This window comes from Pongo abelii, chromosome 13 (assembly GCF_028885655.2).
Source record: "Pongo abelii isolate AG06213 chromosome 13, NHGRI_mPonAbe1-v2.0_pri, whole genome shotgun sequence".
In the NCBI taxonomy this organism is placed as follows: domain Eukaryota; kingdom Metazoa; phylum Chordata; class Mammalia; order Primates; family Hominidae; genus Pongo; species Pongo abelii.
In genome coordinates this window covers 127,376,601-127,516,817 of record NC_071998.2, presented here as the reverse complement: position 1 = coordinate 127,516,817, position 140,217 = coordinate 127,376,601, and the positions used below count along the sequence as shown (strand labels likewise).

General features: G+C 56.5%; 2 protein-coding genes across 3 annotated transcripts; both read left to right on the top strand.

Moving 5' to 3' along the window:
- The first annotated feature begins 20,321 nt into the window (after positions 1 to 20,321).
- Positions 20,322 to 24,372, top strand: TMEM250 (transmembrane protein 250). The gene is made up of 2 exons (XM_009245027.4): positions 20,322 to 20,463; positions 21,935 to 24,372. Exon 2 carries the CDS (start codon positions 22,062 to 22,064, stop codon positions 22,479 to 22,481), a length of 420 nt encoding a protein of 139 aa, XP_009243302.1. The 5' UTR covers positions 20,322 to 20,463; positions 21,935 to 22,061; the 3' UTR covers positions 22,482 to 24,372.
- Positions 24,373 to 43,426: 19,054 nt separating this feature from the next.
- NACC2 (NACC family member 2) lies at positions 43,427 to 137,813 on the top strand. Of its 2 annotated transcripts, none has more exons than XM_054520908.2 (6): positions 43,427 to 43,581; positions 88,589 to 89,530; positions 127,987 to 128,151; positions 130,444 to 130,549; positions 131,115 to 131,212; positions 132,380 to 137,813. In XM_054520908.2, exons 2-6 carry the CDS (start codon positions 88,648 to 88,650, stop codon positions 132,886 to 132,888), a joined length of 1,761 nt encoding a protein of 586 aa, XP_054376883.1. In that variant the 5' UTR covers positions 43,427 to 43,581; positions 88,589 to 88,647; the 3' UTR covers positions 132,889 to 137,813. The 2 variants fall into 2 exon arrangements, with proteins under 2 accessions (XP_054376883.1, XP_054376884.1); XM_054520909.2 differs by lacking the exon at positions 43,427 to 43,581 and adding an exon at positions 87,060 to 87,446.
- The last annotated feature ends 2,404 nt before the right edge of the window (positions 137,814 to 140,217 follow it).

The following is a 140,217-nucleotide window of genomic DNA, read 5'->3' as shown; positions in this document are numbered from 1 at the left end:
TGAGTGCTGGTTCCGATAGAGTCTTTTCTGCTCAGGCAGTGCCAGGGGTGGCTAAGTGGCCCCTGCCCCGGGCACCTCCGCTCGGCAGCGCCACGAGGTCCCACTCCACAATTGGGGCCATTACAACCCACTGGCCCTGCAATTCCAGCCGAAGCACCCCAGGACACCGGCCTCCCTCCCCGGTGCGTCCATCCCTGCCGGGCTATAGGAATTCCTTCAGGAGCTGCCGGTGCCCTGGGGGTCTTCAAGCCTCACCCTTCCCCTGAGACAGCCTCGTGTCCCCTCCCCAGCCCCATTCTGTTCTCAGGCGCAGGAGTGAGCCCCTGCAGCCCGCCCAGGCCCCCGAGGCTGATGGATGTGTGTTGACGGTGGTGTGCTGGGAGCATCCCATCCCCGGCACCAAGAACCAAATGCATAATAAAAAAATAGAACCTTCACTGCAATTGTCTGATCTATATTTATTTCATAACATGCAGAATTAATAAGATACTGGGTTTAAAGCTACCATGGCAACCGAATGCAGAAGGGCTTGTCCCAGGAAATAGATGAATTCATAAATAACCCTGAAGTGCTGATATCAACAGTCGCAGGACCCACCTGCAATGCTAATTCGACGCCCGTGCCCCCTGCGGCCTATGTCCGGAGCATCCTGGGCATGTGGAGTGAGGGACGCTTGTGGCTTCCACCACGAGCGTCACTCCAGGGACAATAGACTGGCTGCCCTTACCTGGAGCCTGGTATGTGATGGCCAAGTCCTCAAGACTGGGCAAATCGGAGCCCCTGCCAAGCTCTGATCCCTGTGGGGACCAGCTCTGCAGATAAATGGCCATCGGGAGGTTGTGCGGGTGGACACAGCAGGCCACCCCATCGCCCTATAGTTCTGACACCTGGCGGGGGCCTCTGGTCCTGCCTTTGTAGGCACCAAGGCAATTCATGGGAGAAGGCATCTGTTCATTCATGCAATCAGGCATTCCTTTGACAAATGTCCCCTGGCCACCAAGCTTGTGGGCACACTGCAGGCGGGCTGGGCAGGGGAGCAGCCTCCAGACACTCAAGCAGCTGACCCTGCCTCCCTGGCCGATGGCAGGAAATGCTGGGGCCACCTCGGGGCTGTCGCTCTGCACGGGGTGACAGCCCTGCTGGACATTCCCTGAGCACTTGACTGAGAGCTGGTCACATGCTACCTGTGCCATTGTGGGTCTCCATGACCTTCACGTTCCATAACAGGACAGCTCCCCACGGCCACGATTGTGCCAAGGGGCATGCAGGGGCCACAGCAGCATGTGACGGTAGCCAGCAGGGGCCACGGCAGTTGCCCAACTGGCTGCCCACAGGATGGGGCTAAGCCACTCTTCCAGGTGTGTGGCCCTGGCCTCGAGCCAGGCCTCAGCCCGTCCTGAGGGTGAGTGCCCCTGCCCCAGGAGCCTGTCTCCTGTCTGAGCAATGTGAACCCGTGCCCCTGCCTGGCCAGAATCCCAAGAAAGAATCCAATAGAATCAGCGAAACTCCGGGGCAGGGGTGAGGGAGGCATGAGGCGAGCACCGGGGATTCTTAGGGCAGGGAAACCATTGTATAGAGCGCTGTGAGGGCGGGTGCTGTCATTATGCACCTGCCCAAAGCCACACCATGCAAACCTCCAAGACAGACCCCTAATGTACACTGTGGACTCTGAGGAATATTGATTTTGCTGTGAACCTAAAACTGCTCTAAACAATAAAGTCTAGGCTGGGCGCAGTGGCTCACACCTGTAATCCCAGAACTTTGGGAGGCCAAAATGGGTGGATCACTTGAGGTCAGGAGTTCGAGACCAGCCTGGCCAACATGGTGAAAAGCCATCTCTACCAAAAATACAAAAACTAGCCAGGTGTGGTGGCTCACGCCTGTAGTCCCAGCTACTTGGGAGGCTGAGGCAGGAGAATGGCTTGAACCTGGGAGGAAGAGGTTGCAGTGAGCCGAGATCGCGCCATTGCACTCCAGCCTGGGTGACAGAGCCCGACTCCAACTCAAAAAAACAAAAAAAAGTCTATATTTAGTTTTTCTCTTCTTTTTTTGAGACAAAGTCTCACTCTGTCACTGCCGGAGTGCCATGGTGCGGTGGCCTGATCACGGCTTGCTGCAGCCTCTACCTCCTGGGCTTCAGTGAGCCTCCTGCCTCAGCCTCCCAAGAAGCTAGGACTACAAGTGCACACCACCATTCCTGGCTAATTTTTTTAAAGAAAATCTTTTTGTAGAGACAAGGGTCTCACCATGTTGCCCAGGCTGGTCTCAAACTCCTGCCCTCAAGTAATCCTCACGCCTTGGCTTCCCAAAGGGTTGCCATTATGGATGTGAGCCACGCCCGGCCCATTATCACGCAAATGCTTTTACAGGACCAACTCCTTTCTGAACTGTCCCTCCCTGTCCCCTAGAGCTCACAGAACTATTTCCAGAAACCCCAGAGCATCGTCAGCCATTGCTGGCCTGCCAACCTACCTCCCGTCTGAAGCTGTCTCTGTCTGGAAGAGCCATTCACCCAACAGGTGTCTGTCTTATGCCCGAGTTGCTGAGTGGGACGGCTGGGGACACAGGTGGGTAGTGGAGGAGCTGCCTGCCAGGGGGAAGGTTGGGGAGATGACCAGGCCGTGTCCAAGCTGCAGCCCTAATGCCCCTGGGAAGAGGACGGGGTGAGCCAGTCCCAAGGCTGTGGGACTTCTGTCCACACCTACCCTCAGCAGCCCAGACCACCTAGAGGGAGACAATGGCACCAGCAGGGACCAGCGGCCAGGGGTCTTTGTGCACCCTTGAAAGGTCAAGCCCTTTCTCTTGCGACCACTGACTGATCTTACAAGTAGCACTAACGGCTGCCTCCCCGAGGGCTCGGTCTGTGCCCCGCAGCCTGTCAGCCCCGAGACAGATCACTTCCTCCCCACGGCCTCGCTGCCAGCCCCGAAGGAGACTGTGGAGCATCCTGGTGGAACTAGGAGCCTGCGCTGTCTCCACGGGAGGCGTCCGGTGCCAGCCTGGCTCACCTGAGCCCCGGTGCACACCAGGGCTTCGCACCAACCCGTGCCTCGTGCGCTCGTCTCCCTTTCTGTCTCTGTCTCTCTTCCTCCATCTCTGCCTCTGTCCCTCTCTCTCTTTCTCCCGGTCTCCTTCTCTCTCTCTCCTGTCCCTCCCTCTCTCTCCCTCTCTCTCTCTCCCTCTCTCTCTCTCCCGTCTCTATGTCTCTCTCTGTCTCTCTTTCCCCCGTCTCTCTCTCTCGTCTCTATGTTTCTCTGTCTCTCTCTCCCGTCTCCCTCTCTCTCTCTCCCTCTCTCGTCTCTATGTTTCTCTCTCTCTCTCTCCCCCGTCTCTCTCTCTCTCTCTCTCCCGTCTCTATGTCTCTCTCTCTCTCTCTCTCCCCCGTCTCTCTCTCTCTCCCTCTCTCGTCTCTGTTTCTCTCTCTGTCTCTCTCTCCCGTCTCTCTCTCTCTCTCTCCCCCGTCTCTCTCTGTCTCTGTCTCTCCCCGCCCCACCGCCGCTGATTGCTGGGTGACCCTCTGGAGTGGGCGCCGAGCACACACGCGCCCCTGGCCTGGGTCCCCCACCCCGCGCCTGTGCTCCTGCAAGAAAAGCCCGCGCGCAGGCCGCGGGGCCGCTCTTCCCGTTTTAGAAGGAAGGGAAGGAGTACAGGGGTCCGGGCGCGGGGCTGGGGGCGGCGCTGCACGCGGGGGATCCCGGAGCCGCGGGAAGGACAAGGCCGCCCCCTGGCGCTGGCGAGCGCCGCTGCAGCTCCCCAGACCGGCTCGGAGCCAACGCAGGGGCTGCACGGCTGCGGGGCGGGGCGGGGCGGGGCGGGGCGGGGCGGGCTGGAGTTGTGGGGTGGGCTCGCGGGGGGCGCGGGGCAGGCCGGGGTTGGTGGAGTATGGGGTGCGGGGGCAGAGAGGCTCGGGGTTGCGGGGCGGGGCGGCTGCAGGGGCCGGGTGGGAGCTGGGGGTGGGGCGGGGGCGGGGCAAGCTTAGGGGCAGGGGTGGGGGCAGGGGTGGGGGCGGGGGTGGGGGGAGTAGGCTGGGGGTGGGGCGGGGGTGGGGCAGGCCGGGGTTGGAGCGGGTACTGGGGTAGGCGTGGGGCAGGCTCTGGGGCGCGGGGGACCCTGCGCACTGGGCCTTCGGGGCGGCACTGGCACAGAGACCCGCCTGGGGCTGCCCACGACCCCCACACCCCTATGTCCTCCACCCCTGCACCCCAGGGACCCCACGAACAGGCGGTGCGAGCTCCCGGGCTCCGCTCTCTGCAGCGCCCCTGCGCGTGGGGCCGCCTCAGGAGGCCTGGGCTCCCGCAGCAGCGCCAGCCTCGGGCTGAGATCCCTGAGCCAGGGCTGCACTTCCCGCTCAGCGGACCGCAGGAGTAAACTGAGGCACAGAGAGAGCCAGGTTCGCGGGGGTGCAGGAGCCGCACAGGGAGGATGGAGACTCAGCCGGACCCGGAGTTGGGGTACCCAGCCGAGCCGCGGACCCCATCGAGGCCGGGCGCCTGGCGCGGGCTGGCGGCGTCCCCTGCTGGCGGCGCGGCGGCCGTTTCCCCCCAACTCCCGACGCCTTCGAGGGTCCCAGGCACCATCCCAGGGGCGTTTCCCAGCTCCATCCCAGGACTGGGCGGCGAGGCGCGCACCCCTGGCTGCAGGGACGCCGCGGGGGCGCAGTGGGAAGGGGAGCTCTCTCACCGTCTCAGTCTCCGGGGGTCGCACAGAGAGGCCGGGGCGGCCCTGCAGGCATCCAACCGGCCTCACCCCTCAAACAGGGAGAAGGCTGGGGCGAGGGGCCTGACCAGGACAGCCCACCGGGAAGGGGCAGCACTGGCCACCTGCCCATCCCCTACCTGAGGCCTGAGTGTCCGGAGTGTGCAGGAGGGCTTAGCCGTGCGCTCCCCAAAACACAGACCTGGGCCCTCCCAGGGGGCATGGGTAGGAGGCCACGGAAGGGAAGGGGTTATTTGGTCCCCAGTGTCACCCAGGGAGGCAGGAGACCCAGCCACTGATGAGAACTGACACTTTAGAGGACTGGGTTTTAGGACAGCAGGGTGTGCCACTGCTGCCCCTCCCATGATGACAGGGCACCTGCCTGGGTTGTGTTTAGCTCGTGCCCATCAGAGACATGGTCACCACTCCCCACACACACTGCACAGAGGAGAGCTGCGCTCCAGCAATGGCCTCCAGGACACAGGGCGCCGTGATCTGAGGGGTCAGTGCCTGGTGATGAGGTTGAGAGTGTCTGGAATCAGTGTTCACTGTGCTCACACGGGCCATGCTTTTATGGGACTATCTCCTGTCTGAACTTGTCCGTCCTGCCCTGCAAACCGAATGGAATGATCTTTCCAGAAACCCCAGAACATGGGAGGCCATCGCTGGCCTGCCCACCCGGCTCTGTGCCTGGGAAGACGCCGAAGACAAACGCTCTTTCAGTGTCTTTTCCTGCCCAATTGCTGAGTCAGATGCTGAGTACACAGGTGGCAGGATGGGCCTGCTGGGGGGAAGATGATCAGGCTGTGTCCAAGCTGCAGCCCAAATGCCCCCAGAAGAGGACACCATAAGCCAGTCCCAGGGCTGTGGGACTCCCACCTAGAGGGAGACAATGGCGCCAGCAGGACCAGCAGCCAGGGGGCTTCGTGCAGTGTGCGGCACCCCTGACATGCCCCGTCCTTGCTCTTGCAACCACCAACTTTGCCAGCAGCACTAACTGCTGCCTCCCTGAGAGCTCAGTCTACCCTGCAGCCTGTCTGGGCCACGCGCATTCACCTCCGAGACCCAGCACTTCATACCCACAGTCTCGGTGCCACATCCCGGCACCACCCCCATGCTCCCCTCCCCCCGCACCCAAGTGTGGCACTTCCCAAACCCCTGCCTAGAAGGCCACTAGCCCTGCCTGAGGTTTGCTCTCACACAGGTCCCTGGCCCACACCTCAGGTTGCAGGCAGAGCTCTCTCCCGGGCCCGCCCTCCGCCCTCCGCCCTCTGCCCTCTGCCCTCCTGATCCCTGTTTGGCCTCCTCGTAGACCCCCACCCGCCCCATTCCCTACTAGAGCACTCCTAGAGGTAGGTCCAGCCTGGCCTTGGTGTCCAGGACTGCTGCCAGAACAGAGGACAGAGCAATCAGACGCAAGGACCTGCCCCAGGACAACCAAGACAGCACGGCTGCCAAGAACCTTTTGTCAGAGATGCCTGGAGAGCGTTTCTCTCATTCCAACCAGGTCAGCCCTGCCTGAAGAGAGCACATGACGCAGCGGGTGACAGGTGTGCAAACAGACAGCCCCTCCCTCCCTGGGGCCAGTTGTGGGACAGGCACTGGGGTGAGTCCGGCCCACAATCAGGAAGGCTTCCTGGAAGAGGAGGCCTTCAGCTGAATTTTGAAGGATATGAAAGGAAAAGTTCGAAAGGGGATGCGAGACTGCCAAGAAGGGGGGGCGGGGGGGCCACGTGGGCAAAGGTTCAGGGGCGTTGGGGGTGTGGTCCCTGGCCACGGACTGCCTGGTGTCTTCGGGACAGGGTGGTCTCAGCCATGACTAGGCCGAGCTAGAGTCTCCAGATGCTCAGAAAGGAGCTCGGACTCCTGCCTGTGGGTCAGGCTTGCCTTTAAGAAGGTTCTCTCTGAGTGGGAGGCAACCGCAGGAGGACCTATGGAAACATCCGGAAGGATTGGGCCAGCGCCGTGGGGTGTGATGCGGGGAGGGGACAGATCATAGTTGGAAAGGCATTGACACTGCAGGTACCTGAACAGCCAAGCAGGGATGCCAGAGCCTCCCTGTCCATCCCCCCAGGGAGAGCCACGCAGCTGTGCAGGTGGGTGAGGACGTCTGTGCTCTGCTGTGGAAGGAGCTCCAGGCCTCAGTTACCTGACCGCAGAGGCATGGCGTGCTTCCGGCCTGAATGCAACAGAAGCAGGAGGAATAAGGACAAACCCTGTGATTCCGCTCAGGGCCCTCAGAGCCCCGGAGACAGAAAGTCGAATGGAGGGTCCCGGGGCTGGGAGGGGACGGGGTGAGTGTTTCATGGGGACAGAGCTTCAGTTTGGGAAGATGGTGAGTTCTGGAGACGGAGGGTGGTGGCTGCAGGACTGTGAATGTGCTCAGTGACACAGAATCGTGCACTCGAAAATGGTGAAGGTGATAAATTTTGTTATGTGTCTTTTGCCACAACTACAAAAAAAGAAATAAAAAGGGAATGAAAAGATACATTCCTAATCACAGCCAGGATGTGGTTTGATCTCTAATCATGGAAATGTCATATCTACTAAAAAATTACATTTAAAAAATGGTAACAGGGCTGGGCGCAGTGGCTCATGCCTGTAATCCCAGCACTTTGGGAGGCCGAGGTGGGTGGATTGCCTGAGGTCAGGAGTTCGAGACAAGCCTGGCCAATGTGGTGAAACCTCACTTCTACTAAAAATACAAAAATTAGCTGGGTGTGGTGGCACATGCCTGTAATCTCAGCTATTCAGGAGGTTGAGGCAGGAGAATCACTTGAACCTGGAAGGCAGAGGTTATAGTGAGCTGAGATCATGTCACTGTATTCCAGCCTGGGCAACAAGATCGAAACTCTGTCTGAAAAAGAAAAGCAAAAACAAACAAACAAACAAACAAAACAGGTAATGACAGCAAGATTGGCCGACAGGAGTGACAGTGAGGAGGAGAATCTGGGACGCCCCTTGTTCCCAGTCTGGGGATGAGTGGTCTCTAGAGCCCCAGATGCCTGAGCGGGATAGGAGGGTGTTTCCGGTGAGTGCTCCACAGCCTTAGAAGCGCTGGGAACGGCCTGTCATTCCGCCAACAGCTCGGAGTCTGTCAGTGGTGGCCCTGCTTGGTCCACTGTGAGTGCCCAGCCTGGACCCCGTCGCCCTTGCAGTCCGGGCGGCCCCAAAGGCAGGTGTGGGGATGCCCCTCCGGATGCGTCCCCGGCCTCTGTTTGTCCCAGAGCTTGTCCTGTGTAGACCTGCTCTCCTGGCAGAGTGTTTATTTCCATTCTCTTCAAACAGAAGCTGCCCAGCGATGCTGGAATTGGGAGTTTGGATGAAAACGGCTGTCACTGTCACCTTCCAGCCTTCCTCACTTTACCCACCCTCTGCCTGGGCTCCCTGTCACTTTTGATATCCTTTCTTTTTTCTTTTTTCTTTCTTTTTATTGTGGTAAAATACACATAATTCACTATCTTACCATTTTTAAGCACACAGTTCCGTGGCCCTGAGCACATTCACCTGACGCTGCAGCTGTCACCTCCCTCCATCCATGGAAGTCTCCATCTTCCCCACTGAAGCTCTGTCCCCATGGAACACTCACACCCCCACCTCAGCCCCTGACACCCACCTTTCCACCTCCAGTCCCTGGGCGTGAAGACTCACATGCGGGTTTGTCCTTTGGCTGCCTGCACCTGGCTGCGGCATGCCAGTGTCTCCCTTCCAGGGACGTCACCCTCCCAGCTTCCAGCCAGGTCACAGCTCAGCAGCTCCCCAGCGGCTTCGGGCCTTCCCTTCTCGAGACAGACTCTCCTGAGCCCCTCAGCCCTCCAGCTCCTCCCTGAGAGGAGCGCTTTCAGCTGCCTGCGTTGGAAGTGGCTGATGCCAGGCCTGGTTCCCTTAGCAGGAAACAGCCTCACTGTCTCTCAGAAGACCCCAGGGAGGGTGGGTGAGGGTGGCGATGGCAGGACTCAGGCGGGGAGCCCTCAGCCCGGCTGGCTAGTGGGCAGCACGGAGCTTGCCAGGGCGCGTCAGCAGCCTCAGAAAGGTCAGCCCCATCAGCAAGTCCAACCAGAAAGCGGCATTTGAAATGTGCGTGTGCACAGATTTATGTGCAGGGATGTTCATCACGGCATTATTTTTAATAACAAAAAACTGGCACCAACTCACACGTCCAATCAGAGAAGAAAGGTGAGGTGAATGATGGCGCGTCCGAGCTCTGGAATACACCATGGCCACTGAACATGAGATTTATGAGGGGTACTCGGACTTGAAAAAATGTTCATTCCATAAAGTCAAGCAGGGAAAAAGCAGAATGCAAGCCCATGTATGTCCCATCACCCCTAATTTGAAATTCAATAAAATAAAGCGTTTAGCAAGATGGAGAGCAGGGGCCGTCAAACGTCTCAGGCTGGGCTGGAGCCCCATCTGCGCAGGGCCCCACAGGGATGCGTGCTGAGGGCTTCACAGAGGTCCTCCACCAAGAGATGGGGGGAAGGGGGCCTTGGGGGAATGAGGTGGGGTCCCAAGGTGGGTTCAAGCGCAGTCAAGGCCTTGGACTGCACCAAAGTGATTCAGCTCACAGTCAGCTCAGAAAAGGCATGCACCAGCCTCCTCCTCCCTCTCTCTGTCTCTGTCTTTGTCTCTCTCCATCTCTGTCTCTCTGTTTCTCCTTCCCTCTGACTCTCCTTCCCTTTCTCTGTCTCTCTCTCTCTTTCTCTGTCTTTGTCTCTCTCTCTCTCTCTCTCTCCATTGTCTCTTCCTCATCCACTAGAATGACACAATAAGCAGGTTTGGCTCTGGTTGAATTAGTTTCACTAAATTTTACAAAAATAAACACCCTCAAAACTTTGGTCCCATTTTTAAGCACAAACACCTGCATGGGTCTCGGGGTGTCGGTGCAGTTTGCCTGGGTTTGGGGTTCCTGCCTCCTGTGGTGGCTGAGTAAGCCTGGGGCAGAGCCCGCAGTGCAGGCGCCACCTCCAGCCCGCGGGGTTCGAAACAGGCCCCCTTCCCCCGGAACAGGACATAATCCTGATTTAATCAGGAATCTTCGGTAGACACAAGCGGGCTCTGAAGGGGTGATGTGGATGGAAACAGCCATTCTGAGCACATTTGGGTTCTCATTGTTCGGGAAAAGACAGAGGGACCCAGGCCGAGGTTGGTGAAGCCAAACAAAACCGGAGTGGAGCTTTTTCCAGACGGTGCTTCCCAGGTCTGGCTGATTCAGGTGTGGGAAGGAGGCTGTCCCAGGCCGTTCCCAGACAGCAGTGAAGTCGAGCCCTGTGCCTGGTTGACAGAACCTACCTCCCCATCAGGGAGTGACTCAAACAGCTCCCCAGGTGGAAAGAGAGCTGGTTCTCCATCCCCAACTCAGAAGGCCTTCAGCCCCAGCGTTGGTGTCCCGCCCTGGCCCCCCTTAGGCTCATGTTCACAGGAATTCATCATTTCCCAGCCTCTAGATTACTCTGGGGCTGATTAAATTAGCGAATGCAATCACAATCTGAAGCAAGTTAATTGAGAGAATTTATTTGGGCCTGACAGTTTTATGCATGTTTGATTAAGTATTATAAGGTTTGTTTTTGATTTTGCATAATTTAACTTTAAATCCTGCATGGGGGGGCCCATCAACCATTAATGACCAAAATAAACCTCTTTTAAGATGCATCTTTTTATGATTTATTTCTGAATGCAATATCTTCCAGATTTTTTTGATGCTATTGCCAAAGTGACAAATATGTTTAAAGTAACATTTTGAGCCATCCCATTCACCCTGTAAATCTTCCAGAATGTATACAATTCATTAAAAGTTTTGAAAGAAGTAGAAGTTAGCATTTATATTGCAACAAGTGACATATAAATGCGTATGTTTGTCTTCCAAGCGTGCCATAAAATATATCCCCACTGTGAGCTCCTCGGAGCCATACAAATCGTCCATGCTCTGGGGTAATGATAAACTTGGTCACAAATCTTCACTGCTGTCAACACAAAACTGTTCAATCAACAGGAATATGAATTGTGTGTTTTGTGAAATTAGCACAGGAGAAAATACAGCCCAGGCTTAGGTCTAGGGACACTGTGGCCCTGGGAGGAGGGCCCAGGGTGAGTGCTAACCTTGAATGCAGGCTTCCTAAGCCCCCTTTGTAATCTGAATCTGGGTGTTATGAGGCCACTTGCATTAGGCAGCCAAGGGCCTGCTGCCAGGAGAAGATCAGGACCACCAAGAAGATGGGCAAGCAGCCCCGTCCTCCCCATGCTGAGAGGCTGGGGTCTCTGTCCATGAGCCTAGCCAATGGCCTGCATTCCATGAAATCACTGCTTTCCAATGGTGGTGTTTCTTAAGCACTTATTCTGCCCCAGCCTCAGCTAAGGGCTTCACATCATTAAATCTTCATTAATGGCCACCAAGGATAAGCCCAGCTCATAGACATGCATGCTCAGGAATCTGAAGTCATTCACCCAACCATGGAATCTTCTCTTGCAGCTTGGGATGGTGGGACAGGGACACTTCTGAAATCAAGCACATCTGTGATCTATGCCTCCCTGATGGCCCCTGACACCACTCACAAGGCCCTCAGACGCAGATCTGTGCCCACTGTCTCTCTCACCCCTGCATGGCACCAACAGGCTACTGGGCACATGGTGCCAGGGCTGGCCCAGGTGAGTTACATGCCTGTGGATGCCAGTGGGCCATGCCAGGCTGAGGCCTGTGGCCCTCCAAAGCCCTTGGGCCTGGCTTAAAGCACAAGCCAGTCACTTTAATCAGCCAGCCATCCAACCAACCAATCATCCAACAAACCAATCATCCAACCAATCATCCATCCAACCAACCAACCAACCATCCATCCAACCAACCAACCATCTAACCAACCAACCATACAACAAACCAACCATACAACAAATCAACCAACTAGCCAACCATCCAACCAACCAACCATCCAACCAACCAACCATCCAACCAACCATCCAACCAACCAACCAACCAACCACCCATCCAACCAACCAACCATCTAACCAAACAACCAACCATACAACAAACCAACCAACTAGCCAACCATCCAAACCACCAACCATCCAACCATCCAACCAACCCACCAACCATCCAACCAACCATCCAACCATCCAACCAACCAACCAACCATCCATCTAACCAACTAACCATCCAACCAACCAACCAACCATCCAACCAACCAACCATCCAACCAACCAACCAACCAACCAACCAATCATCCAACCAACCAACCAACAAACCATCCAAACAAACCAACCGTCTATCCAACCAACCATCCAGCCTACCAACCATCTAACCAAACAACCAACCATCCAACAAACCAACAAACCAACCAGACAACCATCTAACAAACCAATCATCTAACCAACCAACCAACCATCCAACCAACCAACCAACAAACCATCCAACCATCCAACCAACCAGCCATCCATCCAACCAACCAGTCATATCCAACCAACCAACCAACCAACCAAGCAATCATCTGACCAACCAATCATCCAACTAACCATCCAACCAACCAACCATCCAACCAACCAAGCAAGTACACCTTGGGCCCTACTGCCTGCCAGGTACCAGGACCTCAGGGAAACAGAGGAGGGCGTCTCCTTTCAGAGGTTGAGCTCCAGAGAGGCTGGACAAGAAAGCACAAGCATGAAAGTAACAAAGACCCTGAGATGGCAAAGGCAGCGAGGCCTCTGCACCCAGCACTCAGCACTGAGACTGAGTGATGTAGCCGGGCTTGGAAAGATCTGGACAGTGCTGGCAGACTGAGGGGACCACAGGGAGGGGAGGACCTGGGCTCTGAGGCTGCCCACTCTCTCCCTAACCTGAGTGTCTGCCTCTGTCAGGGAAGAGGATTCTCCCGCAGGGGCTCCGAGGGGCCCACTGCTCCCCATCCTTCCGAAGAGGACACCATGGGGAGCTTGTGTCCAGACCAACAGGGTACAGAAAGCCCTGGTCCAAGTGCTGCCCCCCAGCCCCCACCTGATGGCCCAAGTGACCTCAAGCAAGTTGCTGCACCTCCTGACCCCTATAAACAGGGACAGCCACAGCACACTTTCCCAGGTCGCTGTGACCAAGGCCCCTGCCGTGTTCAGTTGAGTGCCTGGTACACAGTTCCCCATCACTCCCCATTAGGGAACATCCAGAATGGGACGCCTTCAAACAATAAGTACCCCTTGGATTGCCTTGCCCTGCGGCCGTAGCAAAGGACCATGGATTCCGTGGCCTTGACAGCATGCATTTATTTACCCTCTCACAGTCATGGAGAGTGGAAGTCCAAGATCAAAGTGTGGGCAGGGTTGGGTCCTCCCAAGGCCTCTCTTCTGGGCTTGCAGATGCCGTCTTCTCCCTGTGTCCTCATGGTGTCGTCCCTCTGCATGTCTGTGTCCCAATCTCCCCTTTGTATATGGACACCAGTCAGATTTGGGGCCACCCTACTAACTTCATTTTACCTCCATGGCCGGCCCTCCCTCCCTTCCTCCCTCCCTCCCTCCCTCCCTTCCTCTTCTCCCCCCTCACCCCCATACCATCACCTCCCTGTCTCTTTTTCTTTCTCTCTTTGTTTTTCTTTTGTAGAGACAAGCTCTGGCTGTGTTGCCAGGCTGATTCAGAACTCCTGGACTCAAGTGATCCTCCGGCCCCAGCCTCCCAAAGTGCTGGGATTACAGGCATGAGCTGCTCCTGGCCTACCTTAGTAACCTCTTTAAAGACGCTGTCTCCAAATATAGTCATATTCTGAGATGCTGGGGGATTAGGATTTCAACATACGATTTTGGGGGACCACAATTCAAAACCTAACACTTCATATCTTGCCCAGGTCTGTAGGTCAGGACCAAGCCATGGCCAAGCTAAGGGTCTGGCTCAGAGTTGCTTATGAGGTTGCAGAAAGGATGTCCCCAGGGCTGCAGCCCCGTAGAGGCCCAGCAGGAGCTGGAGAGTCTGTTTCCCAGGTGCTCGCCCACACGGCCAGTGAGTTGGCTGCTGGCGGGGGCCTCAGTTCCTCCCATGAGGGCCTCCCCCAGGGCTGCTTGAGCATCCTTACAACACGGCAGCTGTCGTGCGCTCACTCGGCTTCGCCCATGGGTGATCTGAGACGGCAAAATGGAAGCCTTAAGGGATCGTGTGACCCAGCCTCGAAGTCACACCACCCTCCTGCCTTGCCCTCTGGCTCACACAAGGCACGGAGCCGTCGTGGGCCACCTTGGGGGCTGGCTCCCCGTAAGCTGGGGACAGGCCCTCTTCTGCAAGCTCTGTGCGGGCTGGCAAAGCCGGTTCCCACAACATCCCTCTGAGGCTTGTGTGTCCTTATCCCCACTTTACAGACGATGGGATGAGGCTGAGGCTGAGATTTTGCCCACGGTGAGGAAGTGGTGGAGCTGTGGTGGAAGTGGCAGTGGCAGGCTGGGTCTGGAATATTTGCTCTGGGTCACTCTGCACAGCCCTCCATTAATACAGTCTGCTCTTTCTTCTGCAAATAAAACATCTGCCTGACATGGGAACATCTGCCAGGGGAGGCAAAGCCATTTCCCCTGAAGGTGGCTATGAGGACTTGAAGTGACACATTCTTCCACTCAAGCCATCTGGGCACATCACAGACCACCACAGACTCAGTGGCACAAAACAGCAACCATTTGGTTACGCTCAAGGAGTCTGCAGGGAAGGGACAGGCAGGACTTCTCTGCTCCATGCTGTCTGGGGCTCAGCTGGGAAGGCACAGGGTGTTGGGTTCTCCGGTCTCCTGGAGGCTTGTCCACGTTGGGGCCAGCTTCTCCCAGCAGGCGCTAAGAGCTAAGAGGCGGCATGCAGGAGGCGGAGGGGAAGCCATGGGGCTTCTTCTGCCTCAGCCCAGAAACTGTGCAGAGTCCCTCAGGCCTCTGACTGGTTGCAGGACAGTCACAGAGGCCAGCTCAGTTTCGCAGGAAAGAATTGGCTTGGTCTCCTGCTGGGTAAGTGGGGAGGTGGCTGCAGAAGGGTCTGGGTAGAGATGTCCATGCAGCCGAGAGGATGCTGGGCTCCTGTGTACTGTGTCTCCTTCCCTGGCCTCCTGGGGGGCCACAGGTCCCACCCTACCCCAGAGACATGGAGAGGGGGTTTGTCATTGAACTTGAAGTCACACTGGCTCTGTCCAACGACCAGTTAAAATGACCCTGGAGGCTTCCATTCTCTCCTATCACCTCCCCTTCCCTGGCCCGAACCCTGCAAGGTGGCTGGTGTCACAGATCAGGACTCCGGAAAGGCGGCTGGTGTCACAGATCAGGACTCCGGAAAGGCGGCTGGTGTCACAGATCAGGACTCCGGAAAGGCGGCTGGTGTCACAGATCAGGACTCCGGAAAGGCGGCTGGTGTCACAGATCAGGACTCCGGAAAGGCGGCTGGTGTCACAGATCAGGACTCCGGAAAGGCGGCTGGTGTCACAGATCAGGACTCCGGAAAGGCGGCTGGTGTCACAGATCAGGACTCCGGAAAGGCGGCTGGTGTCACAGATCAGGACTCCGGAAAGGCGGCTGGTGTCACAGATCAGGACTCCGGAAAGGCGGCTGGTGTCACAGATCAGGACTCCGGAAAGGTGGCTGGTGTCACAGATCAGGACTCCGGAAAGGTGGCTGGTGTCACAGATCAGGACTCCGGAAAGGTGGCTGGTGTCACAGATCAGGACTCTGGAAAGGTGGCTGGTGTCAGACATCAGGCCTCCGGAAAGGTGGTTGGTGTCAGAGATAGGACTCTCTAGGCCTCTACTGTCCTGGCAGCAAGAGCCACTCCCTGCCAGGACCCTGAAGTCAACCAGCTGGATAAAGTCCCCACAGTGACCCTATCCTCGGCCCCCAGCCCCAGCAAGTGGAGGGACAGAGGGACAGTACTGGAGGGGTTGGGGTGGGCTTCAACACGTCCCACACCCAGGGGTTGCATTCTTTCCACCCACTCAACACATCTGTTCAGCATACGCCCTGGGCCAGCCTCGGTGGGGAAAGTGCTCCTTGCAAGCAGGGGTTGGCTCGCTGTCCCTGCAAAGGTAGAACAACCCCAGGTGTTCTCAGCCGCACAGCAGGGGGGGTCCCGTCCAGCTTGGGGGCTCTGCGTCGGCAGCGAGCACCACATTCAGCCCCAACTTAAAGTCTCCCACAGACCTGGAGAGCCGCCGGGTCCCTCCTGCGCTTGGCGGCACCACAGGCACCAGCCCAGCAGATGGCGCCAGGCCACTGCCCACAGCACAGCAGGAGGCCTGACGGGGACAGGGACGGCGACAGGGAGGCTGATGGGGACCCCGGCTGGACCTCACGCGTCAGGGCAAACCCGCGACAAATCCCCAGCACACGGTGGTCCTGGGGTGACCGAGCTGTGGCCAGGCCGGGGGCGCAGGAGAGCACAGAACTCGGAGTGGGCAGAGGACAAGCAGCAGCCACGGCCGGGGAGGAAATCGGTGTCCTGGGAAGCTACTTGCGCTGTGCACGCATGGACTGGGTCACGAGGCCAAAACCCACGGTGGCCACAGCAAGAGAGCCCTGGGCCAGCGGAGACACAGGCCACCAACAGGCGGGGGTGGCTTTGCATGAGGAGGCGGGGGAGGCAGGAGACAGGGGACGGGGTGTGACGGAAGGGGCAGCCCAAGATTGAAGGCGCCTCCCAGAGATGGGGCATTCGAGCTGGGTCCTGAAGGGCGAGTAAGAACTCGGAAGATGGAGGAGGGACAGAGAGAGAGAAAAGGCAACTGTAAAGGGGTCCAGGGTCCTGCCCTATACCCTGGTTTCACAGGGAGTTAGGGGAGGCTGGCGGTTCTGGAGGGTCAGCCAGGGAAGGGCGATCCCCACTGTCTTCTGTGAAGGGTGCCAAGGGGCGGCCTCAAGGACAGCGTCCAGCCACGAACACACCAAGACCAGAACCCACACCCGGGGCACAGGCGCTTCCACGTGTGTGGAGCTTGCAGATTCTCCAAACCAAAATTCGAGGCAGACACGCGGGACTTGCCCTATAGCCCAAGGCGCGTGAAGCGTTTCCCTGACCGTGGCGCCTCTGTTGAAGTCAAGTAATAAACAACTCCGCACTTAAATACTCATTCTCCTGGAAAGGGCAACCAGGGCTCCCCCTTACTGTCCCCTCACCCCAAACCCCAAGTGATATCCCAACCTTGGAAGCAATGGGCAGCAGCAGCAGGGTCACCCCGGGAAGCCACCCTCACAGCTAGAGTGGTCACCCTCATCTGTGGGCGAGCAGAGACTGGTGGGGCAGATGGCCGACCAGAGAGTGTGGAACCATCAACACAGACAAGGTGACAAGGGGACAGCTGCACCCTTTGGGAATTCAGGACACAGAACCCTCCTGTAGGGAGAAGCACGTGACTGCGGGCCCAGCCTGAGGTAGTGGCGAGTGAGGGCCCCAGCTTTCCTGGAGATTCTAATACAAGAGCATGTTTCAGGCCACTCGGGCTGACATGCACTTCTTTTTATTTGTCCAAATCCAGCTTTTTTTGTTGTTGTTGTTCATGCTGAAAAAATAAAATCAGAAAGTACAGAAATGTTAAAAAAAAGAAAGTAAAATATATTCATCTCTTTAATTCCACCACACACAGATCACCTCTGCAAACATTTCTCTGCTTCCAGGACTTCACGCAGAAACGGACATCTAGGAGTATGTTTGTGCTGATGAGGGGTCACACTAGACGTGACTTTGTGAAACACTTTTTTTTTTTTTTCTGAGACGGAGTCTCGTTCTGTCGCCCAGGCTGGAGTGCAGTGGCGCAATCTCGGCTCACTACAAGCTCCGCCTCCTGGGTTCATGCCATTCTCCTGCCTCAGCCTCCCCAGTAGCTGGGACTACAGGCGCCCGCCACCACACCCAGCTAATTTTTTTTTTTTTTTGTATTTTTTTAGTAGAGACGGGGTTTCACTGTGTTAGCCACGATGGTCTTGATCTCCTGACCTCGTGATCTGCCCACCTTGGCCTCCCAAAGTGCTGGGATTACAGGTGTGAGCCACCATGACCGGCCTATGAACCACTTTTGACTCAGCCTGGGGGGCTGTCTTCTGGGCACAGTTGGCAGTGGGTTCACCTGACCCTAAGTTTAGCAGCAGAAGCTTCAAGGCCTGTTCCTAATTTTGTATTTTCTTAAGGAAGGTCCCTTAAACCACAGAAGCCTCAGGCCCCACAAAACCTGCATCCGCCTCTGGCTGCAGGACACTCCAGGGTCTGGATGCAGCCAGGGCCAGCCACAGCCTCGATAGCTGACCGCACCTTTAAGAGTATGCTCATTGGCAGCTTTGTTCTGACGGCCACATCCCCCAAGAGACCTCCTTGGCCTTTGGCTTGGGTGATGCTGACCCACATGGAGGGGTCTCTGGCCCAGCAGTCCTGGGGTGTCCCCTGTATGAAGACCATATGTCTGACATGGCACTTGCCACCCTTTCTGGTCATTTGCCCCTCAGCCTGTCCCTGTCACAAGATGGCAGGTCCCTCGAGGGTGGGGGCTCTGCTGTGCCTGTGTCCTTGGTACCCAGAGCAGGGTAGCAGCGTGGGGGCAAGTGCAGGCACGCATGCTGCGCTTCTCTGGGCGGGTGCACAGTGGGAAGCAGGGGATGTCTAATCCAGAGATAGAGCCAGGGGACTGCAGGGCAGGCAGGACACGGGAAACCCACAGCAAGGAGTGGGGCTGTGTCTGCTCCTCCCGTAGCACAGCCACCAGACGGGCCAGGTGTGAGCCCTGATCCATGGACACGCGACCACCCTCACCAGCACGAGAAAAGTCGAGTGACGGGTGACCACCTGGTGTACACACCACCCTCTTTCTGGCCACGGGCGCCATCTCACGGTGCCGGTGTCCCAGCACGAGCCTCGTGGATGGGGAGAATTATCCCTGGTTAGTCTCTATTAGTCCTTGAAACAGAAGACAAAAAATGAAGGCAGGCATCAAGATGCTTTCTATTATCTCAATGTTTATATATTTAAAATGTTTTATTTATTTTTGTGGAGGCCATGTTGCCAGCCAGGTCGCCCAGGCTAGTCTTAAAACTCCTGGGGACAAGAGATCTGAGGCCGGAATGACAGGTGTGAGCCACCACGCCCAGCCTTATCTCAATAGCTAAACGTGTGGATCTGCCTCACATCTGGAGAGGCAGAGAGGTGAGCCAGCAACAGGGCTATTGAGGACGGAAGGAGACCTGTTTATCGATTTTAAGTTTTTTGTAGAGACAGGGGCCTGTTGCCCAGGCTGGTCTCAAACTTCTGGGGCAAGTAATCCCCCTGCCTTGGCCTCCCAAAGCAGTGGAATGACAGGCGTGAACCAGCGCTTCTTGCCTGACACGTTTCTTTCGGAATATTTGCAGCCAGCCATCGGTAAAGAAAACAGGCTCTTGGCCTTTTTTGCTGTGCTACCTCCTGGTGGCCTTTACTCGTCCAGATGTTCCTCGAACTCCTGCTCATGTTGGGTAAAGGCGGCACTCTCTCCTGTGGCGGGGATGGGGCCACAGTGGAGAAGGTCCAAAGGACGTGGGCCCAGGAACCAGCTCACCGTCCCGGGAGGCCTGCAGCCAATCACGGGCCTGGTGGGCAGGAGGGCCCAGCCCCCTTCTTCCAGGGCCATGAATCTGAAGGGCCACCCACTTTCCGGTCGCCCCAGGGGCTGCTGACCCTGCCTTCCCCTCCTACCCAGCAGCCACACCCAGGAGTGCTCCCCAACACATTCCTCGCTGGAAAACTCCAGGACAACCGCCAGCCTGTACGAAGCAGGCGTGAGGACACTAACACAAATCCCCTTCCTTCACTGGGGGTGGGGGGCGCGGCCCTGGGGCTGCTGCTGCTGCTGCTGGGCCTGCTCGTGCTCCGGGGCTGTCCCTACTTCGGCTGCCGACGTCGCCGCCGGCCCACCGGGCCTCGCAGCTACCCACCCGCTCCATGCCGCCCGGGTCCGCGTGGCGTCAGCCGCCCCCACACTTCCCCGCCCTCCTGGAGTCTAGGGGCGCCCCCATGCCTGCCGCCGTCCCGTCCTCCCAGCCCCAGGCCCGGGCCGCGCAGGGGGCCTTCGCACACGGCCCCGCGAGGACCAGACCTGCTCCCGGTCCCTGGGCCGCCCACCCCCGCCGGGAAGGCGGCTTCCTCCGGGGCCCGGCCCCACCCCAGCGACGGCAGCAGCGCGCCGGGTCGCAGACATCTCAGTCCGGGGCCACGACCAGGGTCAAGGCCTCTGCTGGGGCCAAAGGACTACTCCACGGGAGCGCGCCTGCGCACTGCCCCTAGACGGGGTGCGGTAACGCGTGCGCGGAGGCGCGGCCCAGGAACGACAAGCGCAGGCCAGCCATCTGCGCCTGCGCAAGACCAGGCGCGGCACCGAGGGCGTTCGTGGGAGGGAACGCTACGGACTGCTCGCAGCGTGCGTGCGCACGCACGCACGCCCGCCCTCGGGAAGCGACGAGTCCGGGACGCCCAGCGCGGGCGCGGAGCAGGGGGAAGGGAAGCGCGGCTCGGTCGGCACGGGTGGAGGGGGCGTGAGGCCGCCCTACGGTGGCCGTCGAGGGACGGCGCTACGGCTCCCACGCTGGGCCAAACGCCTCCGGCGGCCGCGCCCGGGAGCCCCTTCACCTGCAGGGTGACCCCAGCCGGGGACGCGTGAACCACGCCCTCAGCCGCCCTGCCGGCGCCCCCAGCCGCGCGCCCGGGCACCATGCGGCCGCCCTGCGCACGGAGCCCCGAGGGACAGGGGCACCTGCAGGCCCGGCCCCTAGCACCGCCGGCCGGCCCCGAGGTCCGGGACGCCGGCGCCGCCGCCGCGGAGAGGGCACCGGGTGAGCTGCGGGCGGGGACCCGGCCTCGGCTGGGGCCGTCTCCAGGGCAACGCGCGGCGCGGGACCCGGAAGTGGCTCCGGCAGGGGCTCTGCAGCCAGGGGGCCCGGCGCCGGCGCGGCGCAGGCCCGGTGCTCACGAGGAGTTGGCCGGGGCCCGTCGCGTCTCTGCGACCCCAAGGAAACAGTCCTGGGTCCATGGGCCCGGCCGAGCGGGTATCTGCAGAAAGACAGGGACCCGGATGGAGCCGCGGGCCGCGGGACCCTGCGGGGACACGGCTTCGCCGAGTCGCGTTTGAGTGGCACCTCCATGGCTGGGGTCCCGGCCAGGGCGAGCTCCAGGCCGAGGCCGGCCTTAAATACGCCCGCTCTGGCCCCTGCACCCCGTGGAGGAGCCGGGCGTAGGAAGAGGGCGAGGCCGGGCCCCTGCGGGCGCGGGAGGGTCAGGCGGTCCCGGCCCCTCCCGCCTCCGTCCCGGCCAGGTCCCCATGGCAGGGCCCCAGGCTGAATCTGAAGGCAGGCGAAGCTCTTGGCAACAGTCCCCTGTAGTGTTACCAACTTTCCTGCTCTGATTTTATTTCCTGACCTTTGAGTTCATTCCGTCTACAGATTATTTAGGCAAGCTATAAACGGCGTTTACTAGGTGAAGCTAGAGAGCCAAATGCCGCGTCTGCTCTTTGCAGCCCAGTCTGTAGGGCCGCTGCCAGGCCCCGGGCCGACCCCATTGTGCACGCCAAGCCCAGCCCCTTCCCTCCCACAGCTACCTACAAGGGCTGTGCTATTGGCACCCCCATTGGACAGAGCAGGAGCCGTCTTGGGGTCAGGTGACCTGCCCAAAGTCACTGCTAGGGAAGGACAGTGCCAGGGTTCAGGCCCAGCAAGGTGACCCCAGGGCCCCGAGCCGTCCATCTGGCACCAGCACTGGACCCAGCGTCCATCTGGTCACCTGCTCCCACCGGGCTTGTTCTCGGTTCACCTGTGAGCCCTGGAGTCCCTTTTCCAGGCCCTGTGGTGGCTTCTTGCAGGTGCCATTTAAGGGCTTGCGTCAGCCCTGGGTCAGGCAGCCGCAGAAGACCAGGGCAGTAACGGGCAAACTGCCTAAGAGCAGAGTGTGGTCCAGTTAGTGGGGGCTGCAAGGATCCTGCAGGAAAGAACCACTCTTGCCCCTTCCCATCCGTTTTGGCATTGACCACCTCCGGGGGCCTCCCCTGGCCACTGTTCCGAAGGCCCCCTCTTCCCCAGTGCTGCCCTAGAACAAGCACTTTGGCTTCCCCGGGTGGTGGGCCCCTTGGAAGTATCCTTGGGAGGGTTTGTGAAAAGAGTAAGCCCAGGAGTGCCCGCAGATCCCGCCCTGGACTCCATTTTCCCGTAGTCCTGGTGCTGGAGTTTGTGTCCACTTTCGCCGGCTGATTGCCTGGGGAGGGATTCGTATGGTGTCCTCACACTGACGTGGGTTTTGCGGCTCTCCCCGCAGGCCGACGCCTCCCCCCAGGCTCAGCTGCGGGCTTCCAGGCCTAGGCGCCCATGAACCCTACGCTGACCGCCGCCTGGACACCGCCGCCGCCGCCACTGCGAGCTAGCGCTGCCGCCGCCGGGGCCCAATGCCGGTCATGCCCATTCCGCGGCGGGTGCGCTCCTTCCACGGCCCGCACACCACCTGCCTGCATGCGGCCTGCGGGCCCGTGCGCGCCTCCCACCTGGCCCGCACCAAGTACAACAACTTCGACGTGTACATCAAGACGCGCTGGCTGTACGGCTTCATCCGCTTCCTACTCTACTTCAGCTGCAGCCTGTTCACTGCGGCGCTCTGGGGTGCGCTGGCCGCCCTCTTCTGCCTACAGTACCTGGGCGTTCGGGTCCTGCTGCGCTTCCAGCGCAAGCTGTCGGTGCTGCTGTTGCTGCTGGGCCGCCGGCGCGTGGACTTCCGCCTGGTGAACGAGCTGCTCATCTACGGCATCCACGTCACCATGCTGCTGGTCGGGGGCCTGGGCTGGTGCTTCATGGTCTTCGTGGACATGTGAGGGCCGTGGGCGCGAGCTTGATGTATCGTCCGGGCCTGTGGCTGTGTTCTCTCCATGGGTGGGGTCGGCCAGCGCCTTCCCTTCCGCCCATCCCCCAGGCCGTCGCTGCCCGGCGCCCACGGAGAGAAAAGAAAGGGCTGAGACTTCTGTGATGGGGGTGCGGACGCCGCCCCTAGGCTGGCTTCCTGCGCCCACCCTCCCCGTGTGCACTCTCAGGGGCAGCGCCCACCTGCCGGTGGCTCCTGCTCACACGTCTTCAGGTCGTACTGCGGGGTGGGCCCTCCGTTCCGCCTCTCTGTGGGCCTCTCTCCAGGACCACAGCTGCCAGGGACTTTAGCCATCACCTTGGGAGGCCCCAGGACACAGAGGGCTGTGTACCCAGGAGCAAATCCGGAGGGGGTGCCCTCCTGGCTGCATAGCTCCTTCTGCGTGCCCTGGTCCCAGCCCCAGCCAACGGGACACGGAAGGCTCCCGTCGCTGACACACCACACTGCCACAAAGCTGCTTACTCTGCTCTGGGCCGCCTGAGGTCTGGCACTGCTCGTGGACCACCCTGTGTGTGTCACCCTGAGGGGCTGTGTGGGTCCTGAGTCCCCAGCCAGGCTTCAGGGTCCCCTTGGATTGTGTAGATGCAGTCTAGCGGGGGGCCGGAGAGGGGCTCAGGTGGGAGGGGCCTCAGCAGGCTCCCAGCTCAGGGGCTGGCCTGGGGGAACCCTGGGAGCCAGGGGCTGACTCCAGCAACACTGGCCTGTCTGCCTGTTCTGGGAGGGCTGTGAGGATGTCCTGCAGATGCTCTGGATTTCTGCAGAGGCACCTCCATTCCTTTCTGGCTTTTTTTGCGGGGGAGGGCTTTGGGCATCTTTCTTTGAGGGAACACCGTCAAGGAAAGCCTGGGAGATTGAGGCTGCAGTGAACCGGGATGGAGACTTGCGTGTCCCAAGTGTCCGGAGCAGGCGGCAGAGGCCTCAGTGCGGCAAACACAGCCCCAGAGCCTGTGTGGCACCAGCAGCATCTTAGAGCCCCGCGTATATGCTGAGATCCTATCCCACACTGTCCTCCACTGACTGGGGGGCCCAAATGATGACACAGGGGCAGGTAGGCTGGAGGGGCGTAGATGCCTGTGTTCAGGGAAGGCAGCCACCATGGGCCAAAGTCTCACCCAGGACCCCTTGCTCTGCTCCTCAGCCTTGCAGTCACGGCAGCACTATGGTGGACTGCCCATGGCCGTGTGACTTTGGGGGCGAGTGGGAGGGCGCCCTGAATAATGATTGCAAGGACAACAGGCAGAGGCTGCCCTAGAGCAGGACACAGGATATGGTACTGACAACCCTAGCGTTACCTCAAATCCATGTCCCCACACTCCGGGCATGGGTGGGACTTGTGACCCTGCCCTGTCAGGCGGACCAGTGACCCGGGAGCCACGAGGACAGTTGTGTGCCACTGGAAGAGAAACTTTTTGAAAACCCCTAAATCAGGTAGAGAAAGCAAAAAATCTTTGGCCGTAAACCGTGCTCTCTAATTTATCGGCAGCTTCTGTGGATGACCTCTGTGAGCCCCGACTGCGTCCAGGCCCCCGGCAGGCGGGCGGGAGCTTCCCTGCGTGGGCCTCATTTCTTGCTGCAGAGAATCTTTTGCACTAAGTCACGCTGTTTCCTCAAAGAAGCTTTGTTTTTTGTTAACGTATTACTCAGAGTCACCCAAGCCTCTTGGCTGAGGGTGAAGGTGGGACGGGAGGTGGGAGGGGGCTGGCGGTGCCGCTCGTGCAGTGTCAACCCTGCAGGGAGTTGTGGCGCCTTGGTGCCCTCTGAGCACCTGGCCCCCTGCTATCCCCAGTGCCTGTGAAATTCGTCATGTGATGACCCACCTGCATTAAACCTATTTTTTTAATGTGTTGATGGAGTGATTGCTTAAAGTTCAATTGTTTTATTCCTTTTTGAAGGACATAATAATCACCCAGAGCACCATAGGAATCATCTTCTCCCGTAAGATGGGAAAGTTTTCACAAACACTTGTTGCCATGCTGGGGAAGGAGCCCCTGAGGCCAGGGTTCCCCTTGTGGGAAGCTGCCCTGGGGAGGTAGCCTAGCTGACAGGCAAGGATTTGTCAGCAGGGCAGTCCCCGGGACACTGCTGTGCAGGCCGGTGGAGGTTGCATTCAGCTGACTGGCCGGTTCAGAGTTTGTTTTTTTTTTTGTAGACGGAGTTTTGCTCATGTCACCTGGGCTGGAGTGCATTGACACGATCTCAGCTCACTGCAACCTCCACCTCCCGGGTTCAAGTGATTCTCGTGTCTCAGCCTCCCAAGTAGCTGGGATTACAGGTGCCCACCACCACACCCGGCTCATTTTTGTATTTTTAGTAGAGATGGAGTTTCACCATGTTGGCCGGGCTGGTCTCGAACTCCTGACTTCAGGTGATTCACCTGCCTCGGCCTCCCAAAGTGCTAGGATTCCAGGCGTGGGCCCCTCCACCAAGCCTAGTTCAGTCTTAAAGCTGGGGTGGTGTTTCCAACGCTGCCGAAAGGAGGCCTCAGGGCTGTGTGTAAGGACAGCGCTATCCACCTCAGGCAGATGCACACACATAAAAAAAGGTTGGAAGAAAAGTAAAACCAAAGTTCTTATTTATCCAAAAAAACCGTTTTGAGGCCAGGTGCAGTGGCTCACGCCTGTAATCCCAGCACTTTGGGAAGCCAAGGCAGGAGGATCACTTGAGCCCAGGAGTTCAAGACCAGCCTGGGCAACATAGAGAGATCCCATCTCTACAGAAAATTTAAAAATGAGCTGGCCGTGGTGGTGTGCACCTACGAGATCGAGGCTGCAGTGAGCCGTGATTGCACCACTGCACTCCAGCCTGGTGATAGAATGAGACTCTGTCTCAAAAAAAAAAAAAAAAAGTGTGAAGATCGAGAGACATACTATTCATACTATTGTAGAATCTTTGCTTTGTAAAGGCTTCCTTAGCTTCTGTGAAGGGAGGAAGTTCACGTTTCTCATTTTTTCACTTGCAAAGGCTTCTAACAACATGAAGATGACAACGATTTCCTCCCAGGCAGTCATTATGGCCAGAAAGTGTCACTTAAAGGGAAACCAGCTGGGTGCAGTGGCTCACACCTGTAATTCCAACACTTTGGGAGGCCAAGGCGGGAAAATCGCTTGAACCCAGGAGTTCCAGATCAGCCTGGGCAGCAGGGAGACCCCATCTCTACAAAAAAATATTTTTAAATGAGTCAGGTGTAGTGGTGCTCATCTCTAGTTCCAGCTACTCCGGAGGCTGAGTGGGGAGGATTGTTTAAGCCCAGGCCAGGGAGGGGTTGAGGCTACAGTGAACCATGATTTTGTCACTGCTCTCCAGCCTCGGTGACAGAGCAAGACCCCTTCTCAAGAAAATAAAGGAAAACTCTGGATTCCATTACGTAACAAGCTATCCATTGTAGAGTTTTGTGGAACTGTTTCACCAAACTTCTAGGGTTTTGTTTTTGATGGCAGAGTTTGTGAAATCCTTACAAAAATGTTTGCCCCTGAAAAGCTTAGGAGGGTGACACTTGTTTTACCAAACCCAGGGCCAAAGCTTGGTATGGAGCACTGCTTCCAAGACCAGGCTTCTGATCCGAAGGTCTGGGGGCTCTGTGTGCCCCACAGGGGCTGCCAGGCCACAGCCGAGTCCTGAGGTGGGCGCAGGGCCTGGACACGCAGCCTTACCTGTGCACACAAAGCTGGGGCAGTTAGCAAACGGACCATCTGAGGCTCGGCCTGGGAGAGCGGCCTGGTCTTATTGCTTTGCCAGGTGTGGGCGAAGGTGCCTATGCCCTTCACTGTGGTCACACCCGGCCATGTACCACACCAGAGAGGCTGCACAAGGGCTCCTGCCTTCCCTGGGGGCTTCCCTGGGCCTCCCCGCCTGGCTTCACTCTGTTTCAGTGATTTGGCATGTTTTCCATTGTTCCCTGCCTGGGCCATCTCCATCTGATAGAACTCGCCGCAACAGTGGCAACGCCTCATCCACACTGCTGTGTACAGGAGCCACCAGCCCATGGGACCACTGAGGACAGGGACAGGCACCACCGTGACCACTGAATGTCTCATCAGACCCAAGGAAGCAGTTCCCACAGAACGAGCCACCCATGGCTGGATTATGACAAGGGCTTTTTTTTTTTTCCGTTTTTCCTTTTTCTTTTTTTTTTTTTTTTCAGAGATGGGGTCTCGCTCTGTTGCCAAGGCTGCAGTGGCCACGATCACGGCTCACTGCAGCCTCGACCTCCTAGGCTCAGGCCATTCCCCGGGCAGGGGCCTGTCACAGGCTCCAAGAGCCAAGGAGTTTCCCCATGGCCACAGTGTGTGCCTTGCGGGAGCCCCGATAACCCGGCTCCTCTGGGTGGCTGAAGAGTCCCGTGGGGGATCTGAGGGGCGGTGGAGCTGCTTACAACCGCTCCCCAGCAGACCTGCCATCCTCAGGCTGTGTTAACCAGGCATTTCCCCTGTTTGACAGGTTCTGTTTTCAAAGTTGTTCTCCCCTTGAGGTCCCAGATGACCGGCTGAGCTGTGCAAGGGCCACGACTCCAAGGAAGGCCGGAGCTACTTGGAGGTTGTCCCCAGGCCCTTTGTCCACAGTGACAGACACCCAGACCAGACCATGCTGCAGATCCCCCCAGAGGGGGATCTCCAGGGACTGCCGATGGTGCTGTATGTCTGGGGCTGTCTGTCCTGGGCCGCCTGGGCCCTCCCAGCAGCAGCTGTGTTTCTGCTGGGTGGGGAGACACGCCAGGACCACTGCTGGGGGACCAGGGCATTCCACCGAAACATCACATTTAGAGCAGCCTGATTTGCTGGTGGTGGGCTCTACATGTCTGAAAACATAGCAGTGACCTGCATGCCTGGAGGCTTCCAGGGGCTTCCAGCAGTGGTGAGGAGTCGAGGACTGGGAAGGTGTTGAGACAGAACCTAAGCACGCGGCCGCTGCAGCTTCCTGCAGAGATCTCAGGCGGTGCGCAGCCGCTCTGGAGGGAGTTGGGAGCAGGTTAGGAGACAGGATCCATCCTTATGAGGCGGCTGGTCCGTACGGCGGCTCCCCTCCCGCTGCAAGTGGCCTCGGTTGCCTGTGAAGGAGGGAAGTGGCCCCAGGGACTCAGGGTGGCAACCAGACCTGAGTGAGCTGGGAAGGACAGGTGTGGGCAGGGAGGGCCGCTGGCTGCTCCTGGGGACGGTGGGAAGTGGAGGTAGCTGCAGAACCGCCTGGAGGTCAGGAACGTGCTGGGAAGGCTCTGGAATCAGAGCTGCCCGGCACTGGCTAGATGAGAGGCCCCCAGTGACAGCAGTGGGTTTGGGAGTCATGGGTTTGGGAGTGAGGAGCCTGGCACCAGAGCTCAGTGTTCAGCCTGGAGGATGGGGGAGGGTGGGCGGCCCCGGACCAATCCCTGAGCCTGGACCAACAGAGGTCTCCAGCCCAAGGCAGGGGTGAAGCTGAAGGGGAGCTGGGTGGGCCGGGGAGGGAGGAGTCAGAGGGGATCTGGGGAGGGCGGCCCCTGGGTGGAGATGGTGGGAGGGAGGCCTGGAGGTGGGGAGCGGCTCCATCTCAGGCTGAACAGAGTGCTGAGTCAGGAAGTCACAGCCGGGCACGGGGTGTGGAGGAAGCCACCAAAGCCAGCCCGGGCTGTTGACTTAGTGGGGTCTGATTTTCAGTCTGTGCCTGGCCCAGGGGAATTGTGCCGAGTGGCTCCAAGAGCCCCCCTTTCCCCGTCGTCCACCACATGGGGACACCAGCTTGGGCACCAGACCGGGGGTCTCTGTTGCTGAAAAGCGGAATCCAAGCTGAGGAGCCAGCAGAGGGCAGGCAATGGCTGGAAGGGGGTGGTGCTGGGGATTTCAAGATCTAAGATGCTCCGTCAAGATGGGCCACGTGCTGTCCCATCCCCAGCACAGGGTGGACCAGGTGGCCTCGGAAGGCTGCCCCATCAGAGCCCCCATGTGCAGCCTCCACAGGCAAAACCACCCCAAACGCACACACACAGGAATGTCCTCTACCTCCAACCCTTCCCCAGGGGGCTGGACAGGACAGCAGGGGCTGAGGGGGAAGGTGCCGGGCTCCAGACACAGCCCCCAGCAGCAAGGACGGCAGGGCCAGGCGCGGCCCCCACCCCGGACCAAGCACGACTACCCCGGTGCAGCTGCATCGATGGTGATATTGATGCTCCATGACCTTGGAAGGGCCTGTCCCCTCCAGCGTGCGATCGGAGGAGGGCGCGGGCCCTGGCAGTGCTGTCAGTGCTGATTCAGCGTTTTCTGGGGGAGACAAACGTGCTTCGATCTGCAGAGGCCAGTGCGTTTCTCTTCTTCTTTATGGGTCTCCTTTGGAAAGGGCCCCTCTCTGCCCAGGCCCTCCCTGCAGGCCTCCGCTCATGCCCTCGGAGGCGGGGGCTGCCCTGCACTCGGCCCCGGTGAGCCGCACTTCCCATGCAGCAGGCTGCAGAGGCCGCAGTCCAGAAACACCCCCACCCCACCGCCTGGCGCGCCTCCTGACAGTTCCCAAAAGAGAGCGCCCCGCCGCACCAGCATCCTTGCCCAGGCGGGGCCGTCCGGGTGCAGCTGATTCAGCGGCTCCTGGCCCGGCGCCCCTCCCCCAGCCCAGCTGGGCAGCGTGCCCGGGCATGCCGGCAGCTGTGTCACACGGGCTCTGGCAGGGCTGCTGTGGCGCGAGGTGTGTGGCCCGCACTGCGCCTGGGGGCGGGGTTGCAGGCTGCTGCGGCGGGCGGGCTGCCAGGCGCCCCCTCCCTGCGGGGCCGCTCCCCTTCCGTGCAGTCCTCGTATGGCCTCCTGCAGAGGAGAGGCCCCCTGGGAGACGGAAGGCAGAGCTGGGTCTTGGTGCTCCCGGGCTACTGTCAGCCCCCAGGAAATAATCACATCCCGAAGCCCCGTCAGCGGATCCACCGCCACATCCAGAGTCTCCCCATAGCCCGGGTCGGGACCGCGTTCCTCCATCACAGGCCAGGCCTGCTGGGGCCACCTGCCGTCCTGACCTGGGCGGAGACTGGAAGGGGCAGATGGGGCGGGGTCCCAGAGTCCTACCCGACCAATGGGGACAGCCGGAGCCAAGGGGCTCTCAGGGCAGCAGGAGGGCCGTGCAGGGGTGAGCCACAGCCCCCAGGGCCCCTCCTGCCAGCGTTGCCGCGCCCATGAGCTTGGGTTTGCCTCTAGCTGAGGGCATGGGGCAGGCCTGGGGAGCCGGTAGGCGCTGACCCAGCCCCAGGGCCCAGGGGAGGAGGGTGCCAGCTCTGTTTGGGAAGTGGGCTTTGTAAAGGGTCTTGGTTAATTTATGCGAGGACCTTGGTGTCCCCGTCCTGTGAGGGCTGTGGGTGTGGGGTATATGCAGGGCAGGGAGGGGAGAGGGGTCAGGGCTGACCAGGAGAAGCAGGGGCAGGATGGCTGAGGAAGAGGGGCGGTTGGTCAAGGTTGGGTCAGGTAAGGACGCGGTAGTAGGCAAAGGCCAGGGAGCAGGTGGGGAGGCTGGGAGGTCCGTGGTCAGAGGACGGGTGCTGGTGGGACCTGGAGATGGCGGTGCTGCCTCCACCCTCCCGAGCCTGGAGGCCTGACAGTTGCATCTGAAAAATCCATAGCCACCATCGTGTCAGCAGCACCGTGACCATGGCTCACGACGTGGGGACGGGCATTCGTGCCGCTTCCTCAGAATATTAACGACGGTCCCGGCAGAATGCTGTATGAATATTCATATGGAGATCAATCAAGCCTGGGCTGGCGGATGGCACAGGGAGAGGGGCCCAGGTCCCAGCGGGCACACCTTGGCAGGGTGTGGCTGTAAGTCTCTGCCAGCTCCAGTCAGGATCTGCCTCCCTTGGGATGGGACAGGCCTGGGCCTGTTGTATGGCCACAGGCAGAAGAGGCTGATGGGTGACATGACATCACCACTTAGTGACTGCTCTCGTCCTGGGAGCCCAGATGCTAGGGCGGGGCTCCTTCCCGGAAGACCCAGAGAAGTTCATCTCAGGTTTAACGGGGGCACTGCTGCTTCAGACGCCAGGCAGTGGGTGGTGAGGTCCCTGTCCTCACTGGGGTCTGCAGCCGAGGACTGGCCACCGAGGCCCAGGCCAGGCATGGGGATGCTGGGTGGCCAGGGCCAGTCCTCGAGGGAACCCCTAGCACCTTGGGCCTGCCCCCAGCTCTCACGGCAGGAGAGGTTTCTTCCCACTCTGGTGACTGACGGCCTGGTGAAGGGATTCACAGGACGGGAGCACAGTGGCTGACGGCCTGGTGAAGGGATTCACAGGACGGGAGCACAGTGGCTGACGCCCTGGTGAAGGGATTCACAGGACGGGAGCACGTGGGTTTCCAGTTCTTCCCAGCGGGCGCACGCAGGCCGGCACCCTCTCCCTCGCCTTTGGGCAAAACTCGAGTGCGGCTAGACCCTTGGCCCTGCTCACTGCGCTGGGCCGCGCTGCACCCATTTTCTCCCAGGAAGGGTGGTCCCTGGGCTCCTTTGACCTGAACTGCTTCCGAGTGTGCTTCTCAGAACCAAGAGGGGCTGGCTCTGCACCCTGCCTACCTGTCCAGGGGTGGGGGCTGCCCTTTGAAGCTATCAATCTGGGTTTTAAGTGTGGATTCATTATTGACAACACCATGACATCATGCTGACATGAATTATTTGTGTGTTTTTCAAATTGTGCTGTGATAACCCTGGCTGTCTTCCTGCTCCCATAGTGGATAAAAGTGTCCGAAAGAATGCCGCCATCTCCCTTCTCCTCACAGCCTGGAGCTGGGCCAACCGGAGCTCAGCCACCACCTGTGCTCAGTGCAGCCTGGTTTGACCCCCACCCTCCTCCACCTGGCTGGGGTGCGTGCCTGGTACATGTATGTGTGCACATATGTGCATGTGGGTGTGTGGCATTTGTGTGCCCGAGTGTTTTCTGCTGTCGTGTCTCACGTCCCGGCTCCACTGCCCTCCACATCCATGGCTCCTTCCCGTGCTCCCTCAGATGTTCCCCCAAAGAACGGAGGGACTCCGGCCCCTTGAGGAACAGGGAAGCCCCTGCCTGGGTAGCCACTGGCAGGTGAGTCCCGTGTTCCTGCCGAGAAAAAGTCTGCTTTCAAACGCGGACGGGCAAGCACTCCCTTTGCGGTCACCGCACTTGGGGTCGCCGGTTGCTGGGCTGATTGGCAGGAAGAGGTGCGGCTCCCCAGCCCCTCGTGGGGCTGTGCAGCCAACTGCCCCTCTCCGGGCCCAGCTCTTCCTGTGAGATAAGGGGGCGGGAATCCAGGGAGGCTGGGCCTACAGCTTGCAGTGGGGTGAGACGCTGGACTAGCTTTTCCCAGGTCACCCCCAGGGAAAGCCCTAGGCCCGCATTCTGTCCCCAGGTGGGAAGTTCAGGGAGAAGGAACCAGGGCTGGGGCTGGACTCAGGGTGGGGGGCCGGGGGGGGGCGGGGCTCACGATGTCACCTGTGGCGTGGCTGCTGCAGTGGGCCAGGAGCTCCAGATTCCCTGGGTCACTGTGTTACCAGGGCCTGGGTTAGCGCCTGGGTCGGGGCCATGGGATCGCAGAAGCAGCACTGGAGGCTGGTGCCCTGTTCCTTCCACCAAGACTGGGCAGACCCTCTCCTCAAGGGAAGGTGCCGGGGGCTGGCTGCAGGCCCTGCCTGAGGCAGATCTGATGACCTTGGGCCAGGAAGGCAAGGCCATCTGTGGCCCAAACCCTTTCCTGGGGCTTATTCTCAAGGATGTATCCTGGTGGGGGGTGTCTCCAGGGGTCGGTCTGTAGAAGGATGCTAGACCCTCTCTGGGAGCTCCGAGCCTAACACGAACAAACTAAAGAACAGGTTGCTGCCCCACGGGTTCCTGGGGCCAGGTGCAGAGCAGGCCTTCACACTCACTTTCTGAATGACTGTGCCAAGGGCCAGCTGAGGCCCCCGCGAGTACGTCTTCCGGGCAGGATGTCCCTCGAGAGCTGTGCTTGCCTCTCACCAACTTACAACTAACCCCGCCCCCAGGCTGGGCACGGTGGCTCACACCTGTAATCCCAGCACTTTGGGAGGCCAAAGCGGGCGGATCACCTGAGGTCAGGAGTTCGAGACCAGCCTGGCCAACATGGTGAAACCCCGAATCTACTAAAAATACAAAAATTAGCTGGGGGTGGTGGCAGGCACCTGTAATCCCAGCTACTCGGGAGGCTGAGGCAGGAGAATCGCTTGAATCTGGGAGGTGGAGGTTGCAATGAGCCGAGATCTCGCCACTGCATTCCAGCCTGGGGGACAGAGCAAGACTCCATCTCAAAAACAAACAAACAAAAAAGCCAACTACCCCCCGGCCCCCCCAACACACCCCGGAGCCCTGCTGTTTGAGATCTGACCCCTTAAAGTCCTTCTGTCTGTCCTACCTGGGAGCCTCTAGCTGCTGCCGAAGGCTTTCCCAAGCCCAGCTCTCACATGTATCCTGCAAAGGACAGTGGCTGTCCCCTGAGCCTGACTTGGCCAAGGGGCTCTGCAGTGCCTCCCGGGAGGAGGTGAGTCACTGCAGCCGCCCGACCCTCAGCCTTCTCTGGAGCAGGAGGCAGCAGCTGCTTTACAGCTGCATAAAACATTAGAGGGAAATTTAGGACAAAAGAGGAAGACGATTAGAGCATCCAATTTAAACCGAGGGAGGGCATATGGAACCCAAAACAGCTCTGCCCTAATTCAGGAGCAGAGGGAGGCACGGGCTCTGCAACCGCTGACAAGAACCAAAATACTCACCCAGTTTTCTTCTGCGAAAGAGACCCAAACTCGCCTGACAAGGCACCCACAGATGTCCCAAACCCTGCGGGAGCCGACCTCCTCCCCGAGGGATGATGCAGCCCGCTCCGTGCCCATGCCAGCTGGCCCAGGGCACAGCAGATGCCCCAGGTCACCATCCTTCCAGGGACCTGGCTCAGAGCCGTGGGATGTTCTGTTCTTTCCGCCAAGACTCTGTGGGCACCGCTGTGGCAGGCCAGAGCAAGGCTGAGAAGTGGCAGGGAAGGAGCCACATCCAACTGTGCAGGCAGCTCCCCCAGCTCCATCCCTGCTCTCTGCTCTCCCTGGACCAACTGGCCCCAGCCTAAGGCTGTGCAGGGCCTGGACAGCAGGGTCTGACCCCAACCTTCCTGGGCCTGGGTCACAACACTCTTGCTTTCGGGTCAGCATCTGCAATGGTACTTCCTCCTGGGGACAGGGGTGCGGCCCCCTTGGCTGGTCAGCTCTGCCGTGCCCCTTGGCTCTTGCTGTCCGCTGGAGAAGATGGTCTCAGGGAAGCAGAGGCTGCCCAGAGACAGGGGCTTTCCGTGTGGGGCTTTCAGTGTGGGGCCAGATGAGCAGGTCTCTATCTCCAGACCAGCCTTCAGCAACTTCCAGCTGCGAGATGAGGGCACCCGGTCCTCACTTTAACCACGGGACCACAGAGACGAGGGGAAAAGCAAAACAAGGGAGGCCAATGGTTTGGGGACCCTGGCTCTGCCCTCAGGAGCACACTGGGCCTGCCTGCCGGGTTGGTAAGCCAGTGAGCACTCCCCACCCACCCCACCATGCACCCAGCATCTGAGCTGCCAGGGTCCCCTTTGACCCCCGCAGTGCAGGTGTGCTGGCACCATCAGCCAGATCCACTGTACTGGGCCCTGGCTTAGCCTCTAGTGAGTGGGGTCTACCAAATGACAATAGGCCAGGGCTGGAGAAACTGAGGAAAACGAGACCCTCTCAGTGGGGCAGAGCTGCAGGCCCACCCAGATGCTGCTTTCTCGGGGGAATTTAGGAATCTCTGAAGCAAATGCATGCTTCAGTTACCAAGTAGTGCTTGAGCAGATTAGCAGGACTTGAAATGGACAGACATTCCTGCCCTAGTCCTGGTAAGGTGAATTAGCATAATAAAAGCAAACGTGCTCTGCCCAGGGTTTTTGGAAGTGAGGTGGTTTATGTGATCTTCAGCTGCCTGTTCCGTCCTTCAGCTTGTATGTAAGAAGCACCAGGAAACACCCTCCCCCATGGACACTAAAGCAGGGGCTGTTCTGTCACGGAGCAGCCACCTCCAGATGGCTGTGCACCTGCACACCTGCTGGCACGCCCTGCCCAGAGCCAGGTGAGCTCCCTGTACCTGAAGAAGCCCTGGGCTTGCATGGGCAGGCTGCAGGGATGGAGGGGGACGAGCTGCAGGGTGCTCACTCTCTCCTGAGATCACATTCCTGGGCACCCAGCACGAAGGTCACAGAAACGGGCCATGTTTGGCTGCACTTGCTGGGGGCTCGGGGGCTGCTCTAGCAGCAGCAGGGCAGTGCCCCGAGCCCAGCGTCCGGGCAGGCGCTCAGCAGGGTGGCTCCCTGGCCCTCTGTTGTTACTAGGGAATTGAAGCCCAAGTCCCTGGCGACGCCCCGCTTCCCCATCCCCCCACTGCACAGAGGCACCATCTCCTTTGCAAGATGCTCTGGATTGCTCTGGGGTGCATTCCTGGGACCTTGGCCTCCCCTCCAGCCCTTCTGAGTTCCCTGAACCCCGGCAGACACACGGCCATGAGGCTGGCTGGCAGGAGGCCAGGGGTGCAGTGTGGACACCTCAGGGCCTCCTCCCTGCCCCGGAGGCCCCTATGCACGGGGTGTGGGGGCGGCATTCATCCCACTGGGGTGCGCCAGGGTGGACAGGCGGAGTGTGGCCTGACTGTGGGCACCTGGAGGAAAGGGTTCTGCTGGCACCTGTGCTGCACCGTCTGCACTCCCGCCCCGGAGGGGCCCCACATGCCACGTCCCTCTTCTCATGGTGGGGACCCTCCCGCCACCTCCGCTGCCCTGGGATGCTCTTCTCCCTCACTCGCCCTCACACCGTGGCACCTTCAGATGACCAAGAGCCTCCCTTTCCTCCCACAGCCAGATCCTGAGCCAGCTCCACGGGCACCAGCAGGTCCCAGGACCTGCAGCTTGGAGCAGAGGATGGGCTGGGCTCAGGGGCTGCCCCCTAGATTCCATCGTGGACTCCAGCGTGCACTCTGGTCGCCTGAGATTCGGATTCAGCAGGTCTGGTCCCGGGACCTTGTGATTCCGACGGCTCCACCTCTCTCAGAGGCAGCTGCTCTGCCCTGGGGGTCTCGACGGATGGAGGGTGGGCAGAGCATCCAGGAGGCACGAAAGCCCAGGAGAGCAGCGAGGCTCCAGAGCCACTAGCAGAAGGTGGAGGAAGGCGAGGCAGCCGTGGCCAGATGCAAGAGATTAAGACAGGACCAGGGCCGGGCGCGGTGGCTCACACCTGTAATCCCAGCACCTTGGGAGGCCGAGGCGGGCGGATCACGATGTCAGGAGATTGAGACCATCCTGGCTAACATGGTGAAACCCCATCTCTACTAAAAATACAAAAAAACGGCCGGGCGCGGTGGCTCAGCCTGTAATCCCAGCACTTTGGGAGGCCGAGGTGGGCGGATCACAGGGTCAAGAGATCGAGACCATCCTGTGAATGGTGAAACCCCGTCTCTACTAAAAATAATAAAAAAAAAATTAGCCGGGCGTGGTGGTGGGCGCCTGTGGTCCCAGCTACTCAGGAGGCTAAGGCAGGAGAATGCCATGAACCCGGGAGGTGGAGCTTGCAGTGAGTCGAGATCGTGTCACTGCACTCCAGCCTGGGTGACAGAGCGAGACTCTGTCTCAAAAAAAAAAGCCTGGACCAGGAACTGGGGGCGGATTTGGAGCAATGGTTACTCAGAGTGACCTCCAGTCCCCGGTGACCTTGTCCAGCCACAGAGACCATCCCTGCATCATTGACCCCAGCCCAGTCTGGCCCTCACTCCCTGGACACTTGAGAATCCAGCAGCAACTGCCTGTCCCTACTTGGGTGGCCACAGTGGCCCATTCGTCCCGATCTTCCCTATCCCATGACACGACGTGGCCTTCACGGGCCCACCTGCCTGGCCTCAGTCTGAACGCTCCCCACCTCCCCTTCCCTCCCAGCCCTCCTCATTCCTCCTGGTTCCACCTTCACAGCCCCTCTACCGCCACCCCCACCTTCATTGGACCCCAGGGAGGGAACCCAGCAGGTCTCATAGAGCCCTCTCCCGGCAGCCAGACCTCAGGAGGCTCCCCTCCAGCCGCTAGCTCCAACGAGGCCGAGTCCTGGCCCAGGCTCTTCCTTCGCCACCTCCCACCTCCTCCATGGCAGACCTGGATTTCTTTTTTAACCAGCCTCCCACCCCTGCTACGAGAACAGGAGCCCCAGATGAGCAGGGGCCAGTGATCTTGTTCTCAAGGGGGCCAAATGCCTTCCTGTCACTCCTGGGAGTCAGGGGTGCCAGCCCGCCCACATAGTCCAGAGGGACGGAGGGCCTCACCTGCGGCCCTGCTGGCTACTTTCCCTCTGGGCCGGCTGGACCCCAAATCTGGCCCTTCAGGGAACCCACAGAGGCCTCTGCTGTGTCTACCGGGTTCCTGGCTCCTCTAGCAAGTGTGGTGCCTCCTCGTCCAGGGTGCGGGTGCGGGGGGATGTAAGTTCAGCCGCGTCAAGGGCCCTGAGGAGGGAGCCTGGTGCTAGGAGAGCTACCGGAGCTCAGAGACAGCGTCCCTGAAGTCCCGAGTTGGGCTCTGGGGATGAGCTGGAGCTCACCTGCCGCTGCAGGGAGACGGGGGTCCTGGCAGAGGAGCTGCGGGTGCAAAGGCCCTGTGTCTGTCAGTGGGTGCAAAGGTCCTGTGTCAGCAGCTCAGGGAGAGCCCAGTGTGCCGCAAGGGACAGCGTGGGTGGGGGGACCAAGGCTGAGGAGTGGGTGAGGTCAGCAGCTCAGGCTGGGAGGGACATCTCTAAGCACAGAGGGACAGTTTCACCACAGGGCAAGCTGGGTCCTTCTGGCCTCCTGGAGCTAGCCCTGTCCACACAGCCCAGTGCCTGGTGTGGACACAGGCCTCAAAGGGTCAGCCCAGCAGGCAGAGGCGGGAGCTGCTGGGATCAGCACGCTGGGCTTCGTGGTGGTCACAGCAGGGACACCCAAAAGAGCCGCCAGGATGGCAAGTGTCCTTGGCATCTGAGGCCCATAGAAGTGCCCTTTGCCCAGCAGAATCGTAGACAGGATGGGGATCCCCCAAGGGGTGGAGGGCCCAGGGCGGTCCGGCCCAGGCTTTGAACCCATTCACTAGAATAACCGTCCTAAAGAAAGAAATGGCAGTGGGGGAGTGACCAGGGGCCCGGGCCAGCTCTGCGGGAGATGCAGGGCCTTGCAGAGTCACAAACACCTGCCTGCATCTCCCATTGTCCTGCAGGTGGGCAGAACCACACCCAGTGCAGCCGGTGGTGGGGGTGGGGCCAGCTGGGCTTGGTCTTGCAAACTGTACATCTTCTAGAAGCTGGCTCCAGAACCAAAGCGGAGGTGGTTTTCCCCGGAGCTGCCTCAGGACCCCAAGGGGGTGGTGTTCAAGGTGGACTCCCTGGGGGCCTGCCAAGGCCTGATGTTCTGAGTGGGGCTTTGGCTGGAGTGTGGCCTCAGTCCCTGGGTGGACAGGTGGGTGAGGCCCTGTCCAGTGTCCTGGGCCATTCTGCTGTGTGTAGCCCTCGTCCCCTGGGCTCTGGGGGCCCCTGGCCCCTCACTCTCCTCCAGGACTCAGCAGGCACCACCCTGGGCTCCTGGGCTGACTTCCACAGCCTTTTTACTAAAAAAAAATGGGCAATGGGCTCAATTTGAACCCCACGCTGGAGGTACCAGCCAAAACCCCAACTGCAGAAACACAGGGCCTGGCTTCTACTCCAAGTATGGGGGCTGCACCCAGGGCCCAGGGTGAGGCTGGTGGGCCCAGCTTAGCCCCCAGTCGCAAGGGCCGGCTCAGCCGCTCCACTCTCGGCCCCCTCAGGCTGGCACAGAGTGGGGCCCTGACAAGGGGGCTGTGGGAGCAGCCAGGGCTTTCCTGGAGCCTCTCTCTAGGGTGGATGGGAGCAAAATCGACACAGTGATATGTAACCATGGATTATGATGGAAGAAAGGAACGAGCACTTAGAAAACAAAAAGGGGGCCTCGTGCAGGGCATGGAGGCGGCGCTGCTGGTAAAATCCTGAGCACTGGGAAGCAGGGGAGACAGTGGCGGGGACGAAGGCTGCTTGGGAGCTGGGTGCGGCGGACGCACAGCCCCAGGAATGTGCTAAATGCCACGGAGTTGTTCAATTGATATTGGTTGCTGTCAGGTGAATCTCACGTCGATTTAGAAAAAAAAGGCAAAAAAAAAAAAAAAAAAAGAAGAAGGAAAGAGCCCACCCCAAGTCAGTCTCTGCCTTTCTGGTCCGGAGTCCATGGCCCTGGGCCGGTCCCCGCCGCCCCGCACCCCCCACCCCACCACCCCGCACCCCACCCCTGCCTCCAACCCGCACCAGCCCCACCGCGGCCGACTCGCACACACGCCCCCGCCGCCCTGCACAAACACCCACCCCGACACCCCACACACGACCCCCCCGCAGACCCGCACACACACCCCGGCCGCCCCGCGCACCCCCCTCCCCCCGCCGCCCCGCACACACACCACCGCTCTTCATCACCTCTGCCACATCTTCCCTGTGCTGCCTGCTGGACCACAAGCCCTCTGAGGCCAGGCGTTGGGGCAGCTTCACAGGACAGGGCCCCCTTGGGTGGAGGTGAGGGTGCAGACCCTGGCAAGCCCGGCTTCCTGTCACCCCCCGACCCATGAGGGTCCCCCACTCCCTCGTTTCCTCCTCAGCCCATCCGTCGAGTAGGAGCAGCCTCCTCCGGCTGTCTCACTGAGCGCACGTGTCTTCATAGGGCCTTTATCATCTGCTGCACATAAGCTACAAGGCCAGGGGCCTGGCCACGTCTTCTCCAACCCCACTGTTGAGACTGGGGTGTCTGTGGGGGACCACAGAAGCTCCCAGTGAACAGGAAAGTCCTCCCCCACCGGCAAGCCCTGCCCCAGGAAGGCAGAGGACCGGACTGAAATCAGATGGTTTCTCTTGCCCCCCCCAGCCCCACCCCGTGAACTGCTCTTCAGACAATGAAAGCGGCTTCCTCCGGAGACAGCGGCACCACTGGCCGTCTCACCAAAGACTGTTCTGCACCTCTCTTCTGTGTTGACAGGCGAGATGCAAGCAAGAGAGTGGGTAGAGAAGCCCTCTGGCTGTGCTCCTGCCGCAAGGGTGCAGGGGCGCACTCTGGCTCTGGGGAGCTGTCCCGGAAGCACAGCCAAGAGAGCCCGTGCTGGGCTGGTGAGAGGCTCCAGGTCCTCCTGGGGTCTTCTCAGCCCAACAGCCCTGGCCAAGGGCTGACCCGAACAGCAGCACCAGGGAGGCACCTGAGGCCCCCCGCCTGCTACTTCCCTTTCTGCTGACCGAGCTCCCGGGACACTCTGAGGACCAGGAAGAGGCGCCGGAACTCAGGCAGGTGTGGGGGAGGGGGCACAGCATCCCCCAGCAGCCCCAGGAAACGGGGTAGAGAGAGATGGAGCCTAGGCTCCAATTCTGAGAGTCCTCAGGGCACCTGCTCTGTGCCAGACACTACACTGAGCCAGTGACGAGACAGCGGACAAAGCAGGAGACTGTGCCGATGGAAGCCAAGGGCGGACCAGTGTCAGGATGGGGTCTGGGTGCCCGTTGCCGACGGCCGTGTGACTCTTTCATAAGGAAGGGTCAGGGAAAGCTTCCTGAGCCAGGGATATTGGGGTGGAGACTCAAAGAAAGTGACAGAACAAGGCTTGGAGACACAGGGGCAGAAGGTTCAGGCAGTGGGAACAGTGGGTACAAGGGCCCTGGGGCAGAAGGTGCAGCAGAAGCCAGCCTGGCTGCAGCTGAGCAGGCACTGGCGTGGGCGAGGGTACCACGGGGGTGGGATGTGGGGTGGGGAAGGATGTGGGGCATGGGTGGGGTGGGGTATGAGGCGGGGGTGGGAAGCTGGGTCCTGGTCACCCAATCACCCGGCCTTGTGCTCTGAGCAAGAAGTACATTGGGGAGCTCTTGGGGGTTCTGAGCGGGTGGGGGTAATCCAACAGGTTTAGAAGCAGCCCTGTGCTGCTGTGTGGTGACAGGCTGGGGCAGGGCTGGAGGGGAGGCTAGAGACCGGGGTGGGGAAGGGGGCTGTGGCAATCACTGGAGAACAGGGCAGTTGTGGACCAGGAGGGTGGCTCCGACATGACTTTAACACAGAGCTGTTAGGATGGCACAGACTGGATCTGGCGTGAGACTGGGGTGGGATGTCACCACCCGCAGCAGCACCTGGAGAGCCGCCGAAGGCTTCTGCCATCCAGGGGAGGACACACAGGTGTCCAGGCCAACAGGTTGGTCCTCTGTGTATGGCTCCTGAGCGCACCCAGGGGCTCTGCAGTGTCTGCAGATGTGGCTTGTGACCTCCCCTTACCCCTGCCCAGTGTTTTCTTGATGGAAGGGGAAAAATCAAGCTACAAGGCTGTAAGAACTCAGGCCTGGATCCCGGATGGGGCCTCCCTGAGCTGGAGACCCATAGCAGCAGTGCTGCTATGCTCAGTTGAGACCGTGGCCACCAGGCCCTCGTACCAGCCAGGAATCAACAAGATCAAATGTAGGGGGGAGATGCAGAGGATGCACCCGGGGTGAGCCCCACTCAGCCCAGGCCCTGCTGGGGACCCCTGAGTGAGGCCCAGGCTAAGCTGTAAAACGGGAATAAGTCCAGGCGCGGTGGCTCACGCCTGTGATCCCAGCACTTTGGGAGGTTGAGGCAGGTGGATCACCTGAGGTCAGGAGTTCAAGACCAGCCTGCCTAACATGGTGAAACCCCGTCTCTACTAAAAATACAAAAATAGCGGTGGCACATGCCTATAATCCCAGCTACTCGGGAGGCTGAGGCAGGAGAATCGTTTGAACCTGGGAGACGGAGGTTGCAGTGAGCTGAGATCGCGCCACTGCACCCCAGCCTGGGCAACAGTGTGAGACTCTGTCTCAAAAAAAAAAAAAAAAAAAAAAAAGGAATAAACTGAGAGCTCACCTCATGGTACTGTTGTGAACGTTAAATGTGGTAAGGCGTACATACTCAGTAGCACGGGCCTGGAATTCAGTAGGGATGCAGGGTTTGCTTTAAAAGGTGCAAATATATGTTGGTGTACATATGTATAGACACACAGAAACTGGGGAATTGATTTCTGGGTATCCGCTATCTTCTAAACACTTTTCAATGCTTTCCAAATATCCTTCGCTAAAGAAGAATGTCTTTAATATTTAGAAAATAAAAGTGATTAAAACAATCAGTCCCATCCCTGGGGTCCTAGTGGGTAGTCCCTTGAGGCCTGCCCCAGGGCTGGAAGCAGCTCCAGGTATCTGTCTCTGGGATTCACGATTCTCAGGGGCTTGGGGTAGCTGTGCTCACTGAGAGATCCTGCAGAGATTGTAAAGTCAGGCTTAGGAACCACCGGAACCCTGAGGCTGCTGAGCTTATGCCCTGGGTGTGGGAGGCACTCGGAACCCTCCTCCCCCCTGGCGCCCAGGGCCTTCTGCCTCCACCTGTGCTGAGCAGGTGACACCACTGCACAGCTGTTGTCTTTCCACCTGTCCCTCTCACTCTGCCCCTCGTGGGCCACGACCACAAGCGCACACACCAAGCCACGTGTGGCCAAGTGTCTCCAGCCTGTAGAGTCATGCCTCCTTCCCACAGTAGACTGCAGGGTGGGTTTGGAAGTGGCAGTGGTGGGGGGAAGGGCATTGGGGTGTGGGACCTGGGACTGCATTTAGGTCTAGATGGGACTGTGGGGAGAGCCCAGAGTCCCTGCGGGGTTCCATACTCACCCCCATAGAAGGCAAGCCAGGGAGTGAGCTGTGTGTGTGTGTGTGTGTGTGTGTGTGTGTGTGTGTGTGTGTGTGTGTTCTGGACGCAGAGCTGAGTAGAACCTAAAGTTGGGGTCAAGGGCCAGTCTGTGGCCAAGATCAAGGGCCTAGCTTGAGGTTGGGGTGACAAGAACCTGGCCAAGCTTCTGATGATTTGTCCAGGGAATGACCTTGGCTGACTGTGCCAGGAGGGCTGTAGCCCCAGGTTTCTGATCCCCAGAGCCCCAAAGGCGTTCTCTGGGATGCTGGTGGCCATCTCCTTCTCAACCCTTCTCCCAGCGCCCTCGCTCGGGACCACTGAGGTGGTATCACTCCATTCTCCGGCAAGGACCCTTGAGCGTGCTGTGGGAGTGAGGCTGGCTTAGCCTCTGAGGACCACTGCAGCCTGTCCTGACCTCAGGCCCCAGGTTAGAGGGCAGCTGAGGAGGGGTCTCTGGGTCCTTGCGGGTGTGTGGCCGGTTTTATTTCCGTGCCCTTGTTTTAAAACTGCACCTCTGTCCTCAGGAGCGTGGCCTTGGGCAGATGGAGAGCTGCGTGGCCGGTGCCGGAATGACTGTCAACGCGCCAGTGCGCCCGGATCACACCAGGCCTGAAGGCAGCACCAGGCCCAGTCCAGGCAGCTTGCAGTTCCCGGGCCGCAGGGACGGGCGCCGGAGCCCCGCATTTGTTCGCCCAAGGGCGCTCCCGCACCCGCGTCTTCCACGGCCCGCCTGAGCGTCCAGGGCGGCTGCGGATGCACGCACTTCCCCGCCCGGATCCCGGAGGCTGCACCGTGCGGACGCGGCCGCCGCGGGCAGGGCGCGCGCCGGGGGCGGGGTAGGGGGGCCCGGGGGCTCTCCCGGGCTTAGCGAGTCCGGCCTCGGCCGGGGCCTGGGGAGGGCGGAGGGCGGCGCTCCAGGTCCTTTCCCGGCCCGGCCGCCGAGCCCCGTCCTCTGCGCCGCGGCGTCCGGCTCCCGCCGGGTGTCCCGCGCAGGGTCGACCGCCGGCAGCTCCGGAAGGAGGACGCGCGAGGGGCGAGGAGCTGCCGCCTCCCCTCCCCCGCGCTCGGGGTTCCCCACGCCCCGCCGGCCCCCACTGGGGACCCTCCCGGCCCCCGGCCCCCGGCCCCCAGCCCCGACCCCAGGCGCCCACCTGGCTGCCAGTGCGCGCGCGCGCGGCCGGCGCGCTGTCCCTTTAACGGCCCGCGGGCGCCTCCCCCGCCGCCGCCCCGCCCCCGCCGCGGTGCGGCCGCCGGTGCTGGGCGAGGTCGGAGAAAGTCCATGGGAGCCGGAGCGCCGGGACGCCAAGCACTTCCTGCCGCGGGCGGCGCGCCGCAGCTGCCCAGGCCGGACCGGGCCGGGCGCCCGCAGGTACCGCCAACTTGGCGCGCGCGGCCGCCGCCGGGTTACGCCGCCGGGCGGGGTCGTCCCGCGGGCCGGGCCCGTACTTCCCGCAAACTCCGCGGCCGCCCAACTTGGCGCGGGCCCCCTGCCGCAGTGCCGGCCGCGCGGGGCGGGTGCGGTCGAGTTCCGCGCCGGCCCGGGCGTGCGCGCGGGAACCGGCCGCGGGAGCCCGCGGAGGGGGGCCGGGCGGGGCCGGGGGGTCCCGGCGGAGGCGCCCGCGACCCCGGGCCGGGACGCCGAGCCGCGCGTTCGGGGAGACCCCGGCTCTGGGCGTCCCGGGGCGCTCCCCGCCGCCTGCTGGGTTTCCCTGGATTTCTGGGGACCCGCGCGGCCTCCCCAGGGACCCGACTGGCCGATCCAGCTCTCCGGGTGGGGAAGCCCGGGCAGGACTGGCCCGGGGCCAGGGCGGAGGGACCCACCCCTCCCGGCGCATCTGCGCAGCTGCCTGGCCCAGCCGGGCCCGCGCCTCGCCCTCCCGGTCCAGGTGGGCCCGTTCGTGGGTCGTCACCGCCTCCCGCTCCTCCCCCACGCGCGCCCCAGCCTGGGGAGAAACTGGGGTCCGGCCGCAGAGGGAGGGGGCTCCGCCTCTTGCCAGCTTCTGTGCCTCAGCGGAGCTGAGGTCGGGGGGCCCCAGCCCCTTCTCTAAGAAACTCAGCGGAGCCCGGGGCCCGCCGCGCACCCCGCACGGCCAGGGCGGACCGAGGCCTTCCGACGGAGTTTCCTGCTTCTCTTGCTGGGATTGTGTGGGGTCGGAGGTCAGAGGTCACCTCCCAGCCCCTTTGCCAGGCTCTGGGGGAAGTTTGGTCTTGGACTCTTGTCGTGGGGCCGCTTAAACCTGTGGGTCTGAAGGCCGCGAGGCCCGGTCCCTGGAGTTGGCCTCCCAGGCCGTTCCACTCCCTCCCCCAACCCCCGCGCGGGGCCTCCGGATTGGAGGTGTTTCACCCACGTGCTGGTGGGCCCGTCTCGGTGGGCCGTTGGGTGCCCTGAGCTGCGTTCTCTGCTGCGCGTTCCTTCCTGTGTGTCGCGGGGGTGCTGACCCGGGGGTGTCCAAGGCAGCCCGGACTCCCATCCCGTGGAGCTGCCTCCCGGAGCGCGTGCACCTTGGTGTTCCCGCCCGCCAGCGCGGCCGCCCTCTCCTGCCAGAGTCCGTGTCCCTCCAGGTCGCCCCTTCTTCTCACTCACCTCTCTTTTCGTCTGGCAGGCTGCTGACCTCCTTCCCTTCTGTTCTCCAGTGGGACACTCAGCTCAGCGTTCTGCAGGGTGTTTTAGCCTGTAGCACCCCCAGCAGGGGCGCCTAGAGTTAGGTCAAGGTTCAGGCAGCCCCCGCCCCACCCGCCACCTCTCAGCCACCCACCCCTTCGTCTCCCGGCCACCGTTGGAGCACCCGTGTGGTCCTCTGTGGGGCTTTGCCCAGCCCCTCCCTCCAAGAGGCCTCTTGGCATTTTCCCCTGGGGTCACTGTTGGGTGGCAGCTGGGCCAGAGTCCAAGGGGAGGAAATACAAGGAGCTGCCACCCAAGGTGGTGGCCCCCTGTCCTTTCAGCAAAGCCACTTGGAACGGGCACAGAGAGTGGAACAAGGTATCGCTTGTCACGTTTTAGTGGCCAGGGATCCTTTCGCAGTGGTCACACCCAGGGCTCGATGGTGCTGGCCCCGGCCTGGCGGGAAGGCGGCCACTGCGGCGGAGGAGCCGCCCAGGAGATCTCGTGCTGGGAGCAGTGGGAGCTGGGCTGCTACAGGCTGCGAGAACAGGCTCTGTTCTTTACCACCGGCTGCTAGAAGGGTGCGCAGGGCCGCTCTGCCCTGGGCGGGGGGCTAGTGGTGACTTTAAAAAAATTCTTCAATCCTCCCTGTGTTTTCCAATTAAAGCATGAGGCTGCATTATTCATGAAACAACAGTGACGATGTTGGTGCTGAGCGGTTCTTCCAGGCCTGCGCTCCTCTTGGCCTCTGCCTCCGGAGTCCTGCTTTCCTGGTTTGTGGGCAGTGTGGTCTCCCAGGCCCGAGGGATGGAACGGGAACCAAGGTGTCCTTTCCGGGATGTTGAGTTCCCAGGGTTCCCCCCGTGCCCCTTCCTCTGAGGTCTGTGCCTCTGACCTGTGTCCCTGGAACGCACAGGGCACCAAGTGCCCAGTGGCCCCGGCCACCGTCAGTGGGGCAGAGCCCATGTTCCTTCCTCAGCCAGCCCTGTCCTGGCCACCTCCACACACTGTCCCCAGGCTGCCTCTCTGCATCTCACAGCCCCTTGGGGTCACTCCATCCCCTTTGCAGGGTCATGCAGTGGGTTCAGAGATCCAGTTGGACTGTGGCCGGTGGGATGAGGGTCCGAGTCCACGGGGGGGCAGCAGGTAGCACCCCTTACCCCAGGATACACCAGCATGTTTCTCTGGAGAACCAAGGCCTTCTACAGACCCCAGTGTAACGAACACATTTGGGAACTTGACTATGGGGCCCCCTGACTCTGCTGCTCCTCCGGCCCAGTCCACCTTCACCTTGGTAGCACATGTCCCTGCCTCAGTGGCCCAGGCTGACCAGCCTCCCATTGTGGTTCTAAGGACAAGGTAGGCCACCTTACACTTCAGGGTGACATTTCTGGCCTGGCCTGAGGAAACCTGGGGCTGGACTTCCAGGCCTGGCTCGAAGGAGAAGCAAAGCCCCGTGGTGTGAGGCTGTGGAGCGTCCTCCAAGGCAGGGGAGAAGTAGTGCTAGCCCGTCTGGACGCTGGACCTGAGCCGCCGTCTGATGTGTGTGGGCAGGTGCGGGAGTTTGTGAGGTCTGATTGGGTCTGGTCTGACTGGGGGCTGATGAGGGGGCTTGGGAACCTGTGTAGAGCTGGCTCACTGGGGCCTCTCACCCCATCTCTGGTCAGGCTCCCCGGCGGTGAGTGTCTGCAGACCCAGCTCCCTGGGTCCTGGGCCTTCCCCGAAGTGCCCTCTCCCCAGCGTTTCGTTCCTTTCCTGGCATCCTCTCTGGGCACGCCCTTGGTCCTCCCAGAGGTGGGTAGTCAGGCCTTGGGTGGGGGAGCTTGGCCAGCTTTTCTCTACTCTTGTCTCTCCACTGGGCCCCAGTTCAGAGCTGTGTGTGGCCCCCATGCCGGCCTCCCTGAGGCACCCCCTAACCCCCAGGTGGATCTCATTTCCCTTTCAGCCTGTCCAGAGTCACCAAGGAGATCTGACTGGAAGGCTGTTTGGGCCTTGGCTGTGGGGGCCGGGGAGTGGGGTTACCCAGGCCAGGGGCTGCTGCTCCACGCCTGCCCCTGCCTCTCTCGCAGGGCAGGGATCCTGGCGACCTCTGTTTTTTTGTTTTTTTGTTTTTTAGCAAATCCTTGCTCTCACCAGCCCTGGCTCTTGGTGAGATGAGATCATTTGTAAAATATGCTTCCTGGCTGGCTGGGGCTCCTTACTGTGTCACCTGCAGCTGCCCATTTGCTGGGAGCCCCAGCTCCCTCAGCTGTGGCCTTCCTGCGTTTGCTGTTTACAGTTTGGGTTTTGGAAGCACCCACCCTTGTATAGGGCCTCAGCAGGGCGCAGTGGGCTGGCGTGAAGGCATCTGTCTGGAAGGATTGGATGCTTGTCATTTGGGGACATGAACTCCGGGACCGGCACTCACCCCTGTCCACACAGGGGATCAGCCTGGGAGCTAGTCTGAGTAGGGGAGGGCATTTGGGACCCTGACCTAGGGCTCCTGGGGCCCCACCACATCCCCAGTGTTTGCTTGCTGGGCCTGGGTCCTCATTGGAGCACTTGGCAGCCAGAACCCTGGGCTCAGGTCTCCTGGGAGAACGCCCAGCCCAGGCTGTGTGACCTTGAGTGAGGAACCCGTCCTCCCTGAGGCCATCCTGCTACAGAGTAGCATCATCTGCCTCCTCCGAGGAGCTGGAGGCTGAATGTGGGCAGCCCGGCCTTTCCGCCTTCATGCCGGCTGGGGCTGGCCTGGGGGCTGTTGGGCCAGTGAAGCTGCTGAATCCCATGTGAGGCTCATTACCCTTTAAGAGGAGGACGCCATGGAGTCTCCCGGGAGAACGAGAGGCAGGCTTTTCTCCAGACGTTGTTTGCAGGGACCCACGGGGAGGAGAGGCTGGCTCCGGGTCTCTCTGAAGGAATCTCCCCTCCCCCAGTGCGGGGCCCTGGCATCCAGGAAGGCACAGCGCCATGGACGGCCACGAGCTCCTGGGCCCGCCCAGCTCCTGCCCCTGTGCCTGGGAAGCAGGCAGGGCTGGGGGCGGGGAACAAAGGGGCCTGAAAGTGCCCATATATAGTCACTGGGGTGAACAGCAAGCCACGCTGCAGGGATGTCTCCCAAGCCCAGGGCTGGCCGGCCCCAGCCCAGCCACCGGGGCCCCGAGGGCAGCCTGGCCCTGGGCTGGGGGTGGCCTCCCTGGTGTGGTCTGTGAAGGGGTAGAGCATCAGCCTCAGCATAGTCATGCCTCAAGAAATGTTTGTTGATTGAAAATAAAAATCCCCCCAGCTCTCCATAGTCAGGCTTGAGTACATTTCAGGAGCTGATGTTGGAAGCTGGAGGCTGGAATCCGGGCTGTGCTGTTGGCCAGAGCTGCCTGGGGTCCCTCACGGAGGGCGTTGGGAGCTGGGTGCCTGCTGAGAGGAGACTTGCGCAACCCAGCCCCCACCCCACAAAATGCTAGTGCCCCCCTCGTTACAGTGATACTTTAGATGCTCCCTCCCCACCCCTACTGTCCTGGGGCCTCCTCCCAGTGGGCTGGTGTTTTCTGGAGGAGTTACCTCCTCACTCCTGGGCACTGCCTGGAGTCAGGGGACAGCTGTGGGCCTTCCTTGGTTCTTCTGGGGCAGTCTTGGAGGGAGTCAGCGTTGGCCCTGCCTTTGGATCGGATCAGAAGGAAGTTGTCCCACATCTTCCTCCTCCCAGGGACCCCTGAGGCATCCCCTCTGGCAGGGCCCCCACCCAGGCCCTGGGCACCTGCCCCGGGGGCTGTGCCTGTCTCCCTTCTACCACCTGGTTGGTGTCTGTACCAAGAAAGGGGAATTACCATCTTTGCTGAATTCTTGACTTTTGTGCTGTTAAAAAAATCAGCTTTAACAGAGTTTTGCTCATTTAATTTCATTTCCATTGCACAGCTAAGCGCCTTTGTTAAATTTTGTATATTGATACTTTTTGTTGTTGTCAGCAGTTTCTTCGTGGTTTTTTTTTTTTTTTTTTTTTTTTGGATATAAAGCCATTAGGGTGAGAGAAGATTAAAAAGATACATTACAATTAAAATGTTAATGAAATCCGCATCACACAACTTTTGAAACCCTTTAGGCATTAATCTTGCCTGTGTCATGTCCATTAACTTTGGCTATTCTTATTCCACACTGACCCCTGCTGAGAGATTTGTGCTATAATTGGATTTTTTTTTTTAATAAAAAAGGAAAAAAAAAGCTTTTAAGAAAATAGAGGTTGAGTGGTCGGCCGTGGCTCCTAAATGAAGAGGGAAAGTAGAAGAACATGACTCACTCTGTTGGGGCTGGGGTCCCCCGTTCTGAATGGGGACAAGGGTCGCCCAGGGCCTCCCCCAACTGTGGATGTGCCAAGTGGTGTAGAGGTACATGAGTTGGGGGAGCCTCAGAGGAGGGAGGGCACCCCGAGGCTGGGTTCACCTTCCTGAGGAGAGGCCCCCAGCGCTGGGGGAGGGGCTAACAGGAGCCCCCCACCAGGCAGGGTTTGGGGGGGTGACATGGAGGCTCAGGCAGAGCAGAACCTGAAGGGCCTTGAGTTCTCTGAAATCTGTACCCACTACCCTTCGCCTGGAAGTCAGGCCTTTGTGGGTGCTAGGTTTCCATCAAGGGGGGTGGCTATGGGGAGGGGGAGCCCCCTTGTCTCTCTCCTAGGGCCATGGGGACCTCAGGAAGATGTGGGCTGTGGGTCCTCCTTTGAGGCCGTGGGCCCTGGCCAGAGCCTGGCTCAGATCTGGGTGGGGTCCCCAGCTGGGAGGGTCCCCTGGCAGGGGGAGGCTCTGGGTGGGGGCCCGGGGGTAGCCTGTGGCTGCCGCCCCTCTGTTTCTCCCGGGCTGCAGTGCTGCAAACGTAACCGCGTAACCGAAAGCTGGTCAGGTGGTTGGCAGCGGGGCTGCAACAGACAGATTTCGTGTCTGTGTGTTTTTGCAACACCTTTCTATAAAGGGAAACATAATTTAAAATATGATTACTTAGTGTTGTAACAGCCGCCTCAGCCGCTCCACGCGATGCCGAGATCATTATCAGAGGCTGATATTAACTTGCAAAGAATATTATGCAAATTGCCTGCTGTCTCCTCCGGGAAACCTTCTCCCAGGATGCCGGGGGCTGGGCTGGCTCCCCTCCGGGCTTGGGGTAGGTCCCGTTGTGGGACAGCCCAGCCCTTGTCCTTTCTGCCCATCCCACCCTCCACGCCCAGGCCTGAGCCCTCATCTGTGGTGAGGGGACCCTAGGAGGCATGAAGCAGTGGGTTAGGAAAGACCAAGTCCTTTGCCTCCCTGTGTCTCAGTGACCCCAGACCAGGATGCCTCCTGGCTGGCTGGGTGGGGGCCTCAACAAGGCCATTGTGGTTGGGATGGCAGTGAGGCCCCTGCTGATGGTTAACCATGGCTGACTGTGGTGGTTACCGGACCTGGGTCCTCACGAGCCCCAAGTGCCCCCGAGAAAGAGTCCCTGGCCACAGACTGGGCCATGTCCACGTGCAGTGGCTCGTCCTGCTGACTGACCACTATGGCTTTGCAGCTTCCAGGGACTCAGGGGCAGCTACCGGGAAAGATGTGGTCGGTGGCTTGGATCCAGCATTGTTGTGTGGACTCAAATTTGTGCCCTAGGGGAGAGAGGCAGGGAGGGGGGTCTGAGGGTCCCTCCCACCCTGCTGAGTACAGTGTGTCCCCTGCCCCTGTCATCCCTTCCAACTGGGCCTGATGTGGGCAGTGGTACAGTTCCCAGCTTCAAGATTCTCCCCAGAGGCTCCGTCCCACTGTAAGGGAGCTGGACAGAGCATGTTTAGAGCAAAATTCCCCTGACCCCACACAGCCAAGGGGCTGCTGATGCTCTCTGAACCAGTGTCCACCTGGAGACCGTACAAGCCCGACAGTCCCCGAATACCACTCACCTCCGTGCATGAGATGACGGTCACTGGGGGTGCCCATCTTCCAGGTCACCTCTGGAACTTCTCAGCAGAGTCCCCAGGTCACCTCCCGGAACTTCCCAGCAGAGTCCCCAGGGCAGGAAACTGGGCCTGCCTGGGCCATGGCCGGCCTTGGGCAGCAGACGAGGGATGGGGAGGGCTTGCCCTCCCTCGAGCAGCTCAGACCGGGGAGGACAGGGCGCTTGGGGCCTCGTCGGGGATCTTGCCGGTGCCGTCCTGGGCTGTCCTCAGCTGAGCAGCCACTTCCAGGGTTGGAGAGCAAGTGTTCTCTTGGGATTCGAGCCTCATTTCCCCCGTGCTGCGGTGGGAGCTGGGCAAACACCATGGCCACCCTGGGTCTCAGTTTTCCCACTGTGAGCTCCGAATGGGGTACAGTACCCTGCTTTCTGGTCACCAGGAAGGTCTTGGACCAGCCCAAGGCAGACCCAGAGAGGGCTCCCAGGCGGCCCCAGAAGCTGCAGGGCCCTTCCCCAGCCGGGCCCTGTGAGGGCTGGCTCTGTCGCCTTCCCTTCCTGTGGGTCTGGCCTGACCTCTGCGAATGCCACTCTGGGGGTCCCCGTGGGGATCTGCCAGCTCCAGGAGGGCAGGGTGTCTATTTGCAGCTGTGCAGGTGACAGGCCAGGAGGAGGGAAGGGGCTTTTCCAGCACCCTGGGGTGTGTTGGAGGGGGACAGGGTATCCATCTCCGGGGACCACCAGGACAGAGGCCACAGGTTTGGTGGCAGGAAGCCTCAGAGAGTGCTCCTGTCCCAGTTCTGCAGGCCCGGAGTTGACACTGTGCATCTTCAGGGCTGGTTCCTCCAGAGGCTTTGAGGGAGACTCCGTCCCACGCCGCCCTCCAGCTCCCGAGGCTGCCGCTGTCCTGGGCCTTTCTTGGCATGTGGAAGCATCGGCCCAGTCTCTGCCTCCGTCCTCACACGGCCACCTTCCTTCTCTGCATCTGTGTCCAAACCTCTCCCTCCTATAAGGATGTGTGTTAGGGTCCACCCTAAATCCGGGATATCTCATCTTCCCTCCTTTCACTAATGATATCTGTAAAGACCCTGTTTCCAAATAAGGCCACATTCAAAGGGTCAGGTAGATGCGAACCCCCGGTGTGGCGTGGGAGGGGCAGAAAGCCTTTAGTGCGTAGAGGGCACTGGGGGGCTGGCTCTGCACTTGCCCAGGACAGTGGGAGGAGCCAGGCACAGACAGCAGCCGCTGCTGGGACGGCACCTGGACGGGCGTGAAACCAGTGCAACTGGCCGGCTCCAGGCCCAAGCTGAGCGGGGGTGGTGGGAGGGAAACGGGGCCGCTGGTGGGGGAGGGTTTTCCTAGGAGTCGGCGTTGTCGTCTGCGGTTATGTAAGTTTGGGAACAGGATTCGTGTTAATTATCGTAACCCAGTTTAGGTGGTGAGTCCATGTCATAGGAAGTGGCCTGGAAATGACAGCGTGTGGGTCACAGTGGAGCCCAGAGTGGGGCCGTGGCCGGGTGCTGGCAGGCAGACGGCTGTCGGGAAGCTGGGGGCATGCGACGTCCCTGGGGCCCACACCAAGCCAGACCTCAGGGAAGCCCAGCCGTTCCCAGACCTGGGACCTCAGGAGCCAGGCCCGGTGCCATCCAGACCAGCAGCTGCCCCAGGGCTCAGCCCTAGGCCTCACCAGGCTCCTGATGATGCAGGAAAACAGAGGCACCCCCACCCCCAAACCCCTCCTAGCTCTGAGTGGGAGGCCTCGGGGGCGTGTGCCCTTTGTCCTGTCCCCAGCTGCACGGCGTGGGGGTTCTGTCATGGGAAGGCAAGCACTGCGCTTTGCTGCTCTGAAGGCCCATGGAGGGTCCTGGCCACATTCAGGGAGTGGCTTCTGAAGGTTTTAGAATGTCCAACGAGGGTCCCCAGGGGTGACTTGGTTTTCTCCAGCCCGAGGTGAGGGGCCTGGAGGCGGCTCCTGCCTGTCGGAGCTGCCCTGCATGACGCCCGGGCTCCGGGCTCTGCCAGCCCCTCCCATCGGAACTGCCCTGCGCGGTGCCCAGTCTCTGGGCTCTGCCAGCCCCTCCCATCGGAGCCGTTCAGCGCGGCGCCCAGCCTCCGGGCTCTGCCAGCCCCTCCCATTGGAGCTGCCCTGCACGGAGCCTGGCCTCTGGGCTCTGCCAACCCCTTGTTTCCACAGCGAGTCCAGGATTGTGGAGGGACCTACCCCACCTGGCTACCCAGCACTGGCAGGGTGGGGACTTTGCTTCAGATGTTTAAGGAAAAAGGTAAAAGATAAAGTAATTAAACTTACAGAAAAACAGCACGTATTGTACAAAGATTTTCCCGAACGATTTGAGAGTAAACCTCCCCTGCACACCTGTGTGTCTTGTTCCAGTGCGGGTTGAGGGCTGCCCGCCACCTGCCCGCCACCTGCCTGTACCCACCCCCTGGCAGCCGTCCCCCAGGCCCCTCCTGGCCTTACACCAGCAGATCCAGTGCAGACCCCTCAGTACAGTTACTTGTTGAGTCTCTTTAAATTTAATTAAAAACTTTTTTTTTTTTTTGAGAGTCTTGTTCTGTTGCCCAGGCTGGAGTGCAGTGGTGCAATCGCAGCCTCAAACTCTTGGGCTCAGGTGATCTCCCCATCTCAGCCTCTGGAGTAGCTGGGACAATAGGTGTGCATCCCCACACATGGTTGATTTAAAAAAAATTTTGTGCATCACCACATCTGGCTAATTAAAAAAAAATTTTTTGGGCCGGGCACAGTGGTTCACACCTGTAATCCCAGCTACACAGGAGGCTGAGGCACAAGAATCACTTGAACCCTGGAGGCAGAGGTTGCAGTGAGCTGAGATGGCGCCACTGCACTCCAGCCTGGGCGACAAGAGGGAAACTCAGTCTTGCAAAAAAAAATGTAGAAATGGAGTCTTCCTATGTTGCCCAGGCTATAAATTCAAATTTTAAAAAACTTTCTAATTAATTATACATAAAATTTACCGTTTTAGCTTTTTCAGTGGAATGAAGCATGCACATTTTTGCACTGCCCTCAGCACCATCTCTAGAACTGTTTCATCTTCCCAAACTGAACCTCTTTCCCCATTAGACACAAACTCCCCATCCTGGCCCCAGTTCCTGGCAGGCACCTTTCTACTTCCTGTCTCTGTGGGCCTGCTTCCGGGACTGCTTGTGAGTGGAGTCCCACGGGGGGTGTCCTTGTGTAACTGGCTCATTTACTCTGCACCCTGTCCCCACGGCTCCTCTGGGTTGGAGGGAGTGGCGGAGCCCGTCCCTTCTCCAGGCTGCGTGATGTATATGTGTGGGTATGCGCCTGCTGCCATTTCCTTTGACTGTCACCCATTGGCGGACCCTGGGGCCACTTGCCTCTTGGCTGTTGGGTGCTGCTGCTGTGGACGTGGCGTGCGCGTCTGAGTCTTGCTGTGTCTCTGGGCTCTTCCAGCCTGGTGTATTCTGTAGCCTTTCCGTGGCCTTCGTGACCCTGACTCTGAGGTCTGGGCCACTTTGACAGATTTGATAGATGGACCCTCGAGGTGGGTTTGCCTGTGGCCTCCTGGTGATTCGCGTCTTGGGCGGGGACGTCAGAGGTACCGCCTCCTTGGACGTTGCCCCACCAGCTGGAGACCGGGCATTGCATAGGAAGTGTCTGTGTGATGGATGAGTCTCGGAAGCAACCCTCCAGCAACCCACCTTTGGTGAAGGCCCCAGGTGTGCATGGGGGCGGGGCTGGACACAGGAGGGCTGGGGCGTGCAGCAGGGGAGGGGTTGGCTACCCAGGACCAGGTCTGGGTGTGGAGGTCTTTGGCCTGGGAGCGGGGAGGCTGCAGGTTGGTGAGTGGGTGTTGAGGGTCTCATCGGAACCCACTGCTCCCGGAAAGACGGGTCCCCTCCTGGCTGGATCCTCGTCCCTCAGTTGTCCCTGGAGCCGCTGTGAGTGAGGGACACCCCCGGCGGGCACCGCCTTCCGCACGTTCCCGCTCTTCCTCGGGCTGTGGGGCTGTAGAGGAACTGGGAGATGGGGTTGTGGCCAGGTCTTGGGTCTCCCTGCCCAGTGATGAGGGAGAAGTTGGGGTGAGGCGAAGAGGCTTTTTCAGCTTTGACTGCATCTGTCTCTGGGCCCCCGAGCTGCCTGGGCCAGCCAGGTTCTTGGTGGACGTTGTCTGTCTGAGAAGATCTGCCCTCAACCCAGCCGGGCCCAGGGTCCCCTCAGCAGCGGTCGAGGTGAATGTCGTGGGCGGCCAGAACATGGCGCCACTAACAGGTGGAGGGGCGGGGTGGGGGGTTGAAACAGCAGGAGTTTCTTCTTGCGCAGCGGTGGGGGCCACAGTGTCTCGGGGCCCCCGCCTGCCTCCGCAGCGTGGTGCCGGCCGCCCGTGGTGCTCTGGGCTCATGCCCGTCTCATGCCAGTTTCGGCCTGGTCTCTGCGCGGCGGTCTTCACAGGTGTCCGCGTTTTCCCTTCTCAGAAGGGCCCTAAATCTGGGAAGCTCTCATGTGAACTTGATCTTACATCTGCAAAGACCCTGGTTCCAAATACAGTCACATTCCAGTTTGGGGTGCATGTGGATTTTGGGGAGATGCTATTCCCAGTACAGGGGTGAAGGCCAAAGTGCTCACCTGTCTCACTCCCTCTTCTCTATAGCTGCCTCCTCCCCAACCCAGCCTGGGAAGGAAGGGAGGGCGGTGCTGCCTCCCCGAGCAAGGAGATGACCTCCGCGTGCCCAGGCTCGGGTTGGGGTGAAGCGCTGACCGTGCCTGGACTCAGGAGAGCGGCACCCCGGGGGCTCTGACCCCCACCAGCTCCCCTGAGCCCTGTGGCCACTGGCTCTTCTGTTGGGAGCATATGATGCCACAGCCTCTGCTCCAGCAGGGTGGCCCTGTTTCTGGCATCGAGGAAGAGGGCCCTCAGGTTTCTGTTGCGGTGCCAGAAAGCTTCTGCCGTGTGAAGTGCTCGGTCGTCGGATCAATCTGGTCGCTTTCATGTGAGTGTAGATGTCTAATGGGGCAGAAGTTATGGCAGCCGTAAAACACGGCGTCTTCCCCCTCACCCTGAAATCTGGCAGGAGTGAGGCAGGCAGCACAAAATCCTAGGCATAGAGAGGGCCATGCACGGTGGGAAATGAGCAGAAATACACTCAGCTGCTTATGGAAGATGGCGTCTGTCTTTTCTTCTAGGGAGAGGGAAGGCAGTCAACACCCAGAGAACGGGACGTCCGTGGGATCTGCTGGCCAAGAGCCAGCCCCACCCGCCGGTGAGAGGGGGCCGTGATCTGATGGTGCACATGCTGGACTGAGGGCTGCGCCCCTGTTGGGGTTGGGTGCTGGCAGGAGGGGTGCTTCATGGGAGGCAGGTCAGTGGAGGCAGCGCCGGCCTGGCAGGTGGAGGGTCTCCATCAGCTCAGCAGCACCTGCTAAGACGCCTCGGCTCTACCTGGTTTTGTTTGTCGGGCTCCGCGGGCTAGACCCAGTGCTTCATGGATGGTGACCCTGTTGAGATGAGGGCCACCATCAGCTCGGCCCTGTGCACACCTGCCCAGACCTCTCACAGGCATGGTGGGGAGGCAGGTGAATCTGAGCATCCCGGAGACCCAGCCCCCGGCTCAGCACGTGGCATAGGCGGGGCAGAGCCCGGACTTGGCCTTGGGGTGGCCTCTGCTTCCCAAGCCTGTGTGGGACCTGAGGCTCCCCGCGCACTCCCGTCAGGCCGTGGCGTGGCCACACCGATGGTCCTGAGGGTGAAGACCCTGGGGAGACGGACAGAGGGGGCATCCCTCAGCCCCCCCTCTCCCTTCTGCTGGGGAGTCCTGGGCGGTCACCTGCTTTAGTGATGAGCTGACCCAGGGCCCCAGCAGGTCGTGTTCGGGTGGAGAGTCTTTGGAGAATGGCTGGTGCCCCCATTTTGTAAAAGGAGAAATGGGCCCAGGGAGGTTGGGAGGCCCTGGCCAGGGCAGATCGGCCTTTGCTGCAGCCTGGATCTCACGTCAGCTCCAACCTGATCTCCGAGTTCTGCAGGGGCCCTGGGGTTTCGGGGTGCTGCTGCAGGTGGGCTGGACTGCGAGAAGCGATGCAAAGACAGCAGGGGTCCGGTGGGCGGGGGTGGGGGCTGGCTGTCCTCCCCGCCTTGCCCTCGGCCTGGTGTTGTCTGGTTACCTGGGCCAGGTGCCATCCAGGTAGAGGGAGCTTGGTCAGGGGCCAGCTGCTGCCGCCACTTGGTGGGGATGGTGCCCTGGGGCCCGAGCCAGGAGGGGCTGTGTTGTGTTCCTGGTCTGGGGGCCGCAGCTGCCCTCCCTGGGCCCTTGGGTTTTCCCAGAGACTTCGGCTCATCCTCACTTTCAGTGCGCTTTCGTAATAATTACACCAAAACCCAGCAGCTGAGAGGCCTTTGCAGAGATTCGGCAGCTGTGATTACAGCCACTGATTTCCAAGAAACGTCACGAGGGAATTCTGTTACAGCCCGAGGTGGAAGCGGACACCCGGCACCGCCTTCCTGGGCACCCTGCGCTCAGAGAGCAGGTCCGAGTGCCGAGTTCCCAGCTGGGAGGACGCGCACGGACGATGGGAACCATGGCTGTGAGCGGGCGGGGCCGGGCCATGGGGAGCCCAGCGGGTGGCTGGCTTCACCTTGGTTTGGGGAGTGTGGTGTGCAGGTCGTTCCGGTCACTGCAGGCCGAGCCCAGGCATGCTGACCCCTGCCCTGTCCTGCAGAGCCCCCAGCGCCCATCGGGCCTGAGTCCACCTGGCTCACTGCCCTGGGTTTCCAGCGGCCTGGGCGGCTGGAGAGTCCTGGGGTGGCCACCGAGGGTCCCTTTGGTCTGGCCTTCCTCCTCTGGGAATGGTTTCCTGTGTTACGAGAATATGGGAAGCGTGCGTTTCTTCTCCCCACAGCCGTTTGTGATCCGTGACCCTGGGCCCGTGGTGTTCTGGGATGAAAACTTCCTCCTCCGTCACCTCCATTAATCTGAATGTGCTTGGGGTGGGAGACAGCAGGAGGGGCTGCCACCCTGGGCCTGTCCCAGGCCTGTGTCCCCCCGACCTACTCTCGAGCAGCTGGGTCCTGGCACACAGGGGCGGCTCTGCCAGGGGCCTGATGCAGCTGGCTGGAGTTTGCGCCGGGCACAGGCCGGCCTGTGGTCGTCTGCCGTCTGCTCTCCCTGCATCCTCTGCAGTGACTCCGCTGGGGTCTGGGTGTGTGTCACGGCCCCCCATCTCCACGTGTCTGGAGAGGAGGAGACCCCCAGCTACCCCACACTCCACGGCCTCCAAATCAGATAAGCAAGAGCTCCACGGAGTGTCCTTCCTGGGCTGATTCTGTGCGGTCTGTGGGGTGGGGGCGGTGTGCTGGCAGTAGCGCTGGAGTTTTGTTTTTTTTTTTTGGAGTGAGGGAGTGGGGAGACAGAGTTTCGCTCTTGTTACCCAGGCTGGAGTGCAGTGGCACGATCTCAGCACGCAATCTCTGCCTCCCGGGTTGAAGCAATTCTCCTGTCTCAGCCTCCCGAGTAGCTGGGATTACAGGCGTGTGCCACCATGCCCAGCTAATTTTGTATTTTTAATAGAGACGTTTTTAATACCCCACTGCAGTGGGCTGCCGGGCGGATTTTCCTAGAACCTGGGTTGGGTTTTGGATGCCCTGAGAGGAGGCATCCCATGTAGGGGCAGCGAAGGGGCCTGGGCTCAGAGAAGAAGAGCACAGAGATGGGTGCGGGGGCCCTGCTGGGATGAGGGTGTACAGGCTGGGGGTGCAGTGCCGCTCTGGCACCACCCCTGGTGTGGCGTGGCTACAGGCCCCTGCTAGGAGGCCCTTGTGGTCAAACCGTTGGCTTTTGCGGGGCACAGTGGCATGGGCTTTGGCTGGCAGCCACGCCCTGGGTAGGGACTGTGTGTCTCTGCCAGCTGGGCCGTGACTACAGTGGGTGGCCAAGGGTGTCAGCCCCAGGCCTAGCCCAGGCAGCCCCATGGCCAGCAGAGCCCAACTGTAGCTCTCCAGGAGGGCCCCCTCTCCCTGGGGAACAGCTCCAAAAGCTTTCCCTCGGGAACAGGTGGCAGGGCTAGCGGCTCCTTCCACAGCATGGCTGTGGCCTGGCCCCTGGGGCCTTGGGGTCCTGGAAAGTTGAGACTTCCCCGGCTGCCGCCTGTCCTGGTGGCCTGAAATCTTACAGGCTTCAAGATTTCAGTAACTTTCCTATTCCTAGTAGCAGAATGGGGGGTGGGAGGCCTGAGACCCATCTGGCTTCTGCAGCCACGCTCCAGGGCTCTGGTGACCCTGGAGGGCATTTGGGGAGTGCTGGCCATGGCAGGGCCCCAGGAAGGAGCTCTGGGGGGCCTCTGGCCTCTCTCCTGCCCTCGGTTGAGGGCCAAGTGGCCTTTCCACTCAGTGAGTCAGCCTGTTCCTTCGTGTCATTCTCAGCAGGCCATGGGGTACCCATGCACCTGCTGGCTTCCAGCCTGTGCAGACTGGGGCCTGTCTGGAGATCCTGGTTCCTTGGCTGCACCTGCAGGGCCCCCGGAGTCCATGCATTGGCTTCTGCAGTTGGCATCTTGGGCTTGTAGGAGTGTCTCCTGCCTGGAAGCCAGAGGATGTCACTCCATTGCATCAGGCCTGAAGGTGGCTGGGTGCCAGGCAGCCCTTCCTGGGTGTGGGACTCTGGGCAAGTGCCCTGCCTCTCCCTGGTCTCCCCCTCAGCTCAGAGAGTGCAGTGCCCACCCTGGGGGTATGTCTGCCCCTTGTGGCCTCCTCAGCCCCTAGCCCTCTTGGCAGGAGCTCAAGCCTTCTCTTGCTAAGGACGGGACGCACAGACATGCGTGAATAGATCTCAGGTTATGTGCTCTAAAGTAATACTGCGTGCACTGAAAAAAAAAAAAAGAAGCTATGATTGAAGTCAAATGAACATATTTACCTTCAGTGCTCCCTCGGGAACCGTTAGGGAATAGGAGAGGGGCGGCGGCGGCACGGCATCATGTCGGCGACAGTGCCAAGGGCGTCTGCTCCCCGCAGGGATGGGTGTGTGCTCCTGAGTCTGCCTTGGCTTCCCCTGCTGCCCACAGGGTCGCCTGGACAAGGGGCGAGAGGCCCGGCCCCTGAGAGCCTCAGTTCCTGGAGGAGACCACGCTGGGGGTGCATACTGGGGACCAGGACGCGGCGGTGGCTGTGGTGCTGCACTCGTGATGACAGCCCTGCCTGAGGGGCTCGCTTTGCTCAGCTCTAATATGGCTGAGATCCAGGCGCCTGACCTGTCCCCTGGCCATTCCCACGCCCTTTTCTGTCCCACTCTCGGGGCTGGGCTGGCCCCTCTTGCCTCGCACAGGTTTATGGCGTAGGGGCACATTCCCCTGGAGTCCTGTCTGTGCATCCAGGTACAGTTCCAGGGCCAGTGAGCGGGCCACGTCCCAACTCCAAGCCTCAGTTTTCTCATCTGTACAGCAGGGTAATGGCATTTCTCCTGAGCTTACTTTACGGATTAAATGGAAAAACCTGGATTAAAGATTGCCATTTAAAGATTAAATGGAAAAGCCTGGGCCTTTAGTTCCTGAAAGGAGAGAGCCGGAATTATTTGGAGAACCTGCCCCCAGATGTGCCGGTCCCCCTCATGAATTCTGCATTCCGAGGGACTGAGCTTCATGGAATTCTGGCGTCTTCTGGCCTGCAGGCGAGTGGGGCTGGCCACAAGGTTGCGGGGGGTGGGGGTCCCGGGGACCCCCTGCCAGGTGGTGGGTATGCACCCGGCCTTGGGGATGAGGGTTTGAGTGGGTGCCTGGTCCATCCCACCCTCTACCACTGTGTCTGTAAACTCATGCATGGATTGTTTAAAGATAGTACTGCAATCCTCGTGATTATAGAACTATGATGGGGCTGGACGCGGTGGCTCACGCCTATAATCCTAGCACTTTGGGAGGCCGAGGCGGGTGGATCACGAGGTCAGGAGTTTGAGACCAGCCTGGCTAACATGGTGAAACCCTGTCTCTATTAAAAAAAGTACAAAAAAACCCCAAAAAAAACTATGATTGGACTGATATTATTTACATGGTTTTCACTCTTAAAAACGCACCTTTGTGTATAAAGCACAAGCCAGTGTTCATCATTGATTCCTTATTCAGTTTTCAAACTACTTTCACTTACCTTTTATTACTTTATAAATAATTTTAAGCACAATTTTATTGCCCCCTTGTCTGCTCCCCGATGTGGGTGTGGCCGGAGTCCTTGGGGTCCCCTCGCATTTCCCGGGTGACCGCACAGCTACCTCCTGCTCAGGTGTCACTGCCTGGGGACCTTCTCCTCTGTGAAGGGCCTGTTCTGGGCTCTTGCCCCTCCCTCCTCTGTGCGTTTCCCTTTTCTTGATTGATTCGTAGAATTTGTAGAATTCTTTCCACACTCTGACCACACACCCTTTGCTGAAGATACACGTTGCAAAGGTCTGTCCTTCTCAGCTTGTTTTTTCTCTTAGTGTTGGTCTTTATTTTTCTCTATTTTAATGAGGCGTGATTTATCAGCAATGTCCTTTGTGCCCTGTTAGGGTTTTTGTTGTTTGTTTGTTTTGCCAAAGGCAATGTTTCTCTTCTGCTTTTTTTGTTTTGTTTTTTGAGACGGAGTCTTGCTCTGTCACCCAGGCTGGAGTGCAATGGCGTGATCTCGGCTCACTGCAACCTCCACCTCCGGGTTCAAGTGATTCTCCTGCCTCAGCCTCCCAAGTGGCTGGGATTACAGGTGCCGGCCACCACGCCTGGCTGATTTTTGTTTGTTTGTTTTTTTTCTCTGTCGCCCAGGCTGGAGTGCAGTGGCGCAATCTTGGCTCACTGCAACCTCCACCTTCGGGTTCAAGTGATTCTCCTGCCTCAGCCTCCCAAGTGGCTGGGACTACAGGCGCCCGCCACCACACGCGGCTTATTTATTTATTTATTTATTTATTTTTGGGACGGAGTCTCGCTCTGTCGTCCAGGCTGGAGTGCAGTGGCGCCATCTCGGCTCACTGCAAGCTCCGCCTCCTGGGTTCACGCCATTCTCCGCCTAGTCCCAAGTAGCTGGGACTACAGGCGCCTGCCACCACGCCCGGCTAATTTTTTTGTATTTTTAGTAGAGAAGGGGTTTCACCGTGTTAGCCAAGATGGTCTCGATCTCCTGACCTCATGATCCGCCCGCCTCAGCCTCCCAAAGTGCTGAGATTACAGGTGTGAGCCACCACCAGGCCAGTACATTTTTAAAAAATTGTAGTCAAATATACACAACATGAAATTTACCATTTTAACCATTTTTAAGTGCACAGTTCAGTGGCAGTAAGAACATTCACATGGTTGTCAACCCTCACCTCTGTTTGCAGAACTTTTTCATCATCCCTGACCGAAACTGCACCCATTGAACACCAACTCCCCTCCGCCGTCCCCCAGCCCCCTGGAAACCTCCGTTCTGCTTCCTGTCTGAACTGTCCTGCTCGGTGCCCGCGTGTGAGTGGAACCCCGTGGCGTTGTCTGTGTGTACCTGGTAGCTTTCACTTGGCATAATGTCTTTGTGGTTCACCGGGCTGGGGGGTGCGTCAGAATTTCATTTCGTTTCTGTCATGGTGTGGACAGGAAACCTGGCTCAGAGAACATTTGAGGAACTGGGTGTTTAGAGTCACTGAGGAGAGGAGGCTGGACAGATTGTTCGGTTAGTTACAGCACTTCTTCGAGTTCCGCAGGGCCGGGGAACGCTGCCCCTTGGGGTTCTCTTTGCTACTGGATGGAAATCATTTGCTTCTCTTTTGGTTGCATATATGAGACTTAGGATGTCATGGAGTACAGGGTGTCATCACTACTGAGTTGCAAATCAGGCAGAGGCCGCGAAGGGTGCCTGTTTACTTTATTTCCAAGTTTTTGATGACTGTTCTTTGCAGGATCTCTTTGTGACCACAGATAACCTTCAGGCAGGGCTTTGAGAAGCAGGTGTCTCCGAGTTTTGTCACAGATGCAGCAGAGGAACGGGCAGCAGCGCTACGGCCACAGGCACTGAGCACATGGAGGGCTGCGGGGCTGCTCCTGGGCGCTTTGTAGGAAAGCCTGGGTTCCGTTTTCAGCAGCCTCTCACTCCGGAGGGGATGACTTTGCTCTTATTGAATCCTGTGTCCCGAGCCTCAGAGCCCAAACCCAAGACCCCTGTCTCTGAGGTTTCACCGACAGGGCCTGTGGGTGTTGGGTGAGTCTCCTCCCCTGGGTGCAGTCTGCATAAGGGTGGCCTCCCCACATGTGGAATGCCGGGCACAGGGAGCTCAGGACAGCATCAGCACAGGTTTCCCTGGGGCGGGGGGCCTGCAGACTCTGCTCCCGCAGGACCCGCGACCCTGAACCCTGAATGTGGGCCTATGCCCGATAGAAGGAGATGCGTCCTCAGGCACGACAGCCTGGGCTTGGCCCCAGCTGCGCGGTCTGTTTGAGAAACCGTACCGTGATGTAGGAGATGGCAGGTTCACACGGAGCCGCTGCCTACGGCTACGAAAGGGAAACAGTCTCGGGGAGACATTCGCTTCCGAGTTCCAAGCCTGGGGAGAGTGGACACCCTGTAACGAGTGCTTCAGTCACTTTGCAGCAGCCGGCCTCGGGGGAGCTGGGGAGGCTTTCCCCCCAAGTATCCCAGCCAGGCGGCCGCAGCCAGCTCACCCTCATCCCGGTCAGTGCCGGACCGGACCAGAATGTGTCCTGGAGTCCTGGCCACCTCCCTGGTGCAGTGTGACGGCTGTCTGAGGCCAAGTCTGTGTGTGGGGGGCGTTGCAGCCTGCTGCACCCACATCTGGGGCTCCCCACTTCCTGGCCTGCCTCTTTGAGGGAGCAGAAGCTGCCATTGAGGACATGAAACATGTCACTGTTTCGTGAGGATCTGATTGCTGTTCCCCCAGCCCCATACGCAACAGTGAGTGGGGGACAGAGCTCCCGGGCTCCCAGAAGGAGACCATGCGAGAACCCATTCCCGCCAGCATCCCCCCCCCCGCCCTGCCGACTCCGCCTTGGCTGGGAAGGCCGTGCTTCCTGCTGCTCTGTGTGAGATGTAGACGCTGAGGCTGAGTGACACATCCCCGAGCCCCGCAGGTGAGCTGGGAACAGAATGTGACCACTGACATGGGCCCTCTGGGAGTCAGGGGATGGTCGTTGGGAAGGTCCAGCGTCGTCTGACTTGGCGGAGGCACAGTCGTCAGTGTTGAACCTGAGATTGGGTCCTTGAAGGCAGGCAGCCTTGCCGTGACTGAGAACGAGGAATGGTTTTGACCTGCCCGTCTGTGTTCATTGAAGGGATAATACATAATTTTAAATAACCTCAGAAATTATTAACATCTTTATAAGGAACCTTAAGGAAGAACACTGTTTTCTTTTCTTTTTTTTTTTTTTTTTTCTGAGATGGAATCTCGCTCTGTCGCCCAGGTTGGAGTGCAGTGGCACGATCTCGGCTCACTGCAAGCTCCGCCTCCCGGGTTCAGTCCATTCTCCTGCCTCAGCCTCCCGAGTAGCTGGGACTACAGGCGCCCGCCACCACGCCCGGCTAATTTTTTGTATTTTTAGTAGAGACGGGGTTTCACCATGTTAGCCAGGATGGTCTTGATCTCCTGACCTCATGATCCACCTGCCTCGGCCTTCCAAAGTGCTGGGATTACAGGTGTGAGCCACCGTGCCCGGCCTGTTTTCTTTTTTTTTTTTTTTTTTTTTGAGACGGGGTCTTGCTTTGTGGCCCAAGGCTAGAGTGCGGTGGTGGGATCATAGCTCACTGTAGCCTCGAATTCCTGGGCTCAAGGGATCCTCCTCCCTCAGCCTCCCAAGTAGCTGGAATGACAGGTGTGTCCCACCACGCCTGGCTAATTTTTTTTTTTTTTTTTTTTGAGATAGAGTCTTGCTCTGTTGCCCAGGCTGGAGTACAGTGGCGCAACCTCGGCTCACTGCAAGCTCCGCCTCCCGGGTTCACTCCATTCTCCTGCCTCAACCTCCCGAGTAGCTGGGACTACAGGCGCCCGCCACCACGCCCAGCTAATTTTTTTTGTATTTTTTTAGTAGAGACGGGATTTCACCGTGTTAGCCAGGATGGTCTTGATCTCCTGACCTCGTGATCTGCCCTCCTCGGCCTCCCAAAGTGCTGGGATTACAGGCGTGAGCCACCGCGCCTGGCCATGCCTGGCTAATTTTTTAACAAATTATTTGTGGAGACTATAATCTCACCATCTCTCCTGGTGTCTCACTCCTGGACTCAAGTATTCCTTCTGCTTCAGCCTCCCAAAGTGCTGGGATTCCAGGCACGAGCCACTGTGCCCGGCCAAGATCTTAATTAAAAAAAAAAAATAGTCAAGGACATGACAGAGTCTGTGCAAAGCCCTGTTGGTTACTTCGGTGAGAGCCAGGGTCTGCTTTCAGGGCAGAGGGAAGGATCACCGCTTACTGCTGACCCTGTTTCTGGGCAGACCAGATACTCCAAGACCAGGCAGCATTTTAGCAGACAGAACACCAAATCCTGCTTGGACGCGAATGCAATACTTGGCAGTAGAGGATGCATAAGCACCTTTAAAACAATTAGGAATAGACCCATTGAAACTGAGCAAATTGTGCCAAAATTGTAGCACACACGCGGCTGCTTTTCATACTCCTTATTTCCAGGTCTTATGAACCGAGGGAAATCAAGTCGACTTTCTGCAAACATTCTTGGGTTGTCCATACATCCACTGGAGTCTTTTGTCTTTTCCTGTTCTCTTTGGCATTTGAGACCAATTGTGCATTTCACTTTGAGACAAACGCCTCTTCTCCCCTGATGGGCAGAACTATGCTCTGATACAGTTGGATCCACGCTCACACCCCCGTCCACTGCAGCTCCTACTGGGGTCATTTTTTATTTTTTATTAAATTTTTTTTTTGAGACAGTCTTGCTCTGTCACCCAGGCTGGAGTGCAGTGGCGAGACCACAGCTCACTGCAGCCTTGACCTCCTAGGCTCAAGCGATCTTCCCACCTCAGCCTCCCAAGTAGCTGGGACCACAGGTGCACTCCACCATGCCCAGCTAGTTTATTTTTATTTCTCGTACAGACGAAGTCTCCCTATGTTGCCTAGGCTGGTTTTGGACTCTTGGGCTCAAGTGATCCTCCTACCCCAGCCTCCTGTGTAGCTGAGACTACAAGCATGCGCCACCATACCTGGCCAATTAATTCTTTATGTAGCCTAGATATTAGTCCTTTGTTAAATGTGTTCCTGGCATGTTTTTCCTACCAGCCTGTGTCTTGCCTTTTCATCCCATTACCCATGTCTTGTGCTGAGCAAAAGTTTTTAAATTTTGATAAAGTCCAGTTTATCACTTTCTTCTTTTATGGAAGAACTCTCTGCCTAGCTCCAGATTCTGCAGATATTTTATTCTCTTGTGTGTTTTTTTCTTTCCCCTCTAGTTTTATGTTTAAGTCTCCAATTCATTTTGGGGTTATTTATTTATTTATTTGAGACGGAGTTTCACTCTTGTTGCCCAGGCTGGAGTTCAATGGCGTGATCTAGGTTCACCACAACCTCCGCCTCCTGAGTTCAAGTGGTTCTCCTGCCTCAGCCTCCCAAGTAGCTGGGATTATAGGCATGTACCACACTCAGCTAATTTTTTGTATTTTTAGTAGAAACAGGGTTTCTCCATGTTGGTCAGGCTGGTCTTGAGCTCCTGACCTCCGGTGATCCGCCCGCCTCGGCATCCCAAAGTGCTGGGATTACAGGCATAAGCCACCACACCTGGCCTTTTCTTTTCTTTTCTTTTTTTGAGACAGAGTCTTGCCCTGTTGTACAGGCTGGAGTGCAGTGATGTGATCTTGGCTCACTGCAATCTCTGCCTTCTGGGTTCAAACAGTTCTTGTGCCTCAGCCTCCCAAGTAGCTGGGATTATAGGTGTACACCACCACGCCCGGCTAATTTTGTATTTTCAGTAGCGACAGGGTTTCACTATGTTGGCCGTTCTGGTCTCAAACTCCTGGCCTCAAGTGATCTGCCCACGATGGTCTCCCAATGTGCTGGGATTACAGACATGAGCCACCATGCCCTGCCTTTGGGCTTTTTTTTTTTTCCTTTTTGAGACAGAGTTTCACTCTTGTTGCCCAGGCTAGAGTGCAAGGGCACAATCTCGTCTAACTGCAACCTCCACCTCCCGGTTTCAAGTAATTCTCCTGCCTCAGCCTCCCGAGTGGCTGGGATTATAGGCGCACATCACCACTCCCAGCTAATTTTTATATTTCTAGTACAGACGGGGTTTCACCATGTTGGCCAGGCTGGTCTCAAACTCCTGACCTCAGGTGATCCACCCACCTGGGCCTCCCGAAGTGCTGGGATTACAGACTCGAGCCACCGTGCCTGGCCTTTGGGTAATTTTGAATGGGGTGTGAGGCTTGGGTGGAGTTCAGCACATTTGCGTCTGGACGTTCAGTTGCCCCAGCTCCATTGGCTTCAAAGGCCGGCTCTTCTTCCCTGAGTTGCTTTTGCCTCTTTTTAAAAAAATCAGTTGGGCAAATTTTGTGTGGGTCTATTTTGGGTTTTTTAAAATTCTGTTCCATTGATCCATATGTCTGTCCCTCTGTCCATACCACACAGTATTGATCACTATAGTTTATAATAAGCCTTGAAATCAGGTAGCCTGATTTCTCCCACTTAATTCTCTCTCAAAATTGTCTTAGCTATTTTCATTCCTTTGCCTTTTCATATATATTTAAGAATGAGCTCATCTATATTTACAAAAAGTCTTGCTGGTTTTTTGTTTTTGTTTTTGTTTTTGAGATGGAGTCTCACTCTATCATCCAGGCTGGAGTGCAGTGGCATCGTTTCAGCTCAGTGCAACGTCCACCTCCCAGGTTCAAGTGATTCTCCTGCTTCAGCCTCCTGAGTAGCTGGGATTACAGGCGCCTGCCACCACGCTCAGCTAATTTTCGTATCTTTAGTAGAGACGGGGTTTCACCATGTTGGCCAGGCTGGTCTCAAACTCCTGACCTCGTGATCTGCCTGCCTTGACCTCCCAAAGTGCTGGGATTATAGGCGTGAGCCACCACACCCAGCCTTTTTAAATTTTATTTTATTTTTTTTGAGACGGAGTCTTGCTCTGTCTCCCAGGCTGGATGGAGTGTAGTGGCATGATCTTGGCTCGCTGCAACCTCCCCCTTCCAGGTTCAAGCGATTCTCCTGCCTCAGCCTCCCAAGTAGCTGGGATTACAGGCATGAGCCACCATGTCTGGCGAGTTTTTTTAGTTTTTTTTAGTAGAGATGGGTTTCACTGTGTTGGCCAGACTGGTCTTGAACTCCTGACCTCAAGCGATCCACCCGCCTCAGCCTCCCAAAGTGCTGGGATTACAGGCGTGAGCCACCGCTCCCAGTGGTCAAATTGTTCTTATTGTTTCCACATTATCCTTTTGCTATCTGCAGGGTCTGTAATTATTTCTCCTGTTTCATTTCTGATACTAAAATTAATTTGTATCTACTCTTTTTTTTGTCAGTCTTGCTAGATGTTTGTCAATTTTATTGATCTTTTCAAAAACCCAGCTGTTTCATTGATGTTTTTCCTCCTCTGTTGTGCTTGTTTTCAATTTTATTGATTTATGTTCTTATTTTTATCATTTCTTTTCTTCTGCTTGTGTCAAGTTTTTGGTTTTTTGTTTTTTTTTTTTCTGATTCCTTGAGATGAGAGCTTATATAATTGATTTGAGACTTTTCCTTTTTTCTAATACATCCATTAATGCTATAAATTTTCCTCTCAGCCCCACTTAAGTGGTGTCCCACAGACTTCGGTATGTTGTATTTTTATTTTCATTGTATTTGATTTTCTTTTCATTGTATTTGATTGTCGCCCAGGCTAGAGTGCAGTGGCATGATCTTGGCTCACTGCAACCTCCGCCTCCCGGGTTCAAGCAATTCTCTGCCTCAGCCTCCTGAGTGGCTGGGATTACAGGCGCCGCCACCACGCCCAGCTAATTTAGTAGAGACGGGGTTTCACCATCTTGGCCAGGCTGGTCTTGAACTCTTGACCTTGTGATCCACCCGCCTCGGCCTCCCAAAGTGCTAGGATTACAGGCGTGAGCCACCGCGCCCGGCCCATATTTGATTTTCTTGAGACTTCTTCTTTGACATATGGATTACTTAGATGTATGTTGTTTATTTCCATTTCTAGATTTCCCTGTTACCTTTATGTTACGATTTCTAGTTTGATTCTGCTGTGGTTGGAGAACACACTCTGTGTAATTTTAAGTCTTGTAAAGTTCTTGAAGTTTTCTTTCTGGCCCAGAATATTGTCTCTCTTGACATATGTTCCACAGGCACGTGAAAAGAACATATGTTCTGCTGTTGTTGAGTGAGTTCTGCTGTTAATTCACTCTATCTCTGCTGATTTTCTATCTAGTTCTATCATTGTTTAGAGAAGGCTGTTGAAGTCTCTACTAGAATTGTGGATTTGTCTTTAGTTCTATCAGTTTGTGCTTCATGTATTTTGTAGTTCCGTTGTCTGGTACATGGACATTTAGGATTGCTGTGTCTTAGTGGATTGATGCTTTAATTATTATGTCACGTCCTACTGTATCTCTGATAATTTTATTTGGTCTGAAATATGCTTTATTTGAAGTAAATAAAACAACCCTTGCTTTCTTTTATGTTTGCATAATTTAGCTTTTTCTGTTCTTTTCATTTTAACCTACCTATATCATTATATTTGAAGTGAGGTGTTTTTTTTTTTTTTGACAGAGTTTTGCTCTTTCACCCAGGCTGGAATGCAGTGGCGTGGTCTTGGCTCACTGCAACCTCCGCCTTCTGGTTTCAAGCAATTCTCCTGCCTCAGCCTCCCGAGTAGCTGAGATTACAGGTGCCTGCCACCACGCCCGGCTAATTTTTGTATTTTTAGTAGAGAAGGGGTTTCACCATGTTGGCCAGGCTGGTCTCAAACTCCTGACCTCAGGTGAGATCCACCTGGCTCAGCCTCCCAAAGTGCTGGGATTACAGGTGTGAGCCACCGTGCCCGGTCAATAGAATACGTTTTAAAATATGACTTAGCTATATGCTATCTAAAAGAAACTCACTTCAGGCCAGGCACGGCAGTTCACGCCTATAATCCCAGCACTTTGGGAGGCTGAGGCGGGTGGATCACAAGGTCAGGAGTTTGAGACCAGCCTGGCCAACATGGTGAAACCCCGTCTCTACTAAAAATACAAAAAATTAGTTGGGTGTGGTGGCACAGGCCTGTAATCCTGGCTACTTGGGAGGCTGAGGCAGGAGAATCGCTTGAACCTGGGAGACGGAGGTCTCAGTGAGCTGAGATCGTGCCATTGCACTCCAGCCTGGGCAACAAGAGTAAAACTCCATCTTAAAAAAAAAAAAAAAGTATTCTATCAATCTCTGTCTTTTAATGGGTGTATTTAGATCATTTACATTTAATGGAATTATTGGCGTGCTGAGGCCTTGTCTCCTATTTTAGTTTTTGATTCTGTTCTGTCTTTTATTTTTCCTGCCTTCCTGTGAGCCACTCGATTTTTAAAATTTCATTTTGGTTTATCTGTATTTTTATTTTTGAAATAACATCTTTATTGAGACAGTTTACATGCCATACAATTCACTCATACACTGTATAATTTAGTGGTTTTTAGTATATAGTCACACACTGCATAACAACCGTTCAGTGGACAGCATATACAGTGGTGCTCTCATGAGATTATAATAGAACTGAAAAATTCTATTGCCTAGTGACATTGTAGCCATCATAATGTCATTGCACAATTATTATTATTATTATTTTTTTTTGAGGTGGAGTTTCACTCTTGTTGCCCAGGCTGGAGTGCAATGGTGTGATCTCGGCTCACTGCAACCTCTGCCTCCTGGGTTCAAGCGATCCTCCTGCCTCAGCCTCTTGGGTTGCTGGGATTACAGGCGCGCACCACTATGCCCAACTAATTTTTGTATTTTTTGGTAGAGACAGGGTTTCGTCATGTTGACCAGGCTGGTCTTGAACTCCTGACCTCAGGTGATCTGCCCGCCTCGGCCTCCCAAAGTGCTGGAGTTACAGGCATGAGCCACTGCACCCAGCCACACAATTCCTTTTTTAAAAAAGATAAATGTAGTGTAGCCTAAATGTACAGTGTTTATACAGTCTTTAGTAGTGTATAGTAATGTCCCAGGCCTTCACATTCTCTCACTACTCACTCACCCAGAGCAACACCCAGACCCGCAAGTTCCATTCATGTTAAGTGCCCTATACAATTGTACCATTTTTAATCTTTTATCCTATATTTTTACTGAACCTTTACTATGTTTCGATACACAAATGCTTCCCATTGTGTTACAGTTGCCTATGCTATTCAGTACAGTAACATGCTCTATAGGTTTATAGCCCAGGAGCACTAGGCTATGCCATATAGCCTAACTGTGCAGTAGGCTGCACCATCTAGCTTTGTTTTTGTTTCTGTTTTTTTGAGATGGCATCTCGCCCTGTTGCCAGGCTGGAGTGCAGTGGCATGATCTCGGCTCACCGCAACCTCTGTCTCCCGGGTTCAAGTGATTCTCCTGCCTCAGCCTTCTGAGTAGCTGGGACTACAGGTGCCCGCCACCACGCTCGGCTAATTTTTGTATTTTTAGTAGAGACAGGGTTTCACCATGTTGGCCAGATGGTCTCGATCTCTTGACCTGGTGATCCGCCGGCCTCGGCTTCCCAAAGTGCTGGGATTACAGGCGTGAGCCACCGCACCCAGCTCATCGAGTGTTGCTTAAGTGCATTCTATGATGTTCACAGAACGACAAAATCACCTGTGGTGTTCAGACAACAACAAAATCACCTAATGATGCATTTCTCAGAATATATGCCCATCGTTAATCAACACGTCTGTATTCAGAGTTATGCAACCATTAGCATCATGAATTTTAGAACATCTTCATCACTCCAAAAACCACACCCTTTAGTAGTCATTCTCATTCCCCCATCCCTCCCTCACCCCCACTGCTCCTGGCTCTAGGCAACAACAAAATTTTTTTTTTTTTTTTTTTGAGACAGAGTTTCCCTGTTGTTGCCTAGGCTAGGTCTTGGCTGTGTGTGATATTGGTGCGATCTTGGCTCACCGCAACGTCCGCCTCCTGGGTTCAAGCGATTCTCCTGCCTCAGCCTCCTGAGTAGCCAGGATTACAGGCATGAACTACCATGCCTGGCTAATTTTGTATTTTTAGTAGAGACGGGGTTTTGACATGTTGCTTGCCGAGGCTGGTCTCGAACTCCCGACTTCAGGTGATCCGCCCGCCTTGACCTCCCAAAGTGCTGGGATTCCAGGCTTGAGCCACTGCGTCCAGCTAAATCTTTTTTTTTTTTTAATCTTTTGAAATGATCTGTTCTGGACATTTTATATAAATGAAATCTCATAATATGTGCCCTCTTGTGACCAGCATTTTTTTCACACTTAGCATAATGTTTCGCTTAGCGTGGGGCTCATCCGTGCTCTCCCAGTACTTCATTCCTATCATTGCTGAATGACATTGTATGGATATTCCACATTTTACTTATCCATTCAGCCCGTGATAGACATTTGTATATTTCCACTTCTTGGCTATTGCAAATGATACTGCTAGGAACACTCGGAACAAGTTTCCGTGTGGATGCATGCTTTCCTTCCTCTTGGCTGCATACCTGGGGTTGGAATTGCTGGGTCATGTAGGAATTCTATTTGACCTTTTGAGGAAATTCCAGACTGTTTTCCATAAGTGGCCTTAACATTTTGCATTCCCGATTGCTACATCTTTTTACATTTCCACCAAACTTTGTTTTCCGTCTTTTTGATCATAGCCATCCTAGTGGGTATGAGGTGGTATCTCTTTGTGGTTTTGATTTGGATTTCCCTGACGGCTAATGATGCTGAGTATTTTTGCGAGTGTATATTAGACATTTGTGTATAGTATTTGGAGAAATATCTTTTCAGATGCCTTGCCTATTTTTAAATTGGGTTATTTGTTTTTTTATTGTTGAGTTGTCAGAATTCTTTATACATTCTAGATATAAGTCTCTTGTATGGTTGGCAGATATTCCCTTCTATGCTTTGGTTTATTTTTATTTTTATTTTTTTGAGATGGGGTTTCACTCTATTGCCCAGGCTAGAGTGCAGTGGCACGTTTGTGGCTCACTGCAACCTCTGCCTCCTGGGGTCAGGTGATTCTCCTATTTCAGCCTCCCGAGTAGTTGGGGTTACAGGCATCCACCACCACACCCGGCTAGTTTTGTATTTTTAGTAGAGATGGGTTTTCACCATGTTGGCCAGGCTGGTCTCAAACTCCTGACCTCAGGTTATCCAGCTGCCTTGGCCTCCCAAAGTGTTAGGATTACAAGCGTAAGCCACCATGCCCAGCCTCTTTTTACTTTCTTTATGGTCTTCTTTGAAGCACAGGATTTTTAAATTTTGAGGAAGTCTCATATATCTGGTTTTTCTTTCCTTTTCTTTTTCTTTTTATTTTTTGGAGACAGGGTCTCTGTCACCCAGGCTGGAGGACAGTGGTGTGGTCATGGCTCCAGCCCCTTCCTGCAGCCTCAACCTCCTAGGTTAAAGTGATTCTCACACCTCAGCGTCCTGAGTAGCTGGGACTACAGGCATGTGTCACCACTCCTGGCTAATTTTTTATTATTTGTTTATTTATTTATTTATGTATTTGAAACCACATCTCGCTTTGTCACCCAGGCTGGAGTGCAGTGGCGCAATCTTGGCTCACCACAACCTCTGCCTCTCAGGTTCAAGCAATTATCCTGCCTCAACCACCTGAGTAGCTGGTGTGCACCACCACATCTGGCTGACTTTTGTATTTTTAGCAGAGACGGGATCTCACCATGTTGGCCAGGCTGGTCTTGAACTTCTGACCTCAACTGATCTGCCCGCCTCGGCCTCCCAAAGTGCTGGGATTATAGGTGTGAGCCACCGCGCCCAGCCTAATTTTTTATTTTTTGTAGATACAAGGTCCCACTATGTTGCCCCGGCTGGTCTTGAACTCCTGGGCTCAAGTGATGCTCCTGCCTCAGACTCCCAAAGTGTTGGATTACAGGCGTGAGCCACCACACCTGGTCTTGTTTGTTCTTTCCTTTTGTTGCTTTGCTCTTTGGTGTCATATCTAAGAATCCATTGTTTAGCCCAAGACCACAAAGATTTATCCCGTATTTTCTTGTAAGAATTTTATAGTTTTGGCCGGGTGCAGTGGCTCACACCTGTAATCCCAGCACTTTGGGAGGCCGAGGCAGGCGGATCACGAGGTCAGGAGATCGAGACCATCCTGGCTAACATGGTGAAACCCCGTTTCTACTAAAAATACAAAAAATTAGCTGGGCGTGGTGGCGGGAGGCTGAGGCAGGAGAATGGCGTGAACCCGGGAGGCGGAGCTTGCAGTGAGCCGAGATTGTGCCACTGCACTCCAGCCTGGGCGACACAGTGAGACTCAGCCTCAAAAAAAAAAAAAAAAAAAAAAAAAAAAAGAATTTTATAGTTTTAGCTCTTACATTTAGGTCTTTGAAATATTTTAAGTTAATTTTTGTATATGGTATGAGGGAAGGGTCCTGCCTCATTCTTTTGCATGTGGCTATCCAGTCGTCCCAGCACCATATTTTGAAAAGACTGTTCTTTCCCCATTGAATGGTCTTGGCACCCTTATTAAATTAATTGGTTGCAGACACATGAATACATTTATAGACTCATCTGTTCCATTGATCTAAGTCTGTCCTTAGATCAGCAGCACACTGTCTTGATTACAGTGGCTTTTATAGCAGGTTTTGAAATTGGAAAGTATGACCACTCTAACTTTGCTCCTCTTTTTCAATATTGTTTTGGCTCTCCTGGGTCCTTTGCATTTCCATATGAATTTTTAGCATCAGCTCGTCAATGTTGGCAAAGAAATTAACCAGAATTTTGATAGAGATTGCATTGAATCTGTAGATCAATTTGGGATGTATTCCTTAATTAACATTATTAAAGAAGACTTTAATAATGTTAGGTCTTCCCATCCCATGAATATGGATATTTTACTTATTTAGATCTTTCATTTCTTTCAACAAAATTTTGAAGCTTTCAAAGTATGAGTTTTACACTACTTCTGTTAAATGTATTCCTATGTATTTTATGCTTTTTGATGCCGTTGTAAATGGAATTGTTTACTTGATTTTATTTTTAGGTTGTTCATTGCAAGTGTAGAGAAATACTTGTGATTTTTGTATACTGAGTTTATATTTTGCAATCTTGCTGTGCTTGTTCATTCTTCCAGTAGTTTTTAAGGATTAGGATTTACTTTTGTCTTTTTTTTGAGACAGGGTCTCCCTCTGTCACCCAGGCTGGAGTGCAGTAGTGCAGTCATAGTTCACTGCAGCCTCGATCTCCTGGGCTCAAGTGATTCTCCCCGCTCAGCCTCCTGAGTAGCTGGGACCACAGGTACACAACACAACGCCCAGCTCACGTTTGAATTTTTTGTAGAGATGAGGTCTTGCCGTGTTGTCCAGGCTTGTCTCAAACTCCTGGACTCAAGTGATCTTCCAGCCTTGACCTCCCAAAGTGCTGGGATTATAGACCTGAGTTACCACGCCTGGCCTACAGTTTCATTATATTCCGGGAGCTCTAACAGTGTTAGATTTGTAAAGTTGCACAGTATCTGCTAGCCAATGAGGGCACAGCTGTTTAAGTGATTTCTTCTTCTTTTTTTTGAGATGGAGTCTCGCTCTGTTTCCCAGGCTGGGGTGCAGGTGGTATGATCTCGGCTCACTGCAACCTCCACCTCTCGGGTTCAAGTGATTCTCCTACCTCGGCCTCCTGAGTAGCTGGGATAATAGGCACCCACCACCACACCTCGCTAATTTTTCTATTTTTAGTAGGGACAGGATTTTACTTTGTTGGCCAGGCTGGTCTAGAACTCCTGGCCTCAGGTGATCCACCCACCTCGGCCTCCCAAAGTGCTGGGATTACAGGCGTGAGCCACCGTGCTCGGCCTCTTTAAGAGATTTTGTAATCTTGTTTGTGCATACCCTTCCCAGGTAGAAAAAACTCTATACTTTATGGGAGGGAAAGGCTTGTCCTGTTGATGGACATGCAGAGAACTTGCAGGCTCAGCCACAGGTCAAACGTAAATCTGGAAAATGGCCCCTCTTCTTATCTCAGAGGGAAGTGTTTGCTTCTGCAATGTACATGACCTCTTTCCTGGACTGAAGAACAAAGATGACCAATAGGGACAGGACTCGAGCCCCTCATTGGCCCTGCAGGCATCTCCACAGGGTCAGCCCACAGAGTCAGACCCCAGCCTCCAGGGCCCCCTCGCTGGCACGTTGCTCGCAGGTGCTCTGCACAGCATGGCCAAGACCAGCCCAGGGGTCCTGGGAGCTGCTCATCCCTGGTCCCCGCCACGTAATGGGAATGCGGCTCAAACCACACGTTTGACCGGATAGAGATAGATTGACAGACTCGGCCCACAACCAGACACAGAAACAGTCCCGGGGTAAAAGGGTTCAACAACAACAAGAACAAAAAACAGAAGAAAACAGTGATGGCGAAGTCTGGGTTCTTCTCTTGGGGAGACACAAGAAGACAGGCATGGGGTTGAGCACGGGCCATGTACCTCATGTTTCTGGGATGTTCTGTCAATGTATAATTTTATTTATTTACTTATTTAGAGACAGGGTCTTGCCCTGTTGCCCAGACTGGAATGCAGTGGCACGATCATGGCACACTGCGGCCTCGGCCTCCCAGGCTCAGGTGATCCTCCCACCTCAGCCTCCCACGTGGCTGGGACTACAGTCATGCACCATCACACTCGGCTAATTCTTTGTATTTTTTTGTAGAGATGGGGTTTCGCCATGTTGTCCAGGCTAGTCTTGAACTGCTGGGCTCAAGCAGTCACCCCCGCTGGCCTCCAGAAATGTTGGGATTACAGGCATGAGCCACTGTGCCCAGCCTGTATAATTTTTAAAGTGATAAATGAGGCTGGTGTGAACGTACAGAGAACATGTATTATGTATTTAACTCATTGATGAAGGAGCAGGTAGGATGGTCACTGGCTGGCAGAGTGCCAGAGGAGCCTCTGGGCCTAGGCACTGAAGATGAAGTGCTACCAGATCTTGCTAGACAAGGTCTAAAACTGGTTAATGCCCCACGGGCCAAAACCTCACTGTCTTTGGGATTGTCTTTTCTATAGAGAGAAATCTTTGCTTGTTTCCTGGACAAAAGTTGACACGTATACCTGTAACTTGCCAGGGTCTGGGTAGATGGCAGGTCAAAGGTGCGTCCTCCTAGGTAAGCGAGTGACTGCTGGGTGGTCCCTTGGCGTTGGGGGAAAGGATTTGCAGTCATCGTGTTGCTTAGTTGCTAATTTCTTGCTAACTTTTCTTTCTTTCTTTTCTCTCTTTCCTTTCCTGTCCTGTCCTGTCCCGTCTCGCTCTGTTGCCCAGGCTGGAGTACAGGGACAATGGTGCAATCTCGGCTCATTGCAACCTCCACCTCCCCATTTCAAGCGATTCTCCTGCCTCAGCCTCCTGAGTAGCTGGGATTACAGCTGCACACCACCACGCCCAGTTAATTTTTGTGGTTTTAGTAGGGATGGGATTTTGCCATGCTGGCCAGGCTAGTCTCGAACTCCTGACCTCAGGTGATCCGCCCACCTTGGCCTCCCGAAGTGCTGGGATTACAGGCGTGAGCCACCGCACCCAGCCACCAACTTTTCTTAATGGCCTGCTCTGTACCTGGGCTTGCTTTTCTCTGCTTCATGTGCTTGTCCCCGCCTACCCACCTGGCTTCTCGCTGGTTCCTGAGCCTGTTAGACCTCTGATCTGCCTCTTTCTGACCAGGAGGGTGTTGCCACCTGGCCATGTGAGGGCTGAGGCTGGGGGCTGGGGTAGACCTGCTGGGTCCAGGTGTGAGCTGCACAGGGTCTTAGCCCCCGAACGTGAACACGCATCCTCTTGGGTATGATCAGCATGGCCCATCCATCCACCTTCCCCGACCCCAGCTGCCTTTTCTCTGCCTCCAGCCCCTTCCTGTGGCCAAATGCCATGGACCCCCTCAATGGTCAGGGTTCCTGGGTGAGGGGGCGGCCTGGGAGCTGGGCCTGGTGACCTCCAGCATCTGGGCCTGGAGGGAGGGGACCCCTCTATCTGAGGGCTGTGCCTCTGTGTGGTGAGTGCCCGGGAAATGGAGCTGCCGCCATGGGCAGTGCCTGCTGTGGGTCCCAATGGCTGCAGGCCGGGGCAACCTGGGTTTGGTGACCACTCCAGCTGGGGCATCAGGAGTCCTGGCCTGTCCCTCCCAACCAGGCAGTGGGAGACACCGGTAGCCGGCACAATCTCAGCTCACAATGGGGGCTATGCAGACCCTGATGGGGTTTAGGGGCGTTCGAGGGGAGGAGGCAGAAGAGGAGCCCCTTACCTGGCATTGTTCCTCCTCCCCTAGCCGCTGAGGGGGCGTCCGTCCGTTCCAGTATGTGATAGAACCAGTGGGCCCTTGTCTCCACCCTGTGATGGTGCACAACAAACTGTGGCCTCAGGCCAGGGCATCCTGGGGTGACATCCTCCCCTCCCCCTTTCACCTTCCCCCGGGCCAACCCCCGACCCCTGTACCCAGTCTCTCAGGGACTGGCTGTGTTGGGGGCTTCCTGGATGCAGAGGAGAAGGCCCTAGTCGGCTGGCAGATCCCTGGATAGCCATGTCTGGCGGGAGGGATGAGCAGGGGAGGTCTGAAGCCTGGAGACTGGCAGGCTGGTGGGGACGTGCCCAGGGCTCTGAGGGTCCCCCTGATGGCTCCGTGCTCACCGGCTATGTTTCCCACGCTCTTCACCTGGGAGTGTCCTGCCGCCCCAGCTGGCACCTTTGAGACCCGATGGGGCTAAGCGTGCGGTACTGGGGTGCGGGCTTGGCCAGGGAGGATCAAGCAGGGCCTTCTCGGGCCAGGGACTGGACCAGATGAGTCAAGGCAGAGTGGCATCCCCCACCCGGCCCCAGTGTGGAGCTGACCCTCAGGGAGGGGGGAGAGGGATGGGGCCTGGGTCTGGCCCTGTCTTCTGGAAAGAAGCACCTGCTGCCACAGCTTCACAATTGCCATTCCTGAGCCGTAGAAGTTGGGTGTTTGTATTTATGGTCTTTATTTTTCATATCGGTAATTACCCCGGCTTAAAGGCAGCCCAGCCGGCTCCAGGGCCTCCCCGTGATCCCAGAGCCAAGTGCAGGCCTCCCCACTTTCCGCCTTTTTTCCCTCTTTTACACAAGATTCTTCGGTGTTGCAAAAGAGCTTTGGGGAGATTTGGGTTTTGTGGTTAAGATTCTCACACTGGAGCACGAGGACAATTATGTGCAGCTTTTATTTGGCCCCCAGGATTCTTACTACATTATCCGTATTTCCTTTAATTTGTGGGATTTCTAGTAAATGGGCTTAAAAATAGGTCTGGGCATAGCGCCAGGGCAGATGCGGGCAGCCGGCATCTCTGCATCCCTGTCTCATGGCAGAGTGGGGTCACCCTGCATCCCTCGGCCCTGTGCCTCCTGCGGGTCCCCCGAGGTGGCTCCCTGTGCGCCCTGAGGAGGGGACAGGGTGCGGCCCCTCTATTCTGGTCAGGACATCAGGGTGGGTCTTGGCTGCAGTTGAGTCAGGGTGGAGGGGTTGGGGTCCTTTTGACGGGGAGGTAGGGACTCTCCAGGGGACTCTGACGGAGGCCAGGCCGAGTGGAGGGCTGGGGAAGCCGGGTGACATACTCATGGCCCGCACAGACACACACACAGGCCCAACAGTCCCCATGTAGCCCCCGGCCCTGCCCAAGGCAGACTGTCCCATCCTTGTCATGGTAGAGAGGACCGAGGCCAGCCGTATGGAGGGTGTCCCTGCAGCCGGCTGGAAGTCCCGGCCCTGTGGCCTGCTCAGGTTCCTTGCTAGGCCTGCTGACCTGGACGCGTTGCTGGAGGAGGGACTTGCCTTTCGTTTAACGTCTAGCCGACTTCAGCAACCCCCCGGCTCCCTGAGTGGACCACACACCCAAGGAGGCGGCCTGGGTGGGGTTTCCCAGCCAGGGTTCAGGTCACTCCCCTTGGGCTGCCGCTGTCCACTTTCTCAGGAGCGCCAGGTCTGGGCTCTGGGGCCTCTCGCGCAGCCCCCATGCCGGCTTCTCTCTGGAGGTGCTGACCTGGCATGTCCTAGGGCCCTGCTCCGGATGGGCTGGTGCATCTGGACACCAAGCGTGGCTGTGCCCCTTGCTTAGCTCTGTGGGCCCCTGTGCGTGTGGCTCTGGCCTGCGCACCTTTGGCCTTAGCCCTGAGGGTGTCGCTAGTCCCGGGGAATGACTCTGCTCCTAGGCTCACTAGGTGGCAGTTTTGCCCCCAGATGTCCCAGCTGAAGCTTCATTTCCAGGGACCCTGTGATTGTTTCTGTGCTGCTTACAGGGGTTGGAGCTGTCTCAGGCTCTGATGTGGGTTCCAGATCACACTTCTCCCCTGCCCCTGATCCAGCACCTTCCCTCTACAGCCCCACACTGCCTCTCCCTGCAGACAGGAGGGCGGGGCCCAGGGGCCAGAGTCACACCTCCCACACCTGGGCCTCTGCTGCCCATCCAGGGGCAGCGCTATCTGCTGGGGTGGGGTGGTGGTCAGGTGGTGCCCCAGCCCCTGCTTCCCCTCCATGGCTTGGGCTCTGCCAAGGACTTTTGTCCAATCCCATGCCCCAGCGTGAGGCATTGCCCGAAGTGTGCAGGTGGGGACTATTCCGAATCTCTGGTGCTGTGTGAGTTGAATCTTTTCCTTTTTTCAACTTTTATTTTAGATTCAGAGATACGTGTACAGGTTTGTCACCTGGGTGCATGGCGCGATGCTGAGGCGGGTTGCAGTTGAGCTCGTCACTTAGGTGGTGAGCATGGTACCCGGTGGGTTGGTTTTCAGCCTTTGCCCTCTTCCCTCCCTCATCCTGTTGTCCCTAGAGTCTGTCATTCCCATGTTTATGTCCAGTGTATCCAACGTCCCATCTTTCTGAAGAGCTGAGAAAGCCCAGGTCCCAGACAGGAATGTCCAGGGGGTAAAATATGGATGGCCAGAGCACTGGGGAGCCTCTGGAGCTCCTCCCAAGCAGGTGCCTGCTGCTTCCGCCGGACACCCCTGAGGATGGGATCCTGGGTCCCCGGCTGGGAAGGGCGTGGGCCAGGCACTGGGAGCCATGGGGACCGGGCAGGACGGGGTGGGGTAGGGTTGGAGGTGGCCATGAGGTGCTGCGGGTGTCTGCCCTGTAGTTCGCCCTTTGGGGCAAAGGCAGGGCGAGGTTGGTGACCCCAAGGACATAGCCTGGGTTCCCTGCTGCCCAACTCCAGGCGGAGGTGGCGCCAGCACCCCCTTGCCAGGGCCCAGAGGCGTGTGGCTCCAGGCGTCATTGGGCCCCCCCGCCCCCAGCGGCTGATGTAGTGTTTCTGTGTCGCTCTGATTTACATGAGAGTTTTAAGCATAATTAGAAATGCAGGGGAGCTTTGTGTCTTACCTCGCCTCGACTATTTATGGCATGATATGCAGATGAGGAGAGCTATGAATATTAACCATGAGAGTGTGCCACGAAGTCGCCGTCTCTAATGGGCTGGGTGACCAGCGGCGGGGCCCAGCACGCTCCAGACCGCCTCCCATTGCCCACCTCTGACCGCCGGTGCCTGGGATCCAACCGCTTCCACAAACCCCGGCCCTAGTGGTGATGATCGGGCCACAGCTGCTCCAGGCCATCAAGAGAGAGGGTGAGCGAGCAAGGAGGGTGCTTCCCCTCCCGGCCGCTCCGCCTGGGCAGCCCCAATCTCAGCTTCCACCCGGCAGAGCCGGTGCAGGGGAGACCCTGCTGCAGCCCCGGGGGAGGAGGGGGCCCTGCGCTGGAGCTGGCGCTGGCTTTTTAAGTTATTAAACTATGCCCGAGGGAGACGCTCTTCAAGCTTACGTTATTTAAATTACAAATATGGGTGAGGGAGATTGTCGGCTCTTTTCAAAACACAGCTTAATTCTTTGGAAACCTTCTAGAATGTTTTGTGGTGTGAGGGGGCATCCACAGTGTGTGGACCCAGTGGGTCTGCTGGCTGGGGCGGGGCCATGGGGCGGGTCTGGGGCTCAACAGGAGCCACCCCAGCCCCAGCTGTCCCTCCCCACCCTTCGAGTCATTCTCTTCCTCTGAGCCATCCCTGTTGCCGGTCTGTGCCGTGTTTGTCCCCCAAGTCCTTACCCATAAGAAAGTCAGAATATTCTGCAAGTAAAGGTTAGAGATGAACGTGTTGGTGGCCAGGGGCCGTGCCTCAGGTGAGCCGTGGCTGCTTGGATCATTCCCCATAAGCGCAGGGCTCGGCTCAGTCACACAGGTCCCTGGACCAGACCCCCAGCAGAGCCAACGCCATGGGCACCCCACAAGGCCCTATCAGACGCAGAGCCTGCTGTTGCCATGGATGGAGCGTCCTCCCAGCCCTCCCTTGAGGGTACTGGCTGCTGGAGGCCCACCCTGGGGGTGGGGGCTGGGGACTGTGCTGTCCAGAGGTCCCCTGCCGTGTCCCTGGCTTCATCCCCTCTGTCTGTGGGCCTGCCCACGGGTGGCCGAGAGAAAGGGCTGATACACGGAATTGTGGATTTGCAGGTCCTGGAGTACTTCCCTTCTCCATCTGGGAAGAAAGCTTCCAGGCAGATGTTCCTTAGTGCAGTTACCGCCGACTCTCACGGCTGATGCTGGCCCTGGCTTGTGGTCTGGGGTAGAAGCCGCCTAGGGACCTGGCTGAATGGAGAGAGCCCGGCCTGGGCCCAGCCCTGCACGGCTCTCCTCCACCTCCCAGGCTGGGGTGACAGTGACAGTCCGAGGGGGCCCGTCAGCCCGGAGACCCCCCATACCTCTGTGACCCTGAAGCTGGGGGCCTTTGTACCCCCTTCCTGGGTAGAACTCTCTTCTCTGCCACAGAGTCCTTGGGGCCCTGGCAGGTCAGGGTCGTAGCTACCCATGGTCTGTTGGGCAGGGCCAGGCATCCCCTCTGGCTCTTGTGACTTGATGACCAGAGACCACCCAGGAAGGATGATGGCTAGGGGCCTGGCCCAGCTGCCTCCTGACTGTGAAGTCTCAGTTTCCTCATCTGTATGTCCAGTAGCGGGGAGGTGAGCACACGGCACACGCCATCCTGGCTTGTGTGGGGGCCTCGGGGTTGGGGGGAGTTCCTGGCCGCCGAGGGCCCTGGCCCGGAGCTCCTGCATCTCATTTGCGTGGAGCTGGTGGTTGCATTAGCAGCCAGGCCTCCGGGCAGCCTAGCTCTGCTTTCTGGCGTTTTAAAAGTTTAATGCAAACCTGAGGGCTAAGCTGGTGCCACGCCCAGCTCCCTGGGGCCCTGGCACATCCGGAGCTGGGCAGCCTCTACCCCCCAGGGTTAACCTCCGGGCCCCCTGCCGCCCCCTTGTCCTCCCTAGGGCCCCACTTCTGGAGGTATAGGGTCAAAGCAAATCCTCCTGGAGCCTGCACTGTATGGGAAAGGGAAGGCATTGCTCGGAGGCGGGCAAGGTCCTGTGGGAAGCAGCCCTCAGGCCGTGTTCCTAACGCCCCTTGTGCTCCTGCTGACTCCAGAGCAGCTGGCACAGCAGGCCCGCCCCATCCCCACACCTTCTCACGCTCCAGGAGCGCCTTCGATTGACCTTTTAGATGTCCTCACTTAACTAACTGCCAAGCAGTCTCCACCGGGGGCCGGGGCTTGGGGTAGAGGGACTCTCCCCTCCGCAGAATGTTTCCTGTGCTCCGCCTCTCTGCTTCCTCTACCACGTGTTTAATGGCTGTGCATTTGCTGAGGTCCAGAACCTCTTATTAGATTGGTCAAATTAAATCCTGCAAGATAATTTAATTTAATTTAATTTTTCTCACCTCCCTTCCCCTTGCTGGTGGTGATCCTGCAGAAATTCAGCGCTGCATTCCTCTGGTTTGCTGTGCTGGGCTTAGGAAGTGCTTTACAATCTAGGGGTGGAGGGGACAGGGTTTCTGGGGACCCTGGGCGAGGCCCTCAGACCATGGAGCTGCCTGGCTGAGCCCCAGGAAAGGGGGTCCTCTTGTTGGGCTGCCCGACTGGTCCCTGTCCCAGTCCTCTGGCCTGGGGGATGTCTTCAGGGGTCTTGTACCTGCCAGAGCCTCTGCTCCTGGGTACTCGATGCCAGGACCCTGGTGCTCTGGCCTGGCACCAACCTTGTAACCTGTGTCCTTGTGTGAATCCTGCCGGGATGACACTCAGGCAGGGGGGTTGTTCTGGAGACGCTGCCCCAACCCCTGTGTGGGCGTCCGGCTGCAGTTCCAGTGAGCCCCCGTCCTCCCCGTGGGCTCCTCTCACCCACCAGCAGGTTGCTGGGTATGGGACTCATCATGGTCGGCAACCCCCAACCCCAGAGCAGGGCAGGCCTGGATCTCAGCCTTCCTCAAGTGAGGCTCTGCAGAGAAGAGACCCCCACCTCCGACACCGCAGCCACCTGTATTTTCTTATTTCTGAGGGTGGCTTGTGGGCTCAGAGAAACCCAGCCGCCTCTGTGTGTCTGTGTGGGGTGGGGCACCGAAGGCTGGCACAGCTGCAGGGACTGGACTCGGGCCTTGGGTCATCTGCAGAGGTTCTCCAAAGTTGGTTCCGTTCTGAAGGGCATTTTGAGAGGAAGGGTCGTTGGTGCCCACAACCCTGAGGATGGCTGGGGTAAACAAAGTTGGCGACCTCTGATTTTTTGCCTGGCTCTGCAGAACTTTCCATAATTGAATGAATGTTGAATCTCACCGAGGAGGGGAAACAATAGGAGGTGTTGCTTGGGAAGCAAAGTGGTGGGGAAACTGAGTCATTGGAGAATGTGCAGGGGAGGGTGGGGATGCCCTGATGTCTGAGAACCAGGCTTGGCCCCTGCCCTCCTCAGCGGACAGCCCTGCTCACGTCCCTGGGCCCACCTGGGCCCTCGGCCCCCTCCTCTCTGGCTGCAGCAGGAGGGTCAGCCCCCGCGTGTCTGCTTTCCTGGCCCTGGGGGCATGAGCCAAGCCTTTATTTTATTCTTTTCTCCTAAAGTTCAGCTTTGTTCTTGAGCCTTCCAAGAAAGCAACCTAAAACCAGCTCCTGTCCGGCTCTCTGCAGGCTGGGGCGTGGGGCTGCAGCCTCACTGGTACAGGTGGCCTGAGGACAAGCCAGCAAAAGCTCCAGTTGTCCTCGATCCCCAGGGACCATATGGCCCCATCACCTTCAAAGGGAATAATGGTCCCTTCTCTGGGAGAGCTGGTCTGTCCCCCAGCCCTGGGGCTCCAGCTCCTGAGGTGCGGACGCAGGCCGAACTGGGCTGGGCGCTAAGACGCCCACCTGGATGCCCAGCTGAGAGCTGCTCTCCTGCCCAGGTCACAGCAGGTTGCAGGCATCACCGGCTTTCTGTGTGTGAGGCTTCAGCTGCGGGCTTCACAAACATTGTTCCATTCACCCCCAGGAACCATCTGAGGGTAAATTATAACCCCAGTTCACAGCTCAGCGTCTGAGGCTGCGGTGTTCTTACAGGAAGTGGCTGGTGCCCACGGGACCTAGGATTTCAGCCTTGCCAGCAGGCCAGGACCCTCTCGCTGCTGGAAGGGACAGGCTGAGAGCCTACATTGTCCCTTGCTCTCTCTGTCAGCCCTGGCTGCTGGCCTGCCCAGCCCAGGCACTTGGGACCCCCAGGAAACGGTGCACTGTGCTGGCCTCTGCCTGTCCCCTCTTTTGGTACAAAAGCCCCTGTATGACAGACATCCCTACCCCCCTGTCCTTGTGGTGAAGTTGCCCACAACAGAAGCCATGGGCTCTCTGGGAAGCTCCTGGTGGTGGGCGCAGTGGGTCTGTGAAGGGAGCTGTTTAGGGGCCCCTGCCCTCTGTGCTGTGTCGCACAGGCCCCTCTCTTGTACCCCCCTGCCCAGGCTGTGTCCAGCATTCAGCCCTTGCCGAGCTTATGAGGGCACTTGGCAGACTTCCTGGAGGAGGCAGAAACTAAGTGGGGACCTGAGGGTGGAGGGTGTGGCGGGGAGGGTGACAGCTGGGCCCTGTGTCTCCTGGCCCGGTGGAGCCCAGCTTATCAGCATGGCCAAGTGGGGACGTTTCTCTAAACGCCCCCATCCCAGTCTCCCCGAGTTGTCACCAGCCCCTTGTAGGAGGCAGAAAACACTAGGCACGAAGCCACCTCCACGGGCCTTTGCCGGCAGCTTCCCCGCACCTGGATCTCTTCCCGTCTCCATTCAGTGGCTTTTTGTCTGGTCTGGAGAAGCTGAGCCCATGGTGTGTGACTAGGGAGGAGCCAGATGGCCCTCTCTCTGGTCTCCGGATGCCTCAGAGGGGCGCCGGGAGTGAGAGGCAGGGCGGTGTCGCCTTGCCTCCCACCAGGCCTGTTCGGGCCTCCGCATCCTGCTGCCAGGGTTACCCCGAGGGTGGTGGAGGCAGCTAGCCAGGCAGGAGGGGGCTCACCTCAAGGCCTTGAGCCTGGACCCTGCCCCTTCTTTTGGGTGGAATGTGCTCTTCCTGGGGGTCACAGCCGGTGGCAGGGAAAGTGAGGCTGGGCAGTCCAGCGGTCAGCCTCAGGGCCCCACGCAGAGACGGTGGTATGAGCCCAGGATGAAGTACACATTCTCTGGAGGGGTCCCGGGGCCACCACAAGTCCTGCACAGCAGCCTCTTCCCAGGATAAGGCTCAATAACGGCCAGACACTGCAGACCCCTTGGGCAGGAGGTGCAGCTGATGTCAGCTGAGAAATGGGTCCGCCAGGAGCCTGTGTGGCCGCAGCCGGGAGTGTGCGGGAGGAGCGGGGCGGCCGCCTTGCCGTCTGCTGGGACCTCTCAGGCGGGGCTGCCCCTTCCGGCTCCTGGTTGCCCGGCCACAAAGTCGCTCTTTTCTTAAAGTGCCAGGAGGGCGCTGGGAGTGGGATGGGGAGGGGTGCTGGGGCTGGACTCCCGGGCCTGCCGCCTGGGCAGAGGACACAGCTCTAAGGCCCCCAGGACCTGAGGTGCCGCCTCGCCCACCCGCTGCCTGCCGTTTCTGCGCCTCTCTTCACCCCCTGCTGTACCTCTCCTCCCCGTCCCTGGCTCCCCTAGCTGTCCTGACCCCCTCACCCCCTCCCCCGGCGCCTCTGCCCATTCCCCACCCTCGCTGGAGGAGTTCAGCTCTGCCAGCTCTGCAGACTGTTTGGAATAGTTTAAATGCTTTGACACTGGGGCTGTCCTGGAAGGCCGGGAGGCAGTTTACTGGGTAATTCATATGCAAAACTGCACCATAAATTTCCAGGCTGTCTCAGTTGCCGTGGCACCGGGAAGCATTTCTCCACTACTGTACAGTATTTCTGCCATCTTTGTTTGCATTGCAGTGAGTCATCAAAAGTCTGTCTCGTACCAGCACCCGGGGCCGCGCATTCCTCTGGCACCAACACTCCACTGTTTTTAAAGCCGGGGCTGGGAGCTGGCATTTACTTCGGCTCCCAAATCAAAGGCGGCTATTCATTCCCGAGCCGCCGGAACGTTCGTCTGCATCCGGCCCCTTCATTGAGATGCGGTGCGCTGCCCGGGAGGGCCGGCCTGGGTGCAGCTGAGCTGCGGCCGCGAGCCCAGCGCCCAGGCGCTCTGCCCTCCTCCTCCTCCTCCTCCACCATCTCCTCCTCCTCCTCCTCCTCCTCCACCTCCTCCTCCTCCTCCTCCTCCTCCTCCTCCTCCTCCTCCTCGCCGGCTCCCTGCGCCCTCCCCGCCCCAGGGCTCCCGCTCCGTTTGCTGCATTCGCGGAGCAGCTGGGCAGGCGGGCTGCGTGCGGGGAGCCTGTCCTGCCAGGCGGAGCGGGCAGTGCCGGCCGGCGGCCGCAGCGGCGGAAGGTAGGTCTTCCCGACCGGCCGGCAACTTCTCCGCAGCGGGGGCACTGCGGGCCGCCCCCGGCGCGCGTCCACCTGCCCAGCTCCCGGCGCGGTGGCTCCGCCCTCCTCCCGCCACCCGGCGCCTCTGCGGCCGCCCGCACTTTCCTCCCGCGGGACACAGCGGCCTTTGTGCGGCCCTGCGGAGTTGGGCTGGCGCCTTCTGGGCCGCCCCCGCCCCCTCCGGAGTCCGCACCAGATAAACAGCGGCGCCCTCCCCAGCTCCCAGCCCCCGGGTCCGGGCAGCCCAGCGAGGGCTGGGACCCCTGTAGTCACCTGGGTTGGGGCCGGGCCGTCGGGATTGGCCCGCGTGGGGGAGCGAGGCGAGCCGGGTGGGGGGCGTCCGCGAGTGGGGCTGCGACAGGCTTCCCAACTCCTGCTCTGGCGGCGGCTCGGGAACCTGGGTCTGGTCCGTGCCGGGAGAACGGAGCGGGCGCGCCCAGGGGGGTCTCTCTGCGCGAGGGAGGAGTGGACGCGGCTTCAGCAGACTTCCCGGCACCCCCAGCCATTCCTTACCTGCCCGGGAGGCTCAGGGGGACTAGGGGACGCTGGCCCGCCTTCCCCGCAGGGGCCGTCTGCGAGGCTGCTCAGAGGGAAGAGAGGGAAAGCAAACCGCAAACTGCACCGCTCCAGAGACCCCCCCCTCCCTCCCTCCTTCCCCACTGCTCCAGCGCGGCCCCTCCCGGGAGCTCCTGTGCGGGCTGGAACTTTTTTGAGGGGAGGAGAGTGGCTGCAGACTTGCCCAGAGGCTCCCCCGGCGCCCCCCACCTCCTGTCCCGGGGCAGGTTCAGGCCTGCGCTCCTCCTCGCCTGCTGGGACCGAGTCGCTAAGAGCAGCGCCCTGGGAGTGGTGTGGGCGCACTCCTGCCCGGCAGCACCCCGGGGATCTGCAGCAGTGCTGGCCGGGCCCTCTTGCCCGTCTGCCAGGGGGTCTGGGAGACCCCGTGTCCCCTCTCTGGAGTGTCCCAGCCAGGAGGGGTGGGGGACGGTGCGTGGGGAAGGCTTGCTCTTTGTAAGCCCCCGGCGGGGGAGGAGGGGGTGGAATGGCCCCTTGAGCGGGGAGCCTTTGACCTGGAGGAACTGACCACGTGCCTCCTGCCCCCACAGATGAGCCCCGCTAGGGCCGCCCCGCGCTGAGAGCCCAGCCCCGCCGCTGCCCGCCCGCCATGTCTCAGATGCTGCACATCGAGATCCCCAACTTCGGGAACACAGTGCTGGGCTGCCTGAACGAGCAGCGCCTGCTGGGCCTCTACTGCGATGTGTCCATCGTGGTCAAGGGCCAGGCCTTCAAGGCCCACCGGGCGGTGCTGGCCGCCAGCAGCCTCTACTTCCGCGACCTGTTCAGCGGCAACAGCAAGAGCGCCTTCGAGCTGCCCGGCTCCGTGCCGCCGGCCTGCTTCCAGCAGATCCTGTCCTTCTGCTACACGGGCAGGCTCACCATGACGGCCAGCGAGCAGCTCGTGGTCATGTACACGGCCGGCTTCCTGCAGATCCAGCACATCGTGGAGCGCGGCACCGACCTCATGTTCAAGGTGAGCTCGCCCCACTGCGACTCGCAGACCGCTGTGATCGAGGACGCCGGCTCCGAGCCCCAGAGCCCCTGCAACCAGCTGCAGCCGGCCGCCGCCGCCGCCCCCTACGTCGTGTCCCCCTCGGTGCCCATCCCGCTGCTGACCCGAGTAAAGCACGAAGCCACGGAGTTGCCGCCGGCCGGCCCAGGCCTGGCCCCCAAGCGCCCGCTGGAGACGGGGCCCCGGGACGGCGTGGCGGTGGCCGCAGGAGCTGCGGTGGCGGCGGGCACAGCCCCTCTCAAACTGCCCCGTGTCTCCTACTACGGGGTGCCCAGCCTGGCCACCCTCATCCCCGGCATCCAGCAGATGCCCTACCCCCAGGGGGAGCGGACCAGTCCGGGCGCCAGCAGCCTGCCCACCACCGACAGCCCCACCTCGTACCACAACGAGGAGGACGAGGAGGACGACGAGGCCTACGACACCATGGTGGAGGAGCAGTACGGCCAGATGTACATCAAGGCCTCCGGCAGCTATGCAGGTAACCCGGCGGGGTGGAGCCCCACACCACCTAGCTGGGAAGCGGGGCATGCCTGGGACCCGGGCAGCTCAGGAGGCCACTGGGCCGGAGGCCTGCGGGGCCACAGGGGAGCCCCCCACCAAGCCTGGAGGAGGTGGCAGAGAGAGTTCACCACGGGGTTCAGACTTGGTCCTGGATGAGACAAGAACTCCTGGGAGACTGCCAGCCCGTAGGAAGGGTCTTGTCTCCACTGGATAGATGAGGAAACGTAGGCGTCCCGTGGCCCAGGGACCTGCCCAAGGGTTCACGTTCCCCATCTGTGAATTGGACCTGCCCAAGGGTTCACATTCCCCATCTGTGAAGGGCCTGGCGCCACACGGTGTACGAGAGGACCCGCCTACTTCCCCTTTAACCTCAGTCTGCGCTTCACCCTGCGAGGTCCAGAGATTCCCCTGAACCCAGCCCCTTTGCCACCACCTCTCCAGGCCCCGCACCAGGGATGGGCCAGGAAGTGCCCAGTGTGCTGAGCCGAGTGAGCAGTCGCTCCCCCTCCTCTCCATTCCTTTCTTTCAAGGAGGGCTGCTCCCTGTCCTGGGCCCCGCAAACCCAGGTTGCCCTAATTGGAGATTCCTGGTTACAGCCTCTGGAGACTGTTCAGGCTTTGCTGGGCAGAGTCCCACAGTTGGTGCCCAGGATTGGGTGTCCCCACAGCCTGACTGTGTGTCTGGGCTGGCCACCCGGCTGGTCTGCATGCAGGGCCTGTGTGCAGTGGCCTGGGCCTGGGCGCGGGCGCAGAGTACCAGCCACGGGCAGGTGGTGGACCCTGAGGGGCAGCGTGGGGACTCTCTCCACCCCACCACGCATATCCGTGTGCCCTAATGGGACGCCCCCCTGCCCTTCCCCTCCTGCAGTGCTGGTTGGGAGCAGAGGGGGCCAGGACCACCCACCAGCTTGGACTCCTAGGCCAGCTGGGTCCCTGTGCAGCATCTGCCACCACAGCCGGGACAGCAGGGTAACCACTGCTTTGGCCAACCTGGCTCCCTCTCCGCCTGCAGGAGAAGCTACTGCCTTGCCAGCAGGTGCTCTGGGCTCCGTGGTGTCTTCCTGAGAACTCTGCACTTTGTTTAAATGTATATTGCTCTGTTTGCATGAATCCTACAGAATGCCAGCTCACAGGCCACCTCGATCTGGGCTTCACAGCTTTTGTTTTCTTTTAGTGGTAGGGGGTAGGGCTTGATTTTTCCTGAGACCAGGAGCTTTGCTAGCTACCGAATTGGCCCTTCCCGAGGGCAGAGCACACCGGGCTCCGGCTCACCACAGAGGCCATACAGGGTGTCAGTGCTTGTGTACCCGGCTGGCTGAGGCCTCCGGGGAATCTGCCCCATGTGTGCTTTCCCTCTGCCCCTGCTGACAGCCGCCCCGGGGAAGGCAGGGGACCAGCCAGAGGCTGCTGGGGAAGGCTCCCAAGGCCCACCCAGGGCCCCTGTTGGGAAGGAGCTCTGTCCATGGGCTCCAGTCCCAGGGCAGAACCCCAGACAGGCGGGGCACTCCTACAGTCCCTAAGGACTTCCCCCAATGATGGCAGCCAGACAGTGCCCTGCCGACAGTGGCAGCCAGACAGTGCCCTGCCAACGGGTTGCCGACGGGTCAGGGAGCTGCACCATGGAGATGGAAACAGACCCATCGTATCCAAACATCTTTCCAGGGTCCTCCCTGCACAGCCCCCTGCTGTTCCAGTGTGACCTTGGGCCTCGGTGTGTTTGGGGTGATGGGAGCCAGGGCTGGGTGTCGGGTTTGCTGGGAGCACGGTGAAGCCTCGTGACTTGTCCCATGCTTCTGCCCCTGGGTGCTGGGTCGGCCTTAAGCCCTCACATCACCTGGACTTCGTGAGTTAGAAGCCCTCACGCCCACCTGCCTTGACAGGTTTTCGGGCAGCTGGCAGGACAGCAGCCAGGAAGCAGCTCTGTGGAGTCCCGGATGTGTGTTGGGTGGGGACGGGAGGTGGCTGCTCTGGCGGGTCCTTCCCTCCAACTCCCCCGTACTCAGACCACATGAGGTACAGTCCCGTTGGGGCTGAGGGGCAGGGACGCCCTCAAGGCCATGTTCCTGCAGGGCCTTGTCCAGGCCGCAGGTGCTGTGAGGCAGTCTCTGCCTTTGCACGGGTGTCGCTGACGCCAGCATGGTGGAAAGTGGGTGGCTGGGAGGCCAGGCCTGCTCCCGCCCACCTACCATACAGTTTGGCTCTGGATGCCACAGTCTGGGTTTCTTGTCATGGTTTTTCTGTTCGGCAAGCCCATAAGTGGGGCAGAGAAAGGGGGTGTGTAATTTCTTGGTTAAAATCTAGGTTACTGGCTGTGACGTTGCTGGCGTCGCTGGGTGTGCTGGGTTGGCGGTGCCATGGGGGGAGCAGGTAGAGGGAGGGGCCGTCCCCTGACCTGGAGCTGCCCCTGGGTGCTAGCTCTCTGTGCCCACCATGTCCCGGGCTTGTCCGGGGAACGTCCTCACACCCACGCAGGAGGCTGGCTGCTGCCCTCGCCAGGCCGTGCAGGAGTGGAGCCGGGCAGCTGTCCCTGGGCTGGTAGGACTAGCGTATTCTAAGGTCCCTGCAGGCTGAGCTCCTCTTCTCTGGCCTCAGTCTCCCTACCTGTTGAGTGAGAGGTGGGCCTGAGCGATTGCTGAGGGTCCCGGAGCTGCACCTTGGCGTGTGGTAATGCGTGTGCCTGTTCCACCCTCTCTCGCGTTAAGAACCGTGGACAGCTTGTTCTGTAGGGCTGTTCTCCTGTTTTTGAAATGAGTCAAAATATCACAGATAAAGTTAATTGCCTTTCGTCCCCGGCACAGCCCCCGCCCCGTGGTCTGTGTGGCCTCATGGCAAGGGTCTCCACGTGGTGTCTGTCTCGTGCCTCTCCTCCCTCCTTCCAGGTCCTGCGTCACCACCCGTCAGAAGGAGCCGCCACGTTTGATTTATCCAGTGCCTTATCAAAGAACATTTAGGCTGTTTTCAGTTTGTTGCAGTCAGGAGCGAAGCTGCTGAGAAGGCGCCATGCATGGGTGTGTGAGGTTAATGGGGCCGAGTTCAGGTCCCCCACCCCCAGCAAGGCAGGTCCCGTCTCAGTCCCCATCCGGTGGATGCTGGCTCGGGACGCTCAATGCTTCCCACCCACCAGCCCTCATCTCTGCAGCACTCACTTCAGGGCGCCCTCCTGGGCCTTAAGCCATCACCTCTGTGGCGGGCAGGGACCTTCCTCCTGGCCTTGTGGCCGGCAGCCATGGGAGACCCCGGAGCAAGATGAGCTGGGGGTGGGGTGCACCCAGGGGTGAAAGAAGAACATCGTATCCACCGGAAGGGAAACGCCCAGTGCAGTTCCCCTCCGGCTGATGGGGAAACCTCCCGGAGAGTGAGGTGCAGGCATCCCTGCCTGGCGTTGTCAGGGGCCTTGCATCTGAGCTAGAGATTGTGAAATGCCTGCCTCCACCTCCCCTGCACCCCCGTCCCTACCCGCCCCCCCCCACGGGGATGAGTCAGGGGCCAGCCCCTCCAGAGAGCAGGAGGTGGGCCGGGCAGAGGGAGCCTGCGCCTTGGGATTTGGTGGTGCTGTGGCCTGAGCGGCAGCTCCTTTCCCCTTCGGGCCCCCTTCCTCGCGTACCCGCCTTCATTCCCCCAGGGTGCGACTGCATTCCTGCTGGGTCTCAGGGCTCGGGGGCATCTGAATGTCCATCAGGGACACCGGGAGCCGGGGCTTCCCTGGCAAGGCAGCCGGCTGGGTGGGCAGCGCCAGCTGGGGCTGGGCTTGGGGTTGGGGCTCCCCATCTGTGCTCAGGGGTCTGTTCCCGTGGTCTCCTTGGCACATCTGGATCCACAGGTCCCTGCAGCAGCCGAGATAGGCATGGATGCTGCTTTTACCCCAGGGCAGATGACAGCACGGGGCCCTGATGGTTATTTCATCATAGTGGGGGTGCCCTCCAAGCTGAGGACGGGCATCTGTGGCATGGCAGACCGCTGAGGTCGAGGGACAGGGAAATGGAGCTCGCAGAGGGCATAGCGAGGGAAGGGGTAGTGCCCTGCTGGGGTTTCTCTCCTGTCCTCTGAAGGGGAGGGGGCTGTCCGGACCTGTGCCCTCACCCCCTCCTGTGCCTGACGGGGCTCTCCCGGCCGTCCCTTTCACACCCTCAGCAGTGGCTTCGGGCGGGCAGATGTTTAATTGCAGCTGGCAGATGTCACTCTGTGTGGCTGGTGGAGACAAAGCCACGCCTGGGTATTGACACTAGCTTGACACCAGCCGCACACTTCCACGGTAACCCTTTCCCAGCAGGGGACAGCTCTGGCCACAGGGCCTGTGGGCCCGTGACGATAACCCTTTCCCGGCAGGGGACGGCTCTGGCCACGGGGCCTGTGGGCCCGTGACGGTAACCCTTTCCCGGCAGGGGACGGCTCTGGCCACGGGGCCTGTGGGCCCGTGACGGTAACCCTTTCCCGGCAGGGGACGGCTCTGGCCACGGGGCCTGTGGGCCCGTGACGGTAACCCTTTCCAGGGAGGGGACAGCTCTGGTTGCAGGGCCCTTGGGCCTGTGAGCGGGCAGCCCTGTGCATGTCCGCTTCCCCTTCCCTTCTGGCTTCCCCTACCCCCACCTCTCTGGGGTCCACCCAGTGTCCCCTGTGTGCCTGTCTGCAGGGCATGGGGTCAGGCACCCGTCCCTAAGCTTGGTACCCCCTTCCATGGGGCGGTCTGAACTCAGGCAAAACAGGCAAAGTTGGAACTGCTCAGGGTCCAGGAGACCCTCCCATCCAGCCTCAGACCAGCTGCCCACATCCTGGACCCTGGACAGATGCTACTGGGTGCGGGTCTTGGCACACAGCAGCACATCTGTCCTGGCTCTGCCCATCAGGAGAGGCCTGCTCCAGGCCCCGCCCTTTTCAGGGTGACCTGCAAGGTCAGCACTAGCCGTGTCCATCCCTTGGCTGAACACCCAGGCTTGAGTGGGTTGCTCCCGGCCCTGGGCCACAGAACCCAAGTGGCCGGGGCTGCTGGCTAGGGTGGTCTCCGTTGCAGCCGCTCACCCCCCACCATTGCCCATCTGGAAGGTACACCTGCCTGGTCAGGGTGCAGGGCTATATGTCCGAGGCCGCTCCCACCAGCAGCTCAAAACTCAAGACTGTTGTTTGGGGTTCCCAGAGAGAAGCGAGAAGAGGGGCTGGACTTGGGGTTGCTACGTATGCAAATCGCACCGTCCTCCCGGCTCTGCTGCCTTGTGGCCTGGGAAGGGGGCGTCCGCACTGTTAGAGCCCCCCCACCACCACCCAGGGAGCAGAGGGTGCCTTCATCTCTGGCCTCGATAGGGCGGGGCCCAAGAGGAAGCCCCAAGCACAGATGGGCAGACTGGGGAGTGCCGTTGGCTGCAGGGGTGGGGGGTGAAGGGTTCCTTCTGCTTTGAAGGGCCAACATCCCTGCAACTCAGGCCTTCTGAGGAGCTGAGACCAAAGTTGTGTGCTACTATGCCCAGCTAATTTTCTAATTATTTATAGAGACAGGGTCTCGCTATATTGTCCAGGTGATCTCAAATTCCTGGGCTCAAGAAATCCTCCCGCCTCAACCTCCCAAAATGCTGAGATTACAGGTGGGAGCCACTGCACTGGACCGTCTGTCTGCTTTCGTCAGCATCCTGTACATGTGGTTCATCTGTGGTGGGGCCCGTCTGGGCCATTGTTCTCTCCTTCCCGCCTTTTTTGCTTGTTAAAGTATTTGTATTGGCCGGGCGTGGTGGCTTACCCCTGTAATCCCAGCACTTTGGGAGGCTGAGGTGGGTGGATCTCTTCAGGTCAGGAGTTTGAGACCAGCCTGGCCAACGTGGCGAAACCCCATCTCTACTGAAAATACAGAAATTAGCCAGGTGTGGTGATGCACGCCTGTAGTCCCAGCTACTCTGGAGGCTGAGGCAGGAGAATCACTTGAACCAGGAGGCAGAGGCTGCAGTGAGCTGAGATTGCGCCACTGCACTCCAGCCTGGTGACAGAGTGAGACCCTGTCCCTCCCAAAAAAACAAAAACCAAAAGTATTTGTATCCTTTATAAAGTGTGCCGTCAGTGAGTTCACTGTACGATCAAGTGCAATGTTGCAATCAAGATACAGAACAGTTCCCTCCTGTAGAATGTTACCCTGGGGTTCTTTGCACAGAGTCGTCCACCCCACCCTGGCCCCACGGGACCACCACCCTGCTGCCTCCTGCTGCCCTTTTGCTTCTCATAGGATCCCCGTGCGTGAGACCGTGCAGCGGTAGGTCCTGTATATTTCCATGTGTCATGGTTTCTGTTCGTCGTGCGGTTGAACGCATGAGGCCAAGGGGCTGCATGAGGCTGCGCCGCCACCAGCAGCCTGTGAGAGCAGCAGGCGCCCCACGGCCTTACAGCAGCCGGGGTTCCCTGTCAGCCTTGACGTTTCAGCCCTTCCTAGTGGGTGGAATATCAGTGACATCCCATTGTAGTTTCAATTTGCATTTCCCTGATGGTGGATAGTGCTGAGCATGTTTCACAGGTTGAATAAGCCACACTTTATAACTTTTAGTGTGACGTATTTCTTCAGATCTTTTGTCCATTTTTAAAAAATTGGATTTTAAGAGTTTCCTATATAATTTGCAAGTAAGTTCACATATGTGTATTGCGGGCACTCTCTCCTAGTCTGACCTGCCTTTTCATTATTGTAATGGTGACTCTCGAAGACCAGAAGTTTTAAATTTTGATGAAGATCAATTTATTAATGTTGTATTTTATGGCTAGTGCTTTTTGTAGCCTGTTCAAGAAATCCTTATCTACCTAAAATTCTGTGTCCTGTGTGTGTGTCTGTGTGTGTGTCTGTGTGTGAATTCCTGCCCATCCAGGATGGGATAACACTGTGTCTGTGTGTGTGTGTGTCTGTGTGTCTCTGTGTCTGTGTGTGTCTTGTGTGTGTGTCTCTGTGTGTGTATGTCTCTGTGTTTGTGTGTTTGTGTGCGTGTCAATGTGTCTGTGAGTCTGTGTCTGTGTGTGTGTCTCTGTGTTTTCTTGCGAAAGTCCTAACAGTTTTTGCTCTGATGTTCTAGTGGATGGTTCATGTTGGGCTCATTTTTGCAGAAGGGGTCAGGTAGTGGGAAGGTTCATTTCCTTCCCCTGTGGACGTCCAGTCATCGCAGCACCGGGTCTCCGCTGAATTCCCTTCACACCTTTGACAAGAATCAGTCAAATACGTACGTGCAGGCCTATTTCTGGATTCTGTTCAGTTCCATTGATCTGTGTGTCTATGCTTATGCCAAGTATCCCCCTATCAGAATTACTATAGCTTTAAGTCTTGAAGTCAGGTGGTGTAGGTCTTCAACTTCATTTTCTTATTGAAAATTGTTTTGGGCCGGACACGGTGGCTCACACCTGTAATACCAGCACTTTGGGAGGCCGAGGTGGGTGGATCACCTGAGGTCAGGAGTTCAAGACCAGCCTGGCCAACATGGTGAAACCCCATTTCTACTAAAAATACAAAAATTAGCCGGTGTGGTGGCGTGCGCCTGTAGTCCCAGCTGCTGAGGAGGCTGAGGCAAGAGAATCCCTTGAACCCAGGAGGCGGAGGCTACAGTGAGCCGAGATCGTGCACTCCAGCCTGGGTGACAGAGTGAGACTCTGTCTCAAAAAAAAAAAAAAAAAAAAAAAAAGAAATTGCTTTGAAGGATTATCGTAGTCCTTTGCTGTTTGCTGATCTCTAACTAAAAGATTACTAAAATGTTGATTGATGTTGCATTGAATCTGTAAATCAGTTTAAGAAGAACTGACCTCTTAACAATGTTGAGGCTTCTAATCCATGAAGAAAGTACCTCTCTCAATTTCTTGCCACTGTAATTTCCCCCAGCTTTTAGTATATGGATGTCATTCATATATGTAATAGCTTTATTGAGACGTAATTCACATGCCATACTGTTCATCCGTTTAAAGTAATAATCCAGTGGTTTTTTTGTGTATTCAGAGCTGTGTGGCCATCACTATTATCAGTTTTGGAATATTTCTGTCATTCCCCAAAGAAACCCCGTGCCGTTTGCCAGACATTTCTATTTCCCCATATCCCTTCGGCCCTAGACAAGCACTAGTCTACTTGCTATGTAGATTCCTATTCTGGGCACTTCGGTTCAATGCAATCATATGATATACTGTGACTGGCTTTTTTCTTTTGGCATCAGGAATCACCCATGTTGAAGAATATGTCAATACTTAATTTTTTTTATTTCTTTTTTTTTTTTTTTTTTCTCAGATCATGTCTCACTTTGTTACCCAGGCTGGAGTACAGTGGTGCGATCTCAGCTCACTGCAGCCTCCGCCTCCTGGGTTCAAGCAGTTTCTGCCTCAGCCTCCTGAGTAGCTGGGATTACAGGTACCTGCCACCATGGCAGCTGATTTTTTGTATTTTTAGTAGAGACAAGGTTTCACCACATTGGCCAGCCTGGTCTCGAACTCCTGACCTCAGGTGATCTGCCTGTCTTGGCCTTCCAAAGTGCTGGGATTACAGGCATGAGCCACTGTGCCCAGCTGAGAATGCTTGCTTGCTTCCTTCCTTTCCTTCCTTCCTTTGCTTCCTTCCTTTCCTTCTTTCCTTTGCTTCCTTCCTTTCCTTCTTTCCTTTCCTTTGCTTCCTTCCTTTCCTTCTTTCCTTTCCTTTGCTTCCTTCCTTTCCTTCCTTCCTTTCTTTCCTTCTTTCCTTTCCTTCCTTCCTTTCTTTCCTTACTTTTTTTTCTTTCTTTCCAGGGTCTCACTCTCACTCTGTTGCCTGGGCTGGAGCACAATGGCACAATCTCTACTCATTGCAGCCTCTGCCTCCCAGGCTCAAGAAGTCCTCTAGCCTCAGCCCCCAGAGTAGCTGGAACTACAGGCGTGCACACCACACCCGGCTAATTTTTTTGTGTTTTTGTAGAGACAGGGTTTCACCATGTTGCCCAAGCTGGTCTTGAACTCCTGGGCTTAAGCCATCTACCTGCCTTGGCTTCCCAAAGTGTTGGGATTACAGGGGTGAGCCACTGCACCCGGCCATTTTTCTTGTGAAGTCAAATTCCATTGTGTGGATAACGCCACATTTTATTTATCAGTTCAGTAGTGGATGGACTTTTGGAATGTTTCCGCTTGTTGGCTATTTTGAATAATGTGGCTGTGAGCATTTATGTACAAGTTTTACAGACATGTGTTTTGCATGTTTGCCTACATACCTAGGAGTAGAATTGCTGATGTTATATATTTTTTGCATGTATTTCTCCGTTCTCCTATTTTGTGTTAATTTGGTGTGTTTGTGAATTATATTGTTTATAATTTCATTTTCCAATTGTTTATTTTCAGTACATAGGAATAAAGTTTTGTTTGTTTGTTTGTTTGTTTTTGAGACGGAGTCTCACTCTGTCGCTCAGGCTGGAGTGCAGTGGCGCGATCTCGGCTCACTGCAATCTCCGCCTCCCGGGTTCACACCATTCTCCTGCCTCAGCCTCCCGAGTAGCTGGGAGTACAGGTGCCTGCCACCACACCCAGCTAATTTTTTGTATTTTTAGTAGAGACGAGGTTTCACTGTGTTAGCCAGGATGTTCTCAATCTCCTGACCTTGTAATCCACCCGCCTCAGCCTCCCAAAGTGCTGGGATTACAGGCGTGAGCCACTGCGCCCAGCCAGAATAAAGTTGATTTTTTTGTAAGTCAACCTTGTATTCTACAACCTTGCTACCTTTAGTGATTAGTTCTAATAGCTTTCCGTAAATTCCTTGGCATTTCCTACATAGGCCATCATCCTGTTTGTGAATAAAGACAGTTTTACTGCAGTTTGCACACCTTGTATTTCTGGATCTCCATTCCAGATTGAGTGGAAGTGGTGAGAGCAAACTTCTCATTGCCATGCTCTCTCTCGGGGGGAACATTCAGCCTTTCTTTGTTACGTGTGATGTCACCTGTAGGTTTTGCATGGCTGCATTTGACCAGTTTGTAGAAGTTTCTATCTATGCAAGTGATTTTGTGGGTGTTCTTAGTTTTGTTCATATGGTGTATTTCATCAGTTAGTGTTCCAGTATTGAACCACCCTTGCATTCCTGGGACAAACCTCACTTGGTCATTTTGTATTACAGTGTTTACATATATTGCTAGATTCAACTTGCTCATATTTTCTCAAGGAATTTTGCATTTATGTTCATGAAGGTTATTGATCTGTAATTTTCCTCTAATGTCTTTGTCTGGTTTTGGTATCTGCATTATGCTGGCTTTATGTTCCGTTCTCCTTTATTTTTTCGAAGAGTTGATATAAGCTTGATGTTGTTGAAGTGTTTGATAGACTTGTCTTACCAGTGAAGCCACTTGGGCCTGGAGTTTATTGCTGTTGTTAATTGTGGGAAGGCTTTTAATTACCAATTTACTGTAATTAGCAGCATTCTTACCAATTACAATTGACTCTTAATTACCAATATTACTTTAGACATAGAACTATTAGGATTTTCTCTTTCATCTTGTTCTAGTCATGGTAATGGTCTTTCATGTCATTTATCCGCCTCTGAAGTCTACTTTGGTATCACCATAGCACTTCAGCTTTCTTATATTTAGTATTTGCATGGTGTTTGCTCTTTTTGTCCTGTTACTTTTAACCTACCTGTGTCTTCAAGTGTATTTTTTAGAGATGGCATATGGTTGGGATTTGCATTTTTATGCAGTCTAACAATCTGCCTTTTATTTGGAATCTTTAGACCATTTGCATTTGCTGTAACTTTCAGTGGCTTTAGGTGTACGTCTGCCATCTTGCTATTTGTTCATTTACCTTTTCTCCTTCCCTGCATGTTTCTCTGTTGAATATGATCGTTTTTAGCTCCACGATTGCTTACTAGCTATTCCTGCTTCTGCCTCACTTGTTTAGCAATTGCTCTAGACCGCACGGTAGCATCTCTCACTTCCCTCAGCCCACCTCCTCAATTGTGTGATGCCCCTTGTGCATAACTTAAGACTCTTAAAACAGCGTATTCTCATGTTTCTCCTCCAGTCCTTTGTGCTAATGTCCTGCACTTTACTTCTTCATATGCTATAAGCCTGATGTTGTTTTTACCGTAAAGTAATCTTTCTCCATTTTTAATAACTTTTAAATTTTGCATGTTGTAACATTTACTCTTTGGGGTACAATTTGGAAGTTTAAAAAAATTTGTATTATTATTACTTTTTGAGATAGGATCTCACTCTGTTGCCCAGGCTGGAATGCAGTGGCACCATCTCAGCTCATGATACCCTTTGCCTCCCGGGCTCAAGCCATCTTCCCATCTCAGCCTCTTGAGTGGCTGAGACTACAAGCACATGCCACCACACCCAGCTAATTTTTGTGGATTTTTTTTTGTAGAGACAGGATTTCAGCACGTTGCCCAGGCTGGTCTGGAACTCCTGGGCTCAAGCAATCCACCTGCCTTGGCCTCCCAAAGTGCTGGGATTATAGGCATGAGCCACCACGCCTGGCTTGGCATTTAAAAAAATACATATAGTCATGTAGTCACCTCCACGATCAAGATATAGAACAATCTCATCACTCTAAACTCATCCTGCCCCTTTGTGGTCATTTCTCCCCCCTTCCCCTGACTCCCGGCCACCGCTAATCTGTTTCCTGGCTTATAGATGGCATTGTTTACAGTATGTGGCCTCTTGGATCTGAATGCATTTTGAGATTCATTCATGTTGTATTAGCATTGATTCTTTTTTGTTGCTGAGTAAGTAGTATTCCATTGTATGGCCACACCACAATTTGTGTATGCATTCACTGGTTAAAGGACATTAGGTTTTTAATAATTATGAACTAAGCTGCCATAAACATGTGCATACCGGATTTTGTATGCACTTAAGTTTTCTTTTTTTTTTTTTTTTTAACCATATGAACTTCAGTCCTACTCTTAGGTTAATTGACCCAATAGAAATGAAAACTTGGCCAAGCACAGTAGTTCATGCCTGTAATCCTAGCACTTTGGGAAGCCGAGGTGGGAGGATCACCTGAGGTCAGGAGATTGAGACCAGCCTGGCCAACATGGTGAAACCCCATCTCTACTAAAAATACAAAAAATTAGCCAGGTGTGGTGGCAGGTGCCTGTAATCCCAGCTACTTGGGAGGCTGAGGCAGGAGAATCGCTTGAACCTAGGAGGCAGAGGTTGCAATGAGCTGAGATCGCACCACTGTACTCCAGTCTGAGTGACAGAGCCAGACTCTGTCTCAAAAAAAAAAAAAAAATGAAAATTTAAGTGCATACAAAATCACATATGCACATGCTCATGGCAGTTTAGTTCGTAATTACTAATGAGTAATTAGTAATGAGTACACAAACTGTGGTGTGGCCATACAATGGAATACAAAAATTAACCAGGTGTGGTGTGTGCCTGTAGTCCCAGCTACTCGGGAGGCTGAGGCAGGAGAATCGCTTGAAGCCGGGAGGCAGAGGTTGCAATGAGCCAAGATCACACCACTGCATTCCAGCCTGGGCAAGAGTGAGATTCCATCTCAAAAAAAGAAAAAACTTTATATAAAAATATCTGCCTAAGTGAGGTAAACCTTACATACAATAAAAGGCATCAGCTTTCCTTGTGTAATTTATTGTCACCTTCATCTTTCAAGGAAGCTTTTGCTGCATATAGAATTCTAGGTTGATGGTTCTTTTTTGCTTTCAGTACTTTAAGGATGTCATATTCTTTGTCTTCTGGATTGCCCAGGAAATCACAGTCATCCTTATCTATGTTCTTCTGTGTTTATTGTGTCTTCTTCTCAGGCTGCTTTTATCTCACGTTTGCAGTAATTTGACTATTTTATGCCTTTGTGTTGCTTTGTATTTATTCTGCTTAGGATTTGTTGAGCTTTCTGAACACGTGCATTTTTACTTTTTTAAAAAATCAAATTTGGGATTCTAAAAATTATTGTTTCTTCAAATATTCTTCTGCCCCTTACCCTCTAGAAGTTAAACTAAATGTATGTTTTTGTCACGGAGGTTCTGATTATTATTTAGACTCTTTCTTCTATAGGCTTTCAGCTGAGTAATCGCTGCTGTGGTTTCTTCATGCTCAAGGGCTTTCTTTTCTAAAGTTCCGTTTTGTTCTTTTTTATACTTTTTTATACTTTTCATTTCTCCCCTCATTCCTGTTTTGTTTTATAATGCTCTGATCATGTTTATAATAGCCAGTTGTCAGCTAATGTACGTGTTTATATATGTATATGTATATGTGTGTATATGTGTATAGATGTATGTGTATGTATGTGTGTATATATATGTATGTGTGTGTGTGTATGTATATATAAAATAACCTTTATCAGCTAATGCTAGCATTTTGTCATTTCTTGGTCTGTTTCTGTTTACTGATTTTTCTTCTCCTTAAGGTGACCTTTCTGTGGTTTTTCACTTGTTTGTTTTTTAATAGATGCTGGACATTGTAGTTGTGACATTGTTGAGCTTCTCCAAGTTGCCGTCCTTGATCTCTCACAGTGGTATTAGGTGGAATTTCAATAAGGAGTAATGACTTTGGGTACATTCTCATAGGCTTATCAGCCACTTGGACATCCTCCTTTGTGAAGTGCCTATTTAAATATTTTGCCCCACTTCTTCGCAGAGTGAGTTATCTGTCCTTTTCTTGCCACTGTGCACGTTCTACACTGTGAATTGGCATCCTTTGTCAGACACGTAAGTAGCTTCTCCCACTGTGCAACTTTCCATTTTCTTAATGTAATTTTTTATATTGAAGTTTATCAAACTTTTTGTACAATAGCAGTTTTTATATCCTATTTAAAGAAATTTGTTCCCCCCTCAGGATCATGATGATGTTCTATGTTTGTAAAAAAACAAAAAACACACATTGTTTTGAAATCATTTTCAACTTGCAAAAAATTTGTAAGATAAGTACGGAGAACTTCTGTATCCCCTTCACAATTGGTAGGAATTTACCACCACATCTGCTCTGTCATTCTTTTTACACATAGAGGTTTTTCACTAAACCATTTGAAAGTAAGTTGCAGATATTACACCCTTTACATCAAAAGGCTGAACTTTTTTTTTTTTTTTTTTTTTTTTTTACAAACAAGGGCATTCTCTTATATAATCACAGTATGCTGTGCAAAATTCAAGAAATGTTATCTCAATCCATCATCCTCATGTAACTACAGACTGTACCTTTTTCCAGTTGTCTCAATATTGTTCTTCAGAGCAGTGTTTTCTTCCCTGATGTGGTATTTAATCCAGAATCACACGTTGCATTTTGTGGTTCTTCTCTTTCATCTCTTTATTCTAGAATAGTTTCTCAGCCTCTATCTTTTTTGATACTGATCCTTTGAAAAGCGCAGTTCATTATTTTGTAGAATATCCCTCTCTTTAGGTTTGTCAGGTTTCATCTCGGGATTGGGGTCAGGTTGTGCGTTTTGGCTGCAATTCACAGCGGAACCTTCTCAGTGCATCGTAGGAGTCACGTGACACCACTTTGGCTCAATATTGGTGATGTTCCTTTGATGGTTTGGTGCAGGTGGTCTCTGCCAGGTGGTCACTGTCTCCCCTTTGTGAGAGGAGGCTGTGTAAATATCCTGCATGTCCTCAGCCTTGCATCCATTAATTCTAGTGTTTATTGATGATTCCTGCCTGAATCAGGTACTGCTCTCTGATGGGTGCAAATAGGATTGGTTTTTGTTTTGTTTTTGAGATGGAGTCTCGCTCTGTCACCCAGGCTGGAATGCAGTGGCGTGATATCAGCTTACTGCAACCTCTGCCTCCCGGGTTCAAGTGATTCTCCTGCCTCAGCCTCCCAAGTAGCTGGAATTACAGGCACCCACCACGATGTCCGGCTAATTTTTGTATTTTTTGTAGAGATGGGTTTTCGGCATGTCAGCCAGGCTGATCTTAAACTCCTAACCTCAGGTGATCTGCCCGCCAGTGCCTCCCGAAGTGCTGGGATTACAGGGGTGAGCCACTGTGCCTGGCCCCCAATTATGATTATTTCTAACTCCACAACTCCCATATTTACTAGTTAGCAGTCTTGTAGGAAAGAGCTTCCCCTATATCCCCCACTCACTGGTTTTATTCCTTCATTTATTGTTACTATTTATTTACTGTAAGTGTAGAGTTTTGGGTTTTTGTTTTTGTTTTAAAAGCATTTTCTTGCTGTCTTGTTCAGCAAAACATTCCAGGCGCATCCTAGACTTTCTGGTTCCTAGCCCTAGAATTAGTTATTTCTCCTGTAGTGGGGAATTTAGAAACCAGGATCTTGGTGCTAGATCTGTTCATTGCCACTAAGTGTTTTTGTTTTTATAACCTTTTAGCAGTCAGAGCTAGGAATTTATATATTTAAGAATTGTGGGTTCATACTGATACTCTCCAAAGCAATCAACACTCTAGGGTTCTTGCTGACCTTCCTCCCTTCCTTTTTTATTTTTCTCTTCCTATTTTTCTTTCCTAATAGTCAAGATTTGTACTCTCTTACGATTTATTATTAAAGACTTTCAGATCTGTAGTACGTCTGGCATGGATTTTTGTGCGTGGTACAATCCAGGGCTCAAAACTCACTTGTTCCCGTTTTACTTTCCAGTTGACCTACGTTCTCCCCGAGAAGGTCTTTTCCGCCGCTGGCCTGCGGGGCCCTTTGCTGTGTATCAGGTGTCTGTAAATCGTATGTGTTTGTAATTGAACTCTGTTCTATACCCTTGTTCTCTCTGTTTTTCCCTATGGCAGTACACGTTTTTAAAATTTTTTTTCTAAATCTTGGTAAATATTTTCTCTAACTCTTTCAGGTTTGAGTTCCTTATGATTTGCCTTGCGTTGGCTATTTTTTGTATTTTCATATGCTTTTCAGAAGTAGATTGCCAAATATCACACACACACACACACACACACACACACACACACACACCTGCTGGAATTTAATTAGGATTGATTCTATTGATTGATGCGGGGTGACCTGACATTTTTACCATATTGGATCTTCCAGTCCCTGGGCGTGGTGCATCCTTCTGTTTATGTATTAAGAATTGTGGGTTCATACTGATACTCTCCAAAGCAATCATTTTTTCTTAGGAATATTTTGTAGTTCTCTGCACATCTTTTTTTTTAAAAGATTTATTCCTAGAAGTTCTTTTTCTTCTTTTTTTTTTTTTTTTTTTGAGACAGAGTCTCGCTCTGTCGCCCGGGCTGGAGTGCAGTGGCAGATCTCCGCTCACTGCAACCTCCAACTCCCAAATTCAAGTGATTTTTCTGCCTCAGCCTCCCAAGTAGCTGGGATTACAGGCGCCTGCCACCACGCCCAGCTAAATTTTGTATTTTTAGTAGAGACGGGGTTTCACCATGTTGGCTGGGCTGGTCTCAAACTCCTGACCTCAGATGATCCACCCAGCTCGGCCTCCCAAAGTGCTGGGATTACAGGCGTGAGCCACCGTGCCCGGCCAGAAGTTCATTTTTTAATTTGAATTACATAATACTTAACTTTCTTTTTTTCATGTCTGTTACTAATATATAGAAACAAATTGGATTATCTCTGAAGTCTGCTTACCTTGCTAACTTACTGATTTACTCTGAGAGTCTACCTGCAGATTATTTTGAATTTAATTTAATTTTATTTAATTTAATTTAATTTTATTTTATTTTTGAGACAGGGTCTCACTCTGTCGCCCCGGCTGGAGTGCAGTGGCACGATCTTGGCTCACTGCAGTCTCCGCCTCCTGGGCTCAAGTGATTCTCCTACCTCAGCCTCCCAAGTAGCTGTAATTACAGGTGTGTGCTACCATGCCCAACTTATTTTATTTTTTTTGAGATGGAGTCTTGCTCTGTTGCCCAGGCTGGAGTTCAGCGGTGTGATCTCGGCTCACTGCAACCTCTGCCTCCAGAGTTCTAGTGATTCTCCTGCTTCAACCTCCCAAGTAGCTGGGATTACAGGCGCCTGCCACCATGTCTGGGTAATTTTTTTGTATTTCTAATAGAGACGGGGTTTCGCCATGTTGGCCAGGCTAGTCTCGTGATCCACCCACCTCAGCCTCCCAAAGTGGTGGATTACAGGCATGAGCCACCATGCCCAGACTAATTTTTGTATTTTTAGTAGAGATGGGGTTTCACCATGTTGGACGGGCTGGTCTCGAACTCCTGATCTCAAGTGATCAGCCAGCCTGGGCCTCCCAAACTGCTGGGATTACCTGCGTGAGCCACCAGGCCCGGCCTGTTCTGGTTACAGACATGTCATCTGCTCATAACCACAATTTCTTTATTTCTAATTTTAACCTTTTTGTTTCCTTTCTTGCTTCATTGAACTGGCCAGAACTTCTTACATATCCCTGTCTCATTTCTAAACTCAGGAAAAGCTTTCACTGTTCCTCTTTAAGTAGGATGTTTGCTCTAGGCCTTACTGTGATACATTTTATCAGATTAAGGAAATTTATTTCATTTCCTAGGTTAAGAGGGTTTTTTTTTTTCCTCGTAAGTGTTGCATTGTAACAAACGCTTTCTCTAAGCATTTGTAACAGTCCCGTGGTTTTCCTCTTCTGCTCTGTTAATGTGCTTAGTTGCATTGACTGCTTTTCCAAATATTGAAATAACTTCATATTCCTGGAATAAATTCAACTTAGTTGTGCTGTGGCAGCCTTCTGTTATACATTCCTCTGGATGCAGCTTACTGATATTCCTTCCCCTCCTTTTGGACTGCTATCCAGAGCCATGGATCCTCCTCACTGTTAAAGTCCTGGACAGAGCCTGAGAGAGAAAAGGCCAGTGGGATCCCAGGAGTCTGGCGGGAGGGAAATCATCCCTTCTGTGGTCAAACCTGGGCAGTGATCACCAGGGGTGCTGCAGAGGATGCCCCTTGCCCCCCGTTCATTTATGCAGAGCACCAGGCCTGAACATCAGGAAAGCTATTAACAGCTGCCCATACACATCAGCTGTGGGTGTTGGTGCAGATGCCAAAACCTCACAGTTAGAGGAGGTGGGAATACAGAGCCAGGGCCTGGAGGCAGCAGTAAAAGCCATGTGGGTTAAATCGGTTCCATGAGTGGCCACTAGCTGTGTGGCAGGAGATCATACATTTCTTATTTGCTAATATTTTCTTTAGAACTTCTTTAGGATTTGTGTCACCACTTTCACAAGAGAGATTGCCCTCTAATTTTCCTTTAAGGAAAAGTTCTGTGTTTTCTTGTTCTTTTTTCTTTGTTTTAAAATGGGGCCGTGGGCCAGGCACAGTGGCTCACACCTGTAATCCTAGCACTTTGGGAGGCCGAGGCGGGTGGATCACTTGAGCTCAGGAGTTCGAGACCAGCCTGGCCAACATGGTGAAACCCCATCTCTACTAAAAATACAAAAATTAACCTGGTGTGGTGGTGCACACCTGTAATCCCAGCTGCTCGGGAGGCTGAAGCACGAGAATTGCTCGAACTCAGGAGGCAGAGTTTGCAGTGAGCCGAGATTGTGCCACTGCACCCCAGGCTGGGTGATGGAGCGAGACTCTATCTCAGAATGAATGAATGAATGAATGAATGAAATGAGGCTGTGGAGTAAAGGAGAGGGAAGGGCACTAACATTGATACTGACGTTCTCATCTCTTTACCTTCCCAATGTTTTGATATTAAGATTATCTGGCCTCATTAAATGAATTGAGAATTATTTCCTTGTCTTTAATGATCTGGAACAGTTTGTGTAATGCTGTGCTATTTCATTCTTAAACGTTTGAAAAAAATGTCGTAGGCAAAGTCATTTCGGTCTGGAGTTCTTTGTAGGGAGATATTTATTTAGCTTCATTTTCTCGAGTAGCTGCAGGAATAGTTCACATAATCTATTTCCTCTTGTGTCAGCTTTGGTAAGTTGTGTATTTCTGGAAGTTCATCGGCTCCATCTAAAGTTGAGATGTATTGGTTGGACACAATGGCTCACTCCTGTAATCCCAGCACTTTGCGAGGCTGAGGTGGACAGATCACTTGAACTCAGGAGTTCAAGACCAGCCTGGGCAACATGGCAAAACCCCATCTCTACCAAAAATACAAAAAGTTAGCCAGGCATGGAGGTGTGTGCCTGAGGTCCCAGTTACTCGGGAGGCTGAGGTGGGAGGATCGCTTGAACCTGGGAGGCACAGGTTGTAGTGAGCTGAGATGACACCACTGCACTCCAATCTGGGAGACAGAGCGAGACTCCCATCTCAAAATAAGTGTTAAAGTTCAGATGTGTTGACATGAAATTGTTCCAGTACCCTCTTTTTTTTTTTTTTTTGAGACAGAGTCTCGCTCTGTCGCCCAGGCGACAGTGCAGTGGCGCGATCCCGACTCACTGCAAGCTCCGCCTCCTGGGTTCATGCTATTCTCCTGCCTCAGCCTCCCGAGTAGCTGGGACTACAGGCGCCCGCCACCACACCCAGCTAATTTTTTTGTATTTTTAGTAGAGACAAGGTTTCACTGTGTTCGCCAGGATGGTCTCGATCTCCTGATCTCGTGATCTGCCTGCCTTGGCCTCGCAAAGTGCTGGGATTACAGGCGCGAGCCACCACGCCCGGCCTCCAGTACCCTCTTTAAGATCTTCTGAATGTCTGTAACTGGGATGAGCCTCCTCTGACTATGGCAGATCTGTCCCGTGTCCTGTTTTTGTACAGCCCGCAAACTAAGGATGGGGTGTATATTTTTAAAGGATTCCTTTTAAAAAGCAAGGAAGGGCCGGGTGCGGTGGCTCATGCCTGTAATCCCAGCACTTTGGGAGGCTGAGGCAGGTGGATCACTTGAGGTCAGGAGTTCAAGACCAGCCTGGCTATCATGGTGAAACTCCATCTCTACTAAAATTACGAAAATTAAGTGGGCACAGTGTGTGTCACAGGATCCTTGGGGTGTCGCTTCACCAGCCAGAAACCTCTGTGGCCGGTGGTGCCTTTACCCGAGTTTTGCTTGTGCCTGCTGGGCTCATTCCACCCATTCGGCCTGGCAGGCTGTGCCAGGCTTGCACTACCAGCCTGGATCCCACACCTCTGAGGGCGAGCCAGGCACAGCCACTGTGCATAGCCAGGCACACTGGCTGCGGTAGGGTGGGCAGCTCCAGGCACTGGCACAGGCGCCAGCTCCCTGCAGGGCTGCAGCTGTACCAGGCATACCTCAAGCAGCTTCTGCTGACTCTGGGAAACATGGTGGCACCTGGAAGCTTGGAGATGCCAGGAACTGCAGAGCCCCAAAGAGGGTGTCACAGCCCCAGCTCGCGGACCTCCTGGGTCTGGGAACCCCGAAGGGCTGCAGCTCTTCTCTCCTCATTGCCCACAATGTGGTGAGCAAGGGGCATGTTTCAGCCCTGTTTGTGTTAACAGCTCTTTCATCTCTTTTAATCCTGCCATTTGGCAGGTCCCAAGTTCTTGTTCCGCATCCAGGAAGAATGAGGTACGCAGACAACTGGAGGGCAAGTAAAGTGAAGAGATGCTTTATTGAGGGACAGTACAGCTCTCAAGGAGACCCTGGAGTGGGTAGCTCCTCTCTGCAGACAGGTCTCCTTGACATCCGCTCAGCTATCAGCTGAGAGGAGACCCACAGTGGGTAGCTCCCCTCCTCAGGTAGGCCATCCTGTTGTCTGCCCAAGTCTGGCTGAGTCTGGGGTTTTTATGGCCTTCAGAGGGGAGGATGTACATGCTGATTTGTCCATGGGCGGCTATGAGTGGGCCCGGAAAAGGCACCATAAGTTCTCACTCCAGTCTGCGGAACTGACAGCCTGGGCCCCGGGCTTCAGGCCATCCCTGGCTTGAAGGTAGGGCTTACCAGGACCCACCCCTTTCCATCCAGGAGCCTGTCTGCCTCCTGCCACCTTTAACCTGCTCATGGTGGTCACACACACCCAGGCTGTTAGCCCCACCTCAGCCTCCCTCTTGTGCTCGATGGTGCCCAACATCCAGAGGGGGCCAAGGCGGCAGGGGCCTGGCATGTCAGCAACTGCCCTGAGCGCGTGTACACCTGGCCAGGTCATGACAGTGCCCGGGCTCAGCCACAACTTTGCTCCAAAATCAGAGCAGGTCCTGGGAGCGAGGAGAGGCCCAGGCAGCAGGAGCAGGCACTTCTGAGCCTGTGCGGGCAGGGGGGCTTCCCAGGCCCCCAAGAGTGCAGAGATGCTCAGGTCTGCAGCCACAGCTGGGCAACTGCAGCTGCGCCTGGGAGGGTGGAACTCCCACCCCTCCAACTTGGAAGCGGGTAAGGTTTCTACCTGTTCCCGGCTCCTGCCAGCTCCATGGAGCGTGCAGCCCTGGCCACGCCTCACCCACTACAGCTGGCATCATGGCAGCGGCTGGTCCAGACGGGCCACCGCTGCCATCACCTGTAGTCAGTTACTCAGGAGGCTGAGGCAGAAAAAATGCTTGAACCCGGGAGGCAGAGTTGCAGTGAGCTGAGATCGCACCACTGCACTCCAGCATGGGTGACAGAGAGAGACCCTGTCTCAAAAAAAAAAAAAAAAAAAAAAAAAAAATGAAGGAAGCAAAGGCAAAGAAGGACAAGTGACAGAAAGTACATGTGGTCAGCCTACCTAAAGTATTTACTCTCTGGCCCTCCCAGCAGAAGTTTGCCAACCCTGCTCTGTAGAACCTGTTGTGTAATGGAGTGTTCCTTGATGGTGTTTTTTTGTTTGGAGATAAGAGTTTCTCTCTGTCACTCAGGCTGGAGTGGCTCCTGCCACTCAGCCTCCCAAGTAGCTGGGATTATAGGCACCCGCCATTATGCCCAGTTAATTTTTGTATTTTTAGTAGAGATGGGGTTTCACCATGTTGGCCAGGCTGGTCTTGAACTCCTGACCTCAAGTGATCCACCCACCTTGGCCTCCCAAAGTGCTGGGATTACAGGTGTGAGCTACTGTGCCAGGCTGATGTTAATTTTTGTCTTTTCTCTTTTTCTCTTTGTTCAGACTTGCTAGAGAGTTTCCATTATATTTGTCTTTTCAAAGAACCAACTTCTGGATTTTTTCTCTTATGAGTGTATTTATATATGTTTTTATTTCAGTTTATCTCTACTTTCTTTGTGTTTACTTTGCTATTATTTTCCTAGTTTTTGAGAGAGATCTGTAGATCATTGATACCTCAGCCTTTTAAAGTAAAGCACTTACGGCTCTATATTTCCTGATCAGCGCTGCCTAATTCTAACACATTTTCATGTCAGATTTTCATTATCATTCAGATAAAAGTATTTTCTAGTCAATTGTGATTTTTTTTTCCCCTTTTGCCCTTACGTTATGTAGCAGTGTACTGCTTAATTTACAAACCTTTTTGCATTTTCTGGTCATCTTTTTTGTTATGAATTCTGAATTAAATTTCCAGTGGACATAGAATGCACTCAGCCTAGTTTGTTACTCTGGAGTTGGTTGAGACTTTCCCTGAGCCTCTGTGTATGTTCCATATGCACTGAAAATAAATAGCATAAATGGTGCTGATAAGGAAGGCAAATGTGTATTCTTTCAGATGTGTTTTTATCTTCTTGTGTTGGCTACGGACATAGTGTGTTAAAATCTATAAGCATGATTGTAGTTTTGACCATGTCTCTCCTTTCAGTCCTGCTAGTTCTATTAAATGCATATTAATTTCAGGTGTTTTATCTTCCTGTTGAGTTGATGCCCTTGTTATGAAATATTCTTCTTCAGTGCTACCAACAGGTCTTGCTTTAGTATCTGCTTGGTCTGATACTGGCAGAGCCACCTCAGCTCCCTTTTGTTTAATATTTACATGGTACATCTCTCTCCATCATTTGTCCTCTTGTTTAAGGTTTTCTCTTGGGTTTTGTTTTATTCATTCTTCACAAACATTAATTTTTGTTTGTTTGTTTTGAGACAGAGTCTTGCTCCATCGTCCAGGCTGGAGGGCAGTGGCACTATCTCGGCTCACTGCAACCTCCGCCTCCCAGGTTCTAGCGATTCTTGTGCCTCAGCCTCCCGAGTAGCTGGGACTACAGGCATGCGCCACCACACCGGCTGTTTGTATTTTTAGTAGAGACAGGGTTTCACCATATTGGCCAGGCTGGTCTGGAACTCCTGACCTCAGGTGATCCCCCTGCTTCAGCCTCCCGGAGTGCTGGGATGACAGGCATGAGCTACTGCCCCTGGCCAACAACGTTATTTTCTACTGGAGTGTTTTGACTTTCATTTCACATGGTTACTGACTTCGCTGGGTTAATCTCCCATCTTGTCCATTGGTCTCTGCTCTTCCCCTCGACCTCCTGTTGCTTCTCCTTTCTTGTCCCTCCTTTCTGATTAATCAGGTATTCCATTTCTCCCTGTGTATGCCTATTATAAGTATACTGTTCTTGTAGGTTAGGGATTTCAGCATTCATCCTGAGTTAAAATGTTCTGTGTGTTAATTCTGTGTATGTTGTAAGCACCACTAGACCTGCCTTTGTCATTTTACATCATTGTGTTTATATTTATCTGCATGTTTTTTCCCATGTTTTTCACTGTCTCCTGCGTTACCTCACTCCCTCCTATCTGAGATCACTTTTCTTTTCATGGGGCTCCATGTCCTTGGTCGTTCTGGGGACCCCTCAGTCTGTCTCCTCAGATCCTCAGCCTCCTCTCCTCCTCTCCTTCTGGGGCTCCAGTTACATGTATGTTAGGCTTTCCCCAAGTCCTATGTGTTCCATGTGTCTTTTATTCTGTTTCCTGTATTTTCTATTCTTTTACCTTTTTTTTTTTTTTGAGATGGAATTTCACTCTTGTTGCCCAGGCTGGAGTGCAGTGGTGCCATCTTGGTTCACTGCAACCTCCACCCCTGCTGGGTTCAAGCGATTCTTCTGCCTCAGCCTCCAGAGTAGCTGGGATTACAGGTGCGCACCACCACACCTGGCTAATTTTTTGTATTTTTAGTAGAGATGGAGTTTCGCCATGTTAGCCAAGCTGGTCTTGAACTCCTGACCTCAAGTGATCTGCCCACCTCGGCCTCCCAAAGTGCTGGGGTTACAGGTGTGAGCCACTGCACCTGGCCTATTCTTTCTTATTCTGCATCAATCTGGATATTTTGTATTAAATTATTTTCCAGTTCACAAATCTCATCTGCACTATTTAATTTTCCCCTAAATGATTCTTTTGAGTTCATATTGTTGTTGGATTTTTTTTTTTCTTTTTGAGATGGTCTTGCTCTGTCACCCAGGCTGGAGTGCAGTGGTGCAATCTCAGCTCACTGCAATCTCCGCCTCCTGGGTTCAAGCGGTTCTCCTGCCTCCACTTCCTGAGTAGCTGGGAGTACGAGTGCATACCACCATACCCGGCTAATTTTTTTTGTATTTTTAGTAGAGGGGGGGTCTTGCCGTTTTGGCCAGGCTGTCTCGAACTCCTAACCTCAAGTGACTGGCCTGCCTCAGCCTCCCAGAGTGCTGGGATTACAGGCATGAGCCACCACGCCCGGCTGCGTTTGTTTTGTTTTGTTTTGTTTTTTAATAGGACTTAATCCTTTTTGTTGATTCTAGTTTTCTGGTGAAATTTTCCATCTTGTTGCCTGCATTTCTTATACACATTAAGAATTGTTATTTTAAATTCGGTGTCTGCTAATTGTCTGATCTGATGTACTTTTGTAAATTTTTTTTTTTTTTTTTTATCATTTGGTCTATGGGTCCACATCTAACAGCTCTTTGTGAAATAGTTTTCTATCATTTGGTTCTGTTTTCTGGGATTCCTGGCCCTTTCTTATGGACGGCCGGACATTGTGTGAAAACACGTGAGGAGTCCTAAGCAGCACTACTCCAAGAAGGGTCTGGGGACTGTTGCGTGAAGGTCTGCAGTGAGGGGAAATCTGTGCCATCCAGCAGCACCCGTGCCCACATTCTCCAAGGCTGGGATGCTTCTGGTTTGCCCCACACCCTAGCCTGTAGCCCTTCCAGGGCCTCAGCTGAAAGCCTGGTGTTCCCCAGAACCCTTCCTCTTGGCTGGCCTTGAAATCAGTCCATTTTCATCTCTCCGATACACAAGATGCCGAATTCTAGATTTCCTTGTTTTTTTCGTTTCTTGGCAGTTGATTTTACTCCATCTCTGCCTGCATGCATGGCTACTTAGTAGTCAGCAAATATCCAAGCGACAGTTGCGAAATTGCACCGAGGCGGGCTCTCAGGATCCTGGCCCCCGAGGCTCCCAGCTCCATCAGCCGCTGCCGCCTCCAGGCCCTGCCACCTCCGTCTGCTCCTTACCCCAGGCTGGCAGGTCCCTGTTCTCAGGATCTCAGCCCCTCAGGGTTGTAGTTGGTTTTTTGATAATTTTGATAGTTGTTTTTGATGAGGAAGTTAGTCTAATATTGGCTGCTCCCTCATATCCACAGTGGGAATCTCTGGGGTGTTTTAAAAGTTAAATATATTTATTTTTGCATAGCTAATGTGTGTTCACTGTCTTAAAGACTAGGAAAAGGTCATAGAGTGAAAGCCATTCTCCCCTGCTGGTCCTCACACGCACACTCTGTCCACACACACACACACACACACGCACACAGTCCCCCCCCCACACACACTGTCCTCACACACACACACTGTCCTCACACGCACACAGTCCACACACACACACGGTCCACACACACAACACACAACACACACACACTCTGTCCTCACACACACGCACACAACACACACACTGTCCACACAACACACACACACAGTCCACACACACACACACACTGTCCTCACACGCACACAACACACACACTCTGTCCTCACGCACACAACACACATACACAGTCCACACACACACACTGTCCACACACACACACACAGAGTCCTCTCACACACACACACACTCCTCACACACACTGTCCTCACACACACTGTCCTCACACACACGCACACAACACACGCACTGTCCTCACACACACGCACACACACACTGTCCTCACACACACACACACAACACACACACTGTCCACACACACAACACACAACACATAACACTCAGTCCTCACACACACAACACACACGCACACTCTGTCCTCACACTTTGTCCTCACATACACACACACAACACACAGTCTGTCCTCACACACACTCTGTCCACACACTCACACAGTCCACACACACACACAGTCCACACACACAACACACAACACACACACTGTCCTCACACACACACGTACACAACACACACACTGTCAACACACACACACAGTCCTCACACACACACACGCACTGTCCACACACACAAAACACACTGTCCTCACGCACACAACACACACACTCTGTCCTCACACACACACACACACACAGTCCACACACACACACAGTCCACACACACACTGTCCACACACACAGAGTCCTCTCACACATACACACACTCCTCACACACACTGTCCTCACACACACACGCACACACACACTGTCCTCACACACACAACACACACTGTCCTCACACACACACGCACACACACACTGTCCTCACACACAAACACACAACACACACTGTCCACACAACACAACACACACACAACACATAACACACACACACTGTCCTCACACACACACAACACACACACGCACACTCTGTCCTCACACTTTGTCCTCACATACACACACACACAACACACTGTCCTCACACACACACACTCTGTCCTCACACACACACTGTCCTCACACACAAACACACAACACACACACTGTCCACACACACAACACAGACACGACACATAACACACACACACACTGTCCTCACACACACACACCACACAACACACACGCACACTCTGTCCTCACACTTTGTCCTCACATACACACACACACAACACACACTCTGTCCTCACACACACACACACTGTCCTCACACACACTCTCCACACACACACACACACACACACTGTCCTCACACACTGTCCTCACACACACACACACACACACTGTCCTCACACACAAACACACTGTCCACACGCACACACACACTCTGTTCTCACATACACACACTCTGTCCTCTCTCTCACACACACACACACACTCCTCACACACACACACTCCTCTCACACACACACTCCTCACACACTGTCCTCACACACACACACACTGTCCACACACACACTCTGTCCTCTCACACACACACTCTGTCCTCACACACACACTGTCCACACACACACTCTGTCCTCTCACACACACACACTATCCTCACACACACACACTGTCCTCACACACACACACACACACTATCCTCAGACACACACACTCTGTCCTCACACACACACACACTGTCCTCACACACTTTGTCCTCACACACACACACTGTCCTCATAGACACTCTCTGTCCTCACACACACACCCTCTGTCCTCACACACACTCCATCCTCACACACACACTCCGTCCTCACACACACACCCTCTGTCCTCACACACACTCCGTCCTCACACACACGCCCTCTGTCCTCACACACACTCCGTCCTCACACACACACTCCATCCTCACACACACGCCCTCTGTCCTCACACACACTCCGTCCTCACACACATGCCCTCTGTCCTCACACACACTCCGTCCTCACACACACACTCCGTCCTCACACACACGCCCTCTGTCCTCACACACACTCCGTCCTCACACACACACCCTCTGTCCTCACACACACACTCCGTCCTCACACACACACTCCGTCACACACACACACACTGTCCTCACATGCACACAGTGTCCTCACACACACTGTCCTCACACACACACCCTCTGTCCTCACACACACTTCATCCTCACACACACACTCCGTCCTCACACACACACCCTCTGTCCTCACACACACACCCTCTGTCCTCACACACACGCCCTCTGTCCTCACACAGACACACTCCGTCCTCACACACACACCCTCTGTCCTCACACACACGCCCTCTGTCCTCACACACACACCCTGTCCTCACACACACACTCCGTCCTCACACACACGCCCTCTGTCCTCACACACACACCCTGTCCTCACACACACACTCCGTCCTCACACACACGCCCTCTGTCCTCACACACACGCCCTCTGTCCTCACACACACACCCTCTGTCCTCACACACACACTCCGTCCTCACACACACTCTGTCCTCACACACACACTCCGTCCTCACACACACACACTCTGTCCTCACACACACACTCCGTCCTCACACACACACACTCTGTCCTCACACGCACACTCTGTCCTCACAGGCACACACTCTGTCCTCACAACACACTCCGTCCTCACATGCACACACTCTGTCCTCACAACACACTCCATCCTCACACGCACACACTCTGTCCTCACATGCACACAGTGTCCTCACACACACTGTCCTCACACACACATACTCTGTCCACACACACACTGTCCTCACACGCACTCTGTCCTCACACACACTGTCCTCACACACTGTCCTCACACACTGTCCTCACATACACTGTCCTCACACACACACTGTCCCCCCACACACACTCTGTCCCCACACACACACACACACACACACACTGTCCCCACACGCACACACTCTGTCCTCATACACACACTGTCCTCACACACACCCTCTGTCCTCACACGCACACTGTTCCCACACACATACTCTGTCCCCACACATGGTCTGTCCTCACACACACTCTGTCCTCACACACACTCTGTGCTCACACTCTGACCTCACACACTGTCCTCACACACACACTCTGCCCTCACACACTTGCTCTGTCCTCACACACACACTCTGTCCTCACACACTGTCCTCACACACACTCCACACACACACACTCTGTCCACACACACACACACTGTCCTCACACACACACTGTCCTCACACACACTCTCTCCACACACACACACTCTGTCCACACACACACTGTCCTCACACACACACTGTCCTCACACACTGTCCTCACACACACACACTGTCCTCACACACTGTCCTCACAAATGCACACTCTGTCCTCACACACACACTCTGTCCTCACACGCACACTGTCCTCACACGCACACTGTCCTCACACGCACACTTTGTCCTCACACACACTCTGTCCTCACATGCACACTTTGTCCTCACACACACACTCTGTCCTCACACACACACACTCTGTCCTCACACACACACACTCTGTCCTCACACACACACACGCTCTGTCCCCACACGTACACTCTGTCCTCACACACACACGCTGTCTTCACACGCACACTTTGTCCTCACACACTCTGTCTCACATGCACATTCTGTCCTCACACACACACACACACTCTGTCCTCACACATGCTCTGTCCCCACACGTACACACTGTCCTCACACACACACACTGTGTCCTCACACAGTCTGTCCTCACACAGACACTGTCCTCACACACACACTCTGTCCCTCACACTCACACTCTGTCCCTCACACTCACACTCTGTCCCCACACACACACTGTGTCTCCCAGAGGAACTCACAGCTGGCACACATCCTGGGAGCTTCCTCCATGTCTGACGCATGTGCACGTGTGTGTGGGGGGAGCTGTGCATTTGTGTGTTTGGGGGTATGCACGTGTGTATGGCGGTGGGTACACACTTGTGTGGGTGCCATCCCGTGCATTGCCCTTCGTTTGTCCTTAGTGTCCTGGTCGTCCTTCTCAGCACACACAGACCCTGCTAGTGTCTTCGCAGTGACCTGTGCCATGTGCTATGGTAGGTGGGATTGATTCAACCCATGCCCATGGCTGGACAAGCTCTTGCAAAGGCAGGGCAGGCCGCCTGCTGTCTCGAGGACGTCCTTGGGCAAGTCTGAGAAACGCGTGGATGGATGTAGAGCAGGAAAGGGATGCCATCAGATCAGCAATAAAAATCATCGCTGGGATCCCTGTCGGAGGCTTGGACCACTTGGGGACTTCTCGAGTCTCCAGGACCGGGCTTGGTGCTGGCAGGAGTGGGTGCTGGGATTTGCAGGAGATAAAATGATAGCACCTGCCAGGCCTGGAGGGAGCCTCAGCTCTAAGGAGGGCACTGGCCAGGAGTGTGGGTAGGGCAGGGCAGGGGCCAGGTTTGATGGGACCGTTGAGCTGGTCAAGAAGCCCAGAGGGTCCCACTCACTCGGGGATCCCACGTACTCCGAGAGCTGAGCAGGCCCAGGTGCCCTGGCGGGATGCAGGGTCATGCCAGCCCCTCACGTCGGGGGCAAGCCCCTGGGGGTGCCAGTGAGGATTCTACTTACTGGCCCCCACATTTTCCCCCGCAGCTGCACCCATGAGTGTGGGCACGGGGATTCGAGAGACCAGCGAGCCCCTTTCCATCCGGGCTCCCAGGAGACCCAGAGAGGCCAGGATATGCCTACAGGTCCTTCCTCCCTCCTCCCTCCTCCCTCCTCCCTCCCTCCTCCCTCCTTCCTCCCTCCTCCCTCCCTCCATCTTCCCTCCTCCCTCCCTCCGTCTTCCCTCCTCCCTCCCTCCGTCTTCCCTCCCTCCGTCTTCCCTCCCTTCTCCCTCTCTCTCTCCTCCCTCTCCCTCCTCCCTCTCTCCCTCCTCCCTCCATCCCTCCTCCCTCCCTCCATCTTCCCTCCCTCCTCCCTCCCTCCCTCCTCCCTCCCTCCTCCCTCCCTCCCTCCTCCCTCCCTCTTCCCTCCTTCCCCCCTCCCTCCTCCCTCCCTCTTCCCTCCTTCCCTCCCTCCCTCCGTCTTCCCTCCCTCCTCCCTCCCTCCCTCCTCCCTCCCTCCCTCCTCCCCCCCTTCCTTCCCTCCCTCTTCCTTCCCTCCCTCTTCCTTCCCTCCCTCTTCCTTCCCTCCTTCCTTCCCTCCCTCTTCCTTCCTTCCCTCTTCCTTCCCTCCCTCTTCCTTCCCTCCTTCCTCCTTCCTTCCCTCCCTCTTCCTTCCCTCCTTCCTCCTTCCTTCCCTCCCTCCTTCCTCCCTCCTCCCTCCTTCCTCCCTCCTCCCTCCTCCCTCCCTCCTCCCTCCCTCCTCCCTCCCTCCTCCCTCCCTCCTCCCTCCCTCCCTCTTCCCTCCCTCCTCCCTCCCTCCCTCCTCCCCCCTCTTCCCTCCCTCCCTCCCTCTTCCCTCCCTCTTCCTTCCCTCCTTCCTCCTTCCTTCCCTCCTTCCTCCCTCCTCCCTCCCTCCTCCCTCCCTCCTCCCTCCCTCTTTCTTCCCTCCTCCCTCCCTCCGTCTTCCCTCCCTCCGTCTTCCCTCCTCCCTCCCTCTGTCTTCCCTCCCTCCGTCTTCCCTCCCTCCCTGCCTCCCTCCCTCTTCCCTCCCTCCTCCTCCCTCCCTCCTCCCTCCCTCCCTCCTCCCTCCCTCCTCCCTCCTCCCTCCCTCCCTCCTCCCTCCTCCCTCCCTCCTCCCTCCTCCCTCCCTCCCTCCTCCCTCCTCCCTCCCTTCTCCCTCCTCCCTCCCTCCCTCCTCCCTCCCTCCGTCTTCCCTCCCTCCGTCTTCCCTCCCTCCGTCTTCCCTCCCTCCTCCCTCCCTCCCTCCGTCTTCCCTCCCTCCCTCTTCCCTCCCTCCGTCTTCCCTCCCTCTCTTCCCTCCCTCCCTCCCTCCTCCCTCCCTCCCTCCCTCCTCCCTCCCTCTTCCCTCCCTCCTCCCTCCCTTCCTCTTCCCTCCCTCCTCCCCCCTCTTCCCTCCCTCCTCCCCCCTCTTCCCTCCCTCCTCCCCCCTCTTCCCTCCCTCCTCCCCCCTCTTCCCTCCCTCCCTCCCTCTTCCTTCCCTCCCTCCCTCTGCCTTCCCTCCTTCCTCCTTCTTTCCCTCCCTCCTTCCTCCCTCCCTCCTTCTTCCCTCCTTCCTCCCTCCCTCCCTCCTTCCTCCCTCCTTCCTCCCTCCTTCCTCCCTCCTTTCTCCCTCCTTCCTCCCTCCTTCCTCCCTCCTTCCCTCCCTCCTTCCTCCCTCCTTCCTCCCTCCTTCCCTACCTCCTTCCTCCCTCCTTCCCTCCCTCCTTCCTCCTTCCCTCCCTCCTTCCTCCTTCCCTCCCTCCTTCGTCCCTTCTTCCTCCCTCCCTCCCTCCCTCCCTCCTTCGTCCCTCCTTCCTCCCTCCTTCCTCCCTCCTTCTTCCCTCCTTCTCTCCCTCCTTCCTGACGTGAATGTCCCTCTCCGCCTTCATTTTTCTTCCTCCTGGCATTCCCCGCTGGGCTTTTTTGCATTTCTCCATGTCTCAGCATCCATGAAACGGGCTGTGTCTTACAGGCACGGTGTGGTGTGGCATGGCGTGGTAATTGGTGATGGTTTTGCCTTCTCAGTTATGGTGTGGCGTGGTTAAATTGGTGGCACCTTTGCCCTGTGGCACATGAGAGAATGGTGTGCCTTATAATTGTGGCCTCTGTGCTTCCACCAAGTAGAGCGTGGAAGTCATTTCCGGTCTTCTGGAGGATGACAGAAGCACTGCCCCAGCCAGCACTGGTAGTTGATGGGGCCTGTGTGTTAGGTGCATGCTGTGTGCCAGGCCCTGGGGACACTGACCAGCAGGGTGAGCCCCCCTCACTGCCAGAAGCGCTGGGCCCAGAACAGGCTCACTGGCCAGGAGGCAGCCAGCTGGGACCATGGACCCACCCCCAAAGCTGGGTGGAAGGGGCAACAGCAGGGAGGGCAGGTCTCCCCGAGCTGCAGTGACCACACTAAATGCCACGTCTGTGCCAGATGGCCCCACAGCCGGCCCTGGGCTCTGGCCATCAGGAGGCACCTGGGCGGGGAGCTGGGAAGCAAGTTGTGGTCCCAGCCTGGCTGGGCGTCGGGCAGGAGGGTGTTGAGTCCATACCTGTATGCTTTCGGGGGTGGGACACAGCCCCATGTGGAGAGAGTGGTCATCTCCCCGAGGCCCACTGCGTGTGGGGCACCCGTTACCTTATCACCCGGGCCTGGTCACCTGTCTGTGGTGCCCCCACATTGCCCCTCACCATTTCCACCTGGGTCCCTGTGCACCTGCTCTGTGCCTGATGCCACCAAGTTCACAAGTGTCCCTCACAGGTTGCCAGAGTTGGTCTGTGCCGAGCCGGCAGCTGCAGAGATAGTGCAGGGCATGTGCCGGGTCAGCCTCCAGATCCGTGAGCAGAGGCCGCCTAGAGTCGTGCAGGCTGCCCCCGTGGGGACAGGTGTGTAGCCCGACCTTTCCTCACTCACAATGGCTGCCTCGCCAAACCCCTCCATGCTGCCCTTGAGGCTTGTCCACACCCCAGCCCCTGGTGGCCACCAACCTGTTCTCTATCCCCCAAGTTGTGTCTCCTGGAAAATGTCATACAAATGGGATCACCAGTATGTAACCATTTGACGTCTTCTGTGTAACAGCACAATTTGAGATCCATCCAGGTTGTGTGCCAATCATTTGTTCGTTTTCACAGCCAAGCGGTAACGCGTCATGTGGATGGTTCACAGTGTCTTTGTCTGCGTGCCCATTGCAGGACATCCAGGCTGCGTCTAGCCTGGGGCAGTCAAGAGTAGAGACGGGATAAGCGTTCCTGTGCAGGCTGTCTTTGGAGATAAACTCCCATTTTTCTTGGGCAAATACCTAGAAGTATAATTGCTGGGTCATGAGTGTATGTTGAACTTGATAAGAAGCCATGAAGCAGTTTTCCAGAGTGGCCGTGCCACTTTGCACTCTCCCCAGTGAGGTCAGGACGTCCCAGCTACCCTGCGTCCTCACCAGCACTTGGTGGTGTCGGTGTTTTTACATTTCGCCACACTGGGAGGTGGGACTACGTTGTCAGGACGTCCCAGCTGCCCCGTGTCCTCGCGGGCACTTGGCGTCGGTGTTTTTACGTTTCTCGCACTGGGAGGTGGGACCACAACATGGCTTGATTTGCATTTCTGCCATGGCTAAGGATGCTGAGCGTCTTTTCATGTGCTAGTTTCCATCTGTAAGTCCCCTGGGGAAGAGTCTGTTCAAATCTTTTGCCCATTCTTGAAACTGGATTGTTTGTTTTTAACTGTTGAGTATTGAGATTTCTTTATATTTTTTAGATACAAGTCCTTTGTCAGAATTGTGATTTGCAAGTATCTTCCTCCAGTCTGTGGCTAGCTTGTTTTTTTATCTTCATTCAGAGATCAGAAGTTTTTCATTTTGATGAATTTTAGCTCGTCAATCATTTCCGTTGTGGATTGTGCTTTGGGGGTCTTGTCTAAGGCTTTAGCTTAACCTAAGATCATAAAGATCTGCAGTTTTTGTGTAGGGTGCGAGGCTGAGACGGAGGGTGGTTTTGGTGCCGTGTGTGTGCGGACGGCCAGTTGCTCAAGCCCCATTTGTGAAGGGTGCCGCCTCCTCCGTTGAACGGCTGGTGCACCTTTGTCAAAAGCCAGTCAAGCGTGGCCGTGTGGGTCTGTTTGTGGGTCTCCTATTCTTTGCCGTTGACCTGTCTGTCCACTTCCCTGAACCACGCAGGCTTCATGACTGTAGCTTTACAGGAAGTCTTAAAATCAGTGTGATTCAACACTGTTTCTGTCCATTTGCATTTAAGTTGTACATTTCTATATCATCAAGGACTAGGGGCTCATTTTCTTGTTCTGCATTGTAACAAATGGTATACACTTGTAGGGAGTAGGCCTCCCCGTCTCCCTGCTACCCCCACCGACGCTCTGCTGGGCTCCACCAGGCGGCCCTGCCACTCGCCACTGCTGCCCACATCCGCACAGACTCCCCTGGTGGGGCTGCCTGTGCGGTCTCTGATGGTGTCACCTGGGCGAGTCCCTGATGACACACTCTGCCTTGGGGACAAGAATAGCACTCGCCATCTGGGACGTCCTGCCGTGGTGTTGGCCCGTGGGCAGGTATCTCGGGGTGTTTTGCCTGGGGAGGATGTGGAGCACCTCAGAACCCAGTCAGTAACCCAGGGAGTTGAGAAAAGTCAGGGTGAGGCCAATGAGACCCGGTTTCCCTCCAGACCTGCACGGCCCCCTCCTGACGTTCGTTCTTTCTGAGCGTTGTTATTGTGGTAAAGTGGACATAAGATGGACCATTACAGCGATTTTTACGTGCGCGGTTCAGTGGTGCTAAGCGCGTTCCCACTGTTGTGTGAGCATCACTGCTGTCGGCTCCAGAACTTCCCATCTTCCCCAGATGAACCTCTCGTCCCCATGAAACGGTCCCTCCCCGTTCCCCCACCCAGCCCCGGCACCCACCCTCTGTTTCCCGCCTCTGGACCTGACGACTCTGGGGGCCGCCTGTGAGTGGAGCCCCAGGATGTGTCCTTCTGTGTCTGGCCGCTTCCTGAGTGGTGTCCTCCAGGCTCAGCCGCCCTCTCGCAGTCTCCCCTGGTGTCTCCCGGCTGGGAGCAGCAGGGCCTGGAAGGTACGGTGGGGGCTCCTTCTGGATCCCTGAAGGCCCCAACCCCGCGCCCCGGGCTGCGTTTGTCCTTGTGTTTGCTTCGCCCTGTGTGGTCCAGGGAGGCTGCCCACCTGCCTACCCTCAGTAGCTGGGCCCTGCTGCCCAGGAGGCTGCTGCTCCGGGCCCTCTCGTTGTGACCCTGGCGCACCTTCCCAGTGGGGGGAGCGGTTGTTCACCTCCATGCCGTCAGCTCATTGCTCTTTATGAGCTGTTCCCAGATGTCACCATACCGAGAGGTTTGGAGGGCACCGTCCTGGCACCTCAGTTTCTTCACAGGGCTGTCGAGGGTGAAGGTGGCAGTTCTGCTGTGGTGGCCAGTCCTGGGGTGACAGGAGGCCATGGGTCCCCCAGTACCCGAGACCCAGGCTCAGGAGGGACCTCAGTGTGACCGGCAGGGGCCTCTGCCTTGCTCACAAGCCCATCAAGAGGCCTCCTGCCACCCTGGGAACCCAGCTCTGGCCCCGACTCACGGGGCCTCTGAATGGCCCTTCTGGGGGCCATGAGGGATGAGCCGTCCTGTCTGTGCCGTGAACAAGTCTGTCTGTGGGTTCTCCGTTAAAGCCCGGTTGTAACTTGGACCTTGAAGCTCAGCTCCTGCAGAGGGTGAGTTGGGGGCCGGGGAGGTGGAGGCTGTGTGAAGACATTCGAGGCACCTTTGCAGATGAGCTTCCCCTCGGTGCGGGGTATTTTTAGCCAGCAGCAGCATCCAGTGCACGGCAAGGCAGAAATAGAAGAAGTTTTTTTGGCCGTTCTGGTGCTAACAGTCTCTGGCTCTTGGGGAGCTGGGCAGGGGCTGGGGAGGGGGCGGGTGTTCCAAGCACAAACAACTTCTGCTGTTTAGAAAAACATCTCGAGACGAGGTGGTTGTGGATGGGGAATTATTTCTGTTGGTGAACTCTTTATGTAAATGCCACACACCGCGCTGCTCCTCTGCGTGTGTAATCACAGCAGGCTGCACCGGGGGTTGGGGGTGCGTAATTATGTTTTAAAATACCACCCGTGTTGTTTTGCTGTGTTCCCTGAGCCCTCGGGTAATTCTGGGCTTATCCTGCGGTGCTCTGCCCTGCCCCGGGAAATGCTGCCTGACCCCTGTAGTGGCCGGGCAGGGGCTGTGCACCCACCTTCGAGGTCCCCTTTCTGGCCTCTGTTCTGCTGCAGCCTCCTCTTGGGTGTCCCTGGGGCTTGGGAAGCTCCCCCTCCTCCTGGGACTGACAGGTGCAGTGTGCACCACGCTCATCCTGGGCCAGTGGGTCCCTGGGGAGGGAGAGTCAGGGTGACTCCAGGGTGGGTGATTTCAGACCCCGCATGGTTCTCAGGAGTGGAACCCGTGCTGCCTTCAGTGGGGCACTCGCTGTGGATTCAGGATGTGGGGTACTCAGTAACCAAGGTTTCAGCCCCCCAGGGCTGGGTGGCCTGCCCCTCCCTGACAGGCGCTGGGTGTAAAGGTGACTCCAGGTGACTCCGGGACCCTCCCTGCCTCCTGCCCTCCTCAGGCTGCTCCCCAGCAGCCCCCTTGGCAGCCCCCCACGCCCCGAGGCTCAGCCACCCCTGCAGAGTTTTTCTATGACTCTCCAAGGTGGGGGTCATGGAGGGATGGGGAACAGGGACAGCATGGCCAGATGCACCTGCCTCTGAGCATCCTGGTGCAGCCGCAGGTGGGCTCTGCATGGAGCTGCCTGCCCCGAGCCTGCTGGACGTGCAGGTTCCACCCCACCCCTCCCTCTGCACACCTGACACCAGCAGGTCCTGCAAGCTGCCCCCCGCCCCCCACAGGGGGACTTCCCATCACACTGAGGCTGCCGAGAGGACCGTGCTGTGCCCTCGGCAAGCAAAGTCCAGCCTTGGGTGGCCCGAGGGCCTTTCCCACCTGCAGGCTGCCCTCGCGCAATCGGGCAGGTGGAGGCTGGGCCGTGGGGCCTTCCCTGCAGGCCTTGAAGCTCGGTGGGGTGTGCAGGAGCCCAGGGCAGTGGGATTCCCTCTTGAAGGCAGCTGACTGGGCAGGTGGCCCTCTCAGGGCCTTGCCTTCTGTGCTGGGACACAGGAATGAGGGAGGCGGCGCTCCGCCCTCACCTGAGCAGGGTGGCTGTGCGGGCAGCCTACCAGGCTGGGGTGTGAGGAGTGCTGGACTGGTGTCCACAGTGGCATGTGAGCACTGGGGGCCCGCTCAGGGGAGCTGATCTTCACCCTGGAGCACTGCTGGGCTTGTGAGGACCCCTGTGTGAGGGTGGGCCCTAGGAGGTTTCCTGGGACTCGGGGTGGCGGGGGTGGGGGGCAACAGGGAAGTGGGAGCCTCAGGCATTGCTGGGCAGGATTTGGGGCCAGGGCTGTGTTTCCTCGGCCCCACGCGCCAGGTGCATGCTGGGTGTCCAGCAGGTGGTCATCAGATGAGGGGGTCTCAGCCCTGGCCCTCCATGAACACTCTAGAGGGGCTCTGTGACCCTGACAGCAGAGAGTCCTGCCTGGGGACCCAGGGGTGGCACCATGGGCTGTGTGGCCCAGGATCCTCCGAGGGGCCTGTCTCTGATGCGTGGTGCCATCGGGGTCGCGCTGCGCAGCTGCAGGTCCTGAGGATGCAGGGCCCCTGGCCGTCGTCTGCCCCAGCAGTGGTTTGTTGGGAACAGTCCCAGACAGCAGGAGGGCTGCCCCTGGTGGCGGTAGCGGTGGCGCGTCGGCCGGCCTGGCTGTTGGCAATTGTTTATGGAGCTGCTCCTCGTCAGGCCAGCACGGTCCCAGGGCTGTGTTCTTGGATGCACTGAGTCCCCCGTGTCCTTGCCCCTGAGTCGGGTGGCCGTGCCCCACTGCCCCTTGCTGGGAGCTGCTGGGAGAAGAGTTGGGGGCCACAGTACCTGTCACCCCTGTCCAGCTACCCGCCTCTCCTCCACCCAGCAGTTTTTGTGGCCCCAGAAGTGGCTGCCCTGCTGGCCCCGCCAAGCCGTCTTCCATCCTCCATCCTGTCTTGCGCTGTACTCTCCCTTGGGGCCCCGAGCACTGAGCTGTCACTCCTGCCCGGCAGGCAGGCTCTGCATAGCACCCTCTCAGGAGCCAGCCCTCAGCAGCTCATTCCCTGGGCGGGCATCCCTTGCCTCACACCGTCTGCTCACTCGTTCACAGGAGCTTCCCTGTGACGGCAGGACCAGGTGGGCAAGAGAGCACCAAGTAGGGATGGGGCAGGCTGAAGCCAGTCTGACCCAGCCAGTCTGAGAGCGGCACAGAGTGGCCTCACCTGGGCCCAGGTGGGCAGAGTGGGTCTAACCCAGGCCCCAGGGAGCATGGAGGGCAGGCGAGCAGGCACAGAGCAGCCCGGCCCCCCAGATGCTCATCTGACCAGGTTGGTTCTGGGCCCACAGTGCAAGAGAAGCCTGAGCCAGTGCCGCTGGAGAGCCGCTCCTGCGTCCTCATCCGCCGCGACCTCGTGGCCCTGCCTGCCAGCCTCATCAGCCAGATCGGATACCGCTGCCATCCCAAGCTCTACTCGGAGGGGGACCCTGGGGAGAAGCTGGAGCTGGTGGCAGGTGAGGCTGCCTCCCATCCATCTATTGTATGCAGATGTCCTCATTTATTTATTATTATTATTTTTTTTGCAGAGCTCAGAGCAATGTACTCATCACCAATCAGTCAAAAAAAAAAATCTTAAATTTCCTCTAATTTCCTTTTAGAAGAATGTGTCATTAAGAGAAGTTATTCAATTGAATTAATTTAGCATTTTAATTGAATCCCCTGGGCTGGTCGCACTCCTGATTGGCAGGGGCTGCAATCACAATGTGTTTTAATTTAGGTCACAGATAAAACCATGTCACGTATGGTTGCCAGTCCCCCTGCCCCACAAGGGTCCAGTTGCAGCCTTTGAGGGTAACGGCCAGGTTCCGAGTGGCAGCTGCAGTCAAGGCGGGATCCTTCTGGCAGAACAAACACATCGGAGTCCAGAAGCCTGTGGGGGCCGGGCCTCACTCAGGAATATTTACCTTTTGTGTTGGATTCCTTTGGCGTCATAGCTCCTTGTAGATTTTTACAACTGTTCAAGGAGAAGATGGGGCAGGCGGAAGCCAGTCTGACCCACGCCATGGGCATCTTCTTTGGTGACTATTGGGCCATTTTCTGGGGATTTCTTCCCAGTTTTCCAGGAAGCCCCAAGCTCAGGCCCTCAGGCACTTTCCTTGGCCACAGCCTGAGCAGTTCTGCCCCAGCTCTGTCCTGTTCCTGTCCACCCCCAAAGGCCACACCTTGGGCAGCGTCTCGGGGTCCTCCCTCCCAGCAGGACAAGCGCCTCAAGTGTGAGCTGCCGCCTGAAGGTTGCCAGTGGCCTGGGCTGGCCTTGCCTTCCAGCTGCCAGGGACTTCGGTCCTCATGGGAGAGTGGCCTCCTGGGCTGCACCTGGCGGTGTTGGGCTGCCCTGGCCAGGAGGGGTAGGGGCCCACCTTGCTGTGCCCTGAGCCCCCACCCTGCCTCGGCACTGCTTCTGGATGGCGAGCGCAGTGCTGGGCTGCCAGGGCTGGGTGGGCCCCTGGGGTTGGGCTGTGGGGCGCAGGTGCCCACGTGGGCCCTGGTGCTTCACATAGGTGTGGTCCCGGGAAGACGCTCTCAGTCACCCCAGCCTCCAGCAGCTGTGGCCTGTGTTTGGGGTGTGGGGCTGATGTGATTGGAGATGTGCTTCAAGTTTATGAGCTCCTCAGGAGAGTTCCTCTAGCCCAGACCCTGGCAGGAAGGGCCTGTGGGAGCGGTGGGGCAGGAGACGGGCCATGGCAGGAAGAGGCCATGGGCGCTCACAGGCTCCTGGAAGCAGGCGTACCTGGACATCAGTGCCCTTCAGGACGTAGCATCTCGTGGTCATTGAGACTGGCTGTCCCCAGAAAGCAGTCCCTCCCCGTTGTTCCCGGAGGGGTCAGTCCCGCTGCTGATCCATGCCCTCGCTCACCCAGACCCTGGTGGGACACCTGGGGTGTGGTCAAGTTTCCAAGGGTAAACAGCACAGCATGGACCTCCCTGGCCACGCCTCTGCCCTAGCTGGTTTTCCTCTTCACACATACCCAGAGGAGGTCAGCGCTGGGCCCTGCAAAGCTCCAGCCATACCCTCCAGCCAGGGGATTCCGTCTCCCTCATCATTGCCTGAGGCTCTCTGGTATCTGGGATGGAGCAGAAAGGCAAAGACACGAGTGTTTCCCAAACCCAGGGTCAGAGCCAGCCCTTCAGAGTGTGTTCCCTAGGCCAGGTGCAGTGCCCCACTCCTATAGTTCCAGCACTTTGGGAGGCCGAAGTGGGAAGATTGCTTGAGGCCAGGTGTTCAAGACCAGTCTGGGCAACATAGGGAGACTTCATCAAAATTAACTGGGCATGGTGGTGGCGCCTGTGGTCCTGGCTACTCAGGAGGCTGAGGTGGGAGGATCACTGGAGCCCGGGAGGTTGAGGCTACAGTGAGCCATGATTGCACCACTGCTCTCCAGCCTGGGCAACAGAGCAAGACACCGTCTGTTAACAACAATAAAGTGTGTTCCCGGGGAGGGAGCTGAGGCCGGGGGCCACAGCTTAGCGGGGAGAGCTTAGAGTTCGGGGCTCGTTGGGGGGGGGGGGCGCCGTGGCTTTCCCCACCCCCCTGCTTAGTTCCATGTGTGATTTGGGACCTGCTGGGGCTGACTTTAGCCGTGGCCTCTCCTGGTGACCAGCAGGTGGGACCTCAAATTGCTCCTCCCCAAAAAAAGTCCTAGAGGCTTCCAGCTCCTCCCCACCCTCCCCCTCACCCGTCTGTGCGCCTCTTCGGACCCTAGTGGCCCGGGAAGGCCACGAGCCCTTTTTCTGTTTGGCGGCTGCAGGCTCTGGGGTCTACATCACACGCGGCCAGCTGATGAACTGCCACCTGTGCGCAGGGGTGAAGCACAAGGTCTTGCTGCGGAGGCTCCTGGCCACCTTCTTTGACAGGTAGGTCGGGGCAGGGGTGCTGGAGGGCACAATGGAGCTGCGGAGGGTTCTGGCTCCTTTAGCTGTGAGCTATCTGATTGTCCAGGGTTGTGGCATTGAGAGCCCTCTCGCATTCCTGACTTCAGCCGTGGCCGGTCAGCCCCAGGAGGGTGGAGAGGCTCCCAGGGAGGGAGGGGCTGTCTTTCGTGGCCTTTCTCAAAGGGGCTTGTGGAGGCAACCCCCACAACAGAAAAAGCGAAGAGCCACACTTAACTGTGTTGTGTGGATGGGCCGACAGAACCCTTCCCGAGGACACAGCAGCTTCCTCAGACGTCCCTGGAGTCCCTGAGGACAAGGCTTGGGTCACCTTGCAGCCTCATCACCCGGTCATCTTCTCAGCCCAGACGCTTTTCCTTTGTCCTGTCCCTTAGAGGGTGGCTGGGCCGGCTCCTGCCACGGTGACACACACAAACCAGCCAAGGGTGAGGCCAAGTGGCCTCCCAGCAGGGCATTCGTGCAGGCGGGTCGCCTCCAGGTCCCCTCCCCGTCGTCCTCACCCTGCCTGCCTTTCTGGTCCCTCCACCAGGAACACACTGGCCAACAGCTGTGGGACTGGCATCCGCTCGTCCACCAGCGACCCCAGCCGGAAGCCGCTGGACAGCCGAGTTCTGAATGCTGTGAAATGTAAGAGCCTGGGGTCTCTCGGGTGGGTAGGGCCGGGGTTGGGTTCGGATCTCAGCCTGAGGAGGACTGGGTGGGCCCCGGGGGTGCTCCCGGCCACCTGCAGCTTCTGTCCCCGGGGGCCGAGCATGGTCTGATTGAGGGGAAGACGAGGAGAAAAGAGCAGCTCTCAGAAGCCAGGTCTCGAGGTGTTAACGTTCTTGGTAGGTTTCCAAGTGTGATGAATTCAGCTGCGAAACTATTTTAATATGTGAAATAGATCTAATTTTCCTTTTTGAACAAAACCCCTTATTTACATTTTGCGGTTATTTTGAGCCTTTGCCATCTGTTCGGCCGGCTTCTGCCTCCCGCTCTTGGGCGTGTGGGGGCGGAGCCCGGTCCATCTCCAGGGCAGACCGCCACCCCCGGCCGGCACCCCAGATGTGGAAGATGCTGACTGCTGCCGGCGCGCACCAGGTGGCCAAGAGCACAGCCTCCTGTGGCCCTCGGCCCAAGAAGCACTATCTTGTTTTCTTCCTTAAAAAGAAAAAAAAAAAAAAAAACCTTGTGAGGCAAATTCTGTTTTAGAGCAAAAAGGGGCCTTTGCAGCCAGGAATTACAGTCCCAAAGCGTGGTGTGGCAGCCGAGGCTCTGGGAAGATTGTGGGAGGGACCGAGGTGGATGTGGCCCCTGGGACCTGCCTCTGGGTTTGATGCCGTTGGGAGGAATGGCCCAGCCTTGGCCTGGGCTCCTGCCAGAGAAAGGAAGCGAGTGTTGCTGAAGTGACAGCTTCTGTCACTCCCCTCCTCCAGGCTGGGACTTGGACAGGGAGGGGTGTGTTATTCCGGAGAGGGGGACCCTCTGACCAGTTCCCGTTAGCCGGTGGGGCTACGGAAGCCCAGAGAGATTAAAAACAGGCCTGAGCCTCATAGCTGGCGGACGGCCAAGGCTGCTGGGCCTGACCAGGCCAGAGACTGTTCCAGAGGAATGGGGTGGGGAGGCCTCCCAGGCCGAGCAGTGAGAAACGTGACCTCTGGTCTTCTGGCTGAGTCTAGGAGAGCCCCGGGTGGTCACATGGGCCCCAGGAGTGGCCAGGGAGGCTCATCCAGGGCATCATGGTGCTGTGGCCTTGGGGAGGGCCGGGCCTCCCGGCAGGCAGGTGGCTGAGCTCACGCCGCCCCGTCCTCACAGTGTACTGTCAGAACTTCGCCCCCAGCTTCAAGGAGAGCGAGATGAACGTGATCGCCGCGGACATGTGCACCAACGCCCGCCGCGTTCGCAAGCGCTGGCTGCCCAAGATCAAGTCCATGCTGCCGGAGGGCGTGGAGATGTACCGCACGGTCATGGGCTCCTCCGCCGCCGGTGTGCCCCTTGACCCCGAGTTCCCGCCTGCCGGGGCACAGGTGTTCGAGCAGCGCATCTATGCCGAGCGGCGGAGTGACGCCGCCACCATCGTGGCTCTGAGAACTGACACCGTGAATGTTGACCTGAGCGCCGCCGCCAACCCCGCCTTCGACGCCGGCGAGGAGGTGGACGGGGCTGGCTCGGTCATCCAGGAGGTGGCTGCCCCCGAGCCGCTGCCCGCCGATGGCCAGAGCCCCCCACAGCCCTTTGAGCAGGGCGGGGGCAGCCCCAGCAGGTCCCAGACGCCGGCGGCCGCGGCCCGGAGGCCGGAGGGCACCTATGCAGGGACTTTGTAAGCGGAGCTGGGTGGCTGCGCGAGGGACTGAGTACTAGAGCTGCTTGCATGCGTTACTAATACAAACAAATGTGATCAAGCCACTTACCTACTGAACTGCTACTGTTGCCTGAGAAAAATGTGATTTTTATTCTGCTTGTATTTAAAATTGATGAAGGAAACAAATGCATTCATTATACTGTAAACAATTAGGCCACTGGCAGCCTCCTGCAAGGAAGCTCCCAGGGCTCCCTTTTGATATTCACAAGGTCAGCCTCCAAGTGTAGCTTCCCTCCCCCTTCTCGGGGAGGGTGGGAGGCCGCCAGGCCCCTGGTGCCCAGTCCTGCCCCTTCCTCCCTGCCTTTCCTGCTCCTTCTGCCCAGAAGACGAAGCAGGGGCCGGCGGTGGTCTGTGGCGAGGGGGCTGGGCTGTGTGTCACTGACCCTTCCTTCCTCATCCGTGGAACCCCTCTGGGGCGACGGGGCAGGGCTCAGGCCCCAGGGCCTAACTCCTCGTTTTTCCTTCTTTCGGAGACTCGGGGCCAGGCCCACCGGGCCTTCCACCTGTGTGGGGTGTGTGCACGAGTGTGTGTGTGTGCGTGTGCGCGTGTGCGTGTGCAGGGGTGTGGTGAGGGGGCAGTGATGGCTGTGGCCCATCCCTCAGGGGGTGGAGAAAAGGGTACTTTACTCTGCCTCCACGCCCTGTCCTTGTTCTGCCCCATCCGTCTCGGCTCTGCAGCCCCTCGGTCCCCTGACCCCCAGGGCACCGCTGACCCCGCCTGGCCTCCCACTGTCCTGCCCGGGCCCACTGTGGGACGTGCACAGCTGATGTAGCGCACGCCGCCCTCTGCCGCCTCAGCCACTTTGGGATTATGCTTGTCTTGTTTTTTTTTAGGTTTTGTTGTAATTTAGATCTATTTCATATATGGTTTGGAAACTTTCAGACTCAATAGAACAAAAACTTTGGGTGGGATGGGTGTCCCTGTCCCCAGCCCACCATGGCTTGGGGCGGGTCATCTGTGGCCATCAGGGTGCATCCCCCTGCCCCCCGCCCAGGGCCAGGGACCACTCATCTCCCACTGGGGGAAAAAGGGGGTCCCGATTGGGCGACTAGTATGTGTGAAGCTGAGCTCAGGGCCAGACCTGGGGAGGGGGGGGACTCCGCTCAGGCAGGAGGCAGCGGCCAGGGCTGGGGCAGGGCGAGAGTGGATCCTCCCAGTGCTGGGCTCCCCGTCTGCCTTGGGGGGTGTGCATGGATGGAGGGTGCCTGAGTCTGCAGGCAGGGGACGGCCAGGACAGGCCTGGGCTGGGGCAGTTGGAGGTGTGGGCACTGGTAAGGGACAGAGGGTTAGGGATCATGTTGGGGGGGGCAGGGACAGTGGAGGAAGGGCCCATGGAAGATGGGGCTGTTTGGTTTGAGGCTGGAGTGCTTCCTTTGAAATTTAATTACTGTTTTTTAAGTGGTAGGGCTCACAGACTGTGTGAAGTCCTGTGTGAAGTGCTGGTGTGGCCACCTACCCAGGTGTCCCTCCCTTTTGTTTTGGGGGCCTGTGTCCTTGTCCAGGGGCAGCCCTCCTTCCCAGGTGTGGCCAGAAGAACCCCCCATCCCAAGACTTGAAATGTCTGTTGCTCACATCTGTCCCTCCAGAACTCGGCTTCCCCATCTGCACGCACAAAACAAGTGCAGCCCTGCACCCATCAGCACCCCCTCCCGTGTGCACACAGGCCAGTGAGCGGTGGCCGACCGGCGCACCCCACTCCCCCAACCTCCACAACCCATCAAGCAGAGGCCGCCCCCGCTAGGGGAGGACCATGTGCTGCACCCTGGCCTGGGGACCTACAGGGTGTGGGTTAGACGCATTCCCACTGGGTGGCTCCTTTCTGCCCGGCAGCCCACCCCTGTGGCGAGGCCCTAGGAGACCTCCCGTGGGGCTGCCTCTAGAGACTGCACTCAGCCTCCCGGGCTGCCTCCAGCCAGGCCCAGCACGTGCCTGCCCTCCAGAAAAATACATTGCTTTCCACAAGGAGGTGGGGGACCATGGGCAGGCACTGTGGACACTAACCTCGGCCCCTCCACCCGTTCCTCAGGGCCCAAGTCCAGGGGGACCAAGGCCTGCATTCCTAGAGCCGGAGGTGGCTCAGCGGTGCAGAGGCATGCAGACCTTCTGCTGAACTAAGAACCACCCAGCCTAGAGGGAGCCTCTCTCTGCCTCTTCCTCACCTGTCTTGGGCACAGGTGGGGTTGGAGCCCCCATGGAGCCCACTGGGAACCTGGACCAAGCCTTCCTCGGCGCTGGGAGGAAGCCACGGGGCGGAGCGGGGGCGGGTAGGTGAGGTTGAGCTGCACTTGAGTTCCCTCTGGAGTTTCCTTCATCTGCCCCACACCCAAATTTGCACTTTAATTTGACCATCCCTGGGGGCCTGGCTGCTGACAGAAGGGCTCTCTCTGCCCTCCACTCCAAAGTGGGTGCCCCCCCACCCTTGGCCAGGACAGGGAGGGAGCCACTGGCTGCTGCCGGAGGTGGTGGCTGCACAGAGGACGCCTGACTACTGCTCAGGCCCGCACAATGCCCCGTGGCCCCTTCCTCACTCTGTAATCGCCGTCTGTTTTGTTGTTTGGGTAAGGAAGGCAAGAGCTATAGATAAAACTTAAATAATAATAATTTAATGTGAATGGGTTCTGAGCTCTCCCTGCGCCCCGGGTGGGCCAGGCCGAGCATTTTGCACTAATGTGTCCCACGGTGGGCGTGAGTCGGGAGTGTCTGCGGACGTGCGTGGCTGCTGAGCGGACCTGCTGTGTGCTCCCTCCGCGTCCTGAATGTACCGTGGGGTGGGGGCGGCGGCCCGGGCTCGGAGGGGCCTTCCAGAGTGCCTTAGCATCCTTTGATCATTTTTCCCAAGGAAACCAATTAAGAAAGCCGGACCCTTCCCTCCTTTGTTTACAAAATGACTAATTCCAGAATCCGGGGTTGTCCTGTCTTGTGAGTGTGACCCTGACTCATCCAGACCCTGTAGAGAGAGACGAGCCACTCAGTATTTATGAGATGTCTGCACCTTTATCCCTAAGCCTGACTATTAGCAATACGCATATCCTATATAGAATCTATTACAGAGCTACGTTATCTCCACACCTTTTGAGGAGGACAGAAGGGACTGGACCGTGTTGGAGCTGCCGCCTGGCAGGTGGTGGGCCTGGGATCTAGCCGCCTCTCCTGCCCTGCCCTCTTCTTCCCCAAGGGGATGGGCCCAGGAGGCAGCTGGGTTGCATGCAGAGGTCCAGGAGGGACCGGAGGTGTGACAGATACTGTGAGCCCGGCGGGCCGCGCCTGGCTGGGTGCCTCGGTACTTGAATTCTGTCTTATTTTCCGCACTGTGTCTGCCCACCCGAGTTCTCTGTCGTCACTTAACTTTGCATTGGATTTGGTTGTTGTACTTTGCCCCTGAATGTGGACAAAGCTGTGGGCAAGAGGTCAGCAGGACCCGCCTGGGTGTGCCGGCGTTGGTGACTGCGGGTCGGGGCTCCTAGAAGATAGGAGCTGGCTGCCTGGCCTCCTTTCTCCTCTAGGAAGAGTTATTCTTTGGCATTTGTGTTTAGAGGCAGGAGGAAGGTGGAAGGTAGGGAGGGAGGGCTGGTCGGCCCTCGGGGCTGGTCCCCCTCTGAGGGGACTCTAGTGCCTGACCCTGACCTGTCCTCATTCGACAGCTGAAACTGTAAGCACTGGACCAGTTCCCCCATCCCACCCAGCTGTGTACTGCCTGGGTTCCCCTCAGAAGGGAAATTTTTATGGAAACATCTTGGCAGCAAGTGGAAAAAGGTCTGTGGCCCATGAACCAACTGAAAACTCCAAGAAACCTCTGTCTGCCTCTGCCAGCAGGGAGTCCTAAACGCAGAATCAAGAGCTCGTAGCTGTCCTCAGCTGTAACTACTGTTTCAGAATGTTGCTGCTGCATACATTTGTCATGTTGGCCAGCCAGCTCCGTGTGTGAGAGTGTGCGTGTGCGCACGCGCGTCTGTGTGTGCATCTGTGCGCATCTGTGTGTGTGTGTGTGCGCGTCTGTATGTGCATCTGTGTGTGCACGCGCGCGTGCATCTGTGCGTGTGTGTGCGTCTGTGTGTGTGTGCGCCTGCGTGCGCGTCACCACCGGAGCATTTAGGGTTTGGTATAAGATGTTTCTAAAATGGCAAAGGTTTTTCGTGTTGTTTGTTTGTTTTGTTTCTTTGGAAAAAGAAAAGGAAAGGAAAATTATGCAGAATCGAAAGCATTCAGATTGGACGACTTGCTCGTATTCCGATCAGTCGCTTCCACTGTTAGCATCGTACACATGATTGTGATTTTTATGTCAAAAGAAGCCAAAACTTGCAATACTATTTTTAGCAGACAAAAAAAAGAACTAAGTATAAAATGTATAAATATTTTTGACTTGAACATTTGGATGGCACTGGGTGCAAGTAGAGCATCCATCCTTCGGATGGAATGTTTGGAAAAAAGAGACTTTTAAAAAGGAGACGGTTGTTTTAAAGAGTCTGTTTAGGGGTTAAAGTACTGTAACTCATGACTGTTAAAAAATAAATTTTCCTGTGCTGTAAAGGAAGGTTTCGCAGTACCACTGAGTTAGATTTCAGCCACAGATGCTTAGCCTTTTTTTGTCTTTTTTTTTTTTTTTTTAAGGAGGAAGCCTTTGTTTTGTTTTCCTAAGCCCTCACTCTCTTTTTGTGCTGTTACTCGGTAGAGTCAAGACTGTTACTTTTTAGCCATGGCTGACATTGTATCAGTAACTAAAACTGAAACATCCAAAAGTGAACAGGGAAACCGAGGGCTTCAAGCGTGCTCAGAGCCGTTTCAGACAGTGGAAATCCATGACAAGCAAACAAAAGGATGTGATCATTAATTGTAAAGCGCTTTGTAAAATTCACATTTACAAAATAATAAAGTCAGTTCAAACCTAAGTTTCCTGGACTTGGCTTGGCCCTGTGGGGTTTGGGGGAGACACAGAGAAGCCAAGGTTGGGCTACTGAAGGCAGGGTGGCCAATGGTCCCCCAGGGGCAGCCTCAGGACCCCTGCCCTTGTTAGCGGCGTCCCCAGGCCAGCTGTCCACACAACAGGGCAGGGATCTGGCTGTGGGGTTCAAGGCCACCTGACCCATCTCTTGCTCTCCCCAGTGTTTTATAAGGGAAGGGGCAGGTGGGTAGGATGTCTGCAGGTATTAGTGTGCCTGCTAGAGGGGGACCCTGTCCAGACCCCCAGGCGACCTGCCAGGGTCGGAGGCGTCTCCTTTTCGGGACCTTGGTTTTATTGTCTGAGAAGTGGGGCAGCCCCTTCACCTGCCTCAACTGCCACCCAAAAGGTGCGTGGCTCCCTCTTTCCCTCCCCCTCCCCCACCCCCTCCCGGGCCACGTCTGCCCCCAGGTGAACAGAGAGACAGGTGCAGGTGGGCGGAGCTGGGCCCGCGGGGTCGGCCTTTTCTCCAGCTCTGGGACTGGTGTCCTGGGGTTCAGGCTGCGTGGCCAGCCCCATTCCCTTTTGCTCCTCTGGCGTATCCACAAGGACAGGCCGAGTGCTTTGCGATCATGTGTCCCCCAGACCTGGGGTCCTGCCGGGCCCTTGATGGGTGCCTCCTATGTCTGGAAGCACTTTCCTCTGGATACCTGCATGGCGGGCTCCTCACTTCCTGCGGTCCTGTGAGGGTCTCGTCCAGGGGACCACCCCTGATCACCTTATGGGCACCCCTCCCTGGCTTCTCTTCCCCTTTCGCAGGGTTCATGGCACCTGCCATACTGGAGGGAGGTGGTAGATTTAACTGGGCAGGGCTTCATGGCCGTGTTCCCAGAAGAGGGTCCTCTGGAGCCAGCACAGGGCCAGGACAGCCCCTGATGTCTTAAATGGATGGATGTGGTTTCCATATAGGCCCCTGGGATGGAAGGGCCTATGTGGCAAGGGGATGGCGGCTTGAGGTCACCCTGAGCCATTGCCTCCTACAGGAGCCACATCACCACACTGTCCCCGCCAGGAATGCCCAAGGGGTCTGTTCCCCAGTGGGGGCCAGGGAACATGGAGTGTTCCGGTCCCCATCCCACCACCAAGCCCAGCCCCAGGCCGCCAGGATAAGTGTGTCCGACTCAACTTCCCTGGAGAAGGAGCAGAGCCCCCGGCTCTCAGGGCCAGCACCTGCCTGGCTGGTGGGGAGCATGGTGAGGACAGACAACTTGGATGCGCACCTGCAAGACCCCAAATGCCCCACCCAGTTGGGTCCCAGGCCCCCCCAGCAGCTAGGACTGCTGAGGCCTGGGTGGCCCAGTTAGAGGAGGGAGAGTCGTGGAGAATGCCCCACCTTGGCCCAGGAATCCCGCCACTCTGGGAGGGGGCCTACCCGGCCCAGTCCTCCGCCCTGGTTTTCCGAGGAGGAGGGGGAGCCAGGCACCTGCGGCCCATCCCATCCCCTGTCCCCCAGCCCCCGTCCCCCCATCCTTCCAGCTGCCGCCTCGCCCTTGCAGCCCTGACAGAAACCAACTGAGGCATCAGGAGCCTTGCATGGGCCTCCCACCCCCTTTGTCAGTTTGGACAGGAGGAGGGCGCTGTGTCAGCAGGACCCATGGCTTTGTCCCCGGCCCTTTGTGCTTCTGCACAAAAGGGTCAGGAGCCCTGGGTGGGGGAGGGGCCCGGGAGGAAGCTGAGCCCAGAGTCTGGGGAGGGAAGGGTGCCTGTGGGGAGCCCAAGGGGCTGGGTTGGGGCCCTGTGACCACCCTCACTCAGCCGCTTTGGGTCATGCGTGCCTTCTGGCACCTGTGGGATGGACAGACCCCACTCCGATGAGGAGATGAAGGCTCCTCAGGCTGCCAGTGAGAGCACCCCTGCCTTCACCCACCTCCCGGCCTGATTCTGCTGTTACGGAGGGGCTGGGGAACGTCCAGCCTTTCCCTGTGCCTGTCCCACCAGGCGGCCTGTGAGGGGTGGGCTGGCCAGACATTCTGTTTGGTGGGTGGGTGGACACAGGCCTCTTGGGGAGGAACGATGGTGGGGGCGGGGGGACTTTCACTGGTAAAAGGAAGGAGGGTGGGGGCAGCAGGTTGGGGGCAGCTGGAGTGGCTGACCCTGCCGTGGGGCACTGTGGCCCTCAGGCCAGGACTCTGTCTGGTCTCAAAGACGGGAAGGTGTCTGGCGGTGGACACCTCAGGCTGGGAGAAGATCCCTGGGGCAGCAAGGGGGGTGGGGCGGGTGTGGGGAGGAGGGGGCCTCATCTGGCCGCCCAGAGGAACCCAGCTCCCATGACCTCTTGATCACTGGGGACCCCGCATAGATCTGAGCGCACAGGGGTGAGGGGCAGAAGGTAGATTGAGTGGTGGGGTGTCCAC

Coding starts and splice junctions, on each gene's coding strand:
- TMEM250 (XM_009245027.4), top strand. CDS start 22,062: ATGCCGGTCATGCCCATTCCGCGGCGGGTGCGCTCCTTCCACGGCCCG.
- NACC2 (XM_054520908.2), top strand. CDS start 88,648: ATGTCTCAGATGCTGCACATCGAGATCCCCAACTTCGGGAACACAGTG. Junction 89,531..127,986: donor GGCCTCCGGCAGCTATGCAG/GTAACCCGGCGG, acceptor CTGGGCCCACAG/TGCAAGAGAAGCCTGAGCCA. Junction 131,213..132,379: donor AGTTCTGAATGCTGTGAAAT/GTAAGAGCCTGG, acceptor CCGTCCTCACAG/TGTACTGTCAGAACTTCGCC.